Raw genomic sequence first — 144,179 nt, 5'->3', positions numbered from 1 at the left:
TATGTCAAATATTAGGCTATGGGTGACGTGTAATCAAAGAAATATAGATGTTTCATATGCCACCTAGCGTCAAATGTAGGTAACATTTGACGCATGCTAGTGACGTCAAAGCCTCGACATTTTGTTACTAGTCCTAATTGTCATGAACTGTGACGCTGCCACGACGACGGCCCATACTATATCATATATCTAGTTGTTTGATAGCCTACATTTGACGCCTGCCAGTGTAGGTGAAGCCTCGAGGTTTTGTAAACTTCAAGTTTTGTTACAAGTTTCATAGATATAGTGAACTGTGCTCGTGGTAAATGACGACCACGACGATCCTTCAACGTAGGACTCTTAACTCAAAGAATTTCTAAGTACTACTTCGTAGTTCCTACGTCGATGCTCGCTCTAACTACGTAGACCAGTTCGGGTCGCTCCCTCGTCCCGCACTTACCGCACGAATGCTTTGTGCAGACGGCTTCGTCGAACCTCTGTATGTAGTATCGGATCTTTACACTGTGCAAGTGAATTATACTGTAAAGGGTGACATTATGGGAGCGATCAGCGAGGCGAACTTACGAAGTCAAGCAAAAAATGTGAAAATAATTAATTTATTCGTTACAATGCAGAGATAACAAAAAAGTAATTACTTACTATGTTTCTGCAGGTACAGTTTAAGTGACAATGACCGCTTCCAAAATGTCACCCTTTACCACATAATTATGTACAACCCACCATAGTAACCGCAAGCACGAAAAAAGAAATAGCGCATGCAACTATAACCTCAATTTTTAAAGGAACACGAAGGAAATCGGCGAGCAGGGAAACAAAAATGTAACGTTTGTTGTACCTATAGGGTACAATGTAATATGCAGATTAGAGATGGACCATTTCGCAGGTAGCATGTGAAAAATCACGGCCTTTTCGTATAATGTAACTCTTGCTACTTTAGCTTTACTCAAATGTAGCCGTGAAAAATCAAGAAGCAAAATCTCGCAAAGTTCAAAAATTATTACGTTTAATTCCGCTTTATTGTTTAACTAGCTGATGTCCGCGCCTTCGTATGCATGGATTTAGGTTTTTAAAAATCCCGTGGGAATTCTTTCATTTTCCGGGATAAAAAGTAGCCTATGTCACTCTCCAGGTCATAAACTATACCCATGCAAAAAATCATGTCGATCCGTTGCTTCGTTGCGACGTGATTAAAGGACAAACCAACAAATTAATAAACCAATAAACCAACAAACAAACACACTTTCGCATTTATAATATGGGTAGTGATTTGAATCATTAGTGCGCAAATTCACTTTAAGTGAAAAACCACCTGTGAAGTATCCAATATTGACAGATATCTTGATCATAATTCCTCGTCCTAGATCCGACGACATCACCAAGCTTGCGGGAAAAACGGGCGGGCTTCGCCTAGCACCAGGAAGAATGGTGTGTATGTCCAACAATGTGTAAATAATGGCTAACAAAGAAGAAAGAAGAAAACAATTCCTAGTTAAATTAATGTAGTTAACGTTTGAAAGTGTGAAAAGTAAAAAATTACTTTTCGTGAAAAATCACTCGTGTGAAATCACTGTGAAAAAAAAAATGAAAATGATTTAAAAGTAGCAATAATGCCCATATCTAGCGCAGAGCGTTTCAATTCTTGGGCACAATGGCAACAGCCGGCGAGACAGGTCGGGCTCACAAAGGATTATAGAGAAATAAAATTTAAAAAAAAACCGCTTTCATCTCCGAATTGACGTTCCGCGGGTCTGGTATTACGAGATGTCTGTGAAAGGGCTCAATGTTTCATTTGCTGCGTGTTCTGAGTTCATTCCTCGACAGCCGCCTGGCTTGGCTCTTTTCATGTTCTTCCTCACTTCGAGTTTTATTAAAAAAGCTTTCTTGTGAAGCTCATTCTTTTATATAGAGTCGTTCCAAGCTAATAGATACTAAAGTTGTAGACTGAAGCCACGTTCAGATATCTAAGGCGATCTCTATCGCGTAGCGGAGATTATTCCTTAATCTATAGGTATGCATCCTATGTTCTTTTAGTCACTCGGCGAAAATATAAATGCTCTTTATTCTCTATTCCGTGGGAATTTCAAAAAATCCGGCCTTATTCATTATTTACCTACATCATGAAGGGAACCTACAGCTTTTTCGATCCAAAAGTTTGAGCTGGGAGTTGACGCGTCAAGAATTCTCTTAAAAAATAAAATGTATCCTTGCGTAGTACACAGATAGCGTTGCATTTGATCGTTTCAGCATAGATGGTATAATAAAGGAACACACTTTCTTTGTATGATTCGTAGAATTATTTTGTTAACAAAACCTTTCAGTCAAACAGAATGATTGTGTTAGGTTTTACAAAAACTTACCATTAATTCTTTTAATACTACAAATTTAGTAAAAAAAAACAGCATTCGTGGACGAAGAATTCCTCGGCTCGAATTTACCTGTCAGTGTTAGCTGCGGGGCCTGGGAGGGGCCCGATCTATGGGTAACATCCGACCCCTCAGTTATGGGCGATTGCTATCAGCGTGACACTAATTGCGTTACACTTAATTCGTCTCGAGTGGTTTTTTTTCTTTATTAATAAATTGGTTTTTTTTTAAATATTTTGTAAAAAATATGAAATGAGCTCGGTGGCCTATCATTCAGTGTTAGATACTGAGTTAGCGAATCAGTAGGCAGATCAGAGACAATGCAGAAATTACAAGCTTAGCATCACGTCTTCGTCCGCGTGGACTACATAAATTCAAACCCTTTCTTTCATTTCTTAGTAAATATCTACGTCTAATAATAATATTCTTTACAAAGAACACACTCTCCAAATTTCACGTCTCTAGGATCAGCAGTTTACGCTGTGCGTTGATAAGTATAATTGTACAAGTCAGTCAGTCAGGACTTGGAAGATAAAACATATGCAGATAAATTCCCAAATTGCCACTGCGGGGAATCAAACCTGGAGCCTCATACTATTATTGTATTATTGGTATTATATATGGATGTATTATTGGTATTTAATAATAACCCGTCAATACTCGTTAGGTACACAGTACAGTGCTCTAGATAGTTGGGTATTGGGGCCAGGTCCGACGCGGCCGTCGGCTGCACTTAGCATCGCTTTGTGTTACCTGCATAATTAAAAACAATCATGATAAATTGTTATAATAATTAATCCTCCCTGGCGCACTGGTGAACGCTGTGGTCATAAATGGGAGGTTCCGAGTTCGATTCCTGGCAGGGGCATAAAATTTGAAAAAAAAGAACGATTGTCTTGTGTCTCGTCTGCCCCTGGACCTAATGGCCCCAAAGTGTGTATTCAGCAGACGTGCGACATAATTTGTAGTAAGTAGCGGGTATAATGGCACGTAATGCAGTCGTTAGTCACGCCGCCTACTTATCTCTTCCACAGAACCACTAGCTGCAACTTCCACTAGCCCCTGTTGCCACTCTCAGGCATGCAGGTTTCCTCACGATGTTTTCCTTCACCGTTAAAGCAAGTGATATTTAATTACTTAAAACGCACATAACTCCGAAAAGTTCGAGGTGCGTGCCCGGGATCGAACTAGCGACCTCGGATTAGAAGACGGACGTCCTAACCACTAAACTATCACAGATCCATACATACTTGTAATTGTAGGCAATACGGTATAATTGACAACTGGTCAAATCAGTAACTTTTTATCAAACGTCAAAAAGCGCGCTTAGTATGCGATATTCTATGAAATACTGGAATATGACGTCACATCATAATGACGTACTTTTTAGTTTAATCGATAATTTAAAATGGTTAATACACTTAAAACTAACAAAGGACGTGAATTTTACGAACTTTGGAAGACCCTCTATTTAATAATCACTGAAAAATAATTTATTTTTGATGTAGTCAAATACCCAATTACAGAATACGGTATACTTATTTTATTTATGCAGTTTTCTTTGTGTGGTACAACTCCAAGCCGTGCTGACTGCTGACTGCTGACTGCTGACTGCTGACTGCTGACTGCTGACTGCTGACTGCTGGTGCTTGCAACGTGACATCAGCTGTTGTAAAACGCAATTACGGTAATTGTATTTTGTACGATGAAAGTGCTCTGTTTATTACTTTTCTTGGCGATTATTTTATATGAACATGAAACTTTTTATTGCACGCTGTAAATAACTACAAACGAGAAAGTGCGGTTTGACAACTATAATTACCGAAGTTGATAAGGTTTTTTGGTAACTAGCTTATGCTCGCGACTTCAGCCGCGTGGACTAAGTACTTACACAAATTTCAAACCTCTATTTCACCCCCTTAGAGGTTGAAGTTTCAAAAATCCTTTCTTAGCGGATGCCTACGTTATAATAGCTATCTGCATGCCAAATTTCAGCCCGATTCGTCCAGTAGTTTGAGCTGTGCGTTGAGTCAGTCACCTTTTTTAGGGTTCCATACCTCAAAAGGAAAAACGGAACCCTTAAAGGATCTCTTTGTTGTCTGTCTGTCTGTCGGTCTGTCAAGAAACTTACAGGGTACTTCCCGTTGACCTAGAACCATGAAATTTGGCAGGTAGATAGGTCTTACGGGGAAAAAATCTGAAAACCGTGAATTTGTGGTTACATCACACAAAAAAAATTAAATTATGGTCATGAACAAATATAGCTATTTTCAACTTTCAGAGTAAGATTACTTTACCAAGTGGGGTATCATATGAAAGGGCTTTACTTGTACATTCTAAAACACATTTTTATTTATTTTTATGTATCATAGTTTTTGAATTATCGTACAAAACGTCGAAAAAATACAACTGTAGTACGGAACCCTCGTTGTGCGGGCCAGACTCGCACTTGGCCGGTTTTTTATATATATTTAGATTTACTAAATACTTTTTGATATGAAGTCTTTTACAGCTCCGGGTTCCCAGCGTGCAATTAAAAAAAGTGAGCTCATGCGGGGTCCCTTGCTTGAGAGGTATTTAAATGAGGCAAATGATTCAGACCCGAGTCACGGAGGCGCTGTAGCGCGGGGGGTGTGGGGACGCATACAAATGGGTCGCGGGGTTAATTCCGCCGGATCGTGTGTGCACCCCCGGGGCAATTATAGCTGGATTATGAGGGTAGGCGCACAAAGCGACCCATTACTTATTGCATGTATGAGATTTTTAAAATACGTGATGTAATGGTGGACTCGGAACGCGTTCTATTTCCGAGTAATCCTCCAAAGAATATTAATATTACCTATGTAGGTATCTACAGTATTTGTTATAATGCACAATCCATACTAATATTATAAATGTGAAAGTGTGTCGGTCTGTCTGTCTGTCTGCTAGCCTTTCACGACCCATCCGTTCAACCGATTTTGACGAAATTTGGTACAGATATAGCTTGCATCCCGGGGAAGGACATAGGTGTACTTTTTATCCCGGAAAATTAAAGAGTTCCTGAGAGCTGGGATAGAAAGTAGTCTATGTCATTCTCCAGATCTCTTACTATACGTTTCCAAAAAATCACGTCGATCCGCTACTCCGTTACAAAGTGATGAACAACCTAACAAACAAACAAATAGATAGGTGCAGTTTTGTATGTGTGGTAAAATTGTACAGCAGTTGAACAGTAAGTAGTGTACACTGTGCAGTGTAAGTAATTGATTGGTTCCTGATAACAACGTCGCGTCCCCGTGAAGCCCTCGCGCTGTAATTGCACGTGGAGCACGTCGAGCACGGAGTACGGAGCACGCCGCGGCTTGATTGGATTTTTAACGACAATCGACAAACGCTTTCTATTTAGTTTTATGTTCGCGTGTAACGAACTGTATTGTTTCGCTCATTCAAACTTGAAAACACTCCTAGTGACAGCCAAGTGGTTAGGACGTCCGCCTTCTTTCGGAGGTCAGGGGTTCGATCCCGGGCACGCACCTCTTACTTTTCGGAGTTATGTGCGTTTAAAGTAATTAAATATCACTTGCTTTAACCTGCATGCCTGAGAGTTCTCCATAATGTTCTCAAAGGTGTGTGAAGTCTAACAATCCGCACACGGTCAGCTTGGTAGACTATGGCCGAAACCCTTCTCACTCTGAGAGACCCGTGCTCTGTAGTGAGCCGGCGACGGGTTGATCATCATGATGATGATGCTTGGCTGCAAACTGACCTGCTGGCTAGTGAAGATGCAGTCCAAGATGGAATGCGCTTGCGAACCTATATAAAATTGGAGGGTAAAATGAATGCCAATGAAGGACATTCAATATCCTAGCCTAGCGGTTTGAATTTCGAATCAGGAACGAGGAGGCAAACCGCTTCGTAGGTAAGTGTCCGGTCCGTGGAACTTCGACTAAGTACATGTTATTACGAGTGCAGATTGCAGACCTTGACGATGCTTTGCGGTACGATAGTAGGAAGGGGGAACCATGTCAAAAAGATTTTGAACACACTTTCGAAATACCTACAGTTAGATAGTCACCTTTACGTCAATGTTCTATAATTTTAAGCTTATTCGTCACCGTCAACCGTGATTGATTGATTTTTTCACCACATTGATTTTTTTCAAAAAAAAAGTTATCTCGAGATGATGTAAGGATTCTAAACATACCCCATAAATCTAAACCTGTGCAACATTTAGAAATATCTTTAGAATCATTATCTCGAATGACACTGGCTATAATTTTTTTTGCTAAAAATTCAATGCCATATTGTGGGCAGTCATGTTTTTAATTATTTGACTTGTATTATAATTATTTATGCAGCATCAGGATTGAGTAGTAAAAAAAATAATTACGCAAATCGGTTCAGAAATCTCGGAGATTTCGGTGTACGTAAGTAGATAAACACAACTCCTCCTTTCTTAAAAGTTGCTCAAAAAAGTAGCCTATGTTACTTCTTGGTTAATCTTCTACTTGTCTGTGAAAGTCCCGTCAAAATAGGTTCAGCTGTTCCGAAGATTAGCCCCTTCAAACATACAGACACTTCAATTTTATTTATGAGTAGGTACATATTATAATAATTTATAACACTAATTGCAATGTCTAGACTCTAGACCTCATTGGCCTAACCCAGCCTTACCAGGCCATCATGAAATATCAAAGATTCAAGCTTACAAAGTAAAGTCTGCCAGCGGGGCGGCGCGCGGGGCGCATAATGGGAGGGAAATGGCCAGTAATAAAGCACTTGTGAGCATAATGACATGTCGTAAACAAAACTAAGCCGGCATTCACGTGACAGCGGCCTTTGATGTCCCCGTTACCGCCCCCCGCCCTGCGTCCCCCGCCCCGGGGCCCTGTAGTCCGCCCCAGGATATCCTTTGTAAACAATATACAATTAAACGCCGGTTTCCCTCGAAACTACTTACTGCAATAATTAATTAATAAAGAACCATATAGGTACCTTCAAGTCAAGGAGTAGACTGTTCGAAAGGTTGACGGTTCAAACTCCATCCCTTGTATTATAATAATTGTCGTACTCACTCATTTATTTCAAACTAGCTTATGCTCGCAACTTAGTCCGCGTGGACTACACAAATTTTAAACTCCTATTTCATCCCCTTAGGGGTTGAATTTTCCTTCCTTCCTTGAAATTCCCTTGACGAATCTTGTAATATAGACAGACAACTTAGTGAGCCTATAACGGTTCCTTTTCTCTCTGGAGATACGGAACCATAAAAACTGTCAAAAGTAACATAAGAAGACGTTAAAAGTTTAATATCCCTGTTGGTAAAGCCTCGCAGGCATCGTGGCAGGCAGGAGAGACAGGCAAAGCCGTATTAACTAATAATACCCTGCTCCGCCCTCGGAAGGTAAGAACAACTTCGATGGCGTCTCGATGCCCCTAATACGTCTTTAATCGTGACTGCGGCGAGACGTTCGTTAAAGACCAAAAGTAGCCGCGCAGACATTATGCCAGACAATCAATAAAACCAATAAAAATCACACTTTACCTACATACATTTGATTTTTATTGTTCCTTACCTCAAAAGGAAAAAGAAACCCTTATAAGAATCACTTCCTTGTCTGTCTGACGTGTCTGCCAAGAAACCTATAGGGTACTTCTCGTTGACCTAGAATCATGACATTTGGCAGGTAGATAGCACACGTAACGGGAAAAGAATTTGTCACAAGAATTTTTTAAAATGTGTATATGAATAAATAATTAGTATTTTCAACTTATACATTAAGATTAATATACCAAGTGGAGTATCATATGAAAGGGCTTTACCTGTACATTCTAAAACAGATTTTTATTTATTTTTACGCATAATAGTTTTTGATTTATCGTGCAAAATGTCGAAAAAAATATCCAAGTACGGAACCCTCGGTGCGCGAGTCTGACTCGCACTTGGCCGGCTTTTTTCTTACACTTAGTGTGATACCTTAGTGGTTAAGACATCGGCTGGCCGGCGAAGGAAAATATTATGAGGAAACCTGCATGCCTGAGCGCTTACCATAATGTTCTCAAAGGTGTATGAAATCTGCCTAAACTCCTCTCGTTCTGAGAGGAGACCCACGCTCAGTTGTGAGCTGGCGATGGGTTGGTCATAATGATGATGATGATGACATCAACACATACAAGCAGCATTTATACCAGCTTCTGTAGTTGATTCAGACAGTTTTGTCTTAAGACAGTCTTAATCAAAGTCTACGTCCACCTTAACACTTCTTAAATAGCATGACGGTGTTAAAAAATCCATTGAAATGGACCCATCGTGAGATTTATGTAAGGATTGAATACCCATGCCACGCCACGCCACGCCACGCCACGCCATGCCAGTCTATCAATAATTACAGCTTGTAAAAAATAAACTGTAATTTAAATAGAAGAAAATGATTGTTAGTAAGAATTTAATAGATAGGGATATTCACCCACTAATTTTTCGGGCGATTTTTCGCTTGCTATATAACGGTGAACTGAAGGAAGACTAGGAAACGTGCATGCATGAGAGTTCTCCATTATATCATCGAAGGTCTGTGAGTCTGCAGATCCGCATTGGGCTAGCGTGACGGACTATGGCGATACGGAACTCTAATAACAGTACTTACTACTTAAGTACATGCCTATTATAAAGAAAAAAATGAATAGACAAAATATTTGTACGAAATACGCGTGGGACTGAGCGGAATAACATTCGCGTGTCGGTTCAGCCCATCAGCCCGAGTTTCAACCGAAGTGACCACCTCAGGGATTTCTAAGAAATCTTCAGCATAATTTATTCCTGCGTCGCGTTGCGGTAAACAAAAACATCACAAGGGAACTAAATATAATATAATGAACCATTTGTTATAGTTAACCTTAATATAGGTATATTGATAGTAAAGCTGTACGATTACAAAGAATATATCTTATATAACTTTGTATAAATTAAATGTTATAAAGCTTTTTGTTTGGTATAAAAGACAAAAGTTACGATTACAATAATTCTCAGTTGTAGAAGTAGGTCTGTCCATAGTTACATAGATGTACATTGTACATAGTTCTTGTAGTCAACACAAATGCAGAAAGTATGAGTCAAGAATGGTATGATTGTAAATGTAGTATCTAGATGTAGTAATGACTGAAATAAAGGCGTTGATATTACAGCCAGATATATAATCTGAATTAAGAGTTATGGGTTCTGTATGCACTTTTATTGGATAGTTGATTTTGACGCGTTCACGTCAATATCAACATGTTCAGAGTTCCAAGCATAGAGTTATGACCAAGGCCCAAGCCGGTATCGAGATAGCCCGGCAAGATCTAGACGGTATCATGTAGTCTGTGGTTCAATACATTGTCAAATATCTAGCGAGTTTAGGAGCGAACTAAAAACAAAGAAAAAAAATTACAACATTTTAAAATAAAATAGTAACGAAACAGTAACAAATTAAAGCACCATTTTAAGCCGTTAGAGCCCATTGAGCCTCACACTCGTACAGCTTAATGACCTCTTCCAGAGGCCGAATTAAAGTTGAAGTTACAGCTGCCAATAAAGTTGTTTACCTTTCCTTTTACAACTCTCTTATATTTCATTTGTGTTGCTTTACGGCCTTTCTGCGTTATGGCTCTTATTGCGAGCTAAACTTTGTATGGCACGACTTAAACAACACACGAACGATTAAAATCGTCTGTAACGCCAAGAAATTTTGTTTTTAACTGTAAACAAAGTAAGTATAGTGCATTCAATATTAACTGGCGTGTTTCCACTTGAGACCGTCATTAGCAATAACAATAGGAATAAGTCGTGGTGGGTGAATGAAAAGTAACAACACTGGATGGTTTGCAACAAAATATATAAGGTTGAACCGGCTCCTATAAAAATGAATGGGTTCTATCAGCCGCACTCAGAGTCGCTAATCGTTACTTAAGATTGAGTTCAAGCGAGACAGATTTATGTGAGAGATATAGCTCTGTCTCGTTTTAACTAAACTTAAGTAACGATTAATCGACTCTGAGTACGGCTGTATGAGTGTTTCGTTTATTACCCCTATTGTTCACGTTCAAGTGGAAATATGCCAGTTAATATTGAATGCACTATACCTAGTCAGAGTGATTGGTAAATTGAAGCGTTGTAAATTGGACAAAATAAGAGACAGCGAAAACTGAAAAGTTAAATAAGCGATAAGTTAGGGCCGACCATAGAGTTATAGAGATTACCACATCACTGGGGCCGACTGAACACGCTTGTTATTGCTTGTAGTGTAGAGCCAAATATGACAAGGATTATTTAGAAAACTATGTTTATAGAGGTAAGGTGATAAAGGTAGTGTAATTAGAATGTTCGGCGTAAATTTCGCGTAGAAATATGAACGTAGGGTCCTTCCTTTCCCTGATGACTTCACCTTGACGGATCGGATCGGTGGCGAAAACGCTGTAAGCCGTGTGTGGTGGCGTGCTCTCAGAAAACTGAGCTTGTGGTGGCGTGCTCTCAGAAAACTGAGCTTGTGGTGGCGTGCTCTCAGAAAACTGAGCTTGTGATGGCGTGCTCTCAGAAAACTGAGCTTGTGGTGGCGTGCTCTCAGAAAACTGAGCTTAGTAGGCTGCATACATACTTCGCACCGAAAAGCGCAGTGTGGGAAGACTCCCCGCTAGTTGAACAGGCGACATCGAACGGGTCGTAGGGAGCCACCGTATTCAGGCGGCGCAAGACTGTAGCGTATGTTTTACAAAAGACCTATGTCCAGCAGTGGACGTCTATCGGTTGACGATGATGATATCGGACCGTTTGCGCACAAAATACCAAATCGTGTGTACCCGTTGGCTAGCAGTCGCAAAATCAATTACTCGACACGATGAGTCAGTCGGTCCGTGCTCTACAGTTAGTATAATTGACGTCCACTTACCGCCGGCTCTCTCTACTCACACTTCACAGTATAATTACTGGCTCTTTGTGCTTTTGTTATCGACTCAACTATCGACTTTCAGGAATCGAGAGATACAAGTGCTACACCCATCATTAAGATCAAAATCGATAAACCTAAACGATCTTTAATGTTTTAATTGACGTTTCAAAAGATCTCGTGAGAGCCGTTTTAAAATAATGCTTTTGTGTTTTGGTGTTCTTTAAAATATGTATCTAAGTAGTAAGTACTGAACGATATCCGCGTGGATTTAGGTTTTTTTATAAATCCTGTGGGAACTCCTTGATTTTCGGGGATAAAAAGTAGCTTATGTCCTTCCCCGGGATGCAAGCTAACTCTGCACTAAATTTCATCAAAATCGGTTAAACTGTTGGGCCGTGAAAAGCTAGCAGACAGACAGACAGTCAGATAGACAGATACACTTTCTAGGTAGTCTAGCTAGTCCTTTGTAAACTACTTCGTTTCACTGAGTACCACCCCTCCGATTCATTGTGATTGGGTGTACGCTATGAACCATATTCCATTTTTGAAAAAAATATCCTAGAAAGAAAGTGAAATAAAATATGCAAAAAATGAGTTTAAACTCCATTTTTCTTATTGTTTGGTGCAATTTGTGAATCACTATAGAAGTGGTTTTTGTGGTTCATTGTTGCCACTCCTACCCTATATTATGTTATTCTTAACACAGTCAAATTTTATAAAAATACATAGCTTACACAGGCTTACATACTACGTATTTCCATTATTATTTTATTATCTACACTTTGCAAGTTGGACCACATAAATAAATTCACACTCAGTGAAATAGCATTTCTCCCCTCAGAGGAGTTCTCTTCAGTCTGCAGTGCTTATAGTGAAAATAATTACAACGTGCATGCGTTTGAACTATGTACACAAGTACCTACCTAGACACAATAGTTCGCTTTCAAGTTGTATGAAGGGACCCCTGTAAAGGAGACTCTAAACAACATTAACGGAAGGGGGAAAGCTGTTCATAAATTAGTTTCGCGTCGACGTAGGTATTAACTGCTCTGAATTCCCCCCCCCCCCTCCTCTGCCCCCCACCCCGCGGCTGAAGCAATTTAAACTTATAATGCCCCGCGGATTATTCTAATTTTACTAATGTACCTACTTAACAATCAGGCAATCGAATTAACACAAATTAGGTATTCGTAGTTAAAGAAAACCGTTTGAAAGTTTAAAGTTTTCAATCATTTCAAGTTTATTTTAAACTCTAATAGTCACTAGACCTGAAGAAGATGAAGGGAAGTGGGTGGATGAGGAAGAGGAAAGGCCCATGTCCAGCAGCCAACTGGATTGGAAAATTTGTAGTGTAATTGCTATAATTATAATATAACTTCTAGGTGTATGCGATATGCATTACTATTTTCTTCTTCTAGGCTAAGTAAACTTTCTTTCTTCTTCTTTCTTTATTTCTGTATAGACTAGATAGTTTACCTTTGTAGAGATTGTAGGTACAAGAAAGTAAAGCCAGTAGAAAAAAACTAGAGGCTGATAACACATTCCTATAAAATTCTACTTACTATTAAAGGCGTTAGCGGGTTAATTAACGAGGACCTCTCAGTGTTGCTGAAACCTCCTCAACCTTACGCCTCTCGACATAAGGTACAAAATGGACGTAGGAAACAATTCCTACCTGCATAATATTATACAAACCGCCTACGGGCCGTTTTAAAATATTTCATGTTAATTGTAGGTGTTCAAATAAAAGCCGGTCAAGTGCGAGTCGGACTCGCACACGAAAGGCTCCGGATATTCGCGCAAGAATCAACATACAACACTATGTACTTTTGTAGGGTTCCGTACCCGATGGGTGCCAATGCAAAGGGGTATTACTATAAGCTTCCGCCGTCCGTCCGTCCGTCTATCGTGTCAGCGAGCTGTATCTCATGAACTTAATATGTAGAGACCAGAAAGTTAAAATCTTCGCAGTGTTAAAGTTTTCCCTGAGATTTTCATCAGGGAAAGTGTTAAAATGAAACAAGTAGGTATAGCCGATATTGAGGCTTGTTTAATTTAATCTCTTCTCTATATATATTATAAAAATGAATCGCTAAATGTGTTGCTGATCGCAAATCTCGAGAACAGCTGAACCGATTTCGCTAATTCTTTTTTTATAATATTCCTTGAAGTACGAGGATGGTTCTTACGGAGACAAAAATTTAATTCAACCTCCCCCTCAATTTTTTAAATTCCACCCGAGCGTAGCCGGGGCGTGTCAGCTAGTCTATAATATAGAAATGAATCACTAAATGTGTGTCGTCGCAAATCTCGAGAACGGCTGAACCGATTTCGCTAATTCTTTTTTTATAATATTCCTTGAAGTACGAGGATGGTTCTTACGGAGAGAAAAATTTAAAAAATTGTAAGTATTTAAAAAAATTGATAATTAAAGAATCGAATGTCAGGCGGTACAAAGTTCGCCGGGGCAGCTAGTAATACAAGTCGCCAGAGCGCCTAGACGTGCCTAGAAGCTGCCCACGCAATTCGCATTCGTGGAACGCTAAACAGTTCATGAGCCCCGTTTTACCGTTCGCGTACGGAACCCTACAAACCTGCTTCCTTTGCTTTTCGTCGGAACACTTGGGAGCTGTTCGACTTTGTTATCGTTTTGGGAATTACAAATGAGTGCAATTTCATAAACCGGTTTTGTATTTTAACTAACATTATATTTAACTAGCTTATGCTCGCGACTTCCTACGCGTGGACTACACTTTCAAACCCCTATTTTAACGCCTTATTAAGTCAGTCAGTCGTTCATTCAGTCAGTCACAATATTTCTACTAACACGCGATATGCCTTTTGCAGTACCGAAGACCGTATCGGCCATTACGACTGTAAAAAAACTAGTCAAGAATAAACTTCAACTTTTTTGTACTTTAGTAATTATTGCGTTAAAATAACTGTAGGAATATGTAAAGTACCAGCGGCAGTGTTTGAGCAGTCATTATGCTGTCCATTGGGTCCCCTTTTGAGGGCCTCTGCAGTCTGCTGCTACCTAAGTAGGTATACCTTTATTGTGTAGCCGACAATAGTTATTTGTTAACAATGGCTACGAGATACGAAACTATAATTAACTCTGTATGTAATATGTATGTATCGTACCTATATATAGTTAAGAGCGGTTATTTTTTACGTTTGATCAGTTGATAGAACATTGTTCAATGATCTCTATACACTGTACAGAGTGTAACCAGAACGCTGGCAAAAACAAAGACAGATATTACTGATGATTACTGATATGATACCTACCACAAAAATCCTATAATTTTGTAAGTTTTCGATATATCGCAAATAAAACATCTGACTGACGCTGGAGGTCAACGAACATTGCGTAATTAGGGCACTCGGAGGGTTTTGCACGCTATAAATTGCGGATTTGAAAAATACTATCACTAAGACTACAAAACGAGGCAAATAGTTATTGGTATTGGATTGTGTTTAGGTAGTATAACGATAAAGCTAAGTTTTTGCCAGCGTTCTGGATACATTTTGTAGTGTGTATAGTATATTCTTTCTTTCCATCATCTTCCAGATGCAATGCAAAGGTTTTACCTGAAAGATAGAGCGGAGGGGGGGAGGAGGTTTTTAGTCCGTAGGCCATTGTGTTGGAGTCGGGCATGCCGGAGGCATCCATGAGGATTTTCCTCCTCGCCGAACGGAAAAAAATAATACCGTTACGTATTTTATAAGGAAATGACTGAGTTTTTTAAATTAAAAATCATAATTAGGTATACGATTGAAGTCACGGGCAAGAGCTAACTAATGCTCGCGACTTCATCCGCGTGGATTCTGGTTTTTAAAAAATTGGATGGTAGTGATTTTCCGGGAGAAAAGTAGGTATCTTGTAGGGACTTCTACACCGCCGTTTTGCACCGCCTGAATCCAGCGACTCCCTGCGACTCGTCTGATGTCGTCCGTCCACCAAGTCCTAGTGGGGGTCTACCAACACTGCGTCTTCCGGTGCGAGGTCGCCCTTCTAGCACCTTGGGACCCCAACATCTATCGGTTTTACGAACCATTGTGCCCTGCCCATTGCCACTTCAGCTTTGCAACCCGTTGAGCCGGTTGTCGATGTCGGTTACTCTAGTTCTCTTACGACACTGTACTCGGTGAAAATCTCGGAAGCTCCATCGGGTTGTGTAACTATATTTTTACACAGTTTTATCGTTTATTGTTCATCAATACATGAATTGAGAAGCCATTAGGACTGAATGCCATATGGCAGTTTTGGTGAAGCGTCGGCCGCTTCCGGCAGCCGGCAACAACGGCTCGTTACTTACGATAATACCACCTTATCTGCCTAATTACAGCACCAAGCGAAGTTACCTCACGTGACGCTTTGCAGTACAGGGCTGCCACTTGCAGCTAGCTTCAAGTTCAACCATCACCGGCCCACATTGGCCAATTGAGATTGGCAAACTTCACTGCACATCTTGTAGAACAATTGTTCACGATGTTTTTCTTCACCGTTAAAGCAAGTGATATTATTTACTTAAAACCATGCCATTATAGAAATCTAGCTGATTCAGCCCGGCTTCACTCAAGTGGATTTTCTGAAAAACCTTTTTTATTGTGGTCTATATCGTTAGGCTTTTGCTAAAGCCGTAATGATGACAAAAGAACATATAGAATTATTATTATTATTACTACATTAGCTTATATTATTGTATTTTTTAATTTAATAGAAAAAAACACTGGTAAAATGTAATTCATTGACTATGTTTTTTAACCAAATTTTTTTTTATTTTGTTGTTACAAAAATATAAAATCTATATGACAGTTGCGCTTGGAGAACAGAACTGCTGGTGGATGGTGAAAACTGAGAACAGAGCTGATGCCTGCCGGTTGCCCGTACTCGTAATAGGGTCGTTGGCACCCTTCGGGTAGGTACGGAAATTACGGAACCCTCAAAACTGCTAAAGAAATAAAAAAAAATTATCAAAAGCAAACAACCCTACAGTGAATTGGTTTTCAATAATAAGATCAATATTGAACTTTAAAAGTAAATAATAGAGTTTAAAATTGCCAGTTTACACCTAACAATAAGCGGACTTTGTATTTTTAGTTGTTTTTATGTATTGGTTTTTAAGTAATATTACTATGTGTTGTTTTACATATAGTTATGTAAACGTAATGGAACGATTTACTTTTTTTAATTACTCACTATCCCCACTATCGTGTTGCTTGGTATCCACGATTATTGTTTTTGTTTTTGAAGAGTCCTATCTTGTGACTGCGGGCAGTGATGACTGCGGTGCAGTAAAATCGGTGATAGCCTTCCAGGAGGTCGGGGTTCGATCCCGGGCATACACGGTAGCACCTCTAACTTTTCAAATATCATTTGCTGTAACTATAAAGGATAATATCGTGGGAAAACCTGCAGACCTGAGAGTTCTTCATAATGTTTACCCATATTCACAATAAAGAAATTTGAATTGTATTGAATTGAATGGAATGTTCTCAAAGGTATGTGAAGTCTGCCAATCCGCACTTGGCCAGCGTGGTTAACTATTGCCATAGCTTTGATTGGCCATTCTGAGATCCGTACTCAGTATTGGGACGCCGATGCATTGATGACGATTGTGCGACTTGCTCTCATGATCATCATCTCAACCATCGCCATCGCAATGAGAAAAATTTAGGACTTACTCCACCACGCTGGCCAAGTACGGAGTGGCAGACTTCACATACCTTCTTAAATATTAAAAAGTCTCGATTTTCACATCAATAAATTACTAGGTTTGTTGGTTTATTGGTTTGTTAGTTTGTTGGTTTGTCCTTCAATGACGTCGCAACGGAACAACGGATCAACGTGATTTTTGTCATGGGAATGGTTTAGACCTGGAGAGTGACATAGGCTACTTTTTATACCGGAAATAAAAGAGTTTCCTCGGGATTTTTAAAACCTAGGTAAATCCACGCGTACGAAGTCGCGGGCGTCAAATAGTCAAAAATAAGTTTTGTTCAGAAAAGCCAGCCAAGTAAAAGAGACACGTAATGAAATGAAAGCCAACCTAAGCCACAGTGTAGCGCGACAGTGTAGTCGTGAGCGTGGCGGCGGCCACGGAGCCGCGGACCGAATGAAATGGATAAAGTATCGGTTTCCGATAGTAATATCTACTGAAATAACTTGCTAAGCCCAGCCACTAGGTACAGCTACATACTAAACAGAACTCAATATATTTTATCTTATTAGGTATCTTAGTTATAGTAACAATAATTAAAACTTTCGTATACAAACTCCCCCCTCTATTGTGACACCCTTACGAGGGGCATTTATCAAAATGTTTTATACAAATTTTTATTATTTAAAACTAATAACCTAAATGTCGGTTATCACGTCGCTAACTTCAAAAACAAATTGATATTCCGGAAACTCAAAGTGTTCTCATGTGGATAAATCCGGGCGAGCATCATCTGGTTTGAAATAAGAATGCTTTTGTAGGTCAAGTGTATCACTCTGTCAGTCAGTTCATCATCATCATGATCAACCCATCACCGGCTCACTACAAAGCACGGGTCTCCTCTCAGAGTGAGAAGGGTTTTGACCATAGTCTACCACGCTGGCCATATGCGGATTGGTAGACTTCACACACCTTTGAGAACATGAAGAACTCTCAGGCATGCAGGTTTCCTCACGATGTTTTCCTTCACCGTTAAAGCAAGTGATATTTATTTACTTAAAAGTGAAACGCACATAACTCCGAAAAGTTACAGGTGCGTGCCCGGGATCGAACCCCCGATCTCCGATTAGAAGGCGGACGTCCTAACCACTAGGCTATCACAGCTTCAGCTATCAGTCAGTTAGCAGACAACAAAAAGTAAAACGAGTTGTGCTCGGTGTGTCCCAGCCCTAGCAGTCGTCGCGCGTCGCTCCCAAACGGCCGAGATATAAAATTGAAATGCCTGAAACGTGCTTCAAAATATAATTAAGACTTTGAGCCGCCCGCCCGCCCGCCCCGCACGCTCGCCCGCCCGCCCCGCGCGCTCGCCCGACTGTACCACTCCTTGTAGGGTAACGCAGGGCTGTCGATCGCTTACACAAATTAATTTATGACAAAAAGTTATATTTTACTAGATGATGCCCGCGACTCGTCTATGTGAATCTAAATCCTCGTGCCTCGTGGATTTAGATTTTATAAAAAATACCGCAGGAACTCTTTAATTTTCCGGGATAAAACGTAGCCATGTTTGTCCCCGGAATGTAAGCTAACTCTGTACCAAATTTCATCAAAATCGGTTTAAGGTCGGTCAAGGTCGGACAACGCTCTACAAAGCCGAAATGTCATTCTAAAGGCCGATGTACATTACTTTCTGCCGCGTACTGTACTTCAGGAAATTAATTGACAATAATCTACGAAAAATAACCAAAGTAAAGCAATATCAGTTGCCAGCCCTAGCACTCAGGTGCAGACGAAAAGTACAGATAAAGCTGAAACCAATTTTAAACCCAATCTAACTTAACTTAAAGTTCAAATCATAGTAGCAACAATTTCATACAATACATATGCATGTGTCCCCGCTCTGTTATTCCAATGCTTGTCTATTTATATGCAATAAAAGATGCACTGAGAGACTACTGTAAGAAAGTAGAAAGAAACCTACGTTAAATTATAATAAAAAGTTTTGCACCACCTCCTAAATATTAAACGTTCTAAATTTAAAGAAAGTAGGTACAACTAATATAAAAAATCTTATCAGAATAAAGATGTTTTCGCGAGGTCGGGGGTTCGATTCCGAGCATGGACCTCTAACTTAGCGGAGCTATTGTGCGTTTTAAGCAATTGAATATCACTAGCTTTACGTTGAAGGAAAACATCGTGAGATAATCTGCCTGCCTGATAATTCTCCATAATGTTTCCAAAGGGGGTGAAGTCTACCAATCCGCACTGGGCCAGCGTTGCAGCCTTCTCAGTCTGCGAGCAGCTAGGAGAATATTCAATTACACCAATACCGTGTCACGATTCTGAGTTCGCAGGTTTGGAGAACACCCGGATACCTTGCGATTATGTCAATTCCATCAATATTTCTTCGATACAGGATCGCGATATCGCGTATCGCGTGATTATAATATCGATAGTAAGAATATGACTTGGTGATCGCTTCCAGGCATAATATAATATTATGGATTGATTAATTTCATAGAAATATAGTAAATAATAAATAAAATATTTTTTATTCAATTAAACTTTTACAAGTATTTTTTAATCGTCAACAGCATCTACCACTGATTCGGAATTCCTTTCCTACCGAGAAGAACCAGCAAGAAACTCGACGCCGGCTCTAGTCGCCGGCTCCCGGCCTACTTGCAATAAAAGAGGTTTCTCGTGTATGGCAAAGGAACGGGGGCCATTTATCATCATCAATACATATTATGTAAAGTATGTCGGCGAGGAATCGCTCTTCAACGAATACGCGGGGCGAATGTAGGTTGGGGCTATTACTTGTTATATACGGGTTATATTGTTATATACTGGTTATATTGCGGTTGTATAACAAATAGCTTGAATAATAGGAAGCAGGGACGAGTGGAGTTGATTTCAATGGTAGTTTACGACGTTTTTCCGGCCTAAATCATACGTACCTACATCAGCTTTATGCTGAATTCTAAAGTAAGTAGTCCGGTACAATGGCCTCCTCATCCATCCATTTATCTGGATTCTAAAGAATCAGCAATGGACCTTTGGCTCCTAGTAAGTATATTGGATGAGTATCAAAATATTAAAATGTTGAAAACTTGAAGGCCAAGGATATGGCCAAGCGAACAAAATTTTTCACGGTTTAGGAACCAAATAAATCAGCGCCATCTCTTAGATACTAATGAACGACCCGTTTGAAATACAGACGTCTCTGAGGTTGCATTGGTGCTAAAGCACCACTGAGTCGGTGCCATTTTGTTTGTTCAATAACCCTGCCCATACGAAGTAATGTATATAAATAAGTCAATGCCTTTGGCCCTTTGAACTGTGGGCTGGACAGTGGACAGTGGACACAAGCAAGCAGTAAAAGAAGAATATGGAACTACCTAAATCTAGCCTAGTCCAGCTGTGGATGTTAATCGGTTGAGGTGAAAAATATTAATATAATATCTATAAAAAATATTGCAAAGAGTGATGCTGAGCAAATCTCTTGGCTAAGAGCTCACGACTCATACTTTAATCCGGTCTTATAATTTTAAATTTCGCCTGACATAATAAACTTAGCATTATCATATCGGAGATATTTTGCTATGATAATAATATTTATCTAGTATTTCTAGTATTTTTATTTTTTAAGTTCAAACTTGAAATCTACGAACTAGTTTATCATAATAATTATACAAATTCCATAAAATTTTATTATGGAAATCACAAGTAGAAACGAGAAATTGCATAAAGAAAGATTACCTATAATATATTTATATAAATTACATAAAAGGAAAATCTGCCTGACCGACTGACTGACTGATCTATCAACGGCCAACGCACAGCTCAAACCACAGGCTGAATCACAAATATAATTGTGGGTCCGTCATTAATGGGACGAATGGAGCTGAAAGACATGCAGATGACTATTATGACGTAGACATTCGCTAGGAAAGAATTTTTGAAAATTCAACCCCTGACGGTAAAATAGGGGTTTGAAATTTGTGTAGTTCACGCAGACGAACTCGCGAGCGTAAGCTAGTAAATAATAATGTAGTTATACCGTGAAGTCGTAAATTGTAGTGTAATTTGAAACGTGTTTGTAACGATACATAACAAACTGCGGGAGAGATTTATGATCGGTGTGATTGCAGCCACAGTGCGACAGGAAACTGTTAGACGGCGAAATGTTCCCAATGTACCCGGCGGCTGTTTCATCTCGCTGTAGTGTGGTCACAGTCACAGCGGGGCGGGAAACTCTACTTAAGTAAACTTTGAACTAGCTAGCTAGCTTTGTGATCAGTGTGATAATAAAAATGGGAAAGTGTGCCTGTCAGTGTATCTGCTAGCATTTCAATTGTGGATCATTAGTTTCAGACATTACCATTTACATCACACATGCTAACTTACAAACTAACAAATTTTGACTCTTTATAATATTAGTATAGGTAAATCTATTCTTCATCATAATAAACAAACAAATACTTGTAAATTATTTGTAAATTTAAAAGTTGCAATAATTTTTGCATACGCGCATAAATCGAACACGTAAGAAATCCGTTTAGTCTCCAAACGACATTGTTATTCTAAGTAATAAAAGAAATATGATTTGAATATAAATTAAATTATTGTTAATAGCCTTCGCATACAATAGCAGAATGTGATCAAATTAAAATTTTATATTATGCTAACTTCGTCCGCGTGGACTACACAAATTTCCAACCCCTATTTTATCCCTTTAGGGGTTGAACTTTCAAATATTCTTTCTTAGCGGATGTCATCGTCATAATAGCTATCTGCATGCAAATTACAGCCCGATCCATCCAGCAGTTTGAGCTGTGCGTTGATAGACCAGTCAGTCAGTCAAATTTTCCTTTTATATAATACTAGCGACCCGCCCCGGCTTTGCGTGGGTGCAACGTAGATACTAATGTAGTGTTATTGAGGTGTCATTGCCTCGGAAACTCTCAAATGAGAGGATTTTTTTCCGACCTAATTCACATTACTTCAATTTCTCTAGTGATCAGTAGGTACCAGTACCTACCCAAAAATTAGATAATTTAAAGAAAGTAATCTGTGAGTTGTACCGTTTTGTGGTAACCATAGATGTAGCATCCGCTTCCGCTCTTGAAATCGCTTCGACGCCCGCTGGCACCGTGAGCACACGTCCCCTGGGAGCGGCCGCCCCGCCTATGACGCCGCTCCATTAATCTGTCCTGTCCTTTGCACGTCCAATATACAGCTAAGCCACGTCCAAACCTATAGGGTCAGATGTCCAACAATGAAACAGTGGTACACAATAAAACACTGTGAAATCTCTAAAATGCGGCGTTGCCAGATTGTGCAATATATTGCGTTAGGGCACTCTCGTGGACCCCCCGCCCTACCCCAGTTTGCATCGGTGTCGCGTGGGAGCAGACGTATTTGCAGAGTATTTTTAATATTTTCGACAAAAAGTAAGTATTTTCTGCATTCTTTGTAGATTTTTCATTAAATAGTGATTGGAAATTTCATATTTTTCATGATTACCTAACAATAAAGATATTTCATAGATTGACGTGCAATAGATCATATGTTAAAGTGTTACAATTTAGTGAGAAAAAAATTGAGTTTAGTAAAAAAAACCTTGGTAGTCCACAGTGAAACAGTTGCACAATGGACACAATGAAACACTGTTTCAATGTGTACTATCTCGTTTCATTGTGTACCATAACACGTTATAACAATAGGTACAAACATCTTTATTGTAGGTTTATTTCTGTAGGTATGTAAATTTGGTTACAATAAAGAATATTTTACTTTTATTTTACTTAGGTAACATTAATCGATCTTTATTTATTTTTCGTTTAAGATGGCGCGTACTAAAGCCCAAGAAGGTGATAACGTGCTCGTTTTACTGGACGCCAAAAAACTGAAGGTCTACTATGTTAATGATAGACTGATAATGTAGACTGATTAAAGTGAAATTAAGAATAAAACCTTTTGGATTGAACTCAATCGTTTTTTGTCATTTACCCACATTAATCCAAAATGACACAAAATAAGATGAGGCAGACACTATGAATAATTATGTTTCATTGTTGAATTAGTGGTGTTTCATTGCGTACACTACTGTGGACACAATGAAACATTTCCCATTTTTTATTTTTTTATTTATTGCTGATTGATTGCACATTAATTAAAAAAACTATAAATGGCATCTGATAACCAATAAAATTGCCTATACATCTGTAAAAAATTGGACTTCTATCTGTAAAAGCAAAAGGTGTATGAGTCTTTGAATTTTTAGTGTTCCATTGTTGGACACATGACCCTACTGCTGTTGGTTTACTCACTGACTGACAGACAACGCCCAGTTTACAGAGCTAGACACTTGAAATTTGGTGACATAAGTCTCGCAAATTGCTATTGCGCTGGAACCATGTCTCATGAACATCGGATTGACGTCAGCCGAAATAAAAATATACCATCAGCTCGAAACTTCAGTCTAGTGCTGACGTCACTAAAATGGCGGGCACGTGCATTAGCAATTTGCGGGACTTATACTCCGGTTTAGAATTATTATTCTGGGACGACCTCCCTGGCGCAGTGGTAAGCGCTGTGGTCTTATTAGTGGGAGGCCCCGGGTTCGATTCCTGACGGGGTTTTGGAATTTTACAATTTCTAAATTTCTAGTCTAGTCTGGTGGGAGGCTTCGGCCGTGGCTTGTTACCACTCTACCGGCGAAGCCGTGCCCAGCGATTTAGCGTTCTAGTACGATGCCGTGTAGAAACCAAAGGGGCATGGGTTTATTAAAAACTGCGATACCCTTTCCAGGTTAGGTTAGACTGCATCGTTACTTACCACCAGGTGAGATTGCAGTCAAGGGCTATCTTGTATCTGAATTTAAAAAAAATGCACCAACCCTCGCTGGCGACCTTAACTTTTTTTCTTATTACTGAGGGTGAGATCTATAGAGCGCACTTTGACTTAGCTTAGACTTAAGACAGAGTTAGAACGAGACAGAACTATATCTCTCACATAAATCTGTCTCGTTTTAACTCGATCTTAAGTCTGAGCAAAGTCAAAGTGCGCTCTGTAGATCTCAGCCTGAGAGCCAATAAGTTACCTACTCAAATTGAATAACGATCTAGCCTAATAGGCCTAAACTGGCACAGAGGTGAACCTTGTAAGTGGGAGGTCCCGGGTTACATTCCTGGCGAGGGATATTTGGGAACTTTTAATTTCTAAAATGTCTCTGGTTCGGTTTCGGTCGTGGCTTGTTACCCCCCGCGTCTGCTGCTGGTCATGCGTCTTAAATGATCTTTATCATCATCGTTAGATCTTAGGGTGAGATCTATAGAGCGCACTCTGACTTAGCTTACACTTAGACAGAGTTAAAACGAGACATCTCTCACATAAATCTGTCTCGTTTTAACTCAATCTGAAGTCAAAGTGCGCTCTATAAATCTCAGTAGTCAGCGTCATCAGCTACAGTACGCGTAAACGCGACAGGTCGAGATGAAGGAGAATAGTTTGGCCGTAGTCCACCATACTCGAACATCCCGAAAGGCCATCCAAGCAAGTCCTAGGTTCCGCGATGATAAAATTAGAAGGTAAAATAAAACAAGTGAAATAGATATAATATTATTAAATTATTATAATTTACCTATTCAAATACGAATATCACAGTCACGAAACTAAAACTTAACATTAAATTAATACATTTATTTATAAAACCGGCCAAGTGCGAGTCAGACTCGCGCATCGAGGGTTCCGTACTCAGGTAATTTTTTTGACATTTTGCAAGATAAATCAAAAACTATTATGCATAAAAATAAATAAAAATCTGTTTTAGAATGTGTAGGTAAAGCCCTTTCATATGATACCCCACTTGGTATAGTTAACTTACCTACTTTGAGAATTAAAAATTAATTTTTTTGAGATGTAACCACAAATCCACGGTTTTCAGATTTATTCCTTTACTTGTGCTATAAAACCTAACTACCTGCCAAATTTCATGATTCTAGGTTAACAGGAAGTACCCTATAGGTTTTCGTGACAGACACGACAGACAGAAAGGCAGACGGTCAGACAACGAAGTGATCCTGTAAGGGTTTCGTTTTCCTTTTGAGGTACGGAACCCTAAAAATGGGGAAAACAAGACAAAAGCGTCGAAATGAAGGTATTTTGTACTTTCACAAATTTTTCTACCTAAAATTTTTCTTCATAAAATTTAAAATAATCAATATTTAGATACAATTATTAGGAATTTGTTTTTAAATACTTAGTCATCCGCCTTCTTCCTACGTGATAGAACTATAAACTATCCGATTAGGTATTGACGACCAATTGAAACGGTACCTACTGATACAGTTGCAACAAGTCATGATTCGACTTCTAGTGGACTAATTATTGTTATTAGAGACACAGAGTCGACAAAAGTTCGATCACTTGCGCTTGCCAAAAAGTGCACTTACTGCAAAGTGCGATTACGCACTGCATCCCATCAGAATCCGCAAAAATACGTTCCGACATAGTCATAGAACTATTTGTGTAGTAGCTTACGCACTAGCTCCTACTTCCGTCATCCGAGTTTTCTCCGTCATAAGTGAGAATATATCGGATGTACCTCGGATTCAAATCGAACATAATATGACGTAGATATGTCAAAGATGGCCACTGAATAGCTTGAATTTGGATCAGAGATCGGATTATATAAATATATGTTCGAGTTCGGTCCGAGTTTTTATATTCGTATTTTCACGGACTCGGATCGGATGAGTCCGTAACCGCTCTAGTTTGCACCATATCAACCACAGATATCAACTGAGCCACCAAGTTCGTATATCGAATGGATTGAACACCCAAATCTTTCGACTCACTTCCTGGGTTTTATGCAAGAACATCCCTCTAGTTTTTGTATTACACCCATAACCCACCTTGGTTTCGTTACCGCTGCACCATCCATTGCTGAGTTCGTTCCAGCTCTTACACTGCCTTCCTAATAGAGAGCGATCGTTCATTATCGAAGCGGAGAAGACCTTCCACGACTGCGCGTGGTCACATTCCAAGCTGACGGCTTTTTCTCTACATTCAGGCTGTGGGGATGACACGCCATTGACGTAAACATCAGCATGACCGATCGCATGTTCGAGGCCTAATATTCCAGCACTTGTATGGATTACTTGAACGAAATTGGCATCTTTCTTGTTCAGTCTGTATTGAGGTAGTTGGGTAAAACACGGTCTTGCTGGATCCAACGCTGTGATCTTCCCAATTTTCTGGTTCAAACGACTCTGTACCAACTTCCCCGTCATTCCAGCGACGTGGGCACCTAGACTGAAGCCTATTAAATGTATGGATGTAGTGGGATACCCGTCTGAGTAGATGTTTTTGATGAATTTGTAGATTTTTTGGGAAACGCTGCTGACGCGCGAGGCGGAGCCTACGTAGCCACGACAGAACGTCGCGCGGGTATCCAAAACTAGGATTAAAGGAGTTTTGTGCAGCAAAGCCTTTACTAAAGTGTCTGCTGACTCGTCTGTCGGTGTGTTCCACCACCCCGGGATGTAGATGACGAGGAAGGATGGCAGTCGGTTGCGGAGGCTGGAGTGCGCCTTGTTTAACCTGTAGCTCTTTTTCCCTTGGTGAGTGTACTCCACCACGTCAAGTTCTGGAGTGGATGCCCAGCTGAACAGCACCTCCAGAGGTAGGATATCACCTGGAAAAGACAAACAAATAATATTAGTTACTTATATAAAATCATATAAATGTGACATGAAGTGTGTTTGTGTGTGTGAATCGTAGAAGTGGCTGGATGAGGAAGGCTGAGTACCGGGTGTGGTGGCGCTCTTTAGGGAAGGCCTATGTCCAACAGTGGACCTCCACAGGCTGATGATGACGATGATGATATAAAACCAGTCTTATTTTTTAAAAGTTTATTGCTAGATTTCAGACTAGAAATGCCTAGACCAATTTGGCGAGTCATAAATCATCATGGACCTAAATATTATGAGAATTAAAATTACGCGCCCCACTCTTGCAATTTCCTTAACCTTGAATTTTTTTTCAAATCTTATGCCGCCGAGAAATTTAAAACATTGAAAAAGTGTTATTTCTTGTACGGTGGTATGGAACCCTTCGTGTGCGAGTTCGACCACACACTTGACCGGGTTTTTAATTGTTTCCTTTAGCTCAACTAGGAATGAAACCCGGAACCTACGGAATTACAGACGAGTGCTTACACAATGTGTTGAAGCAGATCGTAGTAGTAGGTCCAGCAAGGCTGTTTGTTGCGCGAGAGGTCATCAAACGTTTTAAATAACTACCAAATGTTTAATAAACAACTTTAATATTCTCAAAACAGGTCAAGTGTGATTCGGACACACGAAGGGTTCCCTGCCATTGTATAAATGTTTAGGTATTATATTTTACTGAATAGGCACACAAGAATGGTTGTAACTATAAAATGTAGAACAATAGATCAGGATCTAGGTAACAAAACCTAATACTTAGGTTTACAACAACATACCTAAATATATAAACCATTACCTATACATTATTTTCACCGTTAGCATATTTAATTAAAAAATTTGAAGTTCGTGTTCGGGATCAAACCCCTGACCTCCCGAATAAGAGGTCTAAATCATTAGGCGCCTGACTCTCTACGGCCTTAGAATAGAAATAGAAATATTTTTATTAACCCTCGTATCTTTATCACCACTCTATCACCATCTAACAAATACACCAACCGACCATCAAAAAGTGTAATTTATTACCTATTTTGAATAAGTCATTTGACTATGACTTTGACTTTATTCCATACCATTCGTTCGGAATGCCTTCTCTACCGAAAATAAGCAGCAAGAACCTCAGCGGTTGCTCTATTCAAAGATTTGATATTCAATATTATGCCGTGTATAAAAGTAAAGCCTTCGGGTACGGACTACGGAACCCAAATAATGAAGTGGAATCATAATAAACAACGGCCTTCAGTCTCCAGTAATCACGGCTCAGTGCGATATGATCAATGATGCGATGTTCACAAGTGGGAAGTTATTCACAATCGGCAAATATTTCGCGAACGGTCATCATTTGCGCGAGCCAATGCCAAGTGCACAGTTCCGTGTTTTTGAGTTATTATTTTTGCGAGTGCACAATATTTGTAAAGTCAAGGTAGAGGTTGAAAAAAGAATACCCGGCCGAGTTTGTAATGGGCTCTTCTCAGACGGGCGCGTTTGGAACCCTCGTAGCTTTAGTTTTAAAGCCTATCTCCAAATGTGTTCCAATTCCCACTTTACCAATAGTTACAATGAAGTGAGACGCGCTCGACGCGCTCGGCGCGCTCGACGCGCTCGTGCGTGCGCGCGCGTCGCGTGCGCAGACGTTTTGTTCACGAACGACAACTAAGTGGTAGCTACTACAATATTTACATTGCAACATACTACAGGACCCGTAGTACAAGATTTTACGTCTCACCAAACCAAACCAAATTCGAGAGTCGAAATACTTCCGCGTTACAGTAAACTGGATCTTAAATGCCTTGTTTTAAAGCTCAAGTTTGTCTACACTTCTACAGCCAGCGCTCCAAGCGGAAACATTGCGAAATTAAAATCAGCGGCATTGAATATTTGACTTCAATTCAAGGCTCTTTAGGTCCATTTTACTGTAACGCGGAAGTATTTCGACTCTCGAATTTGGTTTAGTTTGGTGAGACGTAAAATCATGTACTACGGGTACAGAGCTGCGGGGTGACAATGCTACTGGAGTATAATCATTGGCAACATTTGCGTGCAGCGATTCGTTATTAAAACTAGGTACCTACCTTGTAAAGCTAGAATCTAGGCGTAAATATAAAACTCTTAAGTCCCTAAGTGATAATTTATTAATAAGACGTAGGTATTAGGCATGATTGTTGGGAATGAATACCTACTCGTCGAAGTCCAAGCTTCTTGAAATCGCCAATAGGTACCTATAGCTTGTCTGTAATGAGAACTTTACCATCTATTGTAGTAGGTACCTACCTAATCTGTGGTCTGTAGGTTCTGTTCATTCTGTTAAATAATTCTTCTTCTGTTCTGTTCTCTTTTCTTTCATTAAAGTATAAGTATTGTTTAGTATTGAGTAGTCACACGTCCGTTAATTGTATAACTGCTTTTGTATACACCATTTTTTTGGAGAGTGACTAGTTTTTATAAATGGCTTGTATTACTCAGTTATTATTGTCATTATCTGTTTTGTGTGTCCAATAAATAAAAACAATAAATAAAAATAATAATAAACTTATTGCATCTAAGAGATCTAAATAGTTATATAGCAAGTGTATTTTATTAAGAAATCGTAAACTCAGTGCCAGGGCAGCGACCTCTACCGATTATCCAATTAAATCATCTCTAAATATTTAATAAAAATAATAATTAAAAACGAAACATGAATGAATATTTACGACTCATTCACAGTAATAATACGTGTGTCTATGAATTCATCACGCCCTCTGTATTGAAGGCAAATTACATCATAATTCGTAAGAAACATAATATTATTAATTAATCATGTAGATCCCACAGACGAATTATTTGAAAACACACATTCCAAAAAAGATTTGTGATATTTAATACTCATTTCAAACCTTGTAAAGGTTAATTTGAATCAAAAACAAATAAATAAATGAAACTACATAATGTTATGTACATAATGTAGCTACCTCTGTTTCATATAATAGTGTGATTATGAATATTGCCGATTTATGGCAAGATGGCAAGGTTAACTAAAACATTCGGACGTCAGTTGTACGAATAATACGATAAGATAACGTTAACGTTCGTTCGTAACGATAACGTCCTAGTTAAGCTACGGCCACACCTGCGCATCATAAATGCGGCATTTTTGCACGCTATACATTGCGGGTTTGAAAAATACTAAATCATTAAAATTACAAAATGGGGCAAAATGGTCATAGGTATTGGATTGTGTTTAAGTAGTATCACAATAACGCTAAGTTTTTGCTAGCGTTCTGTATAGCGGAGTTCCTAAGCACACTCTCCAAAATATATCCGACTAGCTGATGCCCGCGACTTCGTACGCGTGGAATTAGATTTTTAAAAATCCCGTGAGAACTCTTAGAGTTTCCGGGATAAAAAGTAGCCTATGTTACTCTCCAGGTCTTAATCTATACTCATGCAAAAAATTACGTCGATCCGTTGCTTCGTTGCGACGTGATTGAAGGACAAACCAATAAACCAACAAACAAACACACTTTCGCATTTATAATAAGGGTAGTGATAGAAGAGTGATGGACAGGTGTTGTATAGAGTGAGCAATTTTACCTGAGTTCATATTGAGCAGGCATCAGCTAGTTGTAAGTACTTAAATGATTAATCTTAAACACCAATTCATTAAAATAGGAAGGAAAATAAAGTGCCTTCAATTGAGTTGCATCACTAATTGCTTAATGAAGGAAGTGTAGGTAATTACTTACTAATGATCTCGAAGGCAATTTATTTACGGAAGTTAGAAGCGATGATGTTGATAGGTACTTGTTTCAGACATGGACTAAAATTTGTATGTATAATGCGTAATATTTGAGAAAGGACTCGCCATAATTATCTGGTCTGATGGTCGAGATGGTAATCGGGGTATGAGGCGGGGGAATGCCCTTTACACTCGCACGTCGCCCGCACTGGGTTAGTGCGGGGGCTATGCAGGTGTGCGGGGCGTCGCCTCCCCGATTGCCATTTCAACCTGTCGCGTACTATAGGTATGGTTTTGAGGGAGAGTAGGTATACCGGTACTAAAAAATACTTATGAGTTATGACATGACAGTTGACACATATAGAGTAAATAATTATAGCAAGTCCTTTCTCAAAGGAGACCGACCAGTCTTGGGCAGTCTTGTTACAGAAAAAAACCGGCCAAGCGCGAGTAAGGCTCGCGCAACGAGTGTTCCGTACTACAGTCGTATTTTTTCGACATTTTGCACGATAATTCAAATAGCCTAAAGCTAGCCTTGCTAGCCTTTCACGACCCATCCGTTCAACCGATTTTGGCGAAATTTGGTACAGCGAGAGCTTGCATTGCATTGACATAGGCTACTTTTTATCCCGGAAAATAAAGAGTTCCCACGGGATTTTCAAAAACCTGAATCCACACGGACAAAGGCGCGGGCATCATTCCAGTACTCAATATTATAAATACGAAAGTGTGTCTGTCTGTCTGCTAACCTTTCACGGCCCATCCGTTCAACCGATTTTGACGAAATTTGGTACAACGAGAGCTTGCATCCCGTGGAACGGCAAATGCTACTTTTTATCCCAGAAAATCAAACAGGAGAATTTCCAAATAGTCCAAACGTTCCAAAAAGTCGTGGGCATCATCTAGTTGTTAATAACTATATCAAATATTTGAAAAGAGCAACCGCCGAGTTTCTTGCTGGTTCTTCTCGGTAGGAAAGGCATTCCGAACCAGTGATAGATGCATCCGACTATTCGAAAGTACTTTTAAAAGTTTATTCGAATAAAAAAGATTTTTATTTATTTATTTATTATTTGAAGCTTACATGTAGAAGAAGCAGCTCTGACCAGCTGGTCCAGACCGTTGCTGACCGGCGTCACGAGCCCCGATGCCATGCTCGTCAGCAGCACCACCAGCACCAGCAGCACCACCATGTTCCTACACTCCATAAAAAACACATCGTTCTGCAACGCCTTCATCACTTCAGTAAGTACCCGGCTGAGTTTGTTGAGGGCTCTTCTCAGACATGAGCGCATTTGGAATCCTCACAGCTTTAGTTTTAAATTTATGTTCTTAATGAATTATCACCATTTCATTATTCTCTCACAAATTCAACGACTGACAATCAAAAAGTTTACAATGTACCCATTTTGAATAAAATTGCTATGAGTTTGAGTTTAGACTCGTCATAATATAAACACAGTGTCATTTTTTGGTTTTCAAAAGTTGATTTAGAAGACACTTTTTGTATTTCATTTTGTAATTATGCTACGACGTGATTTTATCCATTTTCTAATTTTTTTTAATTGTTCAACATATTGTAAAACTTCACAATAAACTTTCTATCTATTCAGTAAAATAATTATTATTAAAAGTTTAAACACAAAGCTCTTAGTTAGAGCTTAAAAACACTATAATTTGTCTATATTTTTTTTAAAGTTTCAGTTTTTTCATATTAAATACCTATCCATTCGCTTGACTGCTATGTTATCACACGAAAGATCTATATTTTGTTGAATAAAACGTCCAGTTTGTAACTCATAAAAAAGCCATACATATTTCTATATTTTATTATGTACGTTACGTTACGCCTGGTTCATAATATATTCAATCCATAAGCAATCCCATCAAGGCACATAAAACTCATCACTCAAGTATCAAGTTCATTGGCACATATTCTACTAAATGCTACTAACTCAGTAGCAAATCCAACATCAGTAGCACGGCACCGCCACCGGCGCGCGCAAGTAGACTGCTGTTTCGGCTTAGACCCACCTAACTTTATAACTTGCGATGCTACGACCTTGATCTTGAAGCACGAATCATTCTGATCCAATGCAATGGCCTTAAGATTTTGTTTACCGTTAATATATTCATTGAATACCTACAACGTGTAGTAAAAAACTGGCCAAGTGCGATTGGGACTCGCGCACCGAGGATTCCGTACCTGGGAAGGATAATGACGTACCACGGACCACAATTTTTGTTGCTTAAACTCCAACTGCAAATGTAAGTTTTTAATAGCAAAAAATATATTTTCAATCTAAATACCTATATAAAAAGGTGACTGACTGACTGATCTATCAACGCACAGCAGCTGAAACTACTAGATGGATTGGGCTCAAAATTGGCATGCAGATAGCTATTATGACGTAGGGATCCGCTAAGAAAGGATTTTTGAAAATTAAAGCGCTAAGGGAATAAAATAGGGTGTTGAAATTTTTGAAGTCAACGCGTACGAAGTCGCGAGCATAAACTAGTTATACTAATATTATAAAGACATAAAGTTTGTAAGTTTGTTTGTAACAAATAATCTCTGGAACCACTGAACCGATTTTTTCCCCTTGAAAAAATCAAAGAGTTTCAAAGAGAGAAAGATAAAAGTTAAAACAAATACAATCGAAATGCTGATTATTAAAATCAAAAAGAAAGAACAATAACCCAAAACAATGAATGAATATAATAATCGCTCGTAAATCAATCAATCAAAATATTTAAATATCTGAATCACAAGAGATAAAGTGTTTCTTTATGCTCACGTACAAAACATACAAGTTAACACGTACTCATTAATTATATTATTGATATAAAACCACCAAAGATACTCACTTCCTCAGAATAATGCGCTTGAAAATATTCGCTAGAGTCGGCTAGAGCAATTTAGAACGACAATGTAGCATGCCACAAGGTATGGTTGAGAATCTTCGGGCGAATCCTTCGTATTTATGATCGAACTTTACTTACAGCTTATAAGTAAGTTTGTTTATGCTGCATTGTCGATCTAGCGTTAAACAACCTTTATGAAATACCAAGATTTTACTTAGAGACTTTTATTTTTTTCAAAATACCAAGATTTACTTTTATTTTTTCCGAAGACCTGCAAGACCCGCATGATTCAGTACTGAAAATGCCAGCTAATTTGTAGGCGAAAGTTCGTCAACTTTATTGTTTATGTTGCTCTATCGGTTCATGTTATTGCTCGTCTTTCAACCGTTGTCGTATGGTCGATTTTTCAATAGCCAAATAAAGACATTTTGACAGATTTTGTACAGAAGACATTACATATTTTGTACATAGTGAATGACATTTTCACTGATTTTCCTCAATTCAATTTATTCCCTATTGAAAAATCAGTCCTCAGACTGATTTTCTCACGTGAGAGTGATGAAACACTTTTGAAGTGCTTTAAATTTTTTGCAATTATTTTTCAGTCACTTTTCTAAGCCTGTATATCTACGAGTACGAGTAGGTAGGTATATCATTGGTGCTAACAGACACGGTATTTAATCGTGCGGATGGTGCGCGTTATCGCACGATCGCGCAATTATTGTCGAATCTCGAACTAAACGGTTGGTTAACTCGTTTATACAATGCGTATTAATAAAACATTAAGGTCGCTGGGCTACGATTTAAACAAGAAGAGGTACCTAATCTTTTCAAATCTAGACAATGATAAACTCAATGGCGTGTATGTAGTAATGTAAGTCCCGCAAATTGCTAATGCGCGTGGCCGCTATTTTAGTGACGTCAGCACTAGACTAAAGTTTCGAGCTGATGGTATATTTTTACTTAAATATAGGTACGTAAAATGACGTCATTTCGATGTTAATGAGACATGGTTCCAACGCAATAGCAATTTGTGCGACTTATACGCACTAGTACGATTTCGAACAATATTTTTGAGGGTTTGTACCTATCTCGTTTTTGCTTGAAAAATTATGTCCCATCATCATCATCTTCATCATGATCAACCCTTCGCCGGCTCACTACAAAGCACAGATCTTCTCTCAGTATGAGAAGGGTTTGACCATAGTACACCACACTGGTCATGTGCAGATTGGCAGATTTGATACACCTTTTGAGAATTTTTGAACTTATGGAGAATTTTTAGGCATGCAGGTTTCCTCACGATTTTTTTCTTCACCGTTAAAGCGAGTGAAATATCTTAAATGTGTCAAATAGCTTACGCACTAGCTCCGACTTCCATCATCCGAGTTCTCTCCGACATCCGTGAACATATCTCGGATGTGAACATATCTCGGATGTGAACATATCTCGGATGTGAACATATCTCGGATGTGAACATATCTCGGATGTGAACATATCTCGGATGTGCCTCGGATTCAAATCGGACATAACTAGGTACATATGATATGATGTAATATGTCAAAGATGTCTACTGAATAGCTGAATACTGATTACTGAATACTGAATAGCTAGGGTTTGGGTCACAGATCGGATATGTGTGTAGGCAATATTCCAGTTCGGTACGAGTTTTTAAATCCGTATTTTCACGAACTCGAGTCGGATGAGTGCGTAACCTCTCTCAGGCGGCGCTTTTATTCTAAGAAATTATCCCTACTTACTAGAAATTAACTGGTCAGTTTAATATTATCGCCGCATATCTTAATCCTCTCACGCACTGGGTCTACAAACTTGATGTTTTGCATGTAGATAGGTTTTCTGTATCACGTACAAATAATTTTCAGAAGAGAAGCCGAGGCAGGCAAGCAAGTCTAGTCCAAAAATAATACCTAATGCAGATAAGACGTAGACCTGTTTATAACATTTTATTTTAAATGCTACTAAAACAAATGTCAATAATTAGATTTTGAATTACTTATTGATATTCGACGGAAACATTTAATTTTGTGGTATAAGATCATGGTCAAGCGTAAACTGTTTTGTCATGTTTATAGCACTTATACATAAGTGCGCAACAGGTCAAGATGGCAATCGGGGTGGGAGCGCCCCGCACACCCGCACACCCGCACAACCCCCGCGCTAACCCGGTGCGGGCGAGTGAGGGTGACGAACGGGTGTGCAAGTCGTCCCTCTGCCTCATACCCCGATTGCCATCTCGACCTGTCGCATGGTAGTTGGTACCTACTAGCCTAGCGATCGTAGCCATTTTATCTCTATATATATATATAAGGAAAAGGTGACTGACTGACTGACTGACTGACTGATCTATCAACGCACAGCTCAAACTACTGGACGGATCGAGCTGAAATTTGGCATGCAGATAGCTATTATGACGTAGGCATCCGCTAAGAAAGGATTTTTGAAAATTCAACCCCTAAGAGAGTGAAATAGGGATTTGAAGTTTGTGTAGTCCACGCGGACGAAGTCGCGAGCATAAGCTAGTTAAAGTACATAAATAAAGATTTGAAAGCAATAATAATACATCTTTAGGGTTCCATACCTAAATAGGAAAAACCGGGGGCTGTGCGGGTGTGCGGGGCGTTCTCACCCCGATTGCCATCTCGACCTGTCGCGTACTATACCTATCTAATCTACCTTGACGGCAAATGCAAAGGCGAAAGCTAGTCTGTGCTGGGATGAATAGACAGCGGCAGGCCTTTGTCATACAAAGGGAGGCACTCGGCTGCATTCCGAATTCCGATGGTGGCTGGCGGGGTCAGAGATTGCTCTGGGGGGGTTGGTATTCAGGCAATCAGGCTGCGACCGCACGCCACGACGAACGACGACCCTGCATTTTAGTTTCGCCACAATAACCACTTTGACTGTTAAAATTGATGCTCATAATTACCTCTGATAAGCGGTAGCCTGTAAGGCTCAACTCACACTGGCGGAGAGTCAAAGCGATGCGATGCGTCATGTTTTGCAGCGCAACGCGCGTACTCCAGCCACGCGTCGAAGCGCGAATGTGCGCGTCAACGCGCGCTTTCACATTTACATAGCACAAATAAAGTAATAGAACAATAGAAATGAATATGCTGTAGGCGGAAGAAGTCGCGTCGCTTCGACTCTGCGCCAGTGTGAGTAGACCCTAAGTCTCGTCGCACTATTATCGAAACTTTGACTCGCAGCTCGTTCTAGCAATGCATCATCATCGTCAACATCCCACCGGCTCACTACTGAGCACAGGTCTCCTCTTAGAGTGAGATTGGTTTGGTCATATAGTCTACCACGCTGACCAAGTGCAGTTAAGCAGAATTCACACACCTTTGAGAAAATTATAGAGAACTCTCGCAGGCATGCAGGTTTCTGCACGATGATTTCCTTCACTTTTAGGTAAAGCAAGCGATATTAAATTAAAAAAAAGCAAAGTCCGTACCCAAAGAGTTATATATAACTCTTTGGGTACGGAACCCTAACAGTTATACGCGCACCTACCTTCGATCTATCTTGTATAGTTCGTAGGTGACCATACAATCTATCATCAGCATCTTCATCGGGAGCCATCACCAAGTTGTCTACAGTACGTACGCAACAGGTCGAGATGGCAATCGGATGAAGCAGGGGGCCTTCCACACACCCATGCTATCCCGCACCGGTTTAGCGTGGAGGCTGTGCGGGGGCGTCCCACCCCAATTTGCCATCTCGACCTGTCGCGTTACGCGATTTTTTTTTTTAAAGATTATTAGCCATGTTAAATGACTAAATATTCCCCTTTTCTCTCCAACTAAGCGTCAGGCTTGTGCTAGGAGTAGGTACGACAATAGTGCAACGGGCGGGCGTTGAACCGTCGACCTTTCGGTTTTCAGTCCACTCCTTTACCGGTTGAGCTATTGAGGCTTATAATTGTGTGTGTGAGAGAGAGAGAGATCTTCAATTCAGTTAATTTGAAATGGTTATTTTAATTAAACTCATACCTAATACCCTCTACGAATTGTACGCGACATTGTACGCGGACGCTAATCGCTCAGGGGTACGTGATACGTATGTATGGTAACTGCAGCCTTCCACCAGACCAAACCGGAGGTAACTTTGAAATTACAAAATTCAAATTTCATCTTTCGGGAATTGAACCCTGGACCTCCCACTTATATGAAGACCTTAGAAAGTCCTCCAATCAGTCTATAATAAAGTAATTCTGGATGTACTTACCTAGTTTATTATGATTTGCATACCAACGGAGGCCACAGAGTAATTTAAAAATGTCAACTCAAAGGCTATTATTGAATTAGAGAATTAAGAAAACCCACAATTTACCGAGATCTTTCATAGAACTACATACTTAGTTACATTTCCATACCTTACTCACATGCCTTCCGGCTTATATAGCCTCATTTGGTGACAGAAGGGCTGGCTCATTTTTTCGCAACGTCCTGGCTGTCCAGCGCGGAAATGCAGCCAGTATTCTTGGCACCATTCCACGCGGGCTTCATTTGTACAGTAATTAGATAAGGCTAGTTAAGGGTTTTATCGTAATATTTTCTAGTAAGTACTTCTATATTAGTCTTCCGCATCGCAAGTATGAATGTTCGTGAAAATTGAAATGGGAATCCTGAATAAGTAAGTAATTTCTTTTGACGACGTATTCAATCTGCCAAATATTTTATGCAATAACCGTGAAATCAAATCACACGATGATCCCAGGCAATAACGTTGGAAAAATACTGTGGTCCTAAATAAACACAAATAATAATATGAATTTGATCGACTGAACACCCAAGATAAGCCGGGTCCTGGCTTAGCGGGTTTGTCATTTATAATTATTTTTTATTGACATTAAAAATATAAATAATATTTTATTATGACCATATAGAATTTTTTAAATATCTTTAATTTTTTTTGGTGTAACAAGGTATTTTCCCGTGGCCAATAATAATTGTAGTCGCCAAATACATTTATAGGTATTTGGCGCTGAATTTTGGATTATTTAACCATTTTCTAGGAATTAATAAAGAATTCATATTCATAACCTATAACCGATATTTTTCAAAGTATTTTGAAAAATATCGCAGTTTCGCTTTAAAACTATGTATCTCCTGGAAAATCACGTTTTTGTAGATAGCCGTTTGTTTTTTTGCGACCGTTAGTATTATTAAGCCTCTAAACTCTAAAGTATCAAACTTCATCATGGTTAGCATTTGGTCTATAATTAATAAATAAGGACACATTCAAAAATCCGTGGCTTTAATGTTGTCAAAAATGAGAATATAACAAACGAACAGACAGTGTTTGGAATTTATAATGTTAGCGCGATGGTTACAAATAAATTGCCATATTACTTGGTAGAATATAAAATGCGTGTACATCGTAGTTACAAGCCACATTGTCCATAATGCATGTGCTTTCACAATGCTGAACAGATTCATCGTGCTTGTGCTCATAGTGGTACTGGTTCTACCGACGGCCAGGACCAAACCTGTAAGACACTCTTTATATCACTAGTTAACCTTGCTTTACTTTTCGGGTTCCGTATACCTCTAGCCGTGATAGCCTAATGGTTAAGACGTCTACCTACTACTCGGAAGGTCGAGTGTTCGACACCGGGCACTAGCCTATGTCACTCTCCAGGCCTTTATCTATACCCATGCAAAAAATCACGTCGATCCGTTGCTCCGTTGTGACGTGATTGAAGGACAAACCAACAAACAAACAGACTTGTGGTTAGGACGTCCACCTCCTATTCGGAAGGTCAGGGATTCGATCCCGGGCACGCACCTCTAACTTTCCGGAATTATGTGCGTTTTAAACTGTTAATATCACTTGCTTTAACGGTGAAGGAAAATATCGTGACGAAACCTGCCGAAGAATTCGCCATAATATTCTCAGAGGTGTGTGAAGTCTGCCAATACGCACTGAGCCAGCGCAGCGTGGCGACAGCGGGCCTTAACCCTTCTTATTCTGAGAGGAGATCTGTCTCAGTAGTGGGTCAGCGATAGCTTGATCATAATGATCTCTAGAGTAAAAAGGAACCCGGATCACTTCGTTGTCTGTCTGTCTGCCGAATTCGATCAAGGGAAGCAAAACCTAGTAACAATGTGTCAGAGCACAAATAAAGGGAAAAATCCAAAAATGTGGTTACATTACAAAAAAAAATAGTGTTATTTGTTGTACGATGGTACGGAAAACTTCGTGTACGAGTCCGACTCGCGCTTGACCGGTTTTTTAATGGATGCCAGGTTTGCTGTTTGCTTGCGATCTCCTTTGATAATACGTGATGACGGAGTTGAATGAGTCCAATACATATGCAAATAGTAGTAGAAAATACCTTCTAGCTTCTAGTCGAAATATTCACAGCGAATTCAGAATAGATATAGAAAGAAAGAAAGAAAAGATGTTTATTAACCAAACTGAAGAAGAATAGATGAATAGAAGCGCTAGATGTCCAATAAACTTTGAAGGCAATGAAACACCATTAAGTACACATTATTGTAAGAACTATAGGTACCTAAACTATTTGTAATGTAGGTTGCTCAAAATTGGCTAAAGTGAAGGAAAACGCCGTGAGGAAATCTGCATGCCTGAAAGTTCTCCATAATATTCTCAAATGTCTGCCAATTCGCACTGGGCCAGCCAAAGCCTTCGCAAGTTCTCATTTTCCGTAGATCCGTGCTGAGTAGTGGGTTGATCATGATAGATGTTTACTCTTTGTACAGTTGTTGTTACAATCAGACCACCCGCCGCTCGCTGCAGAACTGACGTCGCGGGTGGCAGCTCGAGCGTCCCGCTTGATGCAGGACACTGGTGCAGACACTCGACTCATGGTCCCCGGCCTGCAGGAGCTGGCTGCCATGAAGAAGGTTGCCGAGACCCTCATCATGCTCGGACAACAGGTACTGGGGTAGGTGGGGTAGGGCGTGGCCAGCTCAGCGGCTTAAGAACGCTGCAAGCTGGAACAGCTTTGCCAGCAGCACGAGACCCATATCATCCTCTCATTAGACGGGTTCACTGAGTAGGGAGTGGGGACAACTTGGTGACAGCGGGTCCCATTAATTCATATGCTATGTCTCCCTTGTCTGTTATCTATGGATGCAGGTTCACTGAGTAGGGAATGGGGACAATTGTTATCTATGAACAGGTTTGTCTATTGGATGGGATGGGTTCCCAATCGTGTAACAGTGTGACTCGTTGGGAATCCATCGGAAAAAAACCCCATCGAGTCACACCCAAGCCACAGAGTGACTCGTGGGGTATTACAATGAATAAAAAAGTTGCAACTAGACTAGTAACAGAGTGACTCGATGGGAAAAAACAATGAGTTCCCACTTCCCAACGAGTCACAGTGTGACACGATTGGGTGATGATTGACAAATTATAGATCAATGAATTCATTAATAATTCTTTACCTTGTTTCTGATATAAAGAAAAGGGATTGTATGGAAATATTATAGAGTTGCATGAGAATGGTTATACAAACTACGGCAATGAAAAATTAGGATACGATCATTACAAGTTCATTAAAAAAAATGATTATTTGTGATTTTCAGGTAATTCCCTCCATAATCGGTGAAATGCCAACCACGGACCTCATGGGGTCCATCTTGGGTATGGGCACCCCCACTACTGAAGTGCCTAACGATGCTGTCAACAATAAGTAAATACTAAGATACCTATCTATAAGTACTTGATTTATTGATGTCCAAAAATGGGTTTTCGCTAATTATTGTAAAGTTATTTTTTATGTTAATAAAATGTTTGTAATATCAATTTGTGTAAAATGGGTTACAGTAGATTAAAAGAGCGACTTTCGTAAATATTTTTAATCAAATAAAATAATTTTATTTTTATTTTTAATTTTTAATCCCATTTAGCCCTTGACTGCAATCTCACCTGGCGGTAAGTGATGATGCAGTCTAAGATGGAAATGGGCTAACCTGAAAGGAGTATGGCAGTTTTTATTACACCCATACCTACACCTTTGCTTAATACACGGCATCGTACCGGAACGTTAAATCGCTTGGCGGCACGGCTTGGCCGGTAGAGTGGTAACTAGCTACGGCCGAAACCTCCCACCAGACCAGACCAGAAATTTAGAAATCATAAAATTCCAAACTCCTGCCGGGAATCGAATCTGGGACCTCCCACTGATAAGACCACTGCGCTTAGCACTGCACCAGGGAGGTCGTCAAATATATTGTTATTTCCTAGTTTTAATTTTTTTTGAAGTACATACTAGTCTATTATAGTTCTTGCATTGCACGGGGACGAGTGGCTTATGCTTGTGTTTAAGTCGTACCAGTACCTATAAGTAAGGTACATTAAATGTGTGCGTTTGCTCGCGACTGATTGGTCCGACATGCACGCACACTCACGCAATGCCCATGTCAACGACGTAACGACAAGTAAAGTTCACTCGTCTTCGTGAATTGCGAACTGTATATGTTTGTGCATCCTTAACCTCCAAGCCGCAACAAAACACGCGAGCGCATGTCGGTGACGCAGCACCAAATGTCAAGGCTGCACTACACTACACGCGTGTGCACATCTCTCCTTGGCACAGATCTATCGCCAACTACCAGCCACGAGCTTTGAGCAACCTCATTAATACAGATTTATGACACTTAACATTGATTTTATTTATTATATAATTTATTCTATTACCAACATGTTTGTTGATTGTTAGGTAATAACGCGATTATCTTTATTAAATAATCATCATCATCATTATCTATATAGACTTCCACAGCTTCTCTTGTAGGCAGTTCCACACGCTACGGTCTTTCGCCGCCTCCATCCAGCGACTCGTGGCTATAATGTGTATGTAGACGACGGACGGACGGGCGGACGGACAGACCGAGACCTCACATCGGGTTCCTTTTTTCGTTTTGAGGTACGGAACCCTAAAAATTGAATAATGGAGCCCCGGATCCTCCGAATAGCGGACCATGGCCTTAACTAAGTACGTTATCATTTGAAGTTCAAAAAATTTACAATGAGAGTTTTTGCATAAAAAACAAAACGTGGTGAGTAGGTTTTTCAAAACTGTTTATTTTTTCTTTTTATTTTTCTTCCGGCTTCCTTGATCCTGGGCAGGGTTTCCTGTCGCCGCCGGCGCGCGTAGTGGTGCCGCCAGCGGACGGTGCAGTGGTACACCGCCTCCAGCAGGGTGACCACGGTCGCACCCACCACCAACACCCATTGACAGCTGATGAACGCTGCGATTTACATGTTGGTTGATGTCCAGAGGTACACCGAGGGTTCCGTACTACAGTCGTATTTTTTCGACATTTTGCACGATCAATCAAAAACTATTATAATAAAGTTAAAGTTTAAAATTATATGTAAGTATAAAAATATATAAAAGTCTGTTTTAGATAAAGCCCTTTCATATGATGCCCCATGTGGTATAGCAATCTTACTTTGAAAGTTGAAAATACTACCTAATTATTTTTTCATGAACAATTTTTTTTTGTAATTTTTAGCTTTGCTATAAGTTATACCTACCTGTCAAATTTTATGATTCTAGGTCAACGGGAAGTACCCTATAGGTTTTCTTGACGGACACGACAGACGGACAGTGATCCTATAAATGTTCCTTTTTTCCTTTTGAGGTACGGAACCCTAAAAAGTCACTTGAAAAAAGTAAAGCTTACAAATAACTTCATAGATGCGCATATTGGTCTCCAACAGGGACAGATGCTGGTCGTTGGTCGTGAAGTAGATCCGCAGCACTGTGGCGTTCCACAGCTTCACCCCCTGGCTGTGGGCGGAACCATCAAAGTAAAGCTTACAAATAACTTCATAGATGCGCATATTGGTCTCCAACAGGGACAGATGCTGGTCGTTGGTCGTGAAGTAGATCCGCAGCACTGTGGCGTTCCACAGCTTCACCCCCTGGCTGTGGGCGGAACCATCAAAGTAAAGCTTACAAATAACTTCATAGATGCGCATATTGGTCTCCAACAGGGACAGATGCTGGTCGTTGGTCGTGAAGTAGATCCGCAGCACTGTGGCGTTCCACAGCTTCACCCCCTGGCTGTGGGCGGAACCATCAAAGTAAAGCTTACAAATAACTTCATAGATGCGCATATTGGTCTCCAACAGGGACAGATGCTGGTCGTTGGTCGTGAAGTAGATCCGCAGCACTGTGGCGTTCCACAGCTTCACCCCCTGGCTGTGGGCGGAACCATTAAAATTAATATTAAGGTTGGAATTAATCTAGCTTCAAAAAATAAATAAAATAAAAACAAATTTACTATTCTCACAAATAATATCTCTTTTTTTTAAATTGGAAAACCAACAGCATAATTAAACTAAATAATCCTAAAACTATGTACTTTAATTTTAAACGCCGTGAAAACGCTACCCGCCATCTTTTTAGGTTCATAAGCTGTCATGACGTCACACGGATTGGTAAGCAACGGTGTTTTCTTAGTGAAATACGTACCTACCTACTTATTACAAATTAAACCCATGTGACGTCACAGTTTGAATTAACATGGCGGCTATGGTAGGTATCATGCGTTTGGGATATTTGTAGATCAGATAAAGAAATTAATTTTAAAATTCATTATACTACGTATAATTTTATAAACTGAAAGTAACATTTTTCGATTGCTTATTGCTAATAAATAATCTTGTTTATGCATTTTTAAATTGTCTTCTAGCTTGGTGTAAAATACCGTAAATATATTATTTATCTATTCCCTGTACGTGACTTTCCGCTATGCGACAGACAAACTTACACAAGTTGGCCGTAGAATATTTTCTTGACAATGTTCTTATACGGCACAGTCCAGATCTTGGCGGTGTAGCGCAGACGGGCGCAGTTGGGGCGGCAGTGCAGACATTCCACGGAATTCGCTTGTTCCTCGCTCAGACTCTCGTGCGCTTCTTCCCCCGGATAGAAGAATGTTAGCTTTTCTGAAGAAAAAAAAACCGGCCAAGTGCGAGTCAGACTCGCGCACCGAGGGTTCCGTACTCGGTTGTTTTCTCCGACATTTTGCACGATAAATCAAAAAACTATTCATATTCCATAAAAGTAAATAAAAATTTGTTTTAGTATTCTTTATTTACAGGTAAAGCCCTCTCATATGATACCTCACTTGGTATAGTTATCTTACTTTGAAAATTGAAAATACTAATATTTTGTCATGAACACATTTTAATTCTTTTTTGCGATGTAACCACAAAATTCACGGTTTTCAGATTTCTCCCCTTACGTTTGTGCGTGTGCTATAAGACCTATACCTACCTACCAAATTTCATTATTTTAGGTCAACGGGAAGCACTCTGCAGGTTTTCTTGACAGACACGACAGATGGACAGACAGACAGACAACGAAGTCATCCTATAAGGGTTGCTTTTTTTCTTTTGAGGTACGAAACCCTAAAAAATGCACCCTGAGATTATTCTGTATCAGTTTCATGTCATCTACAACCGTGTTAAAGTTTATTTGGATAAAATAAAATCTGTCTATTACTAGGTTTTATCTTTCTATCGAAATATTAGGTACTGTTTTCCATACAGCCTCTGCAGGGAATCAAACCTTTTATTAGATCCACAGCAGTGTTTACTTGTCACCACTGCACCAGGGAGAGCTTTACGCGTGTCCTTTGTTCGGCATACCTTTGTGCTTGTCCAAGCACGCCAAGTGGTCCAGCGAGCACGTGACTTCATTGCTGCTGAGGTTGCTGATGGGCATGGTGTGCGGGGTGCACTGGCACAGAGCCAGCGCGGCCCTCCTGCGGCACTCCGCCACGCACTGCGACCAGGAGTGCTTGCGCCGCCCTTCAGGATACGCCAGGGCGCATCCGCGCTAAACGTATGTGAAAATAGATAGTCTTTAGTCTAAAAATCTCTTCCTTTCTTTTTTCTGCATTGAAAATGTTACACTAAAACTTAAAGCTAGTTTAATCTAACTGATTTATAAATCATGCCCGCGTGGAATGGTGCCAAGAATATTGGCTGCTTTTCCGCGCTGGACTTATAGGATCCTTTGCACAAAAAATGTGCCAGCCCTTCTGTAGTCACCAGATGAAATGTCTCGTAATAACTTTTTAGTAAGTACTAAGACTCCATGGCCTCAGGGTCTCCACGGCAAACGGAACAAAAAAAATCTACAAGAGGCCCCTCGGTGCTAAAAAGTCGTGATTTCACAAAGGCAGTGGTTAAGGTACTTAACCTAAAAATGTGATATGATTCTAGATCCTTCCACATAGAGCCTTACTAAGTGAAAACCACGATTTAAACTCTTACGTAAACGGTTACCGAAGAGCCGCGATAGCCTGTGGTTCAGAGGTAAGACATTCGCCTCCTATGCAGGAGATTGGAGATTCGATATCGAGCTTCTAACTTTTCAGAATTATGTGAATTTTAAGCAATTGAACATCTGTTTCGGCCCCTGCTTGTCCTCAAAAAGAGCCTAGATCCTAAGGCCCATCCTACGGATCCTGGAGTGAAGGGCAGGGTCGCACTCATAACCAATCAGCTGATCGATCTGTGGAGACAGTAGCTAAAGAAGGGACAAGGTAAATATAATCCAGAGTTACCTATCTTGCTGTAGAAGACAAGGCTACTTCCGAGTAGACCAACTCGTAGTCTAGGTAGAGTAAATAGCTGGCAGTCAGAGTGTGTGTGTATTGGGTGTGTGTGAGCTCAAATCAAATCAAATTCTTTATTGCGAATCTGGGTAGACAGTGGAGATGTTACAAAAACAAAAAGGTACAGCCAAATTCCGCCCAGTAGCATGCAATATGTTATGATATACCTACAACAGCTGAGCCTACAACGGGCGAAGCGCGGCACGCAGTTCCAACAATCAGCTGTACAGCAAGAGAACCAAGCAGGCAGCCAAACTTCCTTGGTAAACCACAATCATTACATCACCGTTGGGGAAAGGAAGCTTCAACCAAACATACCCACGCTTCAGTTAAATAGCGCAAGGAGGAGGAAACGCGCTGCTCGGTGGCCTGCAGCGTGACGAACACCGAAGCGTTGCGTGGCACGGGGAACGTGCGTATCAAGCCGGCTTTCATCAGGGGGTACTGTCTGCCGTTGAAGATTAACATCTACAATAGAATAGTTCAAAATATCGTGAGTGAGAGAGTCTGAACCACGACGCATTTACTAGCTGAATCCCTGTGAAAAAGGACCCCGGATGGATTCGAAACTTCGACGACGACGATTGGACGTAAGCCCGACGGCTTACTTCGACTAAATACGTGAACTTACAGCAAGATTCTTCTATATGTATATTTAGGATAGAATACTTTTTTATTCAAATAAACTTTTAAAAATTGCTTTCGAACCGCCTTATCTACATCTAATCTATCAGATATTAAAAAAAGAAAAAAGAAAAAAGAAAAACAAGGCAAGAGTGAATAGGCATCTTCTAGGCAAGCGCGCTCCCTCTTAGACCTCATCACTACTTTCTATAAAGCATGATTGTTGTCAAGTGCCAGCGTACCATGGAACAAAAAAAAAGGAAAACGTTTTTAAAATCCTGCCATCAGTAATTTTTTCTGTAATCTAACCACAAATTCACGGTTTTCGGGTTGATTTCTACAAGACTTACCTATCTACCAAATATCATGATTTAGGTCAACGGGAAGTACCCTAAGTATAGGTTTTCTTGACAGACACGGCGGACAGACGGACAGACAGACCACACAGTGATCCTATAAGGGTTCCTTTCACTTTAAACCCGAAAAACGCCTCACCTCCAGTTCTTCACCAGCTCTACGGACGTTGGTGAAGTCATCAGTATTCTCCTTGACGATGACGGACAGGCCGTACTCCTGGCCTACATTCTTCACTCTGTGGGGAGGATTGTTTCGGTCTTCTGAACTGAAAAATACATACATTTGCCATAAATGCTGCGAGGAATTGAAACCTTTGAGTACTGTAGTAAGTAGTAAACGAAGTAGCTGTGTTGGTGAAGAGTTCAGATCGAAAATGCTAACAAGATAACTCAGTAACGCTCATTGCTGAGGGTCGCGGCGCTTTTGCATTAATCAGTATGTATAATAATGTGATGGGTGCCCAAGTCCTTCCGTATAGTCATAATCTGGAATAGGAGGTCTACTCGATTGCCACCCACTATTGGGACTTAGTAGTGGGGCCAATAGTGGGTTGAGGTGACGATGATGATGAAAGACATCCTCTCAGGATTCAATTTCTATTCTTCTGTGGCACTACTGATTCAGCAGACTGATTGTGGTCGTCTGAATCTAGGTTCTACTCCTCCAAGAATTTCTCGGAGATAAGATGATTAATGGCACTCACACACGCACACTTATACACGCTGAAACCAGAGACAATGTACCTACCAGGGCTGGCAAGATCGCCGACTTTGTTAATGATAATGTCCTCTTGACCGAATTTCAGCCACGGCAGTGTATCTCCTGCGAGTATTAGCACAAACAGGTGCACTTCTCTTTCTTTCATAGTATAATAGTAAGGTAATAAAAGTACCTAACAGGAAGATCAAGCACGTAAATCTGAACTTACCTGTGCTTTTACACACACACTAACACACACCCACCCACCCACACACCCACCAACCCACACACACACAGACACATTTTCTTTAGTTTGTTTTGTATTCAATGAGCTGAAAGCCCTGTCTTCCGAGACACAGTTTTTTTACTAGTTCGCAAAACAGGTGCACAGACCACAGTAATGTATAGTAATAGTAGTAGTACTGGCTGACCTGTATCTAGCGTTGAAGACGCAGCAGTAGCCCACATCAGTAATCCTCAGCGCAAAGAGGCGGTCGCAGCGCGCGCGGCCTCCGCGCCAGCCGCAGCGCACAAACATGGACTCGCATTTTGGAGACAACTGCAAAACACCATCATGGGCCTCATAAGAAAGCTCAGAGTCACTCAGTAGGCGATGGATAGAGCTATGCTTGGAGTTTCTCTACGTGATCAAATCAGAAATGAGGGGATCCGTATAAGAACCAGGGTAACCGACATAGCTCAACGGGCTACGAAGCTGAAGTGGTAACGGGCAGGCCATATAGTTTGAAAACATAGACGTTGGGGTCCTAAGGTACTGGAATGGCACATCGCACCGAAAGGCGCAGAAAACCCCCTACAAGAGACCTATGTCCAGCAGTGGACGTCAGTTCATAATGATGATGATGCAAAACTGCAACTGATGATGAACCCCGGAAAGTTTTCAAGTTAAAGCCAAGGAACTCTAAAGGAAACGAACTTTAAACTAAGTAGGTAAACACAAACCCTGTAAATAATGTCGGTGACGTTGGTCTGTCGGACGACCTCTGTCAGGTACTTGGTGAAGTTAGAGTCGAAGCTCACTTGGCTGTGAGACGTGATGAGGCCACTGAACGCCAACAGGTTCCTTTTGAGGCTTCCCAAGGAATATGTATTATTCTTTTCTAAAGAAAACCTATAAAAAAAGATAATTATTAAATCTTAACAATTATTATAAATATAGTGCAAACAATTTATGAGCAGAATTTGTGCACAGTTACATTGCTATAAAAATAAAAAATAGTTTTTTTTCTTAATATTTTAGTTTGAAATGAATGAAACAATAAAGTACAAGTGCTCAAGTTAACAGGCAAGTATAAATACTTGCTTATTAACTTGAGTCTTGTGCTAGAAGTAGTTTCAATAAAATCTGAACAAGAGAAATCCACATTCAGGCGACCTCCTCTATGGTGGGCGCAGCGGCCATCAGCGCCGAACAGGCCAAGAGGCGCAAATATGAAAACCTTATTGAGGGTTATTGAGTCAACCGGGGACCCGAGAGCTGGCAGCTACCTTGGTCAAAGAATTAGTTTGACCATCCAAAGGGGCAATGCTGCCAGCATCTTGGGTACAATGCCTCGCTGCGGTGGTCTCGATGAGGTTCTAGATTTAATTTTTTTTTTTCATTTTAGAAAACTTTTTAATTTTGAATACCTTAAAATAATAATAACACAATTCTATTAAATAAACTTAAATCTAAATTAAAAGTACTCAAAAATATTGAAATAAAAGATACAAACTTGAATAAACCTTACCAACTTAAAATTAAACGTCGTCAAAGTTTAATTTATTTTAGTTTTAATTTAATTGTTGTTGTTTTATTTTACTTTTAATTCATATTTAAGTTTTTTTTAATATATGTAATTGTATATTGTAACGATTCAAAAGCACTTGTAAAAATAAAAATATAATCTATTCTAGAGAAATTTGAGTATGTGCCCCATCGGATCCAGATGATGTGTAAAATCTGCCAGTGAACTTAACCAGCGTGGTATGGTGGTTATGACCTAAACTCTTAACTTCTGTCGTGCGTAGGTACATCCAAAGTGTATGAGGCCAGGAAAGTACCTACATCCTCTAGGATGACTCCAACGGACATCCCGGAAGAATCACCGGTGCACGTTGTTTAGAGTTCCCGAGGCTCCTAATATGTACGGAGGAGTGAGGATAGCCACCAAGAAATTATCTGTGTAGCGGAGTAAATTCACTCACAAATACTTGGCGTAGCTGTCGAGCTCAGCAGCACTGATGGTGTTGTAGCTGCACAGGGCCACGGCGGGGAAGTCCACCTGCTGCACGGGGTACGGCGCGCCCTGCGTCACCACCACCAGCGGCGGCCGGTGGCTGATCGTCGCCAAGTTGAGGAAGGCCACTACCAGGCCGCCGGCGATCGAGCCCAGAACTAACACGAAATAACTCCATCTGGGAAACGCGAAAATTCATCATTTCTTTTCACCTTGAACTCTTGAACCTTCATGATTTCATTACGTTTTTAGGGTTCCCTAGCCAAATGGCAAAAAACGGAACCCTTATATATTCGTCACGTCCGTCTGTCTGTCTGTCTGTCAGTCCGTCCGTATGTCACAGCCACTTTTTTCCGAAACTATAAGAGCTTGCTTTGACGACAATCATGCCTGTGAAACAGAGCAATGATGAGCTCTAGGTTAGAGCATTTGCCTAGTAGATGCCTATTCACTCTTGCCCTGAAGGTTCTGAATTCAAAACACGGACGCTGGAAGGGCATTCCATACCTTAGCGGTTCGTATCAGAAACGGTGAGCAGAAACGCTTCGTATCTATGCCCACATATAATGTCTACCTACCCAGTAAGTATATTATAATGTGGCCTGACTTGGCCGTGATAGCTTAGTGGTTAAGAGTCTGCCTTCTAGTCGGGAGGTAGGGAATTCGATCCCGGGTACGCACCTCCAAGTTTTCGGAGCTAAGCATTACAGTTTGTTTTAACGGTGAAGGAAACATCGTGAGGAAACTTGCATGCCTGAGAGTTCTTCATAAAGTTTTCATAGTGGTTTCAAGTCTCCCAATCCACACTTGGCTAACGGGGCGGAAAACATTGTGAGGAAACCTGCATGAGAGTTCTCATAATGTTCTCAAAGGTGTGTGAAGTCTGCCAATCCGCACCGGGGCAGCGTGGCGGACTATGACCTAAACCCTTCTCATTCCCAGAGGAGACCTATGTTCAGGTCAGCTGGAGATGGGTTGATCATGATGACAGACTTGCTGGTGCGCAAACCTGATAAACCTCGGGTTCCTTGCATCAGCGACAAACCGCACGCCTTCCATGGAGCAGTGTGTGAGCAGGTCCCGCATGGCGTCGCGCAGGCTCAGCCGCACGCGCCGCTCGCAGCCCGACGCCGCCGCCACGCGGTAGCGCCACGCCCGCGCCACGTCCAGCGGCGGCTTCACCGCCTTGCGTGACCATAGGACTGGGTCCACCGTGCGCATCGTGACGAGTGGAGTGGAAAATGCAGGGGAAATCGATTTAGTTAAGTTTAAGCTGGTCGCTCACAGGACTTACAGCTATGCTGTGTCACTGGTCAGTGGTCACGTGACTGGAGAAAAATACCTACGGTGGCGCGTCCCTTCAATGGCTCCCGCGTTCTTCACTACATAGTAGGTACTTATAAAACAAAGTCGCTTCCCATCGTCTGTTCCTCAGAAGTCAGAACGCTTAGATCTTAGAAGTCTTCTTCGTTTCTTTCATCAATAGAAAGAGGGATTCAAAAAACACCTACCTACTTAATACTATTTATAATTTTTATGATAGTGTTTTTACCTACACTTCAAGAAAATTTCTAAATAACTTTTTTAAATACATATCAAAGAGCTGCTTGGAAATATGGGCATTTTTTTAAAAAAGTATAATTTCGATAAGCAAAGTGTCGGTACTACAGTCGCTTCAGTACTGACTGAACATACATGGCACTGGCAGCAAAGCGAACGTGGGTGGCCCGTGGCCTAGCAGTCAGGGCGTCCGGCCACGATTCTCAAGAATACGTAGTAGGTTCGAATCTTGCCGGTCCATAATTTTTGATAAGCATGGACGACACAAATTTTAAACCCCTATTAGGGGTAGAATTTACAAAAATCCTTTCTTAGTGGATGTCTACGTCATAATAGTGCCTCAGTCCGATCCGTCCAGTAGTTTGAGCTGTGCGTTGATAGATCAGTCAGTAATTTAGTCAGTCAGTGAGCTTTTCCTTTTATATGTATCTTTAGATTATTTAGAATTAGCCCCACATCAGGTTAGTTTTTCTAACCCATATGAAGTTTGTAAAAAGAAGTACTTCGCCTGTTGGGCGTACAGCTTTATGGTTTCGTGACCAAACTTAGTCATTGAAATATTCATTTACAACTGCAATTAATAAAATCATAATTACAGGCTAATTAAAATTCTGTTAAATATTTTATAAGGGGTCAAAATAAATAAAACAGCATTGTATATACAGACAGACATTTTCTACAATAGTATTTACTTTATTGTTCACATTTCACAATAATATCTATAAATAATCTATTTATATATTTGAGATTTCATCACGATTGGTTACAATTAATGTCATTTTAATAAAATAGAGTTTATGTAAATATAGGTAAACATACTATGGTAAAGCTTTTTGACAAAATAATTTGAGGGGTTATCGTACAATGCAATTACAATCTACTTCGACTGCTTTTGTGAAAAAAAATTTTTTTTTTTTGCCTTGAAAATTATACAACGTTGTAAGGCTTGCATCCCAGGGAATATGGGATGCATTTTTGACGGCTTTTTATCCTGGAAAAACAACGTGTTCCCACGGGGTTTTTGAATTACTTATAATATAATAAAGTTCAAAGAAAATTATGATTGCAACTACGTTCCACAATAAACCTTCTAGAATTGACAATTTATATAGGAATTTCATTAAATGCATTGTAGTGTAAGAATTGTAAAAATATTTAATATTTTATTATAAGTATTGATTATACAGTAAAAACTATACTTTACAATTGTAATAAATACCAATATATTGTACAATTCTTAGATATTTACAACATGAATACTGATTAGGTAGCGTTTACAAATATTTTTGAACTGGAGAGACCCCCATTTGATGGGTGGTCGAGAATGGTAACTTAACACTATGCACCTTTGGCGTCGAACTAACAATAAATAAAAATATTTTTTTTAGCTTAAAAGTAAATCGTTTGGTTCTATTCAATTATTTTTGGAATCATATCAGTACAATAAGAATTAATAGAGATTTAACAGTTCAAGCTCTAACTACTTGAATATTTTAACTTAGGTATCACTTAGGTCCGGTATCCTCCAAAGTGGAGAAGGTTGACGACGTATTTAGCAGACCAATCAGATAAGTGATAGATGATGTAATAATTTCTCATATCATTTATCAGTAATCTGATTGGTGTGTTAAACACATCTTCGGATATCTCTGCTTTGGTGGCTACTGGGCCAAGTTTAAATTGTAATATGGTTAACATCAACAGCAAAAAGACAAAAATTAAAAAATACTATGTAGGTAAATGAGTCAGTGAGATAAAACTGTCTAAGAAAGCATACTATAAGCGTACCTACAATAAATAACATCATTTAAATTGTAAATTTCGACAATTGCTACCAAATCCTACTGTTACTTATAGCATCTTTACTTCAACAGCTTTTTATAATTTCTGATAGGGAGGTTTTTTAAAAACCTATCTTAATGCTAAGTTCGTCTTCAGGCTTGTGGTCATACAGATTTTATGTCAACTTCCAACTTCAATACAATACAATTCAATTCAAATTTCTTTATTGCGAATATGGGTATCCAACAGATCAGCGACCGAAAATTTCGTAAGCCCATTAGTTAGTTAACTGAAGAGACTAGAACCCCAGATTGCCACATAATTTGCTGATGGTTATTTTCTTGTTCAGATAAAAGTTGACCCTTGACTGCCGTCTCATCTGTGATGATGCAGGTGGAAGCGGGCTAACCTGGAAGGTTTATCTAACCTATAACCTCTGGTTGTGGTATAGCAGCATCTGTTTGTAGTCGCGTTAGACGACAGCGGGGAGCGGTGCGAGGTGGCGGGCGGGGGGCGCGGGTCACAGGTGTGCCACGAACAGCAGCATCGACAGCAGCAGCAAAGACACGCCACCCACGCTCACTCGCGATGACTTCGATAGGATGCTCTTCCCTGGAAGACAATGCGAGAGAATTACTTGAAAGATGATTACTGGGAGATTTAATGATGGTGCACATCCAGTTTCCAAACTATCATTTAAAAAAAACAATACATTTTAGGTCCTGTAATCGACCGTAATAATAGAAATCTTCCGTCTGGGCGAGTGTCCAGCTGCAGTGGGCCAACGTTGTATCTTGGAATGTGTATACACAATCCAATATTAATAACTATTTGCCTTATACGTCTTTTAGTTTTAGTGATTTAGTGTTTTTCAAATCAGCAATGTATAGCGTGGAAAACTCGGGTCAGTGCCCCACCTACGAGTCCTACGACGCATCATTGAACCCGCGGCCTCTGTCTACGCAATGTTCATTGACCTATAGCGTTCTAATTACGTCCTGTATATATAGGCTTTAGGGATTAACACATCGTTAGCGCGATTCAGACTTAATTTACTCACATCGCTCAGCAAGCTTCTTGTAGCAGCAGCAGTCTCGGAGCCGCACGTAGCGCACGCAGTCATGAGCCAGCGGGCGGCAGCGGTGCGGGCCCACGTAGCAAGTGTGCGGCAGCCAAGGGAAGGGCTCAGGCAGGAACTGCCGCTCACAGCAGCAGTGATCAGCCAGGACTCTGGTCTCGCAGTACTCCATCTCTCGTTGAGAACAAACGCCGCATCCTACTCTTGTTGCTTGAACTGAAAAGGAGAGAATGTGTTTACTATGTAATATCATAACTAGCGAAAGTTTGACGTTTTACTTCTGGCAAAACCAAGAATACTGACCAGACTTTCTCTAAACTGCCATCACACCGTACATCAGATGATGGTCGTGACATCGTCCGCGTGGATTTAGGTTTTTTTTTTAAATACCCGTGGGAACTCTTTGATTTTGCGGGATATACGCCTATATTATGTTACTCTACGTGATCTAATCAGAAATGAGGAGATCCGTAGGAGTACCAGAGTAACCGTTATACTCGTAGCTCAGTGGGTTGCTGAAGCTGAAGTGGCAGTGGGCAAGGTAGATAATTCGAAAAATCGAAAGTGCTGGAATGGCGACCTCGCGCCAGAAAGTGCTGGAATGGCGACCTCGCACCAGAAAGTGCTGGAATGGCGACCTCGCACCAGAAAGTGCTGGAATGGCGACCTCGCACCAGAAAGTGCTCGAATGGCGACCTCGCACCAGAAAGTGCTGGAATGGCGACCTCGCACCAGAAAGTGCTGGAATGGCGACCTCGCACCAGAAAGTGCTGGAATGGCGACCTCGCACCAGAAAGTGCTGGAATGGCGACCTCGCACCAGAAAGTGCTGGAATGGCGACCTCGCACCAGAAAGTGCTGGAATGGCGACCTCGCACCAGAAAGACCCCCACTAGGTGGACGGACGACATCAGGCGAGTCGCAGGGAGTCGCCGGATTCAGGCGGAGCAAGACCGTGGCGAGTCCCTATAATACGAGTCCTAAGTCCAGCAGTGGACGTCTATCGGTTGACGATGATGATAAAACCGATATGCACGCAAGCTCTATCTTTGTACCTAAAGTCAAGAGACAGACACACTTTCGCATTTATAATATTAGTATGGATATTGTATACTGTTTCTTATTAGATATTCTGGTCAGCGCCGGACGCGCAGGCCTCTTCGCAACGCATTCGAATGGCATATCGATTGTGTAACGACAGACGAGTGCCCCGAGAACAATGCCTGCCACTGATCAGTTACACGCATAATTATTTGCGTGATTTGGCACAGGTGTCATCGCAGTCATTCACAATGTTGAAGATGGAATTCGGAATACTTCGGTAATGCCTGAGCGTGAAAATTATGCCTAAGTAAACAAGAAAAATAAGAAAAGTTGAATGTTGTTTTCTTCAGCTGTGTTCTGCTCGGTCGAACTAATTAATGTTGACGAGAATAGATTGTTCTCTAGAAGAAAGAGCAAATAGGTACTTACTTATTGCAATAAAAAAATATTTAATATATATATATTTTTTTTTTTTTTAAATTTCCACACAAACAGAAAAAACACAATATTGGTTTCTTCGTATAGGTGCGTTAAGGACATGAATTAAAAATTCAAACAGTTAATAAAATGCAAGAACACCTGTTTAAAACTAGTTGTCCCGCCCAAGCTTCACTGAAGTGGAATTTTTGAAAATCCGTGAAGAGGTGCAATCTTCAAAAATCCTAAAAAAAAATTTACCCAAAAGCCTAAATGCCAATTTTCTTAGATATAACTAGAAAAATAACGGACCTTCATACAAACTTTCATCCCCTATTCAACTTAGTAAGCGCCCAAGTTATAAAAGGAACATACTTACTTTCAAAATTACAAGTTTCTTACCCCTTAGGCTGTTGATAAATCTTCTTTTATACAGAATAGATAGATGTAGATTATAGATACTACCTACTTGCTCTTAAATAATAGCGCCTTTCTTTCGGTTTTGATCTATTAGAAGCAAAAAATAATAATATGCTACGTGCCCAGTGACAACAACAAATCGAAGGCTGCCTGATTTCTTGCGAAAAATTTGCGACCACTCGTGCATGAAATGTACCAAAGAGTCCATGAATATTTTTTTCACGTAATTTCAATGTAATTCATGGTAAGTAGATGTAGAAGAAAAAGTTCAGTGTTGTAATTTGTAACTAGTAAAAATTATTATTATTTATTGGCTGCAATTAACTGAAGTAACAAAATCAAATCCTCGGCCCTAGTATCATTAAAACTTAAGTAAAATAGATGAAGTTTATTAATCATTATTATAATTTTAGTACTCACATTATTTTTATACGCTTAGTAAAATTACGTTTAGTAATCACAAACATATGGATTTATTATTTATTCACACACCTTGAGAACATGGAAAACACTCTCAGGTATGCAGGTTTCCTCACGATATTTATTTAATTAAAACGCACATAACTCCGAAAAGTTAGAGGGCGTGCCCAGAATCGAACCCCCGACCTCCGATTAGGAGGCGTACGTCCTATCAAAGCTTTTTAATATAAATATATAAAAGGAAAAGGTGTCTGAATGGATGATCTATCAACGCACAGTTCAAACTACTGGACGGATCGAGCTGAAATTTGGCATGCAGATAGCTATTACGACATAGACATCCGCTAAGAAAGGATTTTTGAAAATTCAACTCCTAAAGGGAGTTAATAAGGGGTTGACATTTATGTAGTCCACGCAGACGAAGTCGCGAGCATAACCTAGTATTAATTATAAACTTAAGAGATCTAAAATGTGATAATTAATTCACACCAATCTAAGGTCTACTTGAGGAAAATACTCATCAAGTAAAATCGTGATCAAATATCAAGAAAATGCAATAACTAAGGGAAGAATATCAGGTAGACGTATCAATAACAAACCACTAACAAATCAGTTTAGTAGATAAGTAGTATAATCATGTTGACATTGTGGAAGGCTGCTGTAACAATAGGTTGACGGTCACACAGTGCTGTGTCACTGCAACCTTGGTCACCCCGTTCGGAAACCTTATAATTTGCAACCACTGCGCGGCTCGAGACTCGAAAATTGCTGCGGACAAGGCCTTCGTTTGCAATCAGCGACGGGGACAAAAAATATCGTCGATGTTATTAAATTAGCGGAAAATAATTTCATTTTTTAAAGTTCCGTACCTGAAGGGTGCCAACGGGACCACATGGTGCGTTTTCAGTGACGCGGAGCTAGGTGGAGTGGAGCGGGGCGGACCGTGAATTGATCAATCAACAGGTTCCACTCACAGTAGAGATTTCGAACACTGTGATAACCCAACTCACGGTCCGCTCCGCTCCACTCCGTCCAGCTCCGCGTCAGTGGAAACGCATCCTATTACTTAGCCTCCGCTGTCCGTCCTCCGTTCGTCCGTCTGTTTGTCAGCGGACTATAATATCTCGTGAACCGTAATAGGTAGAGAGTTGTCACAGTGTGTATTTATATTGCCGCTATAACAGCAAATGATTAAAATTTCAAAAATTCTTGTACGATGGTACGGCACCGTACGGAACCCTTCATGTGCGAGTCCCACTCGCATTTGACTGGTTTGTATTATATTCATCATCCCGAGTTGAATACGTCCCTACTTATTACTCTGGAAAATAGTTTTTTTTTTTTTTTTTTTTTTTACTCATCTTATCATAGTCATCTCTTGATTAAATTTGTAATTTAGTTCTTAATTGTTAATTAATGTTAATTGCATTTATTAATAAGCTCAAGGTACTCCCTCCTAGACATGCAATGATTGTGCTGTAGAAATATTATCATCATCAACCGATAGACGTCCACTGCTGGACAAAAACCTACTTCCACGCGGACGAAATCGCGGGCATCAGCTAGTGTAAAATAAATTCTCTACAAAAACTAATCCAAGAGTTCTGCCAAGGGATACAAAACTATCTCATGCCAGGGATCCGTAGCCGGGAGCTCCCGATTAATCACATCACACACCTTTGCGCCAGCGAGCAAAACCATGAAAGAATCATGAGTCATAATTTCAAGTCGTTGTGGTGACTATAGTGACGCTGACGTCATCAGCGGTAGGGTTCGGCACCCTTGTCACACTTGTGATTACATTTCCGACTCGCTCGAGGATCGATACAATCACCCTTCCCTGCTACGGACGAACCAACTGACAACTTTTTGCTCCCTTGCCTTGCGATAAAATGGATACAAGAACATTTGCATCAATTTTGTTATGCCAATATTCTCCGATTCTACATGGTTTTCCATTATCATTTCTTCTGAAGACCTAAACTTTCAGTTTTTTAGGGTTCCGTACCTCAAAAGGAAAAACGGAACCCTTATAGGATCACTTTGTTGTTTGTCTGTCTGTCTGTCCGTCCGTCCGTCCGTCCGTCCGTCCGTCCGTCCGTCCGTCCGTCCGTCCGTCCGTCCGTCTGTCTGTCTGTCTGTCTGTCTGTCTGTCTGTCTGTCTGTCTGTCAGGTAGATCTTATAGCTGACATTTGGGGAAAATCTGAAAACCGTGAGTTTTAGGGTTAGATCACACAAAAAAATGAAATTGTGGTCATGAACTAATAATTAGTATTTTGAACTTTCGAAGTGATATCAAGTGGGGTATCATATGAAAGGTCTTCACCTGTACATTTTAAAACAGATTTTTATTTATTTTTATGCATCATAGTTTTTGAATTATCGTGCAAAATGTCGAAAAAATACGACTGTAGTACGGAACCCTCATTGCGCGAGCCTGACTCGCACTTGGCTGATTTTTATTTTTAAATCTATAGGCTGCAATTAGACCAGCTGACTTAATGATGCAGCCTAAGATGGAGCACACTTGCCTAGAAGATGCCTATTCAGTATTCACTCTTGACTTGAGTTGTCGTTATTCGGCACTAATATTTGCCTGATTTATAAAATAACTAGCTCATTCCCGCGACTCCATACGCATAGACCACACAAATTTCCAACCCCTGTTTTACCCCTTTAGGGTTTGAATTTTCAAAAATACTTTCTTAGCGGATGTCTACGACATAATAGCGATCTGCATGCCAAACAGCCCGATCCGTTCGGTAGTTTGAGCTGTGTGTTAATAGATCTGTCAGTCAGTCAGTCACTCAGTCATCTTTTCGTTTTATATATAGATTATTCGAACATGATACTATCAGACGGTATGGTATAGCATAACACAACAGTACCTGTTCAATGAAATCCAAGACAGCTACATTACACGTTGGATAATAATTTCCTTTATTAATAGTTGTTCAGTAGCCTTGGTTGCAACTGTCAGGCTATTCATTATTATTGGCATAGGACACTCGCCATTGTGGGCTGATTGCAGGGTGTGGACTGTGGACTGTGGACTGTGGACTAGAGGACCGCTCGTCACAATAATGGCGATTTCATTCCAAACATTATCTGCTAAGTATAGTACGTGATCCATAATGATATAGAGCATTATTTGCTTTGCACACAACCACCGTTTTTCTCCTAAAATTAATTTTATACAAAGTCCCGCAAATTGCTATTGCGCTGGAACCATGTCTCATTAACGATGACGTTATGACGAAATGACGTCAGCCGAAATAAAAATATATCATCAGCTCGAAACTTCGCTAAAATGGTGGTCACGCACATTAGCAATTTGCGTGACTTATACTAGGTAATAGGTATTCTTTATTTTGCCGAGCTTGATCTATCGGCATCATCAATAACCCATCGTCGCCGGGTCACTTAGCACGGGTCTCTTCTCCGAATGAAGTGCTTAACCACTACGCTAGCCAATTGCAGATTTGAGAAGAGAAAATTATGGAAACCTCTCCGGCGTGCAGGTTTACTCACGAAGTTTTTCTTGACGGTTGCCCAATGCCTATTCACTCTTGATTTAAAGGTAACTATAGGAAAACTGATGCTGAAAGATCTTTCCCAGCGGTTCTAACGTAATATGAAGATTGGTAAATTTGTTCGGGTGGATTGGAAAAACTCGCTTTGGGCGATAACAGGTAACGAAGGTGTAAAAATCTTACGCCAAAGTATATACCTACATATTATAAAGTCAATTTTTTTATATTTTCTTCAAAATATGTAGTACTAGAAGATACCCGCGACTTCGTACGCGTGGATTTAAGTTTTTCAAAATTCCTATGGGAACTTCTAAAATTTCCGGGATAAAAAGTAGCCTATGTCCTTCCCCGGGTTGCAAGCTACCTCTGTTGAGCGGTTGAGCGGTGGAGCCGTGAAAAGCTAGCAGACAGACAGACAGACAGACAGACACCCTTTCGCATTTATAATATTAGTATGGATTAGAAATCACGTCATGCATTGTCAGACACTGGCAACTCTCTGCCAGACACCCTTAAACTTTAACAACAGACGGCTGTCTGAAATCGCATTCCTCATATTTTTTTTATAAATTACTAGCTTATGCTCGCGACTCCGTCCGCGTGGACTACACAAATTTCAAACCCCTATTTCACCCCCTTAAGGGTTGAGTTTTCAAAAATCCTTTCTTAGCTCTTCTCTTAGTCATAATAGCTACCTGCATGCAAAATTTCAGCCCTATCCGTCCAGTAGTTTGAGCTGTTGCGTCGATAGATCAGTCAGTCAGTTAGATACAATCTTCCGCAGTAGTCGCAGTAAGCTGATACCTCCGTTTACGCTGATTGTCCACTTCAGTCTAATTAGCCTCAGCGGCGGCGCTCAGAGAAAATTATAAGAGTCATTTAATTTAATTCCCGCGCAAAACGAATGCTCACAGCCACGTCCGCCATGATGAGGCCTTAATCATCACCTTCGTGTAATTGCATAAGTGTATTGTCAACTACATGCGCTCACTCCAAGGAACCACTGTTATCGTTTTGTCATTCTGTCGATGTCACGATAATAAACCTTCTACCTACCAGCGGCGAAGAGTCAATATAACACGATTCCTATCGGCTTCCCCTTTAAGAATTGGCATAATATAGCGTAAGTAGGTACTATTCACATAAATTCGGTAATACGTTCGTAAATACAAAGGTTCAATCATCACAAATGCTAATTTTTTTTTGTTATTACTAATTTAAGTTAAAAGCATATCAGCTAATGTAGGTAAGTAACATACACCTACAGTCCTACACCATACAAGCCGTAAAATATCGGATTCCCTAGTTAGATTTTTGCTTAGTATTTATCTCTTTCATTTCCCTAGCGAAAGCGAAAGGAGCGAACTAGGTCTGTCTCGCTCTACGTTTGGAGCCCACCAATTTAATCTGGCCCAGTAGCGAATACGAATTTGGAACTCTGACAGGTCAGACAAATTTGACGTAGTTAAGCCGCTAGAATCCGAGTTACCGTATTATACCTCCAAATTAAAAATTATATTAATAGTATTATTTTAACAGGTACATGCTACTATTTTGAGTATTTTGTATTTTGAAGGGTGATTTGATATTGATTTTGATTGTTTATTATTTGTTTTTGTGAAGCGTCCATGCACGTTACGTAACGATAGTAATTTTTCTAAATCGAGTTTTGAAAACAAAAAGCGTCTTTAATCGATGGGGAACACAGCTGATATTCTTTTAGGTAATTAGGTAGGTAGGTACCTTTCCGGCTTCCCTTTTTCAGATTTTCACCCTTCGCCACTGCTACCTACTCTAATTTCCTAAACTTGATAAGAACATGTTCCTTACAATCCCTCATTCAATACCTATAAGAATACCTTTAATCAACTACATGATGCCTGCCAGCCTCCCTCTCCGCTCCCTGCGACTCGCTTCTCCATCCACCAAGTGGGGGGTCATTTAACGCTGCGCTTTCCTGTGCGAGGTCGCCATTCCAGCACCTATGCTTTTTCAATCAATCAATCAGACTGTTTGCGTCCAATTTTGGGAATAGGCCTTCCCAAGAGCGCGCCATCACACACGTTCCTTCGCCTTCCTCATCCACCCACTTCCCACTACCTTCTTTTAAGGTCATGCGACTTGTCCGTGTGAAGTTAGGTTGTTAAAAATCGCGTGGGTACTCTTTGATTTTCCGGGATAAAAAGTAGCTTATGGACTTTCCAGTATTTGACCCATCTGAGCCAGACTCTATCCCTGCAAAAAACCACGTCAATCCGTTGCTCCATTGTGGCGTGATTGAATAACAATCCAACAAACAAACAATTTTCGCATTTATAATACCTACTAGTATGGAGACACTATAGGTACTATGTCTTATTACAGTAAGTACTAGTCAATCAGTAATAGTAAATAATTTTTTCGCAAAAACGTAGAAGCCTGTCGAGTGTCGTAGAGTCGTAGACAATACAATAATTATAACTAACTAACACAAGGGCTGTGGGAATCATTCCATTATGTCTGCGCTCGCGCAATGGTATTTCACTTCTGACACGTCATGACAGAAAAAGTGTATGAATGATGAAAGTGAATAAGTAGCTATAGATACATTGAAAGACGATTGAAGTTTATAAGAAAGATGAGTATGATGAAAACATTAAACGAAATTAGGTACCTAAACCATTGGTCTAGGGTGCCTATGTAGAATATAAGACTGACATATCAATGGGCAGCATAAAACGCAGGGTCTAAAAACATTGACTTATTATAGTAGTATATCATATCACTGTCTAAAAACTTAAGATTTGGTTTAGACCTATACTAAACTATACAGAAGGACTAAAGAAGGACTCAAAAATTCTATCAGAAAGAAGCCTTAAGACGGTTAGCTAATCTGAACCAAGAATGTCCAGTACCCGGCAGGAAATGTTGTACATCGACCTTTAGAAAGAGATAGCGGTTTCGTAGAGCGTTGTCTCTGTCGTTGAGACCGACAAAACGACACATAGATATGAGTGTCAGAGACAACGCTCTACGAAGCCAAAATCTCTTTCTAAAGGTCGATGAACAATATTTTCTGCAGGCTACCGTATGGAGCGTGAAAGCAAAAGTGCTAGAGTTAATGCAGCGCAACAAGAAATGTGGTGTAACACCAATCAGCGGCAATCAATTAACTCTAGCTATAATTAAACAAATGACAATGATGGAGTTGACTCACTCGTAAACTATTGTGCTCACTAATTGAATGAGTGTACACAACTTCTGGAAGTTTACGTCTTCTCTTTGCAAGTTTATCTGTTTATTTAGGATATATTTCGGAGAGTGTGCTCAGGAACTTTTCGATCTTGTCCCCCCTTCACCATTTTACTACTGAACCGCAAGACGTCGGGCGAGTTTCCATCCTTATGTCATCGACATTCCATCTACACGCACGAAACGTTTTGCGTCATCATTCCTCATACGCATGGCTAAGGTTTGGAATACTCTTCCACGATATGTTTCCTAACAATTACGACCCGGGTATCTTTAAAACAAGAGTGAAGTGGCATCTTCTAGGTAAACGCGTTCCATCTTAGGCCACATCATCACTTTCCATCAGGTGTGATTGTGGTCAAGCGTTTGCCTATAATGAATTTAAAAAAAATTAGGTATGTTTTAAAAATAGCAATTAAGTAGGTTTGAAATAAGCAGAGACTGGGTAAACCGAGAAAGTTTTAAGAAGAATAAGAAAGCCTTTTAAGCATATTCAGAAACTACTGCTTCAATAAATGATTGTAAAAAAGCAAAATCTCAACATTCCGTGCAAAAGAATTTGCTGTGCAGAATTCTTGTGCCTACTGTTTATACTTTGTAGTCTATCGGTGTCACAGCATTAGTTTGAATCTGACCTTGGAGACAATTGTGTTAATTCGTATCTTTAATCCCGCCGTCCTCGTTCCTACTGCGCACCAATTACATCCTCCACTTACCTATTGTATATTCTGTGACTTTACGTTGGGGTATATTGTATCATTCTTCCGAGTCGCTAGCATATGGAACGCCCTTCAGGCATCAGTTTTCCCCTCCAATTTTAATATGGGGACCTTCAAGTCAAGAGTGAATAGGCATCTTCTAAGCAAGCGGGCTCCATCTTAGGCTGCATCATCACTTGCCACCAGGTCTGATTGCAGCCAAGCGCTAGTCTATAAATAAATAAAAATTAGGTTCCTGGTTATTTACTTACTGTCTTCCAGGTTTAGCAGGGCAGCAGCCTTCCTCGCGTCGGCGGTGGAGACGTCATGCTCCACGTAGTACTCCTCGTACTGCACCACCACGTCCGGCTCGCTCCAGCGCTCAGAGTCATTGGCGCGACTCACATTGCTCGGCCCGATGCCTACTGACCTCGTACCAGAGATGGGACGTACCTGAAAATGTTTTGGAATTATGAAGCACATCTTTCAAACCTCTGCCACTCCATTGCCTGTGTGGAAGTGCACAATCATTTTTCTAAGGGACTGTCATCATCACTATCCTCATGAACCCATCGTCAGCTCACTCACTCACACCCATAGAACGTATTTTCGGTTTGACATTTTGATGCAATACGCTAGAGAATTGAAAGTTGAAACCCGCGTCGTTTCTGCCAATTCGAAATAAGAAAATGTCCAAAAACAAGACTCTTCAAGGAATCAAAAGTAGCAGAAGCGTATACATGAAACAATCCAAACCCCTGAAAATAGCAAGTTTTTCTGCTCTCCTATAAAGTTGCTAATTTCATCTTTCGTAAGTATTAGGATTTAAGCGATGTTTTTTTTTTATTTAGACCAATTTTTTAAAATCTAAGTATATGTACCTACATATGTAAAAGGAAAAGCTGACTTACTGACTGACTGACTGATCTATCGACGCACAGCTCAAACTAGGAAAGATCGGACTGATTTTTTTCAACTCGATCTTGAAATTCGTAAAGGCCACGCGGACGAAGCCGCGGACGAAGCCGCGGACATAAGCTAGTATTACAATAAAACTTAGAGCTAGCCTTATCTAATGGTGCTAAGAATACTGGCTGCATCTCCGCGCTGGACAGCCAGGCTGATCCGTTGCGCAAAGAATGAGCGAGCCAGCCTTTCTGTCACCAGATGAGGCTCTGAATCGCGGTAAAATGTACGATGAAAAGAGTCTGCACATACCAGAACCTCAGGCACTCTGAAGATGACGTCCGCGCTCGCCGGTGGCAGCAGCGCAAGCGCGAGCGCGCGCACCAGCCACGCGAGCAGCGCGCGCCGCATCCCATCGCACTCCGCCGCCCACACCGCCCCGGGCACGCTGCAAATAGGAACACTTATATACACTATAGTCACACCCAAACCAAGGCACGGTCTGCACCTACGTAGGCGAAATCCCACGGACACGTATAGTCCGCGACAGTCGAAGTGGCAATCGGGGTATGAGACGGGGGAACGCTCCGCACACCCGCAAGTCACACGCGCTCGCCCGCACTGGCTTAGCGCGGGGGCTGTGCGGATATGCGGGGCGTTCCTTCCTCGATTGCCATCTCAACCTGCCGCGTATTATAATCCGAATCTCGTTTGTAATCCGAAACGCTTTTCCTGCATCAGTTTTCCCCGCCACTATTAATATAGGTCCTTTATAACCTTTAAGTCAAGAGTGAATACGCATCTTCTGTGCATCATCACTTGCTAGCAAATCTGATTGACCCCAAGCGCGGGTCTATAAATAAAAAAAGGCTCTCCATCCTGACTCCATAGTCCATATGCACTATGACTACCAATACACACTATTCGTACCAGTGATTACATAATATGGATAAGACTTGGTCATTGGTCGCTAACTATGGGCTTCATAAGAAAGCTCAGAGTCACTCAGCGGACGATGGAGAGAGCTATGTGCGGAGTTTCTCTACGTGATCAAATCAGAAATGAGGAGATCGGTTGGAGAACCAGAGTAACCAACATAGCTCAACGGTTTGCGAATCTGAAGTGGTTTATTCAAGAAGCAGGAATACTTTACTGGCTAAAACAGGACAGGATGGAATGTGAAGTTAAGAAACTCCGAAAATTATCTCAGACATGTTGTTTTATTCTGATGTTTTCCTATTCTCAAAAGGGATAAAGCGTTGACGAATTTTGTTTTACAGAAAACTCATAGGTGCTTGTATCCAAGGTACCTATTAATTATCTGGCAATTTAATTAATTTTTATGTAATGAGCAACTAATTTTATGAATTAAGCAATTGTATCTATTAATTTAGCTGTAGATTATATTTATTAAATAGTGGTTAATGTTAAAAGTTTGTAATGTAGGTAGCTTATTGTTAACACAATCGGAGACTTACGTAATGCTGTATATGCCTATAATTGATGATTGTAGTAGGACTGGAATTGTTTGTGACATGTTTTTAATATTTGTGAATGTTGTTACAATTTATCGTTGGCATATCTAATAAAAAAAAAAAAAAAAACTAGCCCTATATTTTTGGTGGCGCGCTCTTGGTAAGACCTATGTCCAGCAGTGAACGCAAACAGGCTGATGGATTGGATTGGATAGCCATATAATACACCCACTTACTTGTAGAGTTACAAAACCATTCAAGACATCTTTCACAATTACGACCACAAAGAGTAGTAATGTAATCCTCAATGACATACGTTCGGCTAAACATAATCTTACTTTACAATCATTCCCACATATCCGATTTCCGAGCACACTTTGAAACTGATTCCTGAAACCTAACCTACCACCGTTCTCGATCAATTGATTCTTTACGATTCTTTACGAGCTCAAACTACTGGACTAATCAGGCTGAAATTTGACATGCAGATAACTATTATGATCACGCACAACAGACGGACACGTTTAAGTGCGGAAACCAGCCCAGAGTGAACTATTATGATGTAGACATCCGCTGAGAAAGGATTTTTGAAAATTAAACCTATTAGGGGGTAAAATATGGGTTTGAAATTTGTGTAGTCCACGTGGACGAAGTCGCGAGAATAAGCTAATCATTAAATAACTAAGTAGATACCTAAGTATTTATGAGCTTAAGAAAACTGGGACAACCCTCCACCTCTCATGGCCCCACCACAACCTCTCGGTTATATGGGCCGAAACGCGGGAGGGCGCTCGTTCGGTACCTACATACTTGCTCTTGGCGTTATCCCGGGGCGTCTTCTTGACTCCCTACAAATTATTTTGTCTCTTCCTTGTCTCTTTTAAGAAAAGACAGAGTATTTTGCAATCCAAGACAGACGTATTGGAAATCATAATTCAGTTGCGTGTCAATAACTTCACCTCCGGCTGCCGCCAGTTGGCGCTGGACGCGGCGTGGTGGTGAATACAAACGACCTTTGATCGCATACAGAACCATCGCGAGATTCCTAAGTAGGCTTTGCGGATTCCGCACGATGATTTAGTGTAATGGACTGTGATAACAATGGGGCAGGAATTGCAAAAGAAACGTGCCAGAGGTACCTAATGACGAATCAACGGCTCGATTACCGTAAAATGACATCTATAGGGTACTATAGGCCCTCAGTGCCTATGCACCACGGAGTACAAATATCTATCCACGGTAGGAAGTCCAGTGGGGTGAACTCAATGTCTAACACTGAATGATATCCACGATTCTCATTTGACATTTATTTTTAATCCACTGAAGGTTTTCTATAAATTTTAATATCACTCAGTGAAGCAGCAATGTAGAAAAAGTAATCTAAATATATAAAAGGAAAAGGTGACTGACTGACTGACTGACTGACTGATCTATCAACGCACAGCTCAAACTATTGGACGAATCGGGCTGAAATTTGGAATGCAGATAGCTATTATGACATAGGCATCTGCCAAGAAAGGGTTTTTGGAAATTCAACCCCTAAAGGGGTGAAATAGGGGTTTGAAATTTGTGTAGTCTACGCGGACGAAGTCGCGAGCATAAGTTAGTGTCAAATAAGCTCAGTGTCTATCATTCATCAACACTGAGTTACCAAATCCACAGAATATTCACCCCGCCGCGCCGCTTGCCGCGCCGCCCGCCGCGCCGCTTGCCGCGCCGCCCGCCGCGCCGCTTGCCGCGCCGCCCGCCGCGCAGCCCGCCGCGCCGCGGCCGCTACGCCGCGCTGGAGCATTTTACTAGCCCATTACCCTAACTAACGCCAACTATACGTAGATCGGTAGATACCCTATCTAAGCTAAGCTGATTCATAAATTCATGTAATCTACCGCCCGCGACAGCTTGATCTAGCAGTTGTTGGATTAATAACTTTTTAATTATAGGTACCTAAATTACACCTTTCTCTTTTCATAAGGAAAAGATCAGCTTCTTGCATTAGAATTGTTTCAAAACAAAGCAAACCCTAAACTTAGATTAGTAAGGTTCGGAGACTGCCTGACTCCTGAGCGTAGCAAAGGTCAATCCTTAAAGACCGTAAAATTCAAATAGCATCACGAGTGGCAGTAGCTAATTACAACGCAAGTCACGGACCCTTAGTACACGGTAGGGCGATGTGTCAGTGGGTGCCGAGACCGAAAGGGCCGAGCGTGACATGGGGTGGTACCGTTACATACACGTGCTGGCATTAGAGGGACAACTGGGCACTCAGTACGGCTAGCTAGGCACAACTTGATACTAGAGCTAGAGAAGCTTTTAAGGTCAATTGGCATCTTCGCGTTATTTCGTACTTCGTACCTAGGTAGGTACCTAATAAATAGAAAAGGTGTGTATAAAAGTGTGAATGGTTAAGTGTGCTAACAATAAAATCATGACTAGGTATCAATGAGAGATATTGGTCTGAGAACTATCTGGTATTAAAGTAGGTATTTTTAGACAACTTTTATTACAAAATTCTTAGTAGCAATAACTCATAGATACGCTTTTTAGTTTCAAAGAAATAATGTTCTTTTTGACGAGGTGTTAACTGCCGTTTCAAGTAGGTATACTACCTACCACTCCACTTACCACTACCAATATAAATGCAAGTGTGTTTGTTTGTCCTTCAATCACGTCGCAATGAGGCAACGGATCGAAGAGGTTTTTTTGCGTGGCTAAAGTTAAAGATCTGTAATCTCGTGCATCTCTACATACCGACACCTCCTACGTATAATATCGTAACTGCATTTTATCAACTTTACAGTAGAGCTTTTTAAAGTTTTGCAAGCAGATTAATGGTGCTCATGAGGTCAAATACTGTCGTATAGGAACCAAATTTCGCATACAGCTACATTTTTATGAGTGGAACATTACCTTTGAAAAGGTTACTTGATTTTTTTGCCAGATTTCCTTAAAATTCACATACGATATTTTACTTTGGAAAATTGCAATCGTATTTTATTGTATATAGTACTTACTATAATTTACGTCGAACATAATGTAGGATTAAATAATTTTTGCTACACATACGATAATTTACATTCATACTAATTAAATAATAATGTGTATTACGAAAGTATACTATAGATTAAAGTCATTATAACGTAACGCGGGTAATATATTGAGGAATAATTTCTTTCCTTAAACTAAAATATAATGTATTTCATAATTACAACAGTCCAAATGAACATCAACTACTCTCGAAAACTTAAAAACTAATCAATGCTTTTTTCATTATTATTATGGTTGTAATATTACTAGTAGTGGTATATTCGAAAACATTATTAAATCCCTATAATTACGGAGACAATTTTGAAATAATATATATAATAATTTAATCCGCGACACAAAAATCTCTTTCAGAAACTAAAAATATAATAAACTTTCTTTACTTATTGGTCGTAAGTATAATAAACTTAACTGCTCAGTCTTTAAAATTACAAAACTAGTAAAACAATCAAAAAAAAAATTCTAAAAAATTAAGCCAAATCCAAATTAATTGCCAATTTTATTCTGGTATACTTTGGGAAAAAATCATGTAGAGCACTGGGGATGATTTGAGCCTTGCACATTAAGTCATCATTTTTGCCTTTGAAATCAGCCGTCTATGGTCACACAGAACAGTGGATACACATTGTTTCCTGGCAGATGCCTTCATAGATAAAATATGATAATCAGCAGCTAAATCATTTTTATAAAACAACTTAAAAGAATCTTCAGGTTTGACAAAGACGTCTCTTATTTTATTCCATTGCATTTTATCCCCATGAGTGTTTTCAACCTAATTTCCCTTTGACAATGCTTCCTAATTAAATAATCGGTGTATTTTAATTCCTCAACTATGTAAAGCTTTCCTTTTTGCTTAGCCCAGCGTACGTACGTGTACACACATTATTCATTTACTGAAAATGTGTTTAAAAACATCTTTTGACATACAGTTAAATTGATTTCCTTGAGTTTCAATGTTACCAGTCTATAAATTTAAGTAAAATAACGCTTATATTCAGTATCAGCAAAAACCTTGCGTTTTATTTGCTTCATAACCAAATTTGCCATGACCCCAAAACCTATTGAAAATCAGTATTCTTTCTTCTTCATAATATGATACGTAGGACTCAAAGATTTACCACACCTTACAGTAACCATCACTACTCTCATTAACTCATACTGCTTGCCGAAGTTTCTTAGCACTTTCCTTTTGTTGTCTTTCCATTTAGTAACATGTCAACGTCTGATAATTCCGTTTCTTGGGTTGTTCTTCTTTTTCCTAGAAGTTTGTATGAGGACGAAGACAATGGCGAGTTTGCTTGCGGAGTGTAAACCAAATTAGCTTAGGTTGAATCAACAGCCTATAGTGGTGAACAAACCAGGGACAAAAGTAGTTATCGCAATTAAAATCTAGGTAATTTATTGTCCAGTCTGGTGATGGATATTGTGTAATATTTTGAATAGCTGCTGAAAAATCTTCATCTAGTTCTAAAGGAAGGGACAAACTATTTTATAATTTTGAAATTTTATTTTTAAATACTCATTAAAACTTAACTTAATTAAAACTTTTTGCTTAACATCACTGTTCCCTACTTTGTTACGTAAGTGAAACACTATGTCTTTGATATATTTTCTTAAAACCTGATAAGCAATCCATCATTTCGTTTATTCCCACAATATTTGCGTCAGAGGGGAGTGGTGATTCTGTGAAAAAAAGTACAAAATATCTTATAATTGAGATTTTTTGAAAAGAATATTGTTGTAAGTTATTTTTCATAGCGTAGTAAAATATCTTAAATACAACATAGGATAGAAAATCACGAAGAAATTCCGACGTAAAGTATTGTAAGTACAAATACGGGAACCGTGTATATATTGATTCCATCGTAGAGTATCTTAAGTATATACTTACGATATTTGAAAAGTAACTAAGATCGAAGTAAAATATGGTAAGTCATACTTAAGATATTTCACTATGGGTATCATACAATTTTATATTTATATATATTTTTTGCATATTAAGATATTATTAATATTAGAGAAACACATAATTCACCTTCTATCTTCATAGAATCCTCTCCCGCGTAATTAATCGGTACTAACAGTTACGATCCGGTCCCGCGGCTCAACGATGACCCCACCCCCTCGTATTGTATGGGAACTACACCATACTACATTTTACTTCGATCAAGATGAACATACGATAATTTACAACAAAAATATTATAAAATATAAAATATTCTAGCAAAATGAATTGCGCAGCTTGTTGTGGTGTAGTAGATGCCGGAGAGGAATCCTTAATATGCAGCATAGAGGAATGTAAACATAAAACCTACCACCTTTTATGCAGTGGCACAAAAAGTTATAATTCAACTAATGCTTCTTCTTGGATATGCCCTGCTTGTGCTTGCTCCTTTAAAAGAAGCGGAGACAACAGTCTTACTCTAGTTGGATCCCACAGGATGCAGGACACAAATATAACGTTCCGAAAAAGACCCGCTGTGGTTCCGAATGACGGTGACATCCAAAATAACATTGTGATTAAAAATCTAAACTTAGAAGTTAAAAGCCTACGAGAGGAAATTTCTGAATTAAAAGGTGAATTACATCAAGCGACGTCAACAATTGCTGCTTATCACAGTAAGTTAGAGGAATTCTGCGCATCACAAACAAGTTTAATGGAGAAGCTTATTAAAGAGCAAGTGCATAATACCAATGGAAACCCAAATATACCATCTGAACCGCATGCTACCGTCACAAATGTATCCATTCCAGGTCAACCTATACCTGCACCGGCAACTACAAAATGTAACCCTTCCCAGTCTTTAGTGGCAGCCCCGCTCCCTCAAAATACCGGAGTTACTTCCCACACTTTGATTGAGAGTGCTGAGCACACCGTGCTCGGAATATCAGACAGTGAACATCACTCGAATTCAGCAAATAACACCACCGAAAGCGAGTGGACTACAGTGGCTCGTAGCAGGAAAAGCGTGCGACCACTCTCACTTCGGGGTACAGCTGGTCCGTCAGTAACATCTCTAAAAGCCGTTGAGCCACGAAAATACCTCCACCTATGGAATATGGAGTCTGACGCGAATGATGTTCTCAAATATCTTCAACAACTTTGCCCGAGTGGAACGTGTTTTGTTGAGGAGCTGAGGCCTAAAGGTAACTACAAATCTTACAAAATAATGGTGCCTGAGGCTTACTATGAGACCTGCTACACGCAAAGCGTTTGGCCGGTCAATGCTGTAATAAAACCATGGGTACAACTTCGAAAACCCGCCAATTCCCTACGTAACACAACAGCACAGTCACAGCAGCCATTTCGTGACTCCAGCCGACCAAACAATTCCCGGCATTAAGACTCTTAGCGTGTTCTACCAAAACGTACGTGGCATCAAGACGAAACTTAAAGTGTGGAGAAACAACCTATTGCAAACATCTGTAGATATCGTGGCAACCACGGAGACGTTCCTCGATCAAACAGTCATGGATTCAGAGGTGGCATGCGGTGGTTGGAGTATTTCGCGCCGAGATCGCCGCACGCCGTGTGGAGGTGTAATGATCCTTGCGCGCCACAGCATTATGATGCGCCGCCGACGAGACCTCGAAACTGATGCCGGTGAGGACCTCTGGGTGGTCTTTACGCTACACAATCGTTCTGTTTATGTTTGTGTCGTTTATATCAAACCAAGCGCAAATGACTCTGACTATTTTGATTGGTTTTGCAAAGTAGAATCATTTATAAATAACTTAAATGGATTTATTATTATTTTAGGCGATTTAAATCTTAATAGTGCCTCTCAGAATGTTAAAAACTATTTTTGTTATTTCATGTCATATTGTAATCTTTTTGAAAAAAATCACATTGTAAACTCACATGGTTCGGTACTAGACGTCATATTGGTTCGGATCCTAGCAAATAATGACACAGTGTCGGTTAACTCCTTAGAAGGCATGGTTAACCCAGATGCATATCATCCGCCCCTAGATATCTTATTTGGTTTTGAAACCCAACGCCCCAAAGATCGCATTGAACCTAGTAATATTGGTAGGGCTAGAGATTGGAATTTTAAAAAGTGCAATCATGAGGCATTGTCACAGTTACTCTATGAAACCTCGTGGAGTAATGTTATCGACTCGACTGACGTAGATACTGCAGTTCACTACTTCTATCAAACCATCTATAACTTGTTTGACAGTTGTATACCCAAGAAGATAAGATCTGGGATAGTTCGCCGCTATCCGGTATGGTTCACAAAATACATTATCAGGGATTGTGAACGTAAATTAAAACTACATAGAATATGGAAAAAGTCACAGTTGGACTCGGACTACAAAAAATTCTGCGATTTAAGGTCCAGCCTTAATAATAGAATCCAAATTGCTTATAAAAATTACATCAAAGATGTCGAGACTAATATCAGGAAGCATCCTCAAAAGTTTTGGGCTCACGTCTCGTGCTTGCGATCAAAAGGTGGTTTCGAGCCAACAGTGGATTCCAATGGCGAGCGCCTGGTGGGAACCAAAGCAGCCGAAGCTTTTGCAAAGTTTTTCTCAAGCGTATTTCTCCCCGAGGTTCCATCACTAAGTGCTTCGCAGGCTAATAGTTATGATAACAGCCAAAACAGTAATATGATATGTATACAAAATTTCTCTCCACAGCAAGTAAAGCATGGTATTACTAAGTTGAAGCCGAATAGCTCTATAGGCCCGGATGAAATTCCACCCTATATACTCAAGAAGTCCAATTATTTTGTGCTCCCCCTCTTTCATATATTCAACTTGTCTCTTAAATCTGGTACTTACCCATCACAATGGAAGCTATCAAGGGTTACCCCTATTCCTAAAACTAGAAATACCGTAGCTGTTGAGGATTTCCGCCCTATAGCAATCTTGTCTACACCGGCTAAAGTTTTTGAGAGCATACTACATGAAATAATTCATAAGCAAGTCAATGTGTTTCTCTCTGATGAACAACACGGCTTTAGGAGCAAGCGATCAGTTAATAGTAACCTATTGATATTGGTAGACTACATTTCCGAATGCTTGGATCGTGGTGGACAAGTTGATGTCCTTTACTTTGATTTTCGGAAAGCGTTCGACAGGGTCAACAATGATATATTACTATCCAAGTTGTCTAAGATTGGTTTCGCTCCCAACCTCCTACATCTAATGGCAAATTATCTGCAAGATCGAAAGCAATTTGTACGGCTTGGCATGTATGAGTCCAAACCCTACCACACTCGTTCAGGCGTCAGTCAAGGCTCTATTCTTGGTCCTCTCCTTTTCTTGATAATGGTCAATGACCTGCCATTAGTGCTGGAAAGGGCCAAGTGTTTACTATACGCTGACGACCTGAAATTGTTTATGGAAATAAAATCTGAGGCCGAATGTGTTGAACTCCAGGATGATATCGATGCTGTCATCAAATGGAGTGACGAAAACAGAATGGAGTTCAACACCAATAAATGTTCGGTCATGACTTTTGGACGCGGAAGGTGTCCAGTTTTCTTCCCGTATAAAATGAGCGGAGTTCAATTGCCCAGACAAACTAATGTAAAAGACCTGGGAGTAATATTTGACCATAAACTGACATTCCATGACCATATTTCTACACTCGCCTCCGAATCATTCCAGCGGTTGGGGTTTGTTTTGCGTAATACTCAAGATTTTCAAAATTGTTACACGATAAAACTGCTATTTGACGCTTTGGTTCGTGCCAAGCTAGAAACCAGCGCTTGTATTTGGAATCCATATGAAAGCACTTACACCTTGCTACTTGAAAAGGTTCAAAAAGCCTTTCTAAGGTATTTATATAAAAAATTGCACGGGTATTACCCATTTATGTATCCCACAAAATTTCTCCAAGGGCACTTGGGTTTCCACTCGCTCAAAACCCGAAGAGACTGCGACCAAATTGGTACAATTTGCAAGATTCTTAGGGGTGTGATTGACTGCTCTGAACTACACAACAAGCTCTGCTGCGTTTATGCACCCTCTAATTACAGCTATCTCCGCCACCGCTCCAAATTTTTCGTAAGTCCGTTTAGTCGCACGGTAGCGCGTTCCAGGTCACCCATACCGCGCACTTTGGCTGCGCTCAACGCACTGCTGAAGGAGTCCCCTCGCTGTGACATATTTGCTGACAAATGGGCTGACCTCATGGGTCAGATCTTGCACTTTTGTGAAAATTTATAATTTTGCTTTTTAAAATTTATAATTTTAAGTTGTTAATTTTTGTAAGTATGTTTATGTTAGTTTGTACTCGTATTTTAATTAGTGTAATTGGCTTTATGGCCGTTCTGATTAAATAATAAATAAATAATAATAATAATAATAATAATAATTACAGTCTTATTATCTAAGGTTCTATTGTAAATAAAAAAAATTTGATTAGGCCAAACGATAATATATGTAATAAAGTATTTGAAAATCGGTAAAAGTCATTTTCGCCAATTTGTTGGTTACGATACTATACGTAGGAGGTGTCGATACTATAAAAAAGTCGCTTCCCGCTGTCTGTATGTATGAACGCGTAGATCTTTTAAACTAGGCAACGGATTTTAATGCGGTTTTCACCAATAGATAGAGTGATTCAAGAGGAAGGTTTATAGCTATAGTTTAGTTCTCAAAAAATTAGAGATCCCTAGAGAAATTGAAATAATGTGAATTAGGTCGGAAAAAATCCTCTCATTTGAGAGTTTCCGAGGCAATGATACAACATTAGTATCTACATTGCACCCATGCGAAGCCGGGGCGGGTCGCTAGTTTTGTATATTCTGTCTTATTCATCACCGAGCACGAATTTTATACGCCATGTAATAGGTATATACATTTATATGAACGTACACTGAACCAAAAGCTATACTTATTTGCTATAATCCGCTGAAACAAGTCGAATCTGTGGTGCACCATGCAGCCGCCCTTCCACTGCTAAACATGCACAACAAACAACACAATAAACAGTGGGAGGGCGGGCGGTGCATGTCGCATGCTGCATGTTGGATCTCCGCAAAGGAACGATTGCTTCTATACAACAATGAACGTGTCTATGCTTTGTCATTGATCGTATCTATTCGATCTATTCGACGTTCACTTTGAAACTTGAGTCCAGGTTCCGTATGCCCAGTGTATGCCCAGTGTATGCCGCATTCAGAGTTGGTACATAGGTATCTATGTTTCAACAGTCAAATAGGTGGTCTACATCATAAAATAGTACCTACCTACTGAACTACATTTCACATCACTTTATATCGTTCACTCACGAGTGAATGGCTTCACGTTCAATGGAATGGAATCGAGATAAAATAATTGAGGGCACATTTATTGAATAGGTAGCGCCAAAAATTATAATGCTCTTTGAAAACATCTGAGACGTGAACTAAGTACTTATATAGTTATATCCGAAGGTGCTTTCAGTCTTTTTATAGGACCTTTAAGTAGGGTAGTGGGTTAAATACTGTGGTTAGTTCTTGGCACCCACGCAGAAATTATGGCTTTATTGATTGACGAGGTAAAGTGGAGGAAGAGCTACGAAATTATTTTGAGTGGATGTCGTCAAGTTAACGACGGAAACGAAAAAAATAAATTATTAGTTTTAGTGAACTTAAGTACTAAATTAGGACACATTTTATTACTATAGAGTAATATAATAAGTGCCTGAATTTTATCAAAAAAGTCAGACTCAGAGTCAGAGTCAGACTTGCGCACCGAGGGTTCCGTACTTCTGTCGTATTTTTTGGACTTTTTCACGATAAATCAAAAACTTTTATACATAAAAATAAATAAAAATCTATTTTAGAATGTACCTACAGGTAAAGCCCTTTCATGTTATGATACCCCACTTGGTATAGTTATCTTACTTTGATAAAGCTTTGAAAATTGAAATTATTATGTAGGCACTAAGTTTTCGTTCATGAACACATTTTAATTTTTTTTGTGATGTAACCACAAACTTACGGTTTTCAGATTTATTACTTTACTTGTGCTATAAGACCTACCTACCTAAAAAAAATTATGATTCTAGGTCATCGGGAAGTACCTACCCTTCTTTTCTTGAGAGACACGATGGACAGACGGACATAGAGACAGACAACAAAGCGATTTTATAAGGGTTCCTTTTTTCCTTTTGAGGTACGGAACCCTAAAAATTAAAACGAAATTAGGTTATATCTATCAGTTTATAGGAGAGATATTGTAACGCTTTCACAACGTTACATTAAATTAAACCTAGGTAGGTACCTAGGGTTCCTAGGTTTAATTTAATAATTCTAGGTGCCAATTACCCGTGTTTATCGTCAGTAGGTATTCGCAAGCTCTAAGAACTAAGTCAAATAGGTTATAGTAAGGTATTTTAATGTAAATATAAACACTAAATTCAAGCTACCGCTATCAAAATCGGTAATAGAGTGATTGACAGCTGCACCGTGAAGACTCACAGAGTAAAGTTCCTTATAACAGTCTGCATTAAAGACTATATTCCTCTGAAACCTATTTTAAGTTATTCAGAAGAATACTAATGCTAACCGCCTCAGCAAACAAACTTGGCTGAGATAAGAACTACTTATAGGTAACTTGTGTAATGTGTAGTTGCTTACCTTTTGATAAGGAAGCCTTCATGTGTGAAGCAACTTAATCTTTCATATTAGTCACTCTACTCAGAAATCAGAATAAATCGAAGAAGTTTGACCTGGTTACAGAGATACCTAGAGATTTAAAACGACTAAATTTTAGATTAATAGCTTCATTTTCCAAATCTAAAACTAGATCTCAGATACGGAGTAAGGATCCCTTACTTTATATACTGTGTTTAAAGTGACATGAACTGGAAGATTGTGTGAACTCTCAGAGTGAGAAGGGTTTTGGCCATAGTCTACCACGCTGGCCATGTGCGGATTGGTAGACTTCACACACCTTTGAGAACATTATGGAGAACTCTCAGGCATGTAGGTTTCCTCACGATGTTTTCCTTCACCGTTAAAGCAAAAACACCACCGCACAAAACTCCGAAAAGTTAGAGGTGCGTGCCCGGGATCGAACCCCCGACCTCCGATTAGAAGGCGGACGTCCTAACCGCTAGGCTATCACATCTTACATAGGTAGGTACCTCGTGGAAAATGTAATCTAGAAGATCGAAGTTTTAAAAGGGGTTTATAAAGCGTAGGAACTTATTTTTTACCCGACTATGCCAAAGCCAAAAGGAAGGGTTATGATTTTGGCAGTCTATGTATGTATGCTTGCATCTATGTTTTGACGTAAATCAACCAAGTTTTACGTGGGGTTACATGGGTATACTTAGTTAAAGACTTGGAGAGTGGCACAGGCTACTTTTTATCGCGGAAAATCAAAGAATTCCCTAAATACCTAAATCTACGTGGTAAAGTAAAGTAAAGTAAAGTAAAGTAAAGTAAAGTAAAGTGAAGTAAAGTCGCGGGCATCAGGTAGTAATTAACAACTATCAAGCGGAACGCGATGTGATTGGGTGCGTATCTTTGCGTATTGATCAGTGCACACACAATTATTACAATACGTACTAGTAATATCGTCGGTTGAGCGAACATGAGGTGTGTCAGCTGTTCAGTAATCACACCTATTATTGAACCGACTTTCTCGACTGTTTTGCTCCCTTTTTAGGGTTCCGTACCCAAGGGGACTCCGCTGCCCGTCCGTCCGTCTCTCTGTCTGTCAGCGGCATATATCTCGTGAATTGTAATAATACTAAAAAAATAAAATCGCGTTCATGAAAATTAAAAAAAAATTAAAAATGCTGTTTCTTAAACGATGATACGAAATCCTTCCTTCCTTGCGAGTCCGACTCGCACTTGACCAAATTTTTTCTTCAGGACAGTATTTTAATTATGAAATGTTGTACCTACCTAATATAATTATTATCCCGAAAAACGCCATTTTGTTTCAAACTGTTTAACATACGGGTAGGTATTTAGGTACCTAAGTGGTGAAAATCAATTTGAAAATGACTAAACAACAATTAAAATAAATTAAATGTCTTCAAGTAATTGTAATTGTGTTCAGTAATCGTGCGTTGACCTTCACACGGTCGTCGACCCCGAGTGAGCACGCCACAGTCCCCAACGTGGGTACAACGTAGGGGCACCGGGGCAGGTGGGGCCGACTGACTAACTGGGTCAACTGATATTAGCATCAGAGTCTACTTTGTAGAGGCTTTGTTTTTGCGGGTTGTGCCACACATGACACAGTTTATTTCCGCGCTCTTCTTTTTTAGGGTTCCGTACCTCAAAAGGAAAAACGGAACCCTTATAGGATCACTTTGTTTTCTGTCTGTCCGTCTGTCTGTCAAGATACCTACAGGGTACTTCCCGTTGACTTAGAATCAGGAAATTTGGCATCATAGTTAGTTATCATCATAGAATTAAAACATTTTTGAACAAAATGTCGAAAAAATACGACTGTAGTACGGAACCCTCATTGCGCGAGCCTGACTCGCACTTGGCGGGTTTTTTTATTTTAATCTATGATATCTATGATCTTTTATTTTATTTTATTTTGTTTATTTGAAAGTAATCAACAGCGTAAATAAATAATTATTATTTAAATTTAAATCTAGGTATAACAGAAGGCCAAAAGAGATTACTTAAAATTATAATTAAAACTATTTTAACAGAATAGATTTAGAATAAATGTAGGTATATACAATAATAAAATTACAATAGTGTGTGTATGCCTGTGTGTGTGTGTGCGTGTCTGTGTATGCGTGTGTGAGAAGAATTTTGAAAAAAAAATCTTTGAAGAACACTTTAAAACATTACGGAATGATCAAAGCAAAGGTCAGAACCTGTAGCGTGCAATAAAAGAAATTAGGTAAATGACGGAAGCAGGCTCCGTGGCTCGCAGAAATCTTGATTTCGTCCAACTGATGAGGATATCCTTTTTTACGCGAACGAGAAAATGGCCTCTACTTATTTACCTGACAATTTGTACATTTCGTTGCTAATGTAATAATCGCTACATACATATGTATAGATACGTACCTTACCTTTAGTTTCTCGTCACAAAAGTGAATTGGTAACTTAAGGAAAACTTTCTGAACCAGTGCGTGAGATATAAGTAGTCTGGGATAAGCATGGCACACCGCAGACGTAAGCTCTCTTTGCGTGTTCTATCGCCTCTATAATGGAGTGATCCGTGAGTTGTTTTGTAGTGTGTAGTGTGTTAGCCCTAATATAAGGAACGTATAACTGTATTTTAAAAGACTAATATACGAACCTTCGTCAAGTTCAGACGTGTGTTTCAATAACCTACCACGCTCACCACAGTTTGATCTCATTCCACCCTCCTTTTTCTAAAACCGCGCCGCATGCCACCGCAATGATAAAAGAGCGTGGATTGGACCTGCAGCTCGTTCCAGCAACGCACAAGACTGCAAATACTATTTTATACATGGCATAATCTTGTACCTATATCAAATATTTGAAAAGAGCAACCGCCGAGTTTCTTGCTGGTTCTTCTCGGCAGGAAAGGCATTCCGAACCAGTGGTAGATGCATCCGACTATTCGTAAGCACTTGTAAAAGTTTATACGAATAAAAAAGATTTTCATTTTCATTTTCATTTTCAATCAATTCCACCCTCACCACCTGGTGAATTCCTAAAAGGCCGGCAACGCATCGGCGGTTCCTCTGGTGCTGCAAATGTTCATGGGCGGCGGTAATCACTTAACATCAGGTGACCCGCCTGCTCGTTTGCTCGCAGATTAAAAAAACAGTCAAAGGCAGGGTCAAATTTTGTAGAGGAACGATATCAGTACCCTTATTATAATTGCGAAAGTGTGTTGGTTTGTTGATCTGTCCTTCAATCACGTCGCAACGGTGCAACGGATTGACGTGATTTCTTGCATGTCGGAACCGACAAAACGTCATATAGGTATGAGTGACAGAGACAACGCTCTACAAAGCCGAAATGTCATTCTGATGCCCGTTATACATTATTTTCTGCCGCGTACTTTGTTTTCTTTAATTTCATGCCTTGTTGACTGCTTGTTGAGATAGATTTCTTGTAGGTATTAAATAGAAAATTGGTCGTAGCAGGTAAAAGCGGACAGTCACTAGTCACCTGCGAGAAAGAGTTGGATTGGTCGCGGCGCCAGCAGCCGACTGTCGCCGCATTGTGTGCTAATGAGGCACGCTTCTTGCGGCACTCGCACTGACCATTTAGAGCTGTAATAGCCTAGTGGTTAGGACGTCCGCCTTCTAATCACCCTCTTCTAGTCAGGGGTTCGATTCCGGGCACGCACCTCCAACTTTTCGGAGTTATGTGTGTTTTAAGTACCTAATTAAATATCGCATGCCTGTGAGTTCTCCATGTTCTCAAAAGTGTGTGAAGTCTACCAATCCGCATATGACCAGATGGCCAAACCCTTCTCACTCTGAGAGTAGACCTGTGCTCTGCAGTGAGCCGGCGCGCGATGGGTTGATCATGATCATGAAACCATTTATGTAAGTGTTGATGGTACTAAGTACTTATTACAAAGAGAGTTATATAATAGAACTAGCTTATGCCCGCGGCTTCGCGTGGACTACACAAGTATTCTTTACATTTTGTAGTAGGAGTTAATACTTCGTAAGTAGAAAAAAAATTCAGGTCAGTTTTTTTTTTGTAAATTGTCCCCGTGTATTAACATAACATGCTATGACTGGTTAAAAAATCTACTGTTTACTAAGCTATTACACTGATCGCGAGCAATTTAATTTTATCCATTGAGGAGTTCCATTATCTATCTTTGAAAATGTTCATCAGATCTTCATCAAATTTATATGGCACCCCTTTCAAACAAAAACGGAATTTTCCAAATCAGTTCAGGCGTCTTCGAGTAATCGGAGAACATACATTGAAAAAAACAAAGATTTCGACGATTTTTTTTGAAGTCGGTTAAAAAACCTTGCTTGTTAGACATGCGGGTTGAGAACCAGTGAAGTGCGAATTTAAATTAATTGCATGAAGCATCTGCTATATCTACTGGACAATTATCACGCAAAGTTACTCATCCACTCGCGGCCATTCCTCTCGGTAGATACAGCTGGTGTCACGTAAGAAGGTCTCTGACCTTGAACTTGGGCAGTGGGTGAATTATCAGTAGATACCTATTTGGCGGGAGGAAGTGAGGCGCGAGCGTCTACCCATGCGCAGATATGCTGACACTGTCATTTCACAGACCTTTATCATTATCATTATGATCAACCCATCGTCGGCCCACTCATCATCATCATCGCGTGCCTTCTTAAACGAAGTTTGGAGGTCATTATGCGAAAGAGCCGCCTCTTTTAACTTTGGGTAACTAAGCCCTGTCCACCCCCCTTATATTGTCCAACCATTTGCGTCTTTGGCGACCTGGAGCCCTTTTGCCTTCAATTCTTCCTTCCAAAACCAATCTTGGAAATGAGAATTGGGCTCCCACTGAGCACGAATCTCCTATTAGAATGCGAAGGGTTTAGGCCATATTCTGTCACAATGGCACAGTACGGATTGGCAGAGAGGCCTTTTGTATGTAGCACCAAACAGTAGCCAGAAATTCAGCCAGCAGTCCAATCTAGGTATTTACTACTAGGTTTGATTTTTGTAGCAATTTAGATAGATTAAGTAGGTAGGTACCTACTGTTAGTTTTTATGTGGATTATGAAGATTGGTGCGGTGTTCAAAAACCAAAGCTTTGTGTAAAAACCACCGTCTGAGGAGTTAGGTATAGTTAGGAACATCTAGTCCGCGACCGGTCGAGATGGCAATCGGGGTATGAGGCAGGGGGGCGCCCCGCACACCCGCACGTCACCCGCGCTCGCCCGCACCGGGTTAGCGCGGGGGCTGTGCCGGTGTGCGGGGCGTTCCCTCCCCGAGTGTCATCTCGACCTGTCTCGTAATATACATCGTAGGTACTAATATTATATATCATTTTGGTAAATCAGCAACGCAAACTGTGGAAAAGATTGATGCGAACATTATTGCAAACTGGTTTCAGTGGTTTGCGACGAGGTAGTTTATTTAACTGATATTTATATTTTTGAGAATTGAGATTAAAAGATAAGCGAATAAAAATAATCATGACGTTGTTTTAACAAAAATACCTAGTTGTGTAGTGTGTAAAATAGTTGAATCCCATCCATACTAATATTATAAAGGCGAAGTGTCTGGCTGCTAGATTTCCATGGTGCATCTGTTTGACCCACAGATAAGTGCTTCTTTTATCTATGGTTTGACCGTGTTTGAGGAAAGGTAGAGACATAGCTCACATACCATGGAAAGACATGCTACTGGTAAATCAACGAGTTCCTTCCAAGCAGGTTCCTGAAAGGCCGGCAATGCATTGGCGGTTCCTCTGGGGCTGCAAATGTTCATGGGCGGCGGTAATCACTTCACATCAGGTAACCCGCCTGCTTGCTTGGTAAGGAAATGTAGGAGGGCTGAGCTGAAGGTTGTGGCCCTTGGTATCACTACCCATATTATTATTATTATATTATTACTAGCTTATGCCCGCGACTTCGTCCGCGTGGTTTTTAAAAATCGCGCGGGAACTCTTTGATTTTCCGGGATGAAAAGTAGCCTATGTCACTCTCCAGGTCTGTATCTACACCCATGCAAAACAAAAAACAAACAAACACACTTTCGCATTTATAATAAGGGTACTGATTATTATAAATGCGTAAGTGTGTTTGTTTGTTGGTTTGTCCTTCAATCACGTCGCAACAGAGCAACGGATCGGCGTTTTGCATGGGTATAGTTTAAGACCTAGAGAGTGACATAGGCTTTTTATCCCGGAAAATCAAAGAGTTCCCACTAGATTTTTAAAAACCTAAATCCACGCGTACGAAGTCGCGAGCATCAGCTAGTAGTTACATAAGAAGTTAAAGGGATTTCTTGGGTTGGTAACACCGAGGGCTCCCAGTCCCCAGAGCCTTCCGCTTCGTTTACTCAGTAAACATAATATAACCTCAGCTAACTATAATAAATAAAGGCCCCTGTTCCATTATAATGTTAATTAATTATTGTAAATAGGTAGGTACCTAATTAAAATATAAATATACTTTAAATAACAATTTAAAATGTTAAAACCGGTCAAGTGCGTGGGGGGCCACGCGCAGTGTAGGGTTCCGTAGTCACAATCCTCGAAAAACAGATAGAGGGGGGGGGACACACTTGACTCTAATAAAAATTAACACTTTAAAACATCATATTTTACAAACGGATCTAGTAATCAAAAAATGATGTTCCCACACCTACTAGTATTTTTAAAAGACCTATTCAACGATACCCCACACTATGGTGTAGACGAGAAAAAAAAATTCATCCCCACTTTACAGTTTACATGTAGGGGAGCTACCCTAAAAAAATATTTATCAAAATTTTATTTCACCACTTTGTCGGCGTGATTAATATTTATATACCCATGCCAAATTACAGATTTTTAGCACTAATAGTCTCTGAGATTAACCGAGGACGGACGGACATGGCGAAACTATACCTAAGGGTTCCTTGTTTACTACGGAACCCTAAAAATTGTACATTGCTGTGAAGGTCAAAACGTATTGAAATAAATAATCTACATGAACATTTTGAATTTGCATGCAAATTCGGCAGTGGACGAAACAATGCTGGTGGGTAGACCTATAGGTGGCTTTAGTTCGCGACAGCTCGAGATGGCAATCGGGGTGTGAGGTGGACGCAACTTCATCCACGAGGATTTTTAATTTTTTAACAAGTAGGTAATACTTAGTAAAATTCATATTTAATGCAATAAAGCTCTATCTACCTCATAAAACCAACATTTACCTATCTGAGAAGTAGCTATAAGTAATGTACATCGGCCTTTAGAATGACATTTCGGCTTTGTAGAGCGTTGTCTCTGTCACTCATACCTATAGGTATGACGTTTTGTCGGCCTCAACGACAGAGACACTGCTCTATCTGCTTCTAAAGGTCGATGTACATCATTTTCTGTCGCGTACTGTACATCCATCCATAAGAAATAATAATAAGGAATTTAAAAGCAACGAGGTTTTTGTATGTTTTATCTGTAATCTGTATAAATTAATTCTTTTCCATCTCTAATTAGGTATTGAATGTAGGTAGTAGGATCTCCGGATGCGGGCAAGTAAGCATCTTGGTAGGTACCTATTAAATAAGTATACATATTTAAAATAAATAAAATAAAAATATTTTTTATTCGAATAAACTTTAACAAGTACTTACGAATAGTCGGATGCATCTACCACTGGTTCGGAATGCCTTTCCTACCGAGAAGAACCAGCAAGAAACTCGGCGGTTGCTCTATTTTACATTATTGACTTCGTTATTTATTAATCCCGTGGGAATTCTTTGATTTTCCGGGATAAAAAGTAGCCTATGTCATTCCCCGGGATGTAAGCTAACTCAGTACCAAATTTCATCAAAATCGGTTAAACTGTAGGGCCGTGAAAAGCTAGCAGACAGATTCGCATATTTTACAATATTAGTAAGAATTAATTATGAACGATTGATTTATAATTTTGTCGACTGCCCCAAAGTCCCATATAGTCGTAGCGAAATTCTAGGGCACGCAGAGGCGGATTTGCAGTCTTGGCCGCCCTAGGCCCCAGGCCAGAGCCGCCCCTTTCCCAGCTCTCATCATATAAAGACTAACTTATGCTCGCGACTTCATCCGCGTAGACCACACGAATTTCAAACCCCTATTTCACCCCCTTAGGGGTTAAATTTTCAAAAATCCTTTCTTAGCGGATGCCAAAATTTTTCACGGTTTTGGAACCAGATAAATCAGCGCCACCTCTTAGATAGGTACTAATGAACGACTCGTTTGATGCCAGACGTCACTGAGGTTGCATTGGTGCTAAAGCACCACTGAGTCAGTGCCATTTTGTTTGTTCAAAAGCCCTGTCCATACGAAGTAATATCAAGTCAATCTCAATGTATGTATACATACATAATATGTATGTGGCTTTCGGTTAAAAATAAAAATATTATGTAAGTATTTCATGATTTTTGAAAATTTTACTTCCAAGGGGGTTAAATAAGGGGTGTAAGTTTGTATGAATGTCCGTTGTTTTTCAAGTTATTTCCAAGAGAATTGGTAAGTATGTAGGTAGGTAAATGAAAAAATACGTGTTTTAGGATTTTTGAAAATTCCACCCCCATGCTTTTTTTTACTATCGTAAAGTGCTGAGAACAATACTTTACTATCATTACAATCTAGCCTATGAGAGAGGCTAATAAGTAATATTATAATATTATAAACGTACTTACTATACCTAAGAATCGGTCTATTGAGTCTTTATTGGTAGACACTTTGTTCTTGTGTTCTTTAAATTGCACTAGCACTATGCTTTCACTTTGTTCGTGTGTTCTTTGAATTGCACTAGCACTATATTTTCACCCCCACGCTGATATTCTAAATCCCACCCGAGTGAAGCCCGGGCAGATCATTATAGTGTGTTACAAAACTCGTCTGCACGTAAAGGACTCTGCTAAGGGATTGGTCAACTTAGTTTGGATACGCGAGAGTGAAGACTCGAGTGACTACCAGATGGTGTCCAGATGGCAGAACATCGTTTAAAACCCAAAACTAAGATTGTCATTAGGGTACCCGGACCAATAGATGAAAATTCGGAAATTCGGAATTCAACTTAATAGTCGTATATTTTTCAAATCACATAATATTATGTACTGAATAATTAATATTTTTTCTTAATGTTTTTTCAACTCCCCAATGAATAAAATTTTAAAGTCACTAGTAACTAATAAAATAGGAGGCACTGGATGTCCTCTACTGGTAACTGTTCACAGAATACATCTACTTACCAAGTTTCAAAAGTATAGCTCTTATAGTTTCGGAAAAAAGTGGCTGTGACATACGGACGGACATACAGACAGACAGACATGACATTATACATTTATAAGGGTTCCGTTTTTTGCTATTTGGCTACGGGACCCTAAAAAATCTATAGCATCCATTAGCATCTTTAAAATTCATCGGCACCGTAATAATCGTTTTTTTTTATATCACGTAGGTATAAGTTTTGAAGTGATCGCTCTTTATATTATGTTTTCTCAAGGATTTACTTTATTAATCGCGATTTTTCAAACAGAAATTATTTAAATCACACAAACACTCGGACATACACCCTATACCCTATCTGTATTGTTTTGCCAAAATGTATCGCGTAAAGTTTTATGGTCTCGTTTTGGTGGTGTCGTCCGTCCCTCCTGTTGTTTATGAATAGGTTTTCTGTACCATGTGCGTTCGAACGCAACATGAGACCTCATAGTAACATTTGTGAATATGGGTTGTAAGTGTTTACGCTTTTGCCTTTCTCGATCCTTGACCTATTGTTTCGTTCACGTAAAAACAATGATCTATTGTCCTTTTATTGGTTGCTTACGCACTTTCTATTCCTGTTTTTTCTTGAACTTATTGATTATTTATATAAGTTCAAGTTAGTTATAAGTATTAATACGATGCATTGCAGAGCGGCCGCCCCTAATATGTGGCCGCTCTAGGCGCGGGCCTATTGTGCCTAAGGGCAAATCCGCCACTGAGGGCACGTAATTATAAGTAGGTACGCGACAGGTTGAGATGGCAATCAGGGTATGAGGCGGGGGTGGGGGGGGCGCGTACACCCGCACGTCACCCGCACCGGGTTAGCGCGATGCTGTTCCCTCCCCGATTGCCATCTCGACCTGTCGTGTAGTGGACGGACGATCTCAAGGAAGGTAGCTGGAGACGGCAGAAGACAGTGTTCAGTGGAGACTTGCAAGAGACAGCTTGAAGAGACTTGTCTAGCAGTGGAAGTCTATCTGCTGAGACGACGATACTTTCCATATTGTACGCTAAAATTACCAGTAGGTACATTAATAATTGTCTTGTTCTTGTAGATAACATCGTGATATAATTATTTTGTACACCACATAATATCTAGGTACATAAACATCTACTGTGTTAATGAATAACTGAATTATAACGATGTGATTAAGGAAAGCTACAAATTCTTTTACTGTGATTAATTTATTCAGAATACCTACATCTGTTTAGCTACCTAAGTAGCTATCTCTATCTCGGTACCACGCGATGGCTTATGACTATGAGGATAACAAGTACTTTTGTGATAAGTAGTAAGTGGGCTCGTAAGATGGTATTGCACGAAAGTAGGAGTAAGCAACCTTGGTTTAAAATGAAAACAGTTTTACTTCATTCCAGTCGCCTGTTTTGACTTTTGGAAGTTATGCGGAAGATTATATTATAGATAGTATTAGTTTATATTTATTATATATTATATAATAGTATATTTTTAAAAATACTGTGGGTGTTTGAACATAATTTTTCGATTTCTAGATCCGTTTGTAAAATATGATGTTTTTAACCGACTTCAAAAAAAGGAGGAGGTTCTCAATTCGTCGGAATCTTTTTTTTTTAAAGTGCTAATTTTTATTAGTCAAGTGTGTGACCTCCCACTTATAAGACCACATGCTCACCACTATCTGGAAAGGGTTGAAACAAAAAAAAAACCGGTCAAGTGTGAGTCAGACTCGTGCACCGAGGGGTCTGTACCTACCTACTTATTACAGTCGTGTTTTTTCGACATTTTGCAGGATAAATCAAAATCTATTAGGCATAAAAATAAATAAAAATTTGTGAATGTACAGATACAGAATGTAAAGCCCGTTCATAAGATACCCCACTTGGTATTTTGAAAGTTGAAAATACTAATTATTTGTTCATGAACATATTTTTTTTGTGATGTAACCACAAATTCACGGTTTTCCGATTTTTCCTTTCACTTCTGCTATAAGACCTGCCTACCTGCCAGTTTCATGATTCTAGGTCTACGGGAAGTACCCTATAGTTTTCTTGACAGACTAAGTGATCCTATAAGGGTTTCTTCTTTCCTTTTGAGAAACGGAACCCTAAAAAAAACTACAAAAAAAATGCACTTACATCTCTTTTTGCGAAAATGTTCGCCTTACGCCACTGATATACCACCACAAAAACACAAAGTTCACCACCACGCGAAAACCACTAGCATTGTATTGGGAAAAACTCGTAGAGCCGCTACGAATCTCTCTCGAAAACCACTAGCATTTTATCGGGACAATCTCGTAGAGCCGCTACGAATCTCTATTGGATGTAAACAAACAAGCGATTAACTATCGCGCACAGTCCACGCGTGCGTCGCGTGGCAGCGGTGCCATTGGACTGACGAGACACGAGTTGCGCAGTGGTTGAGACTTGAGTCGTAGAGTAATCGATTCGATTACGTGGTGAAAATGGCGCCAAAGAAAATTAACTCGGAAAATTTATTCAGTGCTACATTTAAGTGATTAGTTACGTTATTATACCTAGGTGTTTCAGTGCTTCTCTTCTTGGTAGGTACTATAACTAGGGTTCCGTACCTCAAAGGAAGGAGCCCTTAATATAGCGTCTGTCTGCAAGAAAACCTATAGGGTACTTCCCGTTGACCTAGAATCATGAAATTTGGCAGGTAGTTAGGTCTTATGGCACAAGTAAAGGAATAAATCCGAAAATCGTGAATTGGTTGTTACATCACAAAAAAATAATTAGTAAGATATAACTACTTATACCAAGTGGGGCATCATAATATGAAAGGGCTTTACCTGCACATTCTATAACAGATTTTTATGCATAATAGTTTTTGATTTATCGTGCAAAATGTCGAAAAAAATACCCGAGTACGGAACCCTCGGTCCGCGAGTCTGACTCGCACTTGGCCGGTTTTTTTAATTGTGTAAGGCTCAATTTACATTGAAAAGGGATCGAAGCGAATTTCTAAAATATTACATACCTAGTATATTGAAGAAAAGGCTAAACGAAAAATTCGAGGAAATTGCCGCGAATTTTCTTTCTCGGTAGAAATTGGTGCTTTAATTGTCGAGCTAGAAGTCAATATGTTTTAGAAATTCGCTTAGATTCCCTTTCAATAGAAATTGAGATTTAAAGAGTTAGGCTCTAGGTTAACGGGACGTACCCTATAGGTTTTCTTGAGACATGACGGACAGACAGACAGACAACAAAGTGATCCTATAAGGGTTCCTTTTGAGGTCCGTTCGGTTCCGGAACCCTAAAAATTCAATAAAAGAACTAGAAATATGTAAAAAATATTTTATTAAAATACTTTTTTTCACAGATAATCTTTAACATAGACTAACATAAACTTCATAAACGCTGATCATTCCTCTCTGTGTTGGGGGCAATACGCAGAGAAACTTTTAGCTTTTATAAAATAACGAAGGTGTGGCATGCGCTGGCTCTTAGTCCATAACTATACAACCGCATGTGAATCACTATACAACGTGTATTAGTAAGAGTGAAGTATAATAACAACTTAAGTATAATTGGTGGCACGTAAAAATAGTTGTGGACAAGGCCACAACACAAGATCTTGGATCGATTAGGTTATAAGTCCCGCAAATTGCTAATGCGCGTGGCCGCGATTTTAGCGACGACAGCACTAGACTGAAGTTTCGAGCTGATGGTATATTTTTATTTCGGCTGACGTCAAAATGACGTCATTTCGATGTTAATGAGAAATGGTTCCAGCGCAATAGCAATTTGCGGGACTTATAAACGCTTTGCAGAATATGTATAACGCGTTTAAACTAACAAAGGGAAATCGTTTCCACCATGTTGTGACGTCTTAGCTAGAAATAATATATTATCTGTAGCATTTTGTAGGACAACAAATTTCAAATCCCTATTTTACCCCCTTAGGGGTTGAATTTTTAAAAATCGTTTCTTAGCTACATCTTAGCTTACATCATAATAGCTATCTGTCACCATTTTCTTTTACATATTAAGATACTAGATGATGCCCGCAACTGCGTCCGTGTGGATTTAGGGTCTTAAAAATCCTCTTTCTCCGAACTCTTCACTTTCCAGGATAAAAAGTAGTCTATGTCCTTTCCCGAGATGCTAGCTATTTCTGCACAAAATTTCGTCAAAATCGGTTGAACAGATGGGCCGTGAATGGCTAGCAGACAGACAGACACACTTTCGCATTCATAATATTATGGATATTTCTAGCTAGGACGTCACAATATAGTGGATACGATTTCGCCTTTCTTAGTTTGAACGCGTTATATCAGCCTTAAGTAATATAACTAATTTAATTAAATGCACATTGGAGAGTTTATTTCTTAGAGTTAACAGATCGCTGCACGGCAGACATGCCGTCGACGAAGCGCGTGCGGAACAGCACGTTGGCGTTGTTGAACATGCCGTCCTTCAGGGACACGATTATAAACTGGGGGCAAACGGTAATTGTTGTATGAGTTGGGGACAAACAGTAATTAATGGGGACAAACAGTAATTATTGTAATGTGAGATGGGACAAACTAAATTTTTGTATTGTGAGTTGAACATACATAAAATGAATGTATTATGAACTGGGGACAAATGGTAATATTGTTGTGTGAGTTGGGGACAAACAAGTTAATGTATCGTGAGTTGAAGACAAACAATTTATTGCATTCTGAGTTAGGAGCGAACATAAATTATTGTATTTAAGTCTTATGTTTCTCTTATGTTTTAGTCAAAGATCTCAGCCTCAGTGTTACCTGCGAGTGTTTGAAGTGTTCCTTCAGCATCTGGCCGATGTTCTGCGTGTGGGACAGGTCCAGCGCAGCATCCACCTCGTCCAGGATGTAGAGTGGAGCAGGCTTGAACAACAGCATGGCCAGCACGAGCGACAGCGCCACTAGCGAGCGCTGGCCCCCGGACAACTCGCCCAGGGAGTCTTTCCAGGTGTTGTTGAAGCCTACTTTTACCTGGGGACAATTTTAACGGTTAGCGAAAAAAATACTTAGTGATGAATGAATGATTTGTTTATTCAATAAAATGCAGGGACAATAGTTGAAACAATGTCTGATGAGCCTTTAGAATGACATTTCGGCTTTGTAGAGCGTTGTCTCTGTCACTCATACCTATGTGACATGTTGTCAGTCTTAACGATATTGACAATGTTCTACAAATCTGCTATCTCCTTCTAAATTTAATCTCTAATTCTGAGGAGATTCCTTCAAGAAATCAAGTGTAGCGGCGGACGATACAGTGACAGAAATGACATCAAATATTCCACGATCTTAAATGTTGTATAAAAGCACGCGTTATTTCGCGGAAATCTATGATCTAGAATGAACCAAAAGCTTAATTCGGTACAATCCGCCGAAACAGATCAAATCGGTATGATACAACATGCAGCATGCGATATGTACCGCCCGCCCTCCCACTGCTAAACATGCAGGAAAAGCCAGCCACCAAGCAAGCAATACGCACCACCACCCAAATCCCAAAACACACTTGACGTACGTTTCGCCCCGACACCCGCTGCATGTTGCACCATACAGATTTGATCTGTTTCGGCGGATTGTATCTAAATTGCGCTCCTTGTTACTTAATCCTCAGCAGGAACTTAAGTCCAGCAATGGATGTCAGAGCCAGAAATGTCATATCTCACCTCTAGTCCATCAAGTACGGTTTGTCCAGGCGGAGGTCTCAGCTCAGCCTGCGCTCCTGGCAACAGAGTGCTGAAGATGGAGCCGAAGTCCTTGGTGACCTGTTCGCACGCCGTGGTCAGAGTCCGCCGCTTCTTCTCGTCCAGCTCTGCCATCACCTGCACCAGCTTGGCGCGATCCTGTTCCACGATCTTCTTTTTGCGCATCACGTCTTGGTACTGAAAAAAGTTACGTGGTACTAAAGTACGCGGCAAAAAATTATCTATATTGGCCTTTAGAATGACATTTCGGCTTTGTGGAGCGTTGTCTCTGTGACACCTATATGACGTTTTGTCGATCTCAATGACAGGGACAACGCTCTACAAATCTGCAATCTCCTTCTAAATATCGATGAACATTAGTTTCTGGCGCGTACTGTACCATGAACACATTTAATTTTTTTTCTTGTGATGTAACCACAAATTCACGGATTTTTTCCCTTAAATAATAAATAATAATAAATAATCTTTTATTTCAGACCATTTCTAGTCCATAATTAAAATTTACAACTATATATATTTACTAAAGTTAGTATGTTAGTAACAATATTTCCTTATAGTTATGTTAGCAATGTTAGTGCTTACTGATTAAATAAAGTGGCCTAACGTGGCAGCTTTAGGCGCCCGGTGGCCACAGCCACCCAATGCTTAATTATTGGGCAGCCTATCCTCTCTTTAATTGCACCCAGAATGCTGTTGGAACTGCTACGAAGACGCTGTAGGAGGGAGGCCATCTTTTTACGGATGATGGCATGAAAGCCATCAGTCCTGGCCTCCGTGAACATTCCACTAGCGCTACAGCCCCTCGGCAGCCCCAGCAGCATTCTGAATGCATTATTGTATTGTACTCTCAGTGAGTTCAGCGCTTTTTTGGAGTATCTGACCCACAGACCGCTCGAGTAGAAGGATTGGCAATACGCTTTGAATAGGGTAATTTTTACTTCTTTAGTACATCGAGCGAATCTACGTGCCAGCATATTACTCCTCACAGAGAGCGCTCTGCGCTCCCTTTCTATGTCCTCATTATCGCTCAACGCCTGGGTCACGATGTGTCCCAGGTATCTAAACGTATCAACAACTTTGAGTTCAGTGCCGTTGAGGCATAGCGGAGGCACATGTTTTGGCTGGTGTTTACCTGCTTTAAAAATTAAGAGTTCGCTCTTTTTCGAGTTATATTGCAAACCATGTGCCTCCGCATATCCCTCACAAATCTTTACCAGTTTTCTGATGGATCCGATTGTGGGGCCCAGCAGCACCATATCATCGGCATAGCTAATATTGTTAAAACAAGTTTCACCAACATAACAACCTACGTGTGTGCTGCTGAGCCTCACAATCAGCTCATTTACGTACAAATTAAATAACAAAGGGGACGTTAATCCCCCTTGCCTCACCCCGCATTCCAAGGTATATTCATCTGACAACGCACCAGCCCATCTCACCTGATTTAACTGATGACCGTACCAGAACTTTAAGAGCGAAATGTACGGCGTTGATACCCCTGCATTGTACAGTTTTTTCCAAAGCAAGTCGTATGACACGAGGTCAAACGCTTTTGATAGGTCCAGAAAACACCCGTAGATAGGTGTCTTCCTGTCAGTATAGTACCTGACAGCATGCTTAAGGCACAGGATGGCACTCTCAGTGGAGAGCCCTGCTCTAAAACCGAACTGTGCATCGTGGAGTTCCACTTGTGCCATCAGCCTTGCATTAAGCACGCTGTCAAGCACCTTCGCAGCTATCGTTGCAAGTGAGATGGGCCTGTAGTTGGCTTTGTCCGATGCATCACCTGTTTTATTTTTAATAATAGGTACAACAATAGTTCTCATTAGGGCCTCTGGTAGGTAAGCATGACTCATACACTTGGTATAAAAGATTGAGAGCACTTGAGGTAAGTATTCGCCCGCATATCTAAAATGTTCTATACTAAGCCCATCGTGACCAGGGCTCTTACCTTTTTGCATTTTTTTAATAGTCTCTATAACATCTGTTGCTGATATGTCCACACTGTCCCCGATCAACATGGGCTCAGTACCTTCTACAGCTAAGGAGGAGGAGCCTAACGCAGACGTTACTTGAAAGTGTTCTTTGAATAGGTTTGCGATAGACTCCTCTCCCTGCATGCCTCCTACACTCACAGGCAAGCTAGGCCTCACGTTTAGCTTATTTGTGTTTTTCCAAAAATACTTAAAATTTTTTGCACTGTGATCAGATGCAAGCAAGTCCATTTTGATTTGCTCTTGCCGATCTTGACACCATTTCAGTTTAGCTTTGAAAAATTTCCTACTTTCTGCCATATCATTATAAAATTTTCCAGACGTTGGTTTGCCCATTAGCACCCAATATTGAAAATTAACTCTAGCCTCCCTGTGAGCGGCGGCTACATGCTTATTCCAGCCAGTAATGTAGCCACCTTTCCTAGGACACTTAAATCTACAAGTTGAAATAGCTGCCTTTGTGAGAATAGCTGTTACATTTCTGTACAGATTATCCAACATACATCTATGCTGTGTATTTTGACAAATAAATTCACAACATTGGGACAATTCAATCGGAAGCTCTAGTTTGGCAAGCTCGGACTGACATATATTATAATATTCGTTAATTTGTTCCTTTTGTCTCTCCCCCCATATAATACCATTAGAAGCTCTGTCACACTTAGTTACCGGTGCAGCAATTTTGGGTGTAAGGCTACTTAAGTTACATTCAATTATAAGAGGGGCGTGGTCAGACCAGTACACATCATTATTTACCCATACATTCTTGACTGTTTTAAGAGCCGATTCTGTTACAATGCAGTGGTCTAACCACCTCCTACATCCATGTGCATCACTGACGAACGTGTAAGTCCCTGACCCTAAGCCCAGAAAGTCTATGTCTACACTAGACCAACTTTGGTCCATACAGAATTTTATTAATTCATTATAGAAGAGCTCGTTGGGGTGTGCATTAAAATCCCCTAGCACGTAGCAGGCCTCAATACCTAAGTTTTCCTCTACCTCAATAATTGATCTTATCACACTAAGACATTCCGTAAAAATAGGCAGGTTCTCATACGCATTTGTAGGCATATATACACTAAATACAAGCACGGATCTGTCACTTACTGATATTTTAATCGCCGCCACCCGCACGTTGTCACACTTTATCACTGACACTGAATGGAACGCACTTTTACGCCACAAAATCGCAACGCCACCGTAGGGCCTGCCGCTGAGTAGGCCTGCCGAGGTATCAACTGCAGACGTACCTGTGCAGCCGAATTCCACATCGATCGAGTTCAGCAACGGAAGATCATGAGGTAGCAGCCATGTCTCCTGAAGAGCCACCACGTCCGCAAGCTGACACAGTTCCCGAATCCCTTCCAGGGATCTTTTTAACGATTTACAGTTAAAGGTTATAAGCCTATTTGTATGTTTGTCACAGTTCATAAAATATAATGTTAACTCGAGACTGAAACCTTCGCTTTTTCACCTTCTTTTGTGCTCTTGCTTTTGTTCACATAAACAAAACGCCTAAAAGATACTCCATCTGGCCAAATATTGTCGTCTAGAAAGATCGACAGCTTATTTTTTGACACAAATAGTTTATAGGCATTATAACTTTTATCCTTTTTCATTTTAATTTTTTCCAGCGTTACACTTTCCTTTGTTTTTGATAATACATAGTCGATGATGTCCTGCTCCGATGTATCCTTATGTACTTTAGAGATAAATAACGGTATTTTTATGTCCGCCGCCTTGAAATTCCCACTAGGTTCCGTGCTGGCCGTCCCCGACTTGCCTATAAAACGGTTTTTAAATCGTCTTCTCTGCACAATTAGCTGTGCTATAAGAACTGCCTACCTGCTAAATTTCACATTCTAGGTCAACGAGAAGTACCTTATAGGTTTCTTGACAGACAGACTAAGGAGGAGGTAAGGAACCCTAAAAAAGCAAATCCCACCCCCCCCCCTCTCTAATTTATCTTTAGCCCGCAACGTAATGGCGCGGCTACTGACGCAATAAGACTGCCGCGCGACCAAGAAACAAATGGTGTTGCTTGTAGAGTAGTCCTTGTCCCACTACCAAATCGTGTGCCGACAGACCGGTGTGCCGGTAGTAGTACTATGTAATTAAATCAGTTCGTGTCCGCAGGCTGAAATGACAATAGCTTAGCCTTAATTAGTGGTTTAAAGTTTAAGGTTACCTGCTCCTCCTCCTTGCCCAGCAGCGTGTGCGCGCGCGCGTTGAGTCCCCGAGCGAGCTTGTCGCGCCGCTCCTTGAGCTGCGCGACGCGCGAGCCCGCCACGTGCGCCTGCTTGCCCGCGAAGTCGTAGGCGCCGCCCGCCAGCCCGAAGTATTGTCGCTCGGAGGCGATCCACGGGTTCTCCGACTCTAGGCTCTTTATCTGTGACAAACACATTAATAAATAAGTCCCGCAAATTGCTATTGCGCTGGAACCATGTCTCATTGACATCGAAATGACGTCATTTTGACGTCAGCCGAATTAAAAATTTACCATCAGCTCGAAACTTCAGTCTAGTTCGGACGTCACTAAAATGGCGGCCACTCGCATTAGCAATTTGCGGGACTTATACTGTTACCGTGCTTCACTCTCTTGACTGTTATTGTTACAGTAGTTCTGAGAACCCTTTTTTTTCCAGATTTAAGTTAACACTTGACTCCAATCTCACCTGGTGGTAAGTGATGATCAGTCTAAGGTGGAAGCGGGCTAACCTGGAAGGGGTATGGCAGTTTTTATTAAACCCATGCCCCTTTGGTTTCTACACGGCATCGTACCGGAACGCAAAATCACTTTGGGGGACGGCTTTGCCGGTAGGGTGGTAACTAGCCACGGCCGAATCATACCCTCTTCTCACAGTCGGTGGCTTCAGTCTGCAGCTCTTTGATCTTGTAGTCCAACTCCTTGATCTTCAGCTCCAGCTCGTCGTTCTGCTTGCCCAGCTGCTCCTTCTTCTGCATCAGCCGCGCTATGTCGGTGTTGCGAGACGCTATATCCGTCTTCTGCTTCTTGATTTTTGTATGAAGCTCTTTCACTATGTCCTGGGGAATATTTGCAAAATTTGATGCGATACTGAAGTGGCAATGGGCAGGACCAATAGCTCGAAAAACCGATAGACGTTGGGGTCCCAAGGATCTCCAGGATTCAAGTTTTGTTAAATGTCAAAATCAGTTCAGTAGTTTAGCCGCTACAGTTAACCTTACATACATAGACTTTCAAAATCTTAACCCTTCCTTTTGGCTTTGCCGTAGTCGGGTGAAAATAGTCTTTTTTCCCAGTCCGAGTCGGTCCTCCTAACAGGGCAATTATTGCAAGGCTAGTTAGATTGTGGCAAGGGATATTTAGATTGTGGTAGAGTTAATAGTTGTAATAATAATTCGTGCAGCACTTTTCGAGGTACAACTCATTATGATTTACCTATTTTATTATTTACAGTACGTGGCAGAAAATAATATACATCAACCTTTAGGAGATGGCGGATTTATAAAGCATTGTCTCTGTCGTTGAAACCGACAAAACGTCATATAGATATGAGTGACAGAGACAACGCTCTACAAAGTCGAAATGTTATTCTTTGACCGTCCGTTGTGCAAGATCCTTTTTTTCATGTTCATGCAAACTGTGGAACCAACTCCCATGGGCGGTGTTCCCACTAGATTACAACCTGGGGTTATTCAAGGGGCGACCCAACAAAGGCCGGCAACGCATCAGCGGCTCCTCTGGTGCTGCAAATGTTCATGGGCGGCGATAATCACTTAACATCAGGAGACCTGCCTGCTCGTTTGCTCGCTATCTCTATTAAAAAAAATCTAAAGGCCGATGTATTTTTGTTTCGTACTGTACTCGATTACTTGAAACTTCTTCATCATCATCATCATCATCATCATCATCAGCCTGTGGACATCCACTGTTGGACATAGGCCTTCCCTAAAGAACGCCACCACACCCGGTCCTCAGCCTTCCTCATCCAGCCACTTCCCGCCAGCCTCTTTATATCGTCGGTCCATCGTGCTGGAGGGCGTCCCACACTACGCTTGCTAAACGCGGTCTCCACTCAAGGAGTTTCCGGCTCCAACGGCCATCGCCTCTACGACAGGCATGACCTGCCCACTGCCACTTCAGCTTGCTAATAGTTTGGGCTATGTCAGTGACCTTGGTTCTCCTGCGTACTTGTACCTGTGTTCTTGGTACTTGTAACTTACAGAAGCTTTATTATGGTCCTCTTTAGCCGCCTGCAGAGCAGCCTGCAGCTCCACGGCGCTGAACACCGTGTCCTGTAGCTGCTTCTCGCTGGACGCTACTGCCTTTTGCAATTCTTCCACTTCTAACCTCAGGGTCTCGAACTCTTGTTCGCGTTGCTTCCACGACTTGCTGTGGTGCTCTGCATTTTTTTTCGCCTTTTTCAAAGCTTCTTCTGCCTTTTTGAACTCTCTGTATATTAGTAGAGCAAGATTTTATTATAGCAATCACTATCCAATATTACAAATACGAAAGTGTCTGTTTGCTAGCTTTTCACGGCTCATCCGTTTGACCGATTTTGACCAAATTTGGTCATTGGGTGGGGGTGGTTGGATAGCATGCCTCCCGGAAAAGGACACAGGCTACTTTTGTACGGGAAAATGAAAGAGTTCCAACGGGATTTAAAAAAATCTACACCGTAGTATAAGCCCCACAAATTGCTAATTCGCGTGGCCGCCATTTTAGTGACGTCATCACTAGACTGAAGTTTCGAGCTGATGGTAGGATATTTTTATTTCGGTTGACGTCAAAATTACGTAATTTCGATGTTAATGAGACATGGTTCTAGCGCAATAGCAATTTGCGGGACTTATATCACGAGAAATCAAAAAAATCCACGATTTAGGACTTCGAAAAATCGAAACCTAAGCGGTCAAAGTTGAGGGTGACAAAGTGGTCATACCTCTCTCGATGGCCCTTGATGTCCTTGACCTTGGCCTCCAGCTCCCTCGCCCTGGCAGCCGTCTCCGCCTGCGTGTGCTGGTCGCGCTCCACGTCGGCCGCCAGCTGCGCGACGCGCTGGTTGAGCGCCTCCACCTCTTGCAGCAGTCGCGCGTGCGGCGTGCTCGCCACGCGCTCGCGGGCCACGCGCAGCGCGTGACTGCTCATCTCTATTCTGTGAATATCAAGTTTTAGACGTGCTTTGCTAGATATAGGTCTCTTGTAGGGTCTCGCGCCGCCGCCATCCAGTGGCTCCTGTAAATCGTTTGATGTCGTCCGTCCACCTAGTAATGGGGTCTAACGCTGCAGTTTCCGGTGCGCGTCTCTAGCACCTTGGGACCCCAACGTCTATCGGTTTTTCGAACTATATATCCTACCACTTCAGCTTCGCAACCCCCTGAGCTATGTCGGTTACTCTGGTTCTACAATCTCCTCATTTCTGATTTGATCACATAGAGAAACTCCAACGTAGTAGACTATGGCACACTACACACACACACACTACAGCCTTCCCCATTCTAAGGTCAGTAAGCTCAGATAAAGTAAGCCGGCGATGGTGATGGTGATAATGATGGTGGTTTATACATACTTCTGCTGCAGTGCAGTGTATTTGTCAGCGGAGTGTTGCATAGTGTTCAGCTCGGTGGTGCACTGGGCTAACTGCGCCTCAGCTTGCCGCAGCTCGTTCTCCAGCTGCCGCAACTCCGCTAACTGCACGAGCACTGAGCCACCCTGCAATTATTGCACACTTTGCTCCAACAAAAGTAAATAATAGTACATAAGCACAGTTTACGACCGTTAACTGTGGTTAACTTCTAACAAAACGTCGAGTCTTCGACGTCAGTGCCAGGCGTCAAATGTTAGTACATTTGACGCAGGTAGAAAGTAGCCCTATTTTTCTTTGATTTTACGTCACCATAGCCTAATATTTGACGCAGGTAGAAAGTAGCCCTATTTTTCTTTGATTTTACGTCACCATAGCCTAATATTTGACGCAGGTAGAAAGTAGCCCTATTTTTCTTTGATTTTACGTCACCATAGCCTAATATTTGACGCAGGTAGAAAGTAGCCCTATTTTTCTTTGATTTTACGTCATCATAGCCTAATATTTGACGCAGGTAGAAAGTAGCCCTATTTTTCTTTGATTTTACGTCACCATAGCCTAATATTTGACGCAGGTAGAAAGTAGCCCTATTTTTCTTTGATTTTACGTCACCATAGCCTAATATTTGACGCAGGTAGAAAGTAGCCCTATTTTTCTTTGATTTTACGTCACCATAGCCTAATATTTGACGCAGGTAGAAAGTAGCCCTATTTTTCTTTGATTTTACGTCACCATAGCCTAATATTTGACGCAGGTAGAAAGTAGCCCTATTTTTCTTTGATTTTACGTCACCATAGCCTAATATTTGACGCAGGTAGAAAGTAGCCCTATTTTTCTTTGATTTTACGTCACCATAGCCTAATATTTGACGCAGGTAGAAAGTAGCCCTATTTTTGTTTGATCTCACGTCATTTTTATAAAACAAGATATAGTGAGCGACATGTCGAGATGGTCCCCCGCGCTCGCCCGCACCGACTAAGCGCGGGGGCTGTGCGGGTGTGCGGGGCGTTGCCTCTCCGATTGGCATCTCCATCTGTCACGTACTATAGAAGATAGGAGAACTCAGACAGATACAGCACCTGTTTCCTGGCTCCGCCCGACAGTACTCCGGAGGGGTCGAACACATCGCCGTCCAGCGTGACGCAGCGACATCGCACCGAGGGGTGGTACGTCACTTGCTTGGCCGTGTTGAGGTCGCTGCAGATGAGGGTGCTGCCGAAGATGTACTTCATGGCGGGCAGCAGGTGGTTGTCGAAGGAGATCAGGTCTAGAGCCAGCTGCACTTTGTCCGCACCACCGGCCTGAACGAGTGAAACAATAGTACAGTAAGCGGCAGAAATAATATACATAGACTTTTTTTTTTTTTTAGGTTTTTAGAAATCTTGTGGGAACTCAATTTTCCGGAATAAAAAGTCCTTCCCTATATCTAGATAGATATTATGTTCTTCCCCGGGATGCAAGCTATCCCTGTACCAAATTTCGCCAAAATCGGTTAAACGGTTGAGCCGTAAAAAGCTAACAGACAGACACATACAGACACACTTTCGCATTTATAATATTAGTATGGATGTAAAACTTATGGCAAGTAAAATGTATCTATTTATAACCGACTTTCAAAAAGGAGGTGGTTCTCAATTCAGCCCGTTTTTTTATGTTACATCGATTTTTTCGAAGTTTCTGCACCGATTTGCAAAATTTTTGAAGATGTTTCCATGTTCCATAAAAATTCTGAATCCTAACTACTCAATCCTGATGCTGCAGGGTTACTGCCCGCTTAAGTTATCAAGATTCAGGAAGTGCTCATAGTGAATTAATGGTGTAGGTACCAAACAACGACTTCGTGCTTGGACTCCAAGTCCCAACTCCGCAGCCCTGATGATGTAGGGTACAGGACTCCTAAACTATAGTGATTCAGGAACTGCAGATGATACAATATTATTTTTGGTGCCAAGCATAGACTACACCATTGAACTTCGGATCCCAACTCCTCAATCCTGATACTGCAAGGTACTGAACTCCTAAGCCGAGGTGATTCGGGAATTTCGATGATGAATTGATATTTTAGTACAGTGGTTCGAAGCTAATAACCTGCTTCTCAACGGGAAAAAGACAAAGTGTATTAAATTCACTTTACCAAATGTTAAGCAGGTGAAAACCACTGTGCAACTTAATAATGAGGAATTAGATTTAGTGGATACCGCTATTTTTCTTGGAATAACGTTAGATGCAAAACTTCAATGGGGCTCTCATATAAATAACTTATCGAACAGACTTAGTTCTGCCGCATATGCGGTAAAAAAGATTCGCCAGTTGACAGACATAGAAACTGCGAGACTAGTATATTTTAGTTACTTTCACAGCATTATGTCATATGGTATATTATTATGGGGTAATGCTGCTGATATTAATTCTATTTTTGTGCTGCAGAAAAGGGCTGTTCGAGCCATATACAGTATGGGGCCACGAGAGTCGCTGAGAACTAAATTTAGGGAAGTTAAAATTATGACAGTGCATAATCAATATATTTTTGAAAATTTACTGTACGTACATAAAAACATAAATAATTTAAAAAAAAAAAGTGACTGTCATAATATAAATACTAGAAATAAAAATAAACTTGTAATTCCCGCCTCTAGGCTCAGTAAAGTTAGCAATTCATTTGCTCGTAATTCCATACGTTTCTATAATAAGCTTCCAGAAGACATATTGGAGATGTCTCTCAACAAGTTCAAAGTTTTCATAAAACGTAAACTAATTGAAAAATCCTATTACAATGTAAAGGATTATTTAAATGATAAGCAAGCTTGGGAATGAGTTGCTTAACGACTTTGTGATAGTTCTAATAAGTTTCAATAATTTTGTAAAGTGGTGATAATAAAAAGAATACCCGGCTGAGTTTGTTGTGGGCTCTTCTCAGACCTGGGCGCGTTTGGAACCCTCGTAGCTTTAGTTTTAAGTTTGCGTTATAATTATCACCACTATATTATCTTACAAATCTAACACTATACCAGACAATCAATAAGAGTAATTTATTACCTATTTTGAATAAATCATTTGACTTTTGACTTTTGACTTTTAGCTATCAAGCAACGGCTTCATGATTACATTCCAAGTCCGAACTCCTCAAACCTGATGATGCAGGGTACAGCACTCCTAAACCATAGAGATTCACGAACTGTTCCCGGTGAAATAACATTGTAAATGCTGAGCATAGAATTTGTTATTAACTCCAAGTCCCAACTCTTCAATCCTGATGCTGGCAGGTACTGAACTCCTAAGCCGTATGGATTTGGAAAGATTTGCTAGTGAATTAATATTTTAGGTACCAAGCAATGATTAATAAGCTTAAAATAAAAAATAAAAAACCGACTTCCAAAACCACTACAAGGTAAAAAATAACTTTTGTTTCTACACGTGTATGTATGTGTCGGGATACTGCCTTCGTGAAGATGATGATGATTGATGATTAACCTAATAAGTCAGGATTACAACCTTTAGATTAATCGAGCGATCGTGGGTGCACTAACAATATTCTCGCACACTACGAGAGACAACACTAAATACCCTCAACAATAACTATAGCAACCCTCACTAATTATGAGTCATGATAACGACGTCTCTTTTGACTAGACAACACTAACTAGGTCCCTACCTACACCGGCTCCTCCATCCCCATACTAGTCACTTCTGTGTCCACCACTACGTTGTATAGCTGTGACAAAGACACGGGGTTTACTCACGATGTTCTGCGCGGCCTGCACCTTGGAGCGCGGTATGACATAGCCGGAGATCTTGTTGAGCGGTATGATGGTGGTGCGCGTCTGCAGTTTGCCGCGCTGCAGCAACAGCTTACTGGTCACTTCTGTGTCCACCACTACGTTGTATAGCTGTGACAAAGACACGGGGTTTACTCACGATGTTCTGCGCGGCCTGCACCTTGGAGCGCGGTATGACATAGCCGGAGATCTTGTTGAGCGGTATGATGGTGGTGCGCGTCTGCAGTTTGCCGCGCTGCAGCAACAGCTTACTGGTCACTTCTGTGTCCACCACTACGTTGTATAGCTGTGACAAAGACACGGGGTTTACTCACGATGTTCTGCGCGGCCTGCACCTTGGAGCGCGGTATGACATAGCCGGAGATCTTGTTGAGCGGTATGATGGTGGTGCGCGTCTGCAGTTTGCCGCGCTGCAGCAACAGCTTACTGGTCACTTCTGTGTCCACCACTACGTTGTATAGCTGTGACAAAGACACGGGGTTTACTCACGATGTTCTGCGCGGCCTGCACCTTGGAGCGCGGTATGACATAGCCGGAGATCTTGTTGAGCGGTATGATGGTGGTGCGCGTCTGCAGTTTGCCGCGCTGCAGCAACCGCTTACTGGTCACTTCTGTGTCCACCACTACGTTGTATAGCTGTGACAAAGACACGGGGTTTACTCACGATGTTCTGCGCGGCCTGCACCTTGGAGCGCGGTATGACATAGCCGGAGATCTTGTTGAGCGGTATGATGGTGGTGCGCGTCTGCAGTTTGCCGCGCTGCAGCAACAGCTTACTGGTCACTTCTGTGTCCACCACTACGTTGTATAGCTGTGACAAAGACACGGGGTTTACTCACGATGTTCTGCGCGGCCTGCACCTTGGAGCGCGGTATGACATAGCCGGAGATCTTGTTGAGCGGTATGATGGTGGTGCGCGTCTGCAGTTTGCCGCGCTGCAGCAACAGCTTACTGGTCACTTCTGTGTCCACCACTACGTTGTATAGCTGTGACAAAGACACGGGGTTTACTCACGATGTTCTGTATAGACGACATCTGGTTATTGTTTCAAGAACACGACATTGTACTCACTCTGCCGCCCGCCACTTCCTCCAGCGCGGTGCAGTACGTGGAGTCCGGCACGTCGATCAGTCGACACACAGTACCTAACGACAAAACATTATATGTAGTACTAGCTTGTGCGCGCGACTTCGTCCGCGTAGGGTACTCGAATTTCGAACCCCTATTTTACCCCCTTGTGCCAGCTGCTTCCTCCACCATTGACAGAATCTACAGATCAGACAATGCCATTCATGGTGCTAATTTGGTTGTGCACAATTTCTTAACTAAATTTGACATGTCAAGAAGTAATATTAGTACTTTTATTGTTTAACTAGCTTATGCTCGCGACTTCGTCCGCGTGGACCACACAAATTTCAAACCCCAGTTTCAGCCCCTTAGGGGTTGAATTTTCAAAAATTCTTTCTTAGCGGATGCCTACGTCATAGTAGCTATCTGCATGCCAAATTGCAGCCCAATCCGTCCAGTAGTTTGAGCTGTGCGTTGATAGATCAGTCAGTCAGTCAGTCACCTTTTCCTTTTATATATTAAGAAGATACACTGACTTGGAAATAAAACCCAAACATAGCCCAAACATAACAAGTAGGTAGGTAAAGGAAAACTTCTGAAAACCGACAATTCTATCCTCAGTTTTTATTTAGGGAAGCCCACGGGAAATTAAAAAACCAAAATCCACGCGTACGAAGTCGCGGGCATCAGCTAGTGGTTACATAAGTTAAATTCTTACCAAAAACTCTGCTCTTATCGAAGTTGTGTTCGGGTGGCGTGTAGTGGAAGTTGCACCGCTGTAGTCTAGCCGCTAAGCTATCCGCCTTGTCCCTCTTGCCTCGCAGGCCGGCCTGCAGCGAGCGAGCCGTGTCCTTGAGCTCTCTACTGCGGTCCTCGCTGAAGCTCATGTTCGATAACTGCGCCTGTGGAAATTATACACAAATAGTCAATACTAAATTATACAGAAACAGTCAATATTAAATTATACACAAATAGCCAATACTAAATTATACAGAAATAGTCAATACTAAATTATACACAAATAGTCAATACTAAATTATACAGAAATAGTCGATACTAAATTATACATAAATAGTCAATACTTAATCATACAGAAATAGTTGTTACTTAATTATACACAAATAGTCAATACGAAATTATACAGAAATAGTCCATACTAAATCATACACTAATAGTCAATACTTAATTATACACAAATAGTCTTGTCGATGCTGAGTCGGTCTCTCATACTGCGCGCTGCTGGTCTAGAACTCTTTCTGTAGAGCTTTCGAGTCTTTCTTCTGCGTGCTTCTTCTTATTGTCTATCAGACTCAGAAGGGCTAGAACCTAAAGCAGTAAAACCTGTTAAAAAAGTCTGTCTGTTATAATACCTGTGCTTGGTCGACTTCTGCCTGATGCTTGTTGATGCTGATTCGGTTTCTGTCATACTGCACGCTGCTGGTCTAGAACTCTTTCTGTAGAGCTTTGAGTCTTTCTTCTGCGTGCTTTTTCTTATTTTCTATCAGACTCAAAAGCGCTTGAACCCAGAGCCGTAAAGAATATTAAAAAGTCTGTCTGTTACCTGCGCTTGGTCGACTTCTGCCTGATGCTTGTCGATGCTGAGTCGGTCTCTCTCATACTGCGCGCTGCTGCTCTTGAACTCTTTCTGCAGAGCTTTGAGTCTTTCTTCTGCGTGCTTTTTCTTATTTTCTATCAGACTCAAAAGCGCTCGAACCCAGAGCCGTAAAGAATATTAAAAAGTCTGTCTGTTACCTGCGCTTGGTCGACTTCTGCCCGATGCTTGTCGATGCTGAGTCGGTCTCTCTCATACTGCGCGCTGCTGCTCTTGAACTCTTTCTGCAGAGCTTCGAGTCTTTCTTCTGCGTGCTTTTTCTTATTTTCTATCAGACTCAAAAGCGCTCGAACCCAGAGCCGTAAAGAATATTAAAAAGTCTGTCTGTTACCTGCGCTTGGTCGACTTCTGCCTGATGCTTGTCGATGCTGAGTCGGTCTCTCTCATACTGCGCGCTGCTGCTCTTGAACTCTTTCTGCAGAGCTTTGAGTCTTTCTTCCGCGTGCTTCTTCTCCATCATACTCTGGGAGATTCGCGTTGACGCTTCCGAAGCTTCTTGCTTGGCCGCTGTTGAGGACAAATCAGTATCAGTATCAAAATTTAAAACTGTCAAACTGCCTCTGTCCTTTTCATATTACATTAGTAAGAAGAGTATGCGAATACTCCAAAATAAGGTTGTGCTCAGAATCAGTACCATTATCACATAAGTTCGCACGCTCATAATGGTCCAACTAAAGCACAAGCTCTACGCATAGGTGGAGGAGAAAAGGGAATTTATTATAGTCATGAGTTACAAAAATAAAATGTTTTACCCATGAGCTGATCCTGCAAGGATTCGGAGGCACCTTCCAATCCTGAGCTGACGGCGAGGAACTTCTGCTGCGCCTCCGCCAGGGCCGCCTCACTCTCGTCGCTGGCCGAGCGAAGCTTCTCGAATGTTGACGACACCTGATTAAGAGTTAAAAGCCTTAGTAATCATCATGATCAAACCATCGCCAGCTCACTACAGAGCACGGGTCTCCTCTCAGAGAGAGAAGGATTTTGGCCATAGTCTACCAATGCTGGCCATGTGCGGATTGGTAGACTTCACACACCTTTGAGAACATTATGGAGAACTCTTAGGCATGTAGGTTTCCTCCTGATGTTTTACTTCAGCGTTAAAGCAAGTGATATTTTATTACTTAAAACGCACATAGCTCTGAAAAGTAAGAGGTGCGTGCCCAGAATCGAACCCCCGACCGCCGATTAGAAGGCGGACGTCCTAACCACTAGGCTATCGCAGCTTTTTTATTAGTAACTAGCTGATACCCGCGACTTCGTCCACGTGGAATTAGGTTTTTTTCAATCCCGTTGGAACTCCTTGATTTTCCGGGATAACAAGTAGCCTATGTCACTCTCAGGTCTTTATCAATACCCATGCAAAAAATCACGTCATTCCGTTGCACCGTTGATTGAAGGACAAACCAACAAACAAACACACTTTCGCATTTATAATAAGGGTACTGATAATAAGCCTTTATCAAGACAATATGATCAAATGACAAGTCAACAACAAAAAGAACAACAGGAAACAAAAGGGATATACACACCTGGTCCAGCACTTGCTTCTTGTCGGCCAGCGCGGTGTTGTCGTCGCCCAGTGCTCGCTCCAGCAGCCGCGCCTTCTTCTCCTGCGTCGCCAGCGCGTCTCTGGCGGCCTTGTGAGCCGCCGCCAAGCTCGCTTCGCTCTTCTCGCTGCTCTGTAGCTCTAGTTCCAGCTGTTTGAGCACGCTACCGCTTTCCTAAACCAATTACGCCCGAAATCAATAAATAGTCTTTCTCTAACTAGTCGATAAAGTACTTATCGTGATATCAGACCAAATATATAAAAGGAAAATGTGAAAGGTGAAGGAACGCATAGCTCAAACTTCTAGACGGATCGGGCTGAAATTCGGCATGCAGATAGCTATTATGACGTAGGCATCGGCTAAGAAAGTTTTTTTTTTTTTTTTTTAATAAAGAATATTAGCCATTTTAAATGACTAATATTCCCCTTTCCTCTCCAATTAAGCGTCAAGCTTGTGCTAGGAGTAGGTACGACAATAGTGCAACGGGCGGGGTTTGAACCGTCGACCTTTCGGTTTTCAGTCCACTCCTATACCGGTTGAGCTATTGAGGCTCTAAATTCAACATCTAAGGGGGTGAAATAGGGGTTTGAAATTTGTGCAGTCCACGCGGACGAATTCGCGAGCATAAGCTAGTAAAAGTATAACTGAACTACAAAATGACATACCTCATCAATTTTCTTATTGATCTCAATGACTTGTTTGTCCAACTCCTTAGCTTCTTTCTCGTTGCTCTTGATAGTCTCCTTCTTGGATTTGATCTGGTCTTGCACTTCTATCACTTTGTTCGCGGCTTCCTTTGTGCTCTCCTCGGCTGACACATACCTAGCAAAAAGATTGTTTTTTTTCAGCTTTCGCCAGTCGCTGATGCGTCTTATCAGAAGTGCTTCGAGTTTTCCAAATGTTTGTCTAATCTATTCTTGAACTGCTGCGCGATTGCGGGAGAATGACAGCTACAATGTCACGATCGCAATCACTTCTGATTGGTTGACGCTCGCTCACTATTGGCTACAATGCATTGTTACAACAAGAATCGCACAAATTCAGTCAATCAGAACAATTGGGATTGTAATAATGATTGATGCAGGTTTTAGACAATCAATCGCCCTACTGTTTAACAGAACTTGACATAATCACATCCTTAAGCAATTTATTAAAAAAAATCCTCAAAGAGTTCCCACGGGATTTTTTAAAACCTAAATCCACGCGGACGAAGTCGAGGGCATCAACTAGCTTAAAATAATAATAAATACTTCCTTACTTCCAAGCCACATAGAGTCTGGAGAGATTTTCCAATTCCCGGACAACCTTCTGGTATTCCTGGAACTGCGCTCGCTCGTCTTGCAACTTCTGCAGCTTGGGAGCTATGTCTTCTTTTATTATCTGCAATGTATTAATATCTTTCAGCTCTGTGGAGATATGCCTTTACCTAGGACACGCCACGGACGCCGACCTCCTTGGCACAGTGGTGAGTGCCGTGGTCTTATCAGGTTGAGATTCCGGGTCCGATTCCCGGCAGGGAAAATTGGAATTTTATAATTTCTCAATTTCCTCTTGTCTGGTCTGGTGGGAGGCTACGGCCGTGGCTAGTTACCACCCTACCGGTAACCCCGTACCGCCAAGCGATTTAGCGTTCCAGTACGATGCTGTGTAGAAACCAAACCTTCAGACTTAAACCCATATCGGGTTTAAGTCTGAAGCTGCAACATGCCCCAAAATACATAATATTATCTACTTTGAATACATTTTATTTATTTTATTTATTAGGTTAACTTACGGCTACTTACACTAATACATTTTAAAAAAAAACTTAATTCTGAAAATATAACTTACTAAATGTAGTCGCCATTTATAAGTTAACACAACATTTACAAAATATGTGACAAAATAAAAATACATTACATCAATAAGATTACAGATAAGACTCAAGAGTTCCAATATACAAAGATCTTTTCCCGAAACCTATACAAAGAGTCAGAATTAATGTCAATGACAGAGCTGTGGTGGTTAAGAGTTTTACACAATCTTGAGACAGGAGAATTGGCGCCAAGGACAGTTCTACGCAACGGAGGACAAAGTACGTACATCATTAAGTTCTAGCAGCTTGGCATCTTTCTTCTCAATAGTTTTCTGTGCAGCTTGCTTCTTAGACTCATACATTCTTGTGCCAGCTGCTTCCTCCACCATTGACAGAATCTACAGATCAGACAATGCCATTCATGGTGCTAATTTGGTTGAGCACAATTTCTTAACTAAATTTGACATGTCAAGAAGTAATATTAGTACTTTTATTGTTTAACTAGCTGATTCCTGCGACTTCGTCCGCGTGGATTTACGTTTTTTAAAATCCCGCGGGAACTCTTTGATTTTTCGGGATTGTTGTCGTTGCTTGGTACCTACAATATGAATTCACTATGAACACTTCCTGAATCTTGATAACCCAGGCGGGCAGTAACCCTGCAGCATCAGGATTAAGGAGTTTGAATCCAGAATTTTTTATGTGACCACGACGTAAACTTTTTTTGTGGATTTAAAAAAAAAAATTGCAAATCGGTCCAGAAACCTCGAAAAAATCGATGTAGAAAAAAGAACCACCTCCTTTTTGACAGTCGGTTAAAAACCGATGACCTTGAAATATTTACGGAACAATCTTTAAAATATCCCCTTTCTAACAAAAAAAGAATGAATGAAATCGGACTACGCGTTAATGAATTACAACTCAGTATACATTTTAACTTTCGTCCCCTCTCCTACGGGAACCATGCTGAATTTCGGGATAAAAAGTATCCTATATTCTTCCTCATAGTATGACCTCAAATCGTACCAAGTTTCATTGGAATCCATTCAGTAGTTTCAGCGTGATGCGCGGCCGTGATACAGACAGACAGACAGACAGACAAAAATGAAAAAAATTACAGTTTTGGGTTCAGTATCGATTATAGAGTGCCCTCGAAAAAAAATTTTCAAAATATCTTCAATGTACAGAATTTGACCTGTTACAGTTTTATTATAAGTATATTGATGATTGACTAGCTTGTGCTCGCGACTTCGTCCGCGTGGACTACACAAATTTCAAACCCCAGTTTCACCCCCTTAGGGGTTGAATTTTCAAAAATCCTTTCTTAGCGGATGCCTACATCGTAATAGCTCTCTGCATGCAAAATTTCAGCCCGATCCGTCCAGTAGTTTGAGCTGTGCGTTGATAGATCAGTCAGTCAGTCACCTTTTCCTTTTATATATTTAGATCCTTAATCTAGACAGACAAATTCTCCACAGGCATCAGGATAAACAGATCAGTAGTTTTAAACGCCGCAACAGACATAACAATAAAATTAAATAAAAATCTGTTTTAGAATATACAGGGCTTTACTTTTTTCATATATACCAAATTTGGTATAGTCATCTTACTTTTAAAATTAAAAATACTAATTATTTGTTCACCAACACATTTTTTTGTGTGAAGTTACCACAAATCCAGTTTTCAGATGTATTCCTTTACTTGTCCTATAAGACCTATCTGCCTGCCCATAATTCTAGGTCAACGGGAAGTACCCTATAGACTTTCTTGACAGATATGACAAATGTACAGACAAACAGACAGGCAACAAAGTGATCCTATAAGGGTTCCTTTTTCCTTTTGAAGTAAGGGAACCCTAAAAATACCTCTGGGGGCTTCATGTTGAGCACTTTGGTGATGCGGCCCTGCATGATGAGGAAGTGGGGGTTGTTGACGTTGAGCTGCACGGAGCAGAACAGGTCACTGACGCGTTTGTTCTGCACATTGATGCCATTGATCAGGTACTTGTTCTTGCCACCCATCACTACCTGCAAACCACACTAAAACTCTAAACTCAATTCAAAGTGATCGACATAGTCTTATTTCACAGGTGTTCATGTATGTATTATTCTTTTCACACCACTCCCTCTAGAATGCCTCCTCTCACTCACCATGGCCTCACAGATTATTGAAAACTAGGGAGTTTTCAATAATTTAAGAGGCTATGGTGAGTGAGTAACTTACTCCAAAACTATCTCCGAAACGTTGTGCTGTGGTGTTACTTATTGAAATTAATTATACATTTAATTTGAAATAAAAATGGCATGAGACAAAAATAGCAGAAGTAATTTAACTCCAGAAACTATTAATGCTCAAAGTGCAATAAACTATTTGCTCCCAGAAACTTCTAAAGACAGATACATAGGTCTGTACCTATTTAAGCATACAAAGATTTTGATTTTATTGTCTTGCAGAGTGTGAAAAGTAGAGTATTGAACTTGGGGGTAATACTGTCTTAGTCTTGGGAGACCCTAAGCCCTGCCCACAACTTGTACAAAACATACACATACACACATACACATACAAAATTTTGCTTTTATAATATTAAAGTGTGATAATAGTAAAACACCACAACTTTTCATATCTAACTGTTATTTTAACTTTTACTATTCCTAGATTTTGTTGGTAAGTAGGTATATACTAACGAACATGTTATTGAGCTCTCACCTGTCTGGTAACAGTGATCTCATCATGGTTTTCATAACCGATGGGGCAATGGGCTTTGTCCCTGTTGTCAAACGTTATGCTCACTGTCGCCTTCGTAATGCCAGCCTGGCCGTGCTTGTATATCAGTTCTTGAAGACTTCCCGCCCTTACCTGAAACACAGTACTTAAGTATTAATATAGGTAAAGCTGACAGGTATTTTCATACTAAATACTAGCTGCCCTGGCGAACTTCGTTCCGCCTAACAGTTGATTCAATTTTTTTTAATTTTTCTCTCTTAAATGGTTCTTAAACCATCCTCGTACTTCAAGGAATATTATAAAAAAAGAATTAGCGAAATCGGTTCAGCGGTTCTCGAGATTTGCGATGAGCAACACATTTAGTGATTCAATTTTATATTATAGATTACTGTGATTACTACTAATGTTTAAGAACTCATTCTTCACATAGCTAGCTTTCACAGCTTCAACACGTAGGTAGGTAACTACGTACTAGATTAGAATTTAGGCTGTTTAAAATATTTACGAGCGAGACAGAAAACCAAGCTACAAAGGAAAGTTTTACTTCTTTAGTAGGTACAAAGATTTGGCGGGAAATTGTATGTATATTTTTTCTTTCTACAAATAAGTAATTTACAACTTACATTAGAAAGGTTAGTGATTCCGAGCACAAAGCATATCGAATCCAGGATATTAGACTTCCCTGTACCATTTAAGCCAGTGATCGCGTTAAATTCCGGGTCGAAACCAGTTACTTCCACACGATTACCGTAGGATTTAAACCCGTCCAGCACAATAGACTTAATGTACATCTTGCTCGCGACAAATACATTAATTAGTACTTTAAATTGTAGTCATTCAAAGTGATAAACAAAGTTAAATTCATGAAACAGAAAAGCGCGGACCGTTGCAATTTGCAAAGATTTTTGAGATTTTTGTTTTGATTCAAGTTTGAAGTTTAGTTTTGACAGTTGGTCATAGAGTAAAGTAATACACTTTGGTATCTTTTTTTTGTCGGTGGTTGGCACTTGGCAATCTGTCCCCATAAATGTGGTGTTGCTAAGTAAATAAATCTGAAATTTACTGTTTTTTTAATACTAGAGCCATTCCATATATTTTACTATATAACATCACGATAATAATATGTCCTGATAATAGATATGGCATTTAAATGTGTCTGCATCTTAAAGCTATATTGAGCACTAGGTAAATATAGTGTTTGAGCAGGTAAACCTGATAAGATGCAAGTCCAAGACCTATCAAGGTTTTATTATTCTTTCTCGATTCAGAAACAGGGATGGTTTTCCCAATTTCTCATTCGGTTAAAATTAGATAGGTACAGCTTACTCGATTTTCGACATTGACATTTTCAATATATTCCCTAAAATTGAGGAGATTATAAGTATTTGTTGGCAGCCTTTGTTCAACAACGCCCTTCTGTCAATGTCATTCAAGTGCCAAAAGAGCATAGAGATAGTAGAGCCCACCGACCAGAAATAAAAGGTAGAGCCGTGGTAGAGCGCTGTGGTAACAACTGTCAATTGGTTTTTGAGTTTGTTTTGATTTTTGGCAAATTATCGGTAACATAGAATTTAAATTAATTTGTTTTTTCAAATAAATCAATAAAAATGGAATTTAATAGCTCTGGTGGTATGCGAAGCCCTTTTTCACCTCGAGTTAGACAGTCAATTGGTGGCCGGAGACCTGCAGGACTTGGTTCAGCTAAAAAGAATCAGAGGTACAGTACCTAAACTTAGCCCTAACCTCTTTAGTTTTTTAAGGAAACTGTTTTAATTTAACTTGTCTCTTTATTATCTAAGGATACTTTACACCTATCATCATCATTATTATCATTATCAACTGATGGAAGTCCACAAATGGACATAGGTTTCTTGTAGGGACTCCACATGCCGCGTTCTTGCGTCGTCTGAATCCAGCAGCTCCCTGCGACTCGTTTGATTAGGTCGGTCCACCTAGTAAGGCGGTCTTTAAACGCTGCGCTTTTGGTTGTGAGGTTGCCATTTTAGCACTTCGGAACCCCAACATGTATCGTTTTTCGAACTATGTGGCCTGCCCATTGCATTGCCACTTAGTTTCGCAACAACTACTACCTGTTGAACTACTCTGGTTGGTTACTCTGGTTCTCCTATAGATTTGACCACATAGAGAAACTCCGAAACGAGACAGAGCTATATCTCTCACATAAACCTGTCTTGTTTTAACTCAATCTTAAGTCTGGGCAAAGTCAAAGTGCACTGTATAGATCTCAGCCTAAGTCATAATAGTCATTTGCACACCCGTCATTTACCCGGCTGAGTTTGTTGTGGGCTCTTCTCAGACCTGGGCGCGTTTGGAACCCTCGTAGCTTTAGTTTTAAGTTTGCGTAATAATTATCACCACTATATCTTACAAATCTAACACCATACCAGACCATCAATACGAGTAATTTATTACCTATTTTGAATAAATCATTTGACTTTGACTTTGACCTTTCAGCCCAATCTGTTCAGTAATTTTAGCTGTGTATTGAGTGATCATTTAATCACCTTTTCCTTTTATATATTTAGATTGGTAATGGCACCAATTCTATTGTCTTTTCTCTAAACTAGATTTAGAGTATCTGCATCTTTTTCTTTTTAATATTGCTAAAAATGGACAAAACATGAATTTGACATGTGCACATGGTGAATGTAAACAATAGACTCACGACTGGCAGCTGAAGTCACGAGGTTTGACAGCTCTAAATTAAATTTTAAACTGTCAAGTTGTGTCTGTCCTTTTCATATTACATTTGTAAGAAGAGGATGCCAATACTCTAAAATTTGTGCTCGGAATCAGTACCAGTGCTCAAAATCAGTACCATTGTTTATCTTTTATAGCAAATTCATGCAGTCCATGGAGCAGCAGCCTGGCGATATAATATACAAGACAGCTCTTAGCACCATTGAAACTTTTGGGATGCCCTTGCCTGTCATGGTGACTGAAACACTAACTTTTGGTGAGTTAATTGTTGATTTCAAGTACTTAGCCTGTCTAATTCTGTATCCAATTAGATTCTGAGATTAGAACTTTCGAATTAACCATGAATAATAATACTAGTTATATAAAAACACTAGCTTATTCCAAATCCTTATCTCATTACCAAATCATTATCTCATTATAAAGTTGGAAGTGTAATATTTCCTGCTGGTTACTGTAAATCAGTTGACTTGTTTAGAGTGTTAGATGTATGTAATGTTAATACTTCCAACAGTAATCTTCGTCCACGAAAAAATAAACTTTTCGTGGTCCCACATCATCGCACTGTTGCTAGATCTATGTCACCTATACCCCGTTCATTAGCATCATTCAACGCGCTTTTGGACAATAATGCTCAATGGGACCCATTTAATGATGGGTCTATAATACTGGTTCGGGAGTTACTGAAGTACGCTGAGAGCATTGCATGAATATGTCATTCAATGTTCTCAGCGTACATATTCAAAATTCTTTGATCTTTTATCGTTTTGTATTTTATGTCTTTTTTCTTGTACCAAATAAGTATTTAAATTTATTATTAATCATCTAGTTAGTGTAAGTGGCACTGCCGTTCTAATTAGATATAAAATAAATAAAATAAAATAAATAAATAAAATGACTGTGCCCCAACTGTAAGTGTTATTGATTTGTTATGCTTTGGTGTTCAGCAAGTGGGGATGTGAGCGTCCGCATGTCCCCGTGCGGCTGGTGCTGGGTGGTGGCGGGGCGCCGCGTGCTGGCGTGGCCGCGCGAGCCGGCCGCGTCCCCCGGCGCGCCGGCCGCCGCCAGGGAACTGACGCTGCCACAGACTGACTTGGCGCACAAGGCTGATCTCGTTGTGCTGTTCTATGAGGAGGGGGTGCAGGTAGTGTATCACTGTCACACAACTGGACCAAGGCTTCCCCATGACTTTCCCACAACTCCCTATAAAAAAAATAAAAAAAATAAAAATATCTTTATTTAACAAAAACACGTTATTTTGGCGTTGGTTACTAGTGGTCTCCACACTAGGTTAAACCTGTGACGTGGAGACCATATATGATTTCCTAGTGGGTTTTACTGAGGACAAGGAAAGTTTAGCGGTTAGAATATTTTATATAATATTACTAATTACAGTTACAAAGATACAAACAAATATAATATGATGATGAATGAAAGGAGTGATAAATAAATAAACAAATATTTATTTATAATATTATATGTATAATAAACAAATAAAAATTTATAATATTATATTTATTGCACATTAGGTATTTAATCGCTATTGTGTGTGTATTCATCACGCCATCATCGCCTCTGCCTGTCATGCTAATATTGATGTTTCTGGGGAGTCCAGAAAGAAGAAGTGGGCTGAGGGGGGGGGGGAGGAGGGGGAGGGTGTCACTGGAAAGTTACACCCACTAATTAAGTGGAATTCAGTATGTTAACATACTGGATTCTAAAGCACTGCAGTCTAAAGTTTAAAAAATTCCTCTTTTTCTATCGCATTGACTCTTTATCTCCTCTCTATCTGTCTTTTGTATGAGATTGAAGGAGATCAGGAGTCACGGGAGTATCGCGCTGCGTCTCGGACACGTGACCAAGGGAGTCCGGCCTAGCGGAGGTTTGGCGTCAGGTTACATTGTTACTGTCCTCAACCTTAGCATTTGTGTGTTGTTCAGATGCCCTCCTGCATCGGAGTGTCGCCAGAGGGCGTGGTGCGCTACTGGGCCTGCGTGGGCACGGAGGGCGCCTACACCGACGTGTCCTGTGAGCTGGCGGGGCAGGAGTGCGACCGGCTCACGGAAGCCAAGGACGGCCTGCTGCTGGCCACCACTACCTGCACCCTCGTCAGGATCACTACTAGCAAGGGTGAGTGTATTGTAGAACCTAACCTAACCTTTTCGCTGCTGGAACCACACACTCTGGTGTGATAGAACAAAATATGTACCCACATGGTGGGGATCTCCCCATTTCTGATTTGATCACGTGGAGAAACTCCAAGCATAGCTCTCTCCATCGCGAGGCTATAGGTTTTTTAAAATCTCTATGATTTTCCAGGATAAAAAGTGACCTATGTCACTCATAAAGACCTGGCTTTATTAAACCCATACAAAAGATCTCGTCGATCCGTTACTCGGCTTGAACAGTATACCATTGTTGTCAGAGGGTCGCCCGACGGTAGTCTGCCAGACCCTGCGGCCCCCCAGCGGCTGGCTCGGAGGCATCGGCCGAAAGGTGTCACTACTCTTCTTCGGCTCCATGCCCGCCCACGCTGATACGGTAACTAATAACTATCACTTGTTTATCAATACGGTAGACATCTATTTGCCTATTATTATTATCATATATTATCTGCTCTCACGCCCGTGTACAAAATAGATTATTATTATTATTATTATTATTTATTTATTTATTATTTAATTAGAACGGCCATAAAGCCAATTACACTAATTAAACTACGAGTACAAACTAACATAAACATACATACAAAAATTGTTAAAATTATAAATTTTAAAAAGCAAAATTATAAATTTTCACAAAAGTGCAAAATCTGACCCATGAGGTCAGCCCATTTGTCAGCAAATATGTCACAGCGAGGGGACTCCTTCAGCAGTGCGTTGAGCGCAGCCAAAGTGCGCGGTATGGGTGACCTGGAGCGCGCTACCGTGCGACTAAACGGACTTACGAAAAATTTGGAGCGGTGGCGGAGATAGCTGTAATTAGAGGGTGCATAAACGCAGCAGAGCTTGTTGTGTAGTTCATAAAAAGATAATAATTTGACTAGTTATCAAATACCGGATTACACTTTATATACAAGGAACCAAAAGCTTAATTTGCTATGGTCCGCTGAAACATACAAATCTGTATGATGCAACATGTAGCATGCGATATGCATCGCTCGCCCTCCCACTGCTAAACATGCAGACAGACAGACAGATGCACTTTCACATTTATAACATAAGCATGGATTAAACAAGGTGACAAAACCAGCAGAACATTTAAAAAATGTGTTAAATTTGTAGAAATTGGTGGGAGTAGTGGTTCTGCCGGCGGCGACCAATACGGAGAACCCAGAAGAGGAAGAGGATGAGTGTATAGCGTTGTTGGCGGGCGGGCCGCTGCTGCAACTGTGGTGTGGGGCGGAGGTCAACGAGCACAACCTGAGGAGGCCGCTGTCCGAAGCCTTCGCTAGGTCACACTTAGCACCACAAGGTAAACTTGCCTACAGTCCGCGACAGGTCGAGATGGCAGTCGGGGTATGAGGCGGGGGGTGTGTGCCCACCGGACTGGGACAACCCTCAACCGAATCGCGGGAGGGCGCCCGTTCGGTACTTGCTCTTGGTGTTTTCCCGGGGCGCCTTCTCGACTACCTACAAATTAGTTTGTCTCTTCATTGTCGTATAGTAGGTCGTCTTCCAATGCTGAGCTTCCCGGTGAATGGGTGGCGGAAGATAAGACCTGGGATTATCCTGGGATCTGGGATTTAGCGGTGTAATTTGGAAACAAATCAGTTGCAGTCAAGCAACAGCAATCGCACTAAATAGTAAGGGTTATAACACAGCCTTAGTTGGAGCGCACCTTTTCTTTATTTCTTTTATCTACTTGATGATGCCCGCGACTTCGTCGGTTTTTAAAAATCCCTTGGGAACTCTTTGATTTTCCGGGACAAAAAGTAGCCCGGGATGCAAGCTATCGCTGTACCAAATTTCATCAAAATCTGTTAAATGGATGGGCCGTTAAAGGCTAGCAGACAGACACACTTTCGCATTTATAATATTAGTATGGGTTCTATTGTATTGTATTGATGTGAGCGCGTGTGATTTGTAGGGGACCTGAACAGCCTGGAGATCATGGCGCTGGACGTGCACGCGCACGGGCCGCGCGGCTTGCTGCTGCTGCTCGCGGCCGTCAACGTGGCACGATCGCCCGAGATGAGATACGCACTCGGTATGTTGATGTGAGCGCGTGTGAGTTGCAGGGGACCTGAACAGCCTGGAGATCATGGCGCTGGACGTGCACGCGCACGGGCCGCGCGGCTTGCTGCTGCTGCTCGCGGCCGTCAACGTGGCACGATCGCCCGAGATGAGATACGCACTCGGTATGTTGATGTGAGCGCGTGTGAGTTGCAGGGGACCTGAACAGCCTGGAGATCATGGCGCTGGACGTGCACGCGCACGGGCCGCGCGGCTTGCTGCTGCTGCTCGCGGCCGTCAACGTGGCACGATCGCCCGAGATGAGATACGCACTCGGTATGTTGATGTGAGCGCGTGTGAGTTGCAGGGGACCTGAACAGCCTGGAGATCATGGCGCTGGACGTGCACGCGCACGGGCCGCGCGGCTTGCTGCTGCTGCTCGCGGCCGTCAACGTGGCACGATCGCCCGAGATGAGATACGCACTCGGTATGTTGACATCTAAATACATTCAATGAAAAGTTGACTGACTGACTGATCTATCAACGCACAGCTCAAACTACTGGACGGATCGGGCTGAAATTTGGCATGCAGATAGATATTATAACGTAAGCATTCGCTAAGAAAGGTTATTTCAAAAATTCAACCCCTAAGTGAAATATTGCCACTTCAGCTGTGTAACCTATGTCGGTTACTCTGTTTCTCCTACGGATTTCCTCATTTCTGATTTGGTCACTTCACTTGTAAAGAAACTCCAAGTAGAACTCTCTCCATCGCCCGCTGAATGACTTGTAATGTAATAGGTAAGTACTTTATTTAGTGTTCGATTTTTAACAAATTTTTAGTTCTATGTTCTTTTATTATAGTATAGGTATTGTTTAATAGTGAGTCCGTTACTAACTTCGTACACGTCCATTACTAATAACTGCATTTGTACACACTTTTTTTTGGAGAGTGACTAGTTTTATTCATGGCTTGTATTACTTTATCAATTACTGTCATAATCTGTTTTGTGTGTCCAATAAATCTATATATATATAAAAGGAGAAGGTGACTGACTGACTGACTGACTGACTGACTGACTGACTGACTGACTGACTGATCTATCAACGCACAACTCAAACTACTGGACGGATCGGGCTGAAATTTGGCATGCAGATAGCTATTATGACGTAGGCATCCGCTAAGAAAGGATTTTTGAAAATTCAAGTCCTAAGGGGGTTAAATAGGGGTTTGAAATTTTGTAGTCCACGCGGACGAAGTCGCGAGCATAAGCTAGTAAAAAATAAAATAAAATAAAATGCTTATCACAGTTATTATGTTAGCAGACTGTGACATGGTGTGTTGTTGACACAGTGTGTTGTTGACACAGTGTGTTGTTGACACAGTGTGTTGTTGACACAGTGTGTTGTTGACACAGTGTGTTGTTGACACAGTGTGTTGTTGACACAGTGTGTTGTTGACACAGTGTGGGTGTGTGTTACCAGCCCACGTCAGCGTGGAGCAGCGAGACCGAGCGCGGGTGGCGTCGCTGTGCGCGGTGCGAGTGCCGCGCGACGACGAGCCGCCCAAGTGTCTGCCGCTGCCCACGCGGCCGCTGCTCTACACCTCCACATACGTGGCCTGCTTCTCGCGTGAGTATACTGTTAACTAGATGATGCCCGCGACCATTTCGGTTTTTAAAAATCCCGTGGGATCTCTTTAATTTTCCGGGGTAAAAAGTAGTCTAAGTCCTTCCCCGGGATGCAAGCTATCTCTGTATCAAATTTCATCAAAATCGGTTGAATGGTTTTTTTGCCACTGGGCCACTCTTGTATAATCACTTGCCCAAACATATAATTGAGACACGAGAACTTCCTTTATTTAAGATAAAATTGAAAAAACTATTGTTAGAAAAGACATATTATTCGATTAATGATTACCTTGTAGAGAAATTTTAGTTTTATTTTAATTTTTGACATTTGTAACATTATCATTTAAATTTGTATTTTTTTGTGACTAAGTATTTAATTTGACTAATTTTATCAAAACTATGTACACGTTGTTCGGTATATCATAAGTCATAACATATTGCATGCTAATAGGCAGAATTTGGCTGTACCTTTTCGTTTTGTAATATCTGCACTGTTTACCCATATTCGCAATAAAGAAATTTGAATTTGAATTTGAATTTGAATTTGAATGGATAGTCCGTGAAAAGCTAGCAGACAGACAGACAGAAGGACACACATTCGCATTTATAATATTAGTATGGAAGTATGGATAAAACATCTGACTAATGCTAGAGGTCAACGAACGTTGCACAAGTAAGCCACTCGGAGTCAATGCCGCGTCGTAAGTGGGGCATTGACCCGAGTTTGGCACGCTGTACATTGCGGGTTTGAAAAATACTAAATTACTAAAACTACAAAATGAGGCAAATATTATTGGTATTGGATTGTGTTTAGGTAGCATAACAATAACGCTAACTTTTTGTTAGCGTTCTGATTACACCCTGTATAAAAGTCGTGAAAGACCAAAATAATTTAGAATTTGGAAGTATCTCAAGAAATATTTTGTGTGTATTGGAACAGCGGCAGCAACGGAGAAGGCGGAGTACGTGGACGTGTCAGCAGAAGCAGACCGCATCCTGGGCGCGGCGTTCTGCGACGGTCTGCCGCTGCTGTTCAGCCGCAAGCACGGCGTGCTGCTGCTGCGCGCCGCGGAGCCGGGCCCCCAGCATCACCACACGCCGTGAGTGCATTTCCTCATTCTCTCTTTAGGGTTTCGCACCTCAAAAGGAAAATAATCTTTTAAATCTTTTCTATCAATTTTTATTAAAAACTAGCTTATGCTCGCGACTTTGTCCGCGTGGACTACAAAATTTCAAACCCCTATTTAACCCCCTTAGGAGTTTAATTTTCAAAAATCCTTTCTTAGCGGATGCCTACGTCATAATAGCTATCTGCATGCCAAATTTCAGCCCGATCCGTCCAGTAGTTTGAGCTGTGCGTTGATAGATCAGTCAGTCAGTCAGTCAGTCACCTTTTCCTTTTTTTATTAAAAAAGTAATGATTTATTAGATTTAAGGCGAAAATGCTCCTAAAGACTGATATTAATTACCAGGTGTAATTTCCTCAGGTCAATCTGCGACAGTCCGATGGGGTCGCCGTGTCCGTCCGATATGTACGACAGCAACCTAGCGCTCTACGAAATTGATCCTCATGAGGTATGTTCATCATCATATCAACCGATAGATGTCCACTGCCCACCGCTGGACATAAGTCTTCTAAATGCCACGGTCTTGTGTTGCCTGAATCCAGCGGCTACCTCCGACTCGTTTGATGGTGTCTGTCGTCTAACCTTGGGACGCCACCGTCTATCGATTCTTTCGAACTCTGTGCCCTGGCCATTGCCACTTCAGCTTCGCAACCCAGTTACTCTGGTTCTTCTTCGGATCTCCTTATTTCTGATTTATCACTTAGATCAAGTACTAACATCCCCCGCCCGCAGAGTGACTCTAAACTTTCTCATGAGGCCTATAGTTAGCGACCATATTATGTCATCACTGGCAACACGCATAGCAGGTCGACTACAAAAACCCTGCAACCTGCCGTGTAGGTACAAACCAAAGAGGCATGGGTATATTAAAAACTGCCATACCCCTTCCAGGTTAGCCCGCTTCCTTCTTAGACTGCATCGTCACTTACCACCTGGTGAGATTGTAGTCTAGGGCTAACTACTGTCTGAATAAAATAAAATAAATATTACAATCTCAATTGATGTGATTGGCAGAATTTGTTGTAGGTGGTTTTGCGTTAACAATGCTTATTAGCCAATAGCGAGAGAGTGTCTGACAATCGGAGGTGATTACGATCGTCACACCGTAGCTGTCATTTTACCGTAATCGAGCTCCTGTTCGAAGATCTTGGTCTAGATATAATCAATAAGTTTTATTCTTCTGTGTCAGGTGAGCGCAATGAGCACAGATGCTGTGGGCAAGTTGAAGAGTGCATTCCTCTTCCACGTGCGCGGCGACGCAAGTTCAGCCGCGCGGCTGACCGCAGAGCTGTTTCCGCGCACGGAGCCGCACAGCGACGCGCCGCTAGACCGCACGGTTCTGGCTTTAGCTCAGGATATGCTGGACGACGCGCCTGCTGGCGATCCTAGGTATGTCATACTCGCTCTGCTACCAGAGTTGTATTGGCTCAGCTAGGTCCAGGATTTGTGGGTATAAACCTTGGACCTAGGCCTGAGACCCATGAGCTGGATCCATCCTGGTGACTAAAGGGGCACGGTTATTGAGCCCTCGACTGCAATCAAACCACGCTCTGCTACCAAAATTATATTGGCCCAGCTGTGTTACCCACAAACAGTGGCGTGCACAGGAGTTCAAGCCAGGGTATGCATTTAGGTATGAACTTATTTTACGGCAGGTAAAATGAAAAATAAGCATTGATTTATTACAATGAGGGTAAGCAGTGCGTTTATGCCTCTATGAGCTGCACGCCACTGCCCACAAACCCTAGACCTAGCTCCGGGCCCTTTTAGGAGCCGGCCGGGGTGACTGACGGGGGCTCGGGTTTTAAACTGCACTGACTGCAATTAACCACACTCTGCTACCATGCATGTATTTGTCCAGCTCCTTCACCCCACAAACCGTGGGCCCGAAGCGCCAGCGGGACGAGCGTTAGTGGTTACTAGACTCGCCCATAATGCCGCCTTTGTTTAATCTAAATATATAAAAGGAAAAGGTGACTGACTGACTGACTGAATGACTGACTGACTGACTGACTGACTGACTGAATGACTGACTGACTGACTGACTGACTGACTGATCTATCAACGCACAGCTCAAACTACTGGACGGATTGGGCTGAAATTTGGCATGCAGATAGCTATTATGACGTAGGCATCCGCTAAGAAAGGATTTTTGAAAATTCAACTCCTAAGGGGGTGAAATAGGGGTTTGAAATTTGTGTAGTCCACGCGGACGAAGTCGCGAGCATAAGCTAGTTGTATATAAACTCGTATGCTTCTTCGTAATTTTTCTTATTTTTCTTGTTTTTGTATTTTTAGCTTTAAGTTAACTGGTAATCCAGCACTTGCAAACTTTTAAAATGCATGTGTACACTCTAATTTTTTTCTCTGTGAATTGTAATTGTTATTTTATAATATGTGTACTATCTGTTGGCAAACCAATAAAATAAAATAAAATAAAGTTAACTGGTAATCCGGCACTTGCAAACTTTTAAAATGCATGCCGGTTTGCCAGTAATTGGGTGTACACTCTAAATTTTTTCTCTGTGAATTGTGATTGTTATTTTATAATATGTGTACTATCTGTTGGCAAACCAATAAAAAAAATAAAAAAATAGTTTCATTATTATCTGTTAAAGGTGGAAGCTTCGTTCTGGTGGAGCGACCCGCGTGGCGCTGGGCAGCTCGGCCGCGCTGCAGACTTCGGCGCAGCTGCGCGACAAGCAACGCGCCCTCTCTCTGTTCCTCGACTTCTTGCGCGCGCACAACCTGTGGCGGAGACTCGGCACTGTGACCAGGGGTATGTAATCTATCTTCTTCTTTTACTTTGGCGGCAGACCCTGTCATGGTGACCGTTGACGTCATCAACCACTCGGCCAATCACAGCCGTTTACGATCACGTGACTAAAGTAGTAAAAAATCATTTTCTTTGTCGATATGCTGACTAAATAGTTGGCTTCCAAAATTCATATTCAATACGTATTCCATCAATAGATCCTATATTTTACATGCTGTCAAATGCCCTATTGCCATAGCATGCTCTCACAGTCGAGTCGACTTTGAGTGACCGTGAAGAGGACACTTAAAAATACTCCACTCTTGAACGACTATTGCTTAAATGACTCCTGCTTAAAGGTGACTGTCCACTGAAGCGGAGCGGAGAGATGTGTTGAGCAGACCAATCAGATTATCGGTAAATAACGTGATAATTTTATTACATCATCTGACAAAGCTCTGATTGTTCAACTATACACATCTCCGCTCCGGTTCAGTGGACAGGCACCCTTAATCAGTATTTGTTGCGGCAGAGAACGAGGAGGGTACAGTCAGCACGCAGTACGAGCTGTGTTCGCTCGGGGAGAGGCTGGCGGCCGCGCGCGCCTTGCAGCGCTTGCACCAGGAGGGAGCACACTTAGTGGACGCGGCGCTCCATCGGGTGAGTTCCTTATCAGTTGGACATAGGTCCCACTGCTGGACACAAGTCTCTTGTGAGGACTGACTCGTTTGATGTCGTCCTTACACTTAGTGCGGGTCTTCCCACGCTGCGCTTTCCGGCGCGCCATTTTAGCACCTTTTTCGAACTATGTGCCTTGTTCATCGCCACACAATCTCACATATTCACAATCAGTTAAGCTATGTTGATTACTTTGGTTCTCTTACAGATCTCATTTCTGATTTGATCATGTAGAGAAACTCCAAGCACAGCTCTCTCTATCGCCCGCTGAGTGACTCTGAGCTTTCGTGAAGCTCATAGTTAGTGACCATGTCTCGGATCGATATGATACTGATATGGCAACTCATACCGTTCGATTATTTTAGTATTCAAACACAGGAAAAATTCCTGTGTTTGGATGGAAAAAATGCATTAAAAATTTGTATTTCAAATTTCCCCGCGAAAACGGTAGCCTCCATTTTGTTTAGGTTCATAGGCTGTTGTGACGTCACACGGATTGGTAAACAACGGCATTTTCTTAGTGAACAACTGCAATCCATATGACGTCACAGTCGGAATTCATCATGGCGGCTACAGTCTCGTGCGTTTCCAATATTTGTAGAACGTATAAAAAAGTGAAATATTCAAAATTAATTACAAAATTCAGTAACTTTATAAACTGAAACTAACATTTTTCGATTGCTAATTTCTAACACTATCTTGTTTATACATTTTTGGAATAATACCCTATTGTAAACTTTAGGTTACAGCGAGTGCGGAGAACGAAAGCTCGGACAGTCCGGAGGGCGAGGAGCCGGAGGTGCTACAAGCTTTGCGCAGCGGCGCGCTCTCCGCCGCAGACGTGTGCTTCCGCCGCGTCACGCGCATCGGGCGCGTGCTGCGCGCGCTGGCCGAGCTGCCGCCGCCCGCGCACGACCCGCGTGCCGCCGCCCACCATGCGCTACACGCGCTCACTGCGCTCGCGGTTAGTGCCACCATCACTACAAAATTATAAATGCGAAATTGTTTTTGTTTGTTAGTTTGTCTTTCAATCACGTTGCAACGGAGCAACAGATCGACCTGTTTTTTTGCGTGGGTATAGTTAAAAACCTGGAGAGTGACATATGCTACTTTTCGCGGATCAACAAATTCCTGAAGGGTAATCACTTAACATCAGGCGGCCTGCTCTTTTGCTCGCAATTTTTTTGAAAAAGTAGTAAAAATGAGGTGTAATGCATTCTTGCGAAGGCCTTGGCTGTCTCTTACACGGAAGTATACGACGTCTCCGCCCGCAGACGGCGCTGAGCGAGATGCAGAAGTGCCGCGCGCAGGCGCCGCCGCGCCCCGCGCCGCCGCTCGGCCCGCGCGCGCTGCTCTCTTGTCTGGCACATCTCCACAAGCGCGCAGTCACGTGAGTACTTCGTACATGGAAGTATACGACGTCTCCGCCCGCAGACGGCGCTGAGCGAGATGCAGAAGTGCCGCGCGCAGGCGCCGCCGCGCCCCGCGCCGCCGCTCGGCCCGCGCGCGCTGCTCTCTTGTCTGGCACATCTCCACAAGCGCGCAGTCACGTGAGTACTTCGTACATGGAAGTATACGACGTCTCCGCCCGCAGACGGCGCTGAGCGAGATGCAGAAGTGCCGCGCGCAGGCGCCGCCGCGCCCCGCGCCGCCGCTCGGCCCGCGCGCGCTGCTCTCTTGTCTGGCACATCTCCACAAGCGCGCAGTCACGTGAGTACTTCGTACATGGAAGTATACGACGTCTCCGCCCGCAGACGGCGCTGAGCGAGATGCAGAAGTGCCGCGCGCAGGCGCCGCCGCGCCCCGCGCCGCCGCTCGGCCCGCGCGCGCTGCTCTCTTGTCTGGCACATCTCCACAAGCGCGCAGTCACGTGAGTACTTCGTACATGGAAGTATACGACGTCTCCGCCCGCAGACGGCGCTGAGCGAGATGCAGAAGTGCCGCGCGCAGGCGCCGCCGCGCCCCGCGCCGCCGCTCGGCCCGCGCGCGCTGCTCTCTTGTCTGGCACATCTCCACAAGCGCGCAGTCACGTGAGTACTTCGTACATGGAAGTATACGACGTCTCCGCCCGCAGACGGCGCTGAGCGAGCTGAGAGACAGACGAATATTCCCAAAATATAGTATAACGGAGATTCATTTGGTTTAACTACATATTGTGGTCGTTGTTGATGGCGGCTATGTCGTTTTCTTATCAATCAGTGCGCGCAGCAGCAGGGGCGCATACGCTCTCTCACAAAGGAATTATCGATTGAACGACTGACTGATATGACGTTAACCACAGACAACTTCACTCTAGACTTGTACCAATTTTTTTATCCATTTTTAGGGTTCCATACGTTCGTAGGGTAGGCAGGTCTTATAGCACACGTATAGGGAGAAATCCTTAAGGTGACGCAGGATGCTCGACCGAAATTGGCAGCGCACGTGGGTAACATGTTTGCTTTTCACTTGACATTGTATAAGAAAGTTGAGAGACACGATGATTTTCACCGAAATCAAGCGCTCGAAAAGGGTTTAGGAAAAGTATTTTTGAGAAAAAACTGCTGAATTTATGTTTGCAAAGTAAAGTTATTTCAACTAATGAATAAATAAACTACGTCTAATGATAAATTGTTTTAGAATTTCATCTTATTTATTTACGCCCAAAGTTGTCATTAATTTAGTGTTAAAATAGGAATCTTTTGAGCCTCGTAACTTTTAAATCAATGTTTTTTTCAATGTTTTATATATCAACTAGCTGATCCCCGCGGCTTCGCCCGCGTAGATTTAGGTTTTTAAAGATCCCGTATAGCCTATGTCACTCAGGAATAATGTAGCTTTCTACTGGTGAAAGAATTTTTAAAATCGGTTCAGTAGTTCTAAAGATTACCCCCTACAAACAAACTTAACGACATTACCTCTTTATATAATAATACAACGGGCCGTGCAGCAGAAATCGTAATATTTTAATTTCGCCATAACTTCAAAACCAAACGTCCAATTTTAATCATGCAAAGACCAAATATTATCTCCATAAACTGTTCTTAGTGATGAAATCATTTATTTTGATAAGGATTAATAGCATGAGTAAAATAAACGCGTTTAAATGTAGTCCAAAAAAAATTCAAGATTTTTAAATAAAAAAATGGTTGCTGTGCCTCACTCGACATAGATGGGTATAGTGTGTCGTGGACTTTTTTGTAGATATTTATAAGATCTACAATTAATTAGAACATTTTATGGTTCTATCTTTTATAGTTTAGGCAGCGTACGCAAAATAAGTAACTTTTCTGGTTGATTTTTTACACCTTGTGTCCGAAAAACCCAAATATCTTACGGAACCCTATTTTTTTCCAAAATAAAATATAGCCTATGTTACTCGTGGATAATGTAGCTTTCGATTGGTGAAAGAATTTTTAAAATCGGTCCAGTAGTTTTTGAGCCTATTCAGTACAAACAAACAAACAAACAAACAAACAAACAAACAAACAAACAAACAAAGTTTTCCTCTTTATAATATTAGTGTAGATAAACCTAGATAATGACGAGATAAATCGATATAATTCTTAGTTTTGTGCGTACAATATCGAATATTGTTGTAATTTCCCTCCTACGTTTGTATGAAGAAAGCACCGAACTGAGTCCCCTTAAACCGTACATTTGTGGTACATCACAAAAAAATTAATTAAAAATGTGTTCATGAAGAAAAATTAGTATTTCAAACTTTCAAAGTAAGATTACTATACCAAGTGGGGTATCATATGAAAGGTCTTCCTGTGCATTTTAAAACAGATTTTTATTTATTTTTATGCATCATAGTTTTTGAACTATCGTGCAAAATGTCGAAAAAACACGACTTTAGTACGGAACCCTCGGTGCGCGAGCCTGACGCGCACTTGGCTGGTTTTTCACGTTGCAGCGAGTGTGCCCACAAATGCGAGGACATAAACCTGCGCGCTCAAGTGTTGGAGGCGGCGGCCACGCTGGCGGACCTGCTGCTGAGCGAGGCGGACCCGCTCAGGCACTCTGCACGCACCATCCATCTATATGAGCGCATGCGCACCGAGACCATACAGCCTTACAGTGAGTATCGAAGCTCAAAAGAAGGATTAATACGATTGACCTGTCTGTATGTCCATTCCTACTCGACCGATTTTGATTAATGGTACCTACGTCATTGGGTTCGTCTCAATGGCTCGAGTGTCACTGGATACATAAAATTCTTAAAACTCAAAATTCCGGATGTTAAGCGCTTTAATGTGTCGGTTGAAAAAAATGCAGTGCAAACTGCAATTGAGTTTTTTTTTTTAAATAATCGCGTTTAAATAAATAGCAACTCTTGTTAAGACGGAATAAAGTGCAATTCAGCTCGTACAGTGCTGCAGCCTAAAATTCAATAGGCTTCTCATTCTATCACGTGAAATCATACCATTTGTTTTTCAGTCCAGGAAGGTCAAATCGAGAGAGCAGCGGTGCTAGCTGAGAAGTTCAAAGACTTCGATCTGCTGATAGAAATGTGCGTGCAGCGTAACGACATGCAGCGACTGTACGGGTACATTGACAAATACGCAGATGAGGTAAGGAGCATGACTCAGTTCATTCATTTTGAACTTTAGTCTTTATACATTTTGTATCTCAATTACAATGCAATGTTCCTTAAATCTACTTCCCCAGACTTGAAGGGTATTCAAGTCCGGGTGTTAGTAGATTTATTTAATTTAATTTCATAAAGCACCAGGGTGGGATACCCTTGCAGTCCGGGGGTTAGTAGATTTATTTAATTTAATTTCATAAAGCACCAGGGTGGGATACCCTTGCAGTCCGGGGGTTAGTAGATTTATTTAATTTAATTTCATAAAGCACCAGGGTGGGATACCCTTGCAGTCCGGGGGTTAGTAGATTTATTTAATTTAATTTCATAAAGCACCAGGGTGGGATACTCTTCAAGTCCGGGGGTTAGTAGATTTATTTAATTTAACTTATTTAATTTCATACCACGCAAAAATAAAAAAATATCCTTTTTGTTTGAGACTGCATATAAATGAACTTGTTTCTAAAGATTTGTAAAAAAATTGCTAATTAGTGTCCGTTTTATTTTTCCTGTGTTGTACATAATCTTTGCACTAATATTGTAATCAGGGTATGGCGGAAAAGGCATTCGCTTGGCTGGCTTCCAGGGGTGGCTCCCAATGTGCGTTACTCCTGCGCTCGCTGGGCTCGCGAGCGGGTGACAGGCTTCGGTCGTGGCTAGCGGCCGCGCCTGACCGCTTGTCCCTCCGCGCGCTGCATCACCTAGCCGCGGGCGATACTGTGCCGGCCGCTAAGCTATACGCCGAAATGGCTGACCAGGAGACGTACTCCGTCGCTAGGATGTCTGTGAGTAAAGCAATCAAATTACAGTACGCGGCCGAAAGCAATGCACATCGACTTTTAGGAGAGTCTCTGTCGTTGAGACCGACAAAACGTCATATAGGTATGAGTGACAAAGCCGAAATGTCATTCTAAAGGCCGATGTACATTACTTTCTGCCGCATTTTTCCTGCATGTTTATTAAAGATGGGCGTTATTGGCTATTTCGGGCAACGGTTAATCAACAGTTATTTAGTTTCAATACCAATATTGATAACCGTTGCCGAATATCGGTATCAGAGTTGTGTTTCAACTAATTTAATATGCGCAACGCGCAGCGGTTTCCGTAGTTGTAACTAAGCTAGCTGCCGTATCAATACCGTCTGTATAGCTAGCGCGCGCATATTCACTAAAATAAAACCAATTTTACTTTCATGAATATCGTGAAGTAATCACAACCTTAAGTTCATAGCAGTAAAGTTTAATTATAATGATCATTGACATAGGTCAAACTATAATGGACGCCTGCACGAATAGTTTGCCACAGTCCAGTTAACCAAAACATTTCACGAAGATTGATAAACCAAAGAGCACCTTATTTCTATTACTCTAAGGCTAACTGTATTAAGATTCATAGATCAAAGTGTAATGGACAAGTACTTGTACAGTTAAGCCTTAGCGTAATAGAGATAAGGTCGGCTTTGGTTTATCAAGTTCTTAGTTACTAAGCCGGTAGCCAATAACCGCTCCTTCTCAGCTTTCAGTGAAAGAAAGAAAGAGAAGGCATAATTATTGCGTTTCTAGTTACCAAAAAACCAAACAATGCATTGTCAGTTGCCAGTTGGCATTGCGTTGTCAGGTGGTTCGTCATAGATGTTAGCTGAAAACCGTTGCTAGCTACGACAATAACGCTATGGTACGCTATAGGCGCGGCAGCGGTTTTCAGTTTATAGCGGACACATGTCTAATGTTTATGTTGCACCATATAGGTTCGACCTGTTTCAGCGGATTATAGCAAATTAAGCTTTTGGTTCATTGTAAGTAGGAACGAAACTTGAATAAAACTGTCTGATATCAAAATGTTAAAACTTAACCTATATTCTGTGTTTTGACACAGACGATGGCGTCGATAGCCAAGCTGTGCCTGCTAGCCGGGGACGAGCCCGAGCCGCAGCAGTCGGACACGTGGCGCAAGGCCGAGTGTCGGCTGTCGCTGGCCGAGCAGCACTACGCGTTGCCGCGCGAGCTGCGCCTGCACCACGGCCTGGACGACGACGACAACACCAGGGTTCTGGAGCCTGAGGAGCTGGTGCAGGTGAGGGCTAACGTAATAAGGAATATGCCTGTAATTTTTTTATAATTTTAATTCACTTTTTACATTGTTATAACATAGTAAACATGTATTGTTTGAATTATGATGCTCAAATTATTTTTTTAAGTAATGAAACATTGCTAAAATTTGATTTGTTCAAACGCCGCCATTTTACGCGGGCTTTGAATGACGTCACGATTCACGTCAGTCACCTGTCACGCAGTGGCGTGCACACGGTTTCAAGCCAGGGTAGGCATTAGTTAGGTAGGAACCTGTTTACTGGCAGGTCATAATGAAAAATATGCATTGAGCTATTACAACTGGGGTAAGCAGTGCATTTATGCCTCTATGATCTGCACGCCACTGCTGTCACGTCAGTAGGATAACGTTAGGCCGAAAAAATTGAAAACGTGAATCGTGACGTCACGTTCCGTTTCGACCAATGGCGGTGGGGGTTTTTGTTGTGTGCTTAGATGTACATCGACTCGGCGAGTCGCTCGCTGACGGAGTACGACTACAAGAAGGCGTTGGACCTCACGGACTTCGTGCAGGACATGGAGCGGAGAGATGAGCTGCGACTGAGGGTGAGTGAAAGTCTTTTAACCGCGCGTAATGTCCAAACTGCTCTCTGTTCTGTTCAAATTTGAGCCTCAATAGCTCAACCGGTAAAGGAGTGGACTGAAAACCGAAAGGTCGACGGTTCAAACCCCGCCCGTTGCACTATTGTCGTACCTACTCCTAGCACAAGCCTGACGCTTAGTTGGAGAGGAAAGGGGAATATTAGTCATTTAACGTGGCTAATATTCTTTTTTATAAAAAAAGTAAAAAATAACAAATTAAAAATAAAATAAAACTCACGCAAACGAGATGGGTAAATTTGCCCCAGGCTGAACAAATATAAAGGTATTATAATGAATTTCTCAAAGGTGTGTGAAGTCTACCAATCCGCACATGGCCAGCGTGGTAGACTATGGCCAAACCCTTCTCACTCTGAGAGGAGACCCGTGCTCTGTATAGACCCGGCGATGGGTTGATCATGATGATGATGATACCTTGCTTGCGGAGTCGAGCTAACATAGGTTGCTCTCTCTTGCACAGTTGTCATCTGTTTTCCATGAACGGGATATAAAGGGATATTATTTTAGCGTTTAAACTATCGTTAGGGATTTCCATTATAGATATTATATTTTGTACGGCTATACTCACGTATCCAGTCGACGTTAGCCCGACTAGTTTCGAACCCATCCGGGGCCCTTTATCAAGGGGGTCAGTTCGCGCACGCGTCGCGTTTATGACTGCGCGACGCGCGTGCCGCTGCCCGCACAGCCCGTTGCGAGGGTGGCTGAGGTGGGGGTGCAGATCGTCTCCCGACAGTTGTTGCTGATCTTCATCGCTTCAGTGTCCTGTCCCACGACTGATGCCCTTGTATCATATGCCCCTGTATAATATTAATATGGATCGTGTAGGTGTGGTGCGCTTGCATCCTGCGCGACGACTGGTCGGTGTGCCGCGTGGACGCGCCCGCCGCCGAGATGCAGGACAAGATGTTCTTCCGCCTGCTCGACTTGGTGCATCTTATGGGTATGTCGTCATTCGTGTTCAGGTGTGGTGCGCTTGCATCCTGCGCGACGACTGGTCGGTGTGCCGCGTGGACGCGCCCGCCGCCGAGATGCAGGACAAGATGTTCTTCCGCCTGCTCGACTTGGTGCATCTTATGGGTATGTCGTCATTCGTGTTCAGGTGTGGTGCGCTTGCATCCTGCGCGACGACTGGTCGGTGTGCCGCGTGGACGCGCCCGCCGCCGAGATGCAGGACAAGATGTTCTTCCGCCTGCTCGACTTGGTGCATCTTATGGGTATGTCGTCATTCGTGTTCAGGTGTGGTGCGCTTGCATCCTGCGCGACGACTGGTCGGTGTGCCGCGTGGACGCGCCCGCCGCCGAGATGCAGGACAAGATGTTCTTCCGCCTGCTCGACTTGGTGCATCTTATGGGTATGTCGTCATTCGTGTTCAGGTGTGGTGCGCTTGCATCCTGCGCGACGACTGGTCGGTGTGCCGCGTGGACGCGCCCGCCGCCGAGATGCAGGACAAGATGTTCTTCCGCCTGCTCGACTTGGTGCATCTTATGGGTATGTCGTCATTCGTGTTCAGGTGTGGTGCGCTTGCATCCTGCGCGACGACTGGTCGGTGTGCCGCGTGGACGCGCCCGCCGCCGAGATGCAGGACAAGATGTTCTTCCGCCTGCTCGACTTGGTGCATCTTATGGGTATGTCGTCATTCGTGTTCAGGTGTGGTGCGCTTGCATCCTGCGCGACGACTGGTCGGTGTGCCGCGTGGACGCGCCCGCCGCCGAGATGCAGGACAAGATGTTCTTCCGCCTGCTCGACTTGGTGCATCTTATGGGTATGTCGTCATTCGTGTTCAAGTGTGGTGCGCTTGCATCCTGCGCGACGACTGGTCGGTGTGCCGCGTGGACGCGCCCGCCGCCGAGATGCAGGACAAGATGTTCTTCCGCCTGCTCGACTTGGTGCATCTTATGGGTATGTCGTCATTCGTGTTCAGGTGTGGTGCGCTTGCATCCTGCGCGACGACTGGTCGGTGTGCCGCGTGGACGCGCCCGCCGCCGAGATGCAGGACAAGATGTTCTTCCGCCTGCTCGACTTGGTGCATCTTATGGGTATGTCGTCATTCGTGTTCAGGTGTGGTGCGCTTGCATCCTGCGCGACGACTGGTCGGTGTGCCGCGTGGACGCGCCCGCCGCCGAGATGCAGGACAAGATGTTCTTCCGCCTGCTCGACTTGGTGCATCTTATGGGTATGTCGTCATTCGTGTTCAGGTGTGGTGCGCTTGCATCCTGCGCGACGACTGGTCGGTGTGCCGCGTGGACGCGCCCGCCGCCGAGATGCAGGACAAGATGTTCTTCCGCCTGCTCGACTTGGTGCATCTTATGGGTATGTCGTCATTCGTGTTCAGGTGTGGTGCGCTTGCATCCTGCGCGACGACTGGTCGGTGTGCCGCGTGGACGCGCCCGCCGCCGAGATGCAGGACAAGATGTTCTTCCGCCTGCTCGACTTGGTGCATCTTATGGGTATGTCGTCATTCGTGTTCAGGTGTGGTGCGCTTGCATCCTGCGCGACGACTGGTCGGTGTGCCGCGTGGACGCGCCCGCCGCCGAGATGCAGGACAAGATGTTCTTCCGCCTGCTCGACTTGGTGCATCTTATGGGTATGTCGTCATTCGTGTTCAGGTGTGGTGCGCTTGCATCCTGCGCGACGACTGGTCGGTGTGCCGCGTGGACGCGCCCGCCGCCGAGATGCAGGACAAGATGTTCTTCCGCCTGCTCGACTTGGTGCATCTTATGGGTATGTCGTCATTCGTGTTCAGGTGTGGTGCGCTTGCATCCTGCGCGACGACTGGTCGGTGTGCCGCGTGGACGCGCCCGCCGCCGAGATGCAGGACAAGATGTTCTTCCGCCTGCTCGACTTGGTGCATCTTATGGGTATGTCGTCATTCGTGTTCAGGTGTGGTGCGCTTGCATCCTGCGCGACGACTGGTCGGTGTGCCGCGTGGACGCGCCCGCCGCCGAGATGCAGGACAAGATGTTCTTCCGCCTGCTCGACTTGGTGCATCTTATGGGTATGTCGTCATTCGTGTTCAGGTGTGGTGCGCTTGCATCCTGCGCGACGACTGGTCGGTGTGCCGCGTGGACGCGCCCGCCGCCGAGATGCAGGACAAGATGTTCTTCCGCCTGCTCGACTTGGTGCATCTTATGGGTATGTCGTCATTCGTGTTCAGGTGTGGTGCGCTTGCATCCTGCGCGACGACTGGTCGGTGTGCCGCGTGGACGCGCCCGCCGCCGAGATGCAGGACAAAATGTTCTTCCGCCTGCTCGACTTGGTGCATCTTATGGGTATGTCATCATTCGTGCTTATGAATACAAGTCGCAAGGCATCGCCAAGGTCTGCACCAGTACGTAGTCGAAATCCGTAGGTCGATTTCATAAAACCTGCATCAATCTCAATTGTTGTAATTGGTTGAATGTGTGCGATCCTTGTTGCAACAATGCATTGTAGCCAATAGTGAGAGAGCGTCAACCAATCAGGCGATTGCGATCGTGCCATTGTAGCTGTCATTCTACCACCATCGAGCAGATGGTGTTTGACAACTAGTCAAATCAGTATCTTTTTACCAAACGTCAAAACGCGCGCTTGGTATGCGAGCTTCTATGAAATACTGGTATGTGATGTCACAATGATTTGACGTGCTTTTTTAGTTTAATCGATAATAGTTTAAACCCCCGGGACGGACATAGGCTACTTTTTATGCCAAAATGAATGAGTTCCCACGAGATTTTTAGAAACCTACATCCACGCGGGCGAAGCCGCGGGTATCGCCTACTTTTATACCGATGTCAATTTCGATTTGTGGGTGGAACACTTAAAAAAAACAATATATTTTTTAATCAATTGTGTGTAAAATGTTCACTTTTCATTAAGTCTATAAAAATAATTCTTTTACAAGTACCTACTTTGAATCGTCAAATGCATCTACCACTGGTTCAGAATGCCTTTTCTACCGAGAAGAACCAGCAAGAAACTCGGCGGCGATTTTCAGAACAATACATAGAATTTGAACGTTGTTCAATCGCTTTTCCGACAGGTGGCGATCTGGAGCTTTTGCTGCCGCCAGTGGAAGACATCCTGACGGCGCCGGAGCTGGCGGAGCTGGTCTCCGACCCTCGGTTCCACTTCCTCATCAAGTACGGCTACGAGTGCGTCGACGCCAACAGAAGCGACCACAATATCGTTGATACGGACTCCACTTAGATCCTCTTTGGCCTTTACTTTGTATTCCGGTGTGTTTGTTCGTTGCCTAAGTTATAATAGTACAAGTTCTCACCATTCGATGATGTTCTGTCAGACTGATGTAGACGTACGTACACAGGTTAGCAATCGTACAGTTAAGAAATATCATAATAATTCTGTTGTACTGACAGCCGTACTCAGAGTCGTTTAATCGTTACTTAAATTTAGTTAAAACGAGACAGAGCTATATCTCTCACATAAATCTGTCTCGTTTTAACTCAATCTTAAGTAACGATTAGCGACACTGAGTACGGCGGTTAATCTCTGAAATAAACTTAATTGACAGGTCTAAATTTAGTGCTATTCTTTTCCGCAGGGAGCATAATGAAAGGGATAGTAATAGTTGTAGATCTGTCATTTTAGTTAAGTTCAGAGATTGTTACCAACAGAATTAACTTAAACTTAATTTCATCATAAACTACAGCATATTTTTTTTTGACAACATTGTCGCTGAAGAATAGAGATGCTTTAGATGAACGGAGGAATTCGACATAGAATTTTGTTTGCAAAAACTAATATAAAAACTTGTGTGGGGCTCAGTTTGATGAAGGGGGTTTTTAATGTTTAAATATCCTCTATACCCTAAGACGACTCAGGTTTCCCAACTGTATGATTGTTAAATTGTGACTACTTATAAGCTATAGTTAAGTATTCTGTGATTAATATTATTATGTTGCATTAAAGATAATAATGATTAATAATACTATGTTGTTTTATTGATTTCCTCATTCATAAAAGTCTTAACATACAACCTGTCGGAAATATCTGAGCACCACGCTAAAACGCGCTTCCCCTCGTGCTTTTCCGCAGCTCGCCTATTTTCGCCTATCCCAAAGAGTATAATTATAAACACTATGTTCTACCAGTACCGCTGCCAGTACTTTTGCCAACGCAAGCACGTTGCATAACGTCAATAAGCCAGGTTCTCAGATATTTCCGACGGGTTGTTAATGCTGATAATATGCCGCGAGTGCCGAGTAGAGTATAGACAGTTAGGGACCTTCTAACAAATCGTCGAGGCGTCGACGTCACTGGCAGGCGTCAAAAGTACATTTGATCGGTTTTTCTTTGATTTTACGTCACTATAGCCTAATATTTGACATATCGCTGATTCAGCGTCGAACCGAGAGTTTCCCCTCACTCTAGTTCACTCTGGTACAGTCGTGCTAATAATTAGATATGGCACGTACATACAACACATTCCCACATTGCGCTTGTGTAGTGTCTATGAAGAGCAAGTGTCTCATGAAAAGTTATATCCGTCCTGTAGCTTGAGCTGTGCCAACGATAGATCAGTCAGTCAGTCACCTTTTCCTTATTTAGATTCTCAAAAAGATAGATCTATCACTACTTAGTAACAAAGTATAAAGTAAGTAGAAAGTTGTAAGCGGATAGGATATACCTAGGCAGGTGTCAGCACTTGGGTCCGCTTCGACGCTGATCGGGCGGCTCCGACTGTTCCGATCCGAGCTTTGTATACAGTCTACAGAGTACAGACCTACACTCATGGATTTATGTATGTTTACACTTTACACTGAGTTACGGCGAAGTTTTGTTTGTTAGAAGTTTCACTAAGCTTTAGCGTAGGTAGGTACGTTACCGGTTTGCAGTTATTGTATCAGTTAGATTGTGTAAAACAAGCAATACTGATGCTTTTAGCACTTACAATGCATCTATCACTACCCATATTATAAATGCGAAAGTGTGTTTGTTTGTCCTTCAATCACATCGCAACGGATCGACGTGATTTTTTGCATGGGTAGGTTAAAATATAATAGTTTAAGACCAGAGAGATATAGGCTACTTTTTATCCCGGAAAATCGAAGAGTTCCCACGGGATTTAAAAAAACTAAATCCACGAAGTCGCGGGCATCAGCTATAGAATTATAATAATCTGTACTTATAGTCTACACTGTGTTCTGTTACCCTTTCACAACGTCGAGTACTTACAATGTCGAGGAAGGTCAGGTTCATCTCCTGGCGACCGACATACTTATGTTTAAGTGCCTTCTTTTTATCCCAGAAAATCAAAGAGTTTAATTAAAGCGGAATTTCTAAAAACCTGAATGCACGCTGACTAAATCGTTAAAACAATGGACCGATTTTGACGGAACTTTCACAGGCATATAGAGGATTGTTGATTATAGAATACTAATCTAGGCTACTCTTTATCCCAAAAATATTTAGGGTTCCTGTGTAAAAAAATAGAACAACACAACAATCAATTTAGATAGTATAAATTCCCAAATTGCCCCTGCCGCGAATTGAACTCAGGACCTACCCATTCATAAGACCACAGCACTCACCACTGCGCCAGGGAGGTCGTCAAAAAAATAGTTTTCTACGGAAGTACAACTATTCAGATTTTAGGATTTCTATCGTGTGTGAAGACTCAAGTGTAACAAACTTCGAGCACTAAAAGTTTTATGGATCGCTTGGTGGGCGAGCTTTTCTGACACCTGACAGGAAGTAGGTGGCTATCTACCTATACCCAGTTGCTACCGACTACCGGATGAGCCTCAATAATTCAACAGTCTAAGCGGTGAACTGAAATATGATAGACTAGCTGATGCCCGCGACTCCGTCTACTTGGATTTAGGTCTTTAAAAATACCATGGGAACTTTAAAGTGGCCTATGTTACTCTCCGTCCTTTCAACTAACTCTATGCCAAAAATCAAGTCGATTAGTTGCTTAGTTAGGGCGTGAAAGAAGGACAAACCAACAAACACAGTTTCGTATACTACTTACTATATAATATATATATACTATACGTATAGTACTTATAATAATATGGGTAGTGATTAGAGATGGGAGTTATTGGCTATTTCTGGCTACGGTTATTAATAATAATAATCATAATAAAAACCTTTTATTCAGCCAAATTTACAAATAGGTACAAACAGGTAGGGTGCCGTAGTCCCTGGGGAACCAAGGAGTCGACCAGTGTCCATGCTCCCTGATATTCAACAGTTATTTAGTTTCAATACCGATATTGATAACCGTTGCCGAATATCGGTATCAGAGGTTTCCGTTGTAGTAACTAAGCTAGCTGCCGTATCAATACCGTCTGTATAGCTACCGTGCGCATATTTCACTAAAATAAAACCAATTTTACTTTCATGAATATCGTGAAGTAATCACAACCTTAAGTTCATAGCAGCAAAGTTTATTTATAATGATCATTGACATAGGTCAAACCGTAGTGGACGCCTGCACGGATAGTTTGCCACAGTCCAGTTAACCAAAAACATTTCACGACGATTGATAAACCAAAGAGGACCTTATCTCTATTACTCTAAGGCTAACTGTAATAAAATTCATAGATCAAAGTGTAATAGACAAGTACTTGTACAGTTAAGCCTTAGCGTAATAGAGATAAGGTCGGCTTTGGTTTATCAAGTTCTTAGTTACTAAGCCGGTAGCCAATAACCGCTCCTTCTCAGCTTTCAGTGAAAAAAAGAAAGAGAAGACATAATTATTGCGTTTTTAGTTACCAAAAAACCAAACAATGCATTGTCAGTTGCCAGTTGGCAGCGTTGCGTTGTCAGGTGGTTCGTCATAGATGATAGCTGATAACCGTTGTTAGCTACGACAATAACGCTACGGTACGCTATAGGCACGGCAGCGGTTTTCAGTTACGTTAAGCTATAGCGGACACATGTCTAGTAGTGATGTATGACTGGGTAAATTATAGTGTACCTATATTTACAACCTCGGTACATACAATATTATCTGCATATAAATCGTCGGCAATTCAAATTTAAATCGCGATTGCAATACAAAATGGACAGAGTGGATGTAGTTCAGTATCCGCCGTAAGCCCGGGATCAATTTCTGGTTACTAGTGTATATTATTGTATAGCTTAGTGCCTAGGGTTAGATTGGCTACACGGCGCCTATACATTGCTTGTTAGCATTTTATTGGATACCATTGCCATACCTACCGCTATTTGCGATCGGTATTCGTGTAGGATCTAAATTGGTTTTAATATCGGGATTTAAGGTAAATAAGTACGTAGGGAGGTGCCTAAGTAATTTAGCGGTTAAAATTTTAGTATTGCGTGTAGCAATGGACAAGGTACCTAGATATACAGGGTGTAACCAGTAGGGCGATTGTCTAAAACCTGCATCAATCATTATTACAATCTCAAATGTTCTGATTGGCTGAATCTGTGCGATTCTTGTTGCAACAATGCATTGTGGCCAATAGTGAGCGAGCATTAACCAATCAGAGATGATTGCGATCGTGACATTGTAGCTGTCAAACAACCGCGGTAGGGCCTCAGAACACTAGCAAAAACTTAGTAAACACAATCCAATACCAATTAAACCATTTGCCTCATTTTGTAGTTTTAGTGGTTTAATATTTTTCAAACCCGCAATGTATAGCGTGCAAAACTAGGGTCAATGCCCCACCTACGACGTGGCATCGACTCCGAGTGGCCTACTTACGCAATGGTCGTCGTCAGTCAGAGGTTTTATTTGCAATATAAATCGTGAACTTTTACAAAATATAGGATTGTTTTTTGGATTTATTCGCGATTTTGTTGTGGTATCATATCAGTAATCATCAGTAGGTACTATCACGTGTCTTTGTTTTTGCCAGCGTTGTAGTTACACCCTGTATTAATGTGATGCAATTAATAACCAGCGATCAATGAGCACTGCATTAAACTGCATCTGCACGGTTAATGCGATCGGGAATCGAACATAGAACCTCCCATTAAATGACCACTGCGCCAGGGAGGTCGTCAAAGAAGGTTATTTCTAACTGACCATTTTTGACAGTGTACAGTACAGGCGCCAGGGTGTTGACTGCACCCGGGCACTACATGGGCTAGAGCCATCCCTGGCCGCATGTAATAATAAAAAGACTTTAAGCTAAAGTTAGAAAAGCAGGTTTAATTTAACTAATTTTATAAGTTATTAAAATGTCCTCATATAAAGCTTGCACGCGGATATAGATCACAACGCGTAGAGGCTTATCGAGAGTTTTAATCTTTATAATAACCTAACTGCAATATAAACTTGATTAGGGCAAATTGCTATTGCAACCACTTAATCAAATTAGCGACCTAAACACAAAATTATTTAATAGTCGTTGAGTCTCGAGGTGGTCTCGAGTCGGAACAAGACTGGCCTAAAAACCTTCAAACACCCGTATTTATACAAATCGATTCAAGATGGCTCCCCCGCCACAGATCGCGTGACATCGGATGAGTCAAATATTGTCTAATTCATTAAACTAACTTCAATAAGCTAACAAGACTATGTCGGAAAATGATCCCGGGACCGCATCAAAGAGAGATTATGAGATTTTATTCTTACAAACATCTTACCATAATCTCTAACCGCCGGATCATTCAGCATCACTTAGGAATTCCATTAGGAGCTTAGGAGCCATTTCCTTATATCGCTCACCTGCCCCGGGAAATAAAACTTGCCATTTCACTTCGTTATACTTAAAATTGATTCCTGCTCGGAGTGAAACTGCACCTGCACGGGTAATGCGATACTTTATCGCTTTATTTATTTGTGTTCACGTATTTTAATATATTTTCCATTTTCCTGTTCTTCTTTTATAAGGGTACTTAATTTAATTCTGAAATTATTATTTACAGAAATTCAATTTGGGACTTGCCAAAATAGATACCTAATGCAAATTTTTTTAAATTAAGTATTGTAAAAGATTCCAGCTGGGATGCTGGATCTTGCCTCACGTTGGATAGCTGGACTGCTCCACGTTGGTTAACGGGGTCCGGATGGCACAAGAGAAACAACGTCGTAACAGCACCACGTTTATTTTCGCATTAAGAGTTACAAGTCGTGTCCCAGCGTCGTCCCACGCAGTGGAAGCGAGAGGTCGGAAGCGCGACTAGTAGTGTACGACGCGACAGCCGCGTCCCGTGCACACGTCCCACGCGGTGGAAGCGAATGCCGGAAGCGCGACTGCACTGCACTGTACGAGAAGCCGATAGCCATGTCCCGAACAAACGTCCCACGCAGTGGAAGCGCAGTCGGAAGCACGACACAGCGTACTCGTACGTTGTGCGTTGGTGAATCCGAAGACTGGCGATCTCTAGGATTGAATCGGATTGAGTCGGATTGACGACCGTTGGCTGTGGCGGGATCCTATACTAAGGCCAGTCAATCTCACTAGCGCAATGCGTTTTTGGCCAACCTACAGCCAACGCCATCTAGTAGCAACATGGCAAGTTCTAGGGAGTTAGCGCGATCCACACCTTGGCTAGCGCCATCTGGTTATCGCTTGTGTTACAGTCTCCCCCTCAGTTTCCGAAGGCGTCCCGACGAGGAAACTGGAGAAAGAGTTCGTTTCGTAATTTGTCCCTCCTGTTGAACGTTGAATTTCATCCTCAGTGTGTTACAGTCTCCCCCTCAGTTTCCGAAGGCGTCCCGACGAGAAAACTAGAGAAAGAGTTCGTTTCGGCATTTGTCCCTCCTGTTGAATGTTGAGCTTCATCCTCCCCCTGGTTCAGAGCAGCTCCCATGGCATAACTCCAGTGAGGTCTTCGTACGTTATGTTGATACCCATCACGTAGACTCTTGGGTCTGAGGTTTTCGAT

The 144,179-nt window shown here is 41.3% G+C and overlaps 7 protein-coding genes and 1 long non-coding RNA gene across 10 annotated transcripts; 3 read left to right on the top strand and 5 right to left on the bottom strand.

Annotated features, from left to right (window-relative positions):
- Positions 1-24,580: 24,580 nt before the first annotated feature.
- LOC117990884 (phospholipase A1 VesT1.02-like) lies at positions 24,581-32,135 on the bottom strand. The gene is made up of 2 exons (XM_034978379.2): positions 31,469-32,135; positions 24,581-26,635 (listed from the first exon to the last, which is right to left on the bottom strand). The coding sequence occupies exons 1-2, from the start codon at positions 31,677-31,679 to the stop codon at positions 25,737-25,739; spliced, it is 1,110 nt and encodes a 369-aa protein (XP_034834270.2). The 5' UTR covers positions 31,680-32,135; the 3' UTR covers positions 24,581-25,736.
- A 6,521-nt stretch (positions 32,136-38,656) lies between these two features.
- LOC117990506 (uncharacterized) lies at positions 38,657-41,125 on the top strand. The gene is made up of 3 exons (XM_034977954.2): positions 38,657-38,763; positions 39,999-40,175; positions 40,830-41,125. Exons 1-3 carry the CDS (start codon positions 38,695-38,697, stop codon positions 40,938-40,940), a joined length of 357 nt encoding a protein of 118 aa, XP_034833845.1. The 5' UTR covers positions 38,657-38,694; the 3' UTR covers positions 40,941-41,125.
- A 1,193-nt stretch (positions 41,126-42,318) lies between these two features.
- On the bottom strand, positions 42,319-46,344 carry LOC138403597 (uncharacterized). The gene is made up of 5 exons (XM_069504777.1): positions 46,203-46,344; positions 44,911-45,100; positions 44,028-44,205; positions 43,350-43,456; positions 42,319-42,497 (listed from the first exon to the last, which is right to left on the bottom strand). Exons 1-5 carry the CDS (start codon positions 46,317-46,319, stop codon positions 42,319-42,321), a joined length of 771 nt encoding a protein of 256 aa, XP_069360878.1. The 5' UTR covers positions 46,320-46,344.
- Positions 46,345-49,768: 3,424 nt separating this feature from the next.
- Positions 49,769-51,025, bottom strand: LOC117990883 (uncharacterized). Its single transcript, XM_034978378.1, has 2 exons — positions 50,814-51,025; positions 49,769-49,982 (listed from the first exon to the last, which is right to left on the bottom strand). The coding sequence occupies exons 1-2, from the start codon at positions 51,023-51,025 to the stop codon at positions 49,769-49,771; spliced, it is 426 nt and encodes a 141-aa protein (XP_034834269.1).
- Positions 51,026-52,023: 998 nt separating this feature from the next.
- Positions 52,024-89,618, bottom strand: LOC117990391 (uncharacterized). 3 transcript variants are annotated; one of them, XR_011237822.1, is made up of 6 exons: positions 89,346-89,617; positions 65,206-65,341; positions 64,260-64,440; positions 54,207-54,440; positions 53,237-53,758; positions 52,024-53,205 (listed from the first exon to the last, which is right to left on the bottom strand). XR_011237822.1 is itself a non-coding variant. In XM_069504702.1 (5 exons), exons 2-5 carry the CDS (start codon positions 65,302-65,304, stop codon positions 53,667-53,669), a joined length of 600 nt encoding a protein of 199 aa, XP_069360803.1. In that variant the 5' UTR covers positions 65,305-65,341; positions 89,346-89,618; the 3' UTR covers positions 52,024-53,666. The 3 variants fall into 3 exon arrangements, 2 of the variants coding, with proteins under 2 accessions (XP_069360803.1, XP_034833716.1); XM_069504702.1 differs by having other exon boundaries at positions 52,024-53,758; positions 65,212-65,341; positions 89,346-89,618; XM_034977825.2 differs by having other exon boundaries at positions 52,024-53,758.
- Positions 89,619-89,635: 17 nt separating this feature from the next.
- Positions 89,636-93,049, top strand: LOC138403564 (uncharacterized). The gene is made up of 3 exons (XR_011237824.1): positions 89,636-89,773; positions 91,957-92,209; positions 92,910-93,049. It is a non-coding gene; the product is annotated as an uncharacterized lncRNA (long non-coding RNA).
- Positions 90,514-113,917, bottom strand: LOC117990393 (structural maintenance of chromosomes protein 2-like). The gene is made up of 21 exons (XM_034977826.2): positions 113,629-113,917; positions 112,988-113,137; positions 112,147-112,308; positions 110,569-110,679; positions 109,745-109,866; positions 109,152-109,308; positions 108,469-108,660; positions 107,692-107,827; positions 107,271-107,446; positions 106,046-106,229; positions 105,331-105,404; positions 105,099-105,245; positions 101,563-101,784; positions 100,469-100,611; positions 99,842-100,054; positions 99,123-99,351; positions 97,767-97,961; positions 97,105-97,305; positions 92,881-93,096; positions 91,982-92,191; positions 90,514-91,668 (listed from the first exon to the last, which is right to left on the bottom strand). Exons 1-21 carry the CDS (start codon positions 113,794-113,796, stop codon positions 91,555-91,557), a joined length of 3,522 nt encoding a protein of 1,173 aa, XP_034833717.1. The 5' UTR covers positions 113,797-113,917; the 3' UTR covers positions 90,514-91,554.
- A 593-nt stretch (positions 113,918-114,510) lies between these two features.
- Positions 114,511-138,297, top strand: Nup133 (nuclear pore complex protein Nup133). The gene is made up of 25 exons (XM_069504776.1): positions 114,511-114,722; positions 115,864-115,982; positions 116,671-116,867; positions 117,664-117,853; positions 118,149-118,264; positions 119,008-119,197; positions 119,813-119,932; positions 121,384-121,530; positions 122,470-122,629; positions 123,017-123,104; positions 123,846-124,045; positions 125,275-125,435; positions 125,944-126,071; positions 126,832-127,053; positions 127,364-127,480; positions 127,524-127,634; positions 127,684-127,799; positions 127,865-128,119; positions 129,988-130,151; positions 130,512-130,645; positions 131,208-131,444; positions 132,535-132,732; positions 133,203-133,313; positions 134,196-134,310; positions 137,389-138,297. Exons 1-25 carry the CDS (start codon positions 114,613-114,615, stop codon positions 137,553-137,555), a joined length of 3,873 nt encoding a protein of 1,290 aa, XP_069360877.1. The 5' UTR covers positions 114,511-114,612; the 3' UTR covers positions 137,556-138,297.
- Positions 138,298-144,179: the final 5,882 nt, after the last annotated feature.

The sequence above is a fragment of the Maniola hyperantus genome, chromosome 18 (genome assembly GCF_902806685.2).
Source record: "Maniola hyperantus chromosome 18, iAphHyp1.2, whole genome shotgun sequence".
Taxonomy (NCBI): Eukaryota; Metazoa; Arthropoda; class Insecta; order Lepidoptera; family Nymphalidae; genus Maniola; species Maniola hyperantus.
This window is presented reverse-complemented; position numbering and strand designations above follow the sequence as displayed.

Excerpts from the sequence above, each read along its gene's own strand:
- LOC117990884 (XM_034978379.2), bottom strand. The coding sequence starts at position 31,679 with ATGCGCTCATGTCTGAGAAGAGCCCTCAACAAACTCAGCCGGGTACTT. Across the intron at positions 26,636-31,468 it reads CAGAGCTGCTTCTTCTACAT|GTGATATCCTACCTCTGGAG; the intron begins GTAAGCTTCAAA and ends TGTCTTTTCCAG.
- LOC117990506 (XM_034977954.2), top strand. The coding sequence starts at position 38,695 with ATGCTGAACAGATTCATCGTGCTTGTGCTCATAGTGGTACTGGTTCTA. Across the intron at positions 38,764-39,998 it reads CGACGGCCAGGACCAAACCT|TTGTTGTTACAATCAGACCA; the intron begins GTAAGACACTCT and ends CTCTTTGTACAG. Across the intron at positions 40,176-40,829 it reads TCATCATGCTCGGACAACAG|GTAATTCCCTCCATAATCGG; the intron begins GTACTGGGGTAG and ends TGTGATTTTCAG.
- LOC138403597 (XM_069504777.1), bottom strand. The coding sequence starts at position 46,319 with ATGAAAGCCGGCTTGATACGCACGTTCCCCGTGCCACGCAACGCTTCG. Across the intron at positions 44,206-44,910 it reads GTGCTTGGACAAGCACAAAG|AAAAGCTAACATTCTTCTAT; the intron begins GTATGCCGAACA and ends TTTTTTCTTCAG. Across the intron at positions 43,457-44,027 it reads ATATTCTACGGCCAACTTGT|CCAGGGGGTGAAGCTGTGGA; the intron begins GTAAGTTTGTCT and ends TTCCGCCCACAG.
- LOC117990883 (XM_034978378.1), bottom strand. The coding sequence starts at position 51,025 with ATGCGCACGGTGGACCCAGTCCTATGGTCACGCAAGGCGGTGAAGCCG. Across the intron at positions 49,983-50,813 it reads AGGAACCCGAGGTTTATCAG|ATGGAGTTATTTCGTGTTAG; the intron begins GTTTGCGCACCA and ends CGCGTTTCCCAG.
- LOC117990391 (XM_034977825.2), bottom strand. The coding sequence starts at position 65,304 with ATGCGGCGCGCGCTGCTCGCGTGGCTGGTGCGCGCGCTCGCGCTTGCG. Across the intron at positions 54,441-64,259 it reads CCTGCTAAACCTGGAAGACA|TTCAAGCAACAAGAGTAGGA; the intron begins GTAAGTAAATAA and ends TCTCCTTTTCAG. Across the intron at positions 53,759-54,206 it reads CAAGAAGCTTGCTGAGCGAT|GGAAGAGCATCCTATCGAAG; the intron begins GTGAGTAAATTA and ends ATTGTCTTCCAG.
- LOC117990393 (XM_034977826.2), bottom strand. The coding sequence starts at position 113,796 with ATGTACATTAAGTCTATTGTGCTGGACGGGTTTAAATCCTACGGTAAT. Across the intron at positions 108,661-109,151 it reads TCAATAAGAAAATTGATGAG|GAAAGCGGTAGCGTGCTCAA; the intron begins GTATGTCATTTT and ends TAATTGGTTTAG. Across the intron at positions 93,097-97,104 it reads TGGGCAAGGAGGAGGAGCAG|TACCAAGACGTGATGCGCAA; the intron begins GTAACCTTAAAC and ends AACTTTTTTCAG.
- Nup133 (XM_069504776.1), top strand. The coding sequence starts at position 114,613 with ATGGAATTTAATAGCTCTGGTGGTATGCGAAGCCCTTTTTCACCTCGA. Across the intron at positions 123,105-123,845 it reads ACGAAATTGATCCTCATGAG|GTGAGCGCAATGAGCACAGA; the intron begins GTATGTTCATCA and ends CTTCTGTGTCAG. Across the intron at positions 134,311-137,388 it reads CGACTTGGTGCATCTTATGG|GTGGCGATCTGGAGCTTTTG; the intron begins GTATGTCGTCAT and ends CTTTTCCGACAG.